This window comes from Hemiscyllium ocellatum, chromosome 39 (assembly GCF_020745735.1).
Source record: "Hemiscyllium ocellatum isolate sHemOce1 chromosome 39, sHemOce1.pat.X.cur, whole genome shotgun sequence".
Lineage (NCBI taxonomy): Eukaryota > Metazoa > Chordata > Chondrichthyes > Orectolobiformes > Hemiscylliidae > Hemiscyllium > Hemiscyllium ocellatum.
The window spans coordinates 17313767-17452602 of record NC_083439.1 but is presented as its reverse complement, the minus strand read 5'-3'; the positions used below and the strand labels follow the sequence as shown (position 1 = coordinate 17452602).

Below are 138836 nucleotides of genomic sequence, written 5' to 3'. Positions count from 1 at the left end.
ATTATGTTATTCCAGGACTGTTCCCCAGCTCTGGTCTGAAAGAGGATGGCGTTTGACGAAATGAAGAAGTGTTTAAGGGACTTAAATATTCAGTACTCCTTGTGCTACCCAGCGATGCTACGCTTTAACCATGAAGGGTCCGTGTACAACTTCAGATCGCCGGAGAAGGCCAAGGAATTTTTGGACACTTTTAGATTAATTGTAAGAGTTAATTGATGTTGTTTTGCTCTCCCTCCACCCTGGTTTACACCCCACCTTTTTTTATATTAATCCCTTTCATTACCATACTGTTTAATATATCTTCAGGGGGTGGGGAGAGGGGTTTATTTATTTGTTCTCTACTTAGCGATTTTCTCTTCCCTTTTCTTTTCTATATGTAGGCCGGGGGGGTTAGTTAATGTTGATGTGAGGAGGTGGTTACCTTATCCTATTTTATTTCTGTCTTTAGGAGCGGGGTTGTTTTCCTCTGTTATTTTGTTTTACTATATTTAATAAATACTTGCTGAGACTGTAATTTTGTAGTTATATATGTTTATACGTGATATTAACATTACCAAATATATACAGGTGTTGGTGTGGGTGGTGGGGAGGGGGGTGGTGTTGGGTGCTCACTGTTAACTCTAGCTCTGTAGTATATTTGAATTTTCTTCATCCTATTGTGGGGCGCCTTGGTCAAGGGTGGGGCACTGGTTGGGAGAGGATACGATGGGCTTTTGGAAAGGAAGTGATGTCCCCTGGGAACAAGGGGGAAAATCTCCATTTAAATACGTTTTATATTTTTTTTATTTATAGTTTTTATTATATTGATGTGAGTGTATTAAAGAGCCTTTATTTTTGTGAATTTTATATGCTCGATGCTTGGGATGTTCTGGATAGGATTTCTCCTCGCGAGGGGTCTCAGACTTGCCCGGACAATTATGGTTAATCAGTCGGTTAAATGGTGCACCTGGAATGTCAAGGGGAGTAACTCACCAGTCAAAAGGAAGAAAATATTATCAAACCTCAAGAAAGAAAGGGTTGATATAGCTCTCCTACAGGAGACACACTTATTGGATAAAGAACACTTGAAATTAGGACAGGGTGGATTTAATCAGGCCTTCTTTTCTTCCTTCTTCTCAAAAAGTAGGGGAGTTGTTATTCTTAATCGGAAGAATTTCCCTTTCAAAATCCTAAATCAGATAAAAGACGAATCTGGACGATATATTCTGATTAAAGTTCTCATAAATGGAGAAGAATATGGGATCTTAAATCTGTATTGCCCCCCCCGGCACATCCTTTTAAATTTGTAATGGAAGCCTTCTCAAAATTGATGGCTCTTGATGCCTGTCATACAATTATAGGGGGAGATTTTAATTGTATTAAGGATCTGGAAATAGAGAGGATTCCTAAGAGTACAGCAGGAGTATCTCTTAGATCTAGACAATTGGTGGATTTGAACCAAGAATTAGGATTAGTAGATGTATGGAGATGTCTTCATCCACAGGGCAGAGATTTTTCTTTTTACTCCAATCTGCATAAATGTCATACCAGAATTGATATGTTTTTTTGCCCCCTCTATTTTTTAAAATTCCATATCATCCTGTAAAATAGACAGTATATCAATTTCTGATCATGCTGCTGTATATATGGAAATCAAGGTGAGGAACAATGAGACATCCCCTCGGCATTGGCGTATGGACCCCTTCCTGATGAAAGAAAGTAAATTTGTAAAGTACTTCTCTCAAGAATTTAAAACTTTTTTTAGAAATTAATTCAGTTATGGCTAGCAACCCATCAATGATGTGGGAGACCATCAAAGCTTACGTGCAAGGTTTGATCATCTCCTACTCAGTGATCCAGAAAAAATTAAAGGGAGAACAACAGCGTCTGCTTGAAGCTCGCTTAAAAGCAGCTGAAACAGCATATGCTGATAGACCTTCTATTATCAAATTGCAAAGGATTACGGCCCTTAGACCAGCTCTAAACACCACGCTTACCCAAATGGCTTAGAGGGAAATATTATTTGCAAAACAAAGGTTATATGAATTTGGTGACAAACCGGGTAGATACTTAGCATTTCTCACAAAGAAAAAGAAGGCCCCTCAAACTATCACGTCTATCAAGGAAAGTACAGGTACTCTGACTCATGATCATAAAAGGATTAACACAATCTTTCGAAAATTTTATTCTGATTTATATAAAATCGCAGGATTACGAAGACAGAACTAGGAAGATACATCATTTTTAAAAAATCTGACCTTTCTGGACCTAACTCCGGAACAGGTGATGAATGAATATTCCCTTAACAAGCCAAGAAATACTTAACACAATCAGGCAACTTCAGAGCGGTAAGGCGCCTGGCCCAGATGGCTTTCAAGCTGAATTCTATAAGGAATTTACAGGAATATTGGCTGGTCCACTTATGGACTTGTATAACTATTCATACAGTCAGGGCTGTCTCCCGCCTTCGCTGTAAGAGACGAATATCCCCCTTATTCTCAAAAAAGAAAGGACCCAGAAGATTGTGCGTCATACAGACCAATATCCTTGCTAAATGTAGATTTTAAAATCCTTTCTAAAACGTTAGCATTGAGGCTAGAAAGGGTATTGCCACACATCATAAAGGAGGATCAGACTGGGTTTATTAAGGGCCGTAGATCATCCAATAATGTTAAAAGGGTTTTGAATGTGATTCAAGCCTGCCATCAGGGAAAGATACCGGGGTAATAGTCTCATTAGACGCGGAAAAAGCATTCGATAGGGTTGAATGGTCATATTTGTTTTACACATTGGAAAGATGTTTACCAAATGGGTTCAACATTGTATAGTGATCCCAAAGCAGTTGTGGTTACCAATGGATTAAGCTCGGATAGCTTCAGTGTGGATAGGGGCTACTGTCAGGGATGTCCTCTTTCGCCATTGTTATTTACGCTAATAATTGAGCCACTAGCAGAAGCTATACGGGCTGACCCTAATATAACGGCCCCGAGGATTGGTACAGGTAAACATGAAATTACCCTTTATGCAGATGATGTTCTCCAATTCTCAGTAATCCCCTGATGTCCGTGCCTTGCTTAATCCAGGTTATTAATATATTTAGTGCATTTTCAGGCTATAAAATTAATTTTTCAAAATCGGAGGCTATGCCAATGGGTGGCCTTGCTATGATACCCCACTTAGTGGACGGATCCCACTTTCCCTTTCGGTGGTCCCTGGAGGGTTTCTTATATTTTGGGCATTTTTATCACCCCAGTATTTGGTCAGTTATACAAGGCTAACTTTGTGCATTTACTGGAAAGGATAAGGCAGGACCTCCAGCAATGGGGAGACTTTCCAATTTCCTGGCTGGGTAGAATAGCACTAATTAAAATGAATGTTCTTCCCCGTCTCCTATACCCTATGAGAATGCTTCCGGTGATGCTGCCGAGGCTGGCACTATGTAAATTATATGGCTGGCTGGGTTCCTTTATCTGGAATCATAGATGACCCCTCATTAAGCCAAAGCAGCTACAACTTGCACAGGCAAGGGGAAGACTGAATTTCCCGGATTTTAGGAAATATCAGTTAAGTTCCCTATTAAGTTACATAACCGATTGGGTCTCGTCTGACCCGCAAATCAATCTGGCTGGACATCGAGGCTTCTCAAGTAAAATGCCCACTTATTAACCTCTTGTTTTCAGACAAGAGGAAAATCATAATACTAAATACAATTAAAGCTTGGAATATAATGTGGCAAAATGAGGGCAACTCATACAAAACATCCCACTATGCTCTGATAGTGGGAGCATGGGGATTTTAACCAGGGCTTACAGATGTCACTTTTAAACTCTGGAGATCCAGAGATATCTCCTGTTTCGGGGATCTGTTTAAAGAAGGGGTCCTGATGTCTTTTGAACAGCTGCACCAGAAATTTGGATTACCTAGTGGAGACCTCTTTCGATATTTCCAAATTCGAGATTACATACAGAAGAAGACTACGTTATTAGACAGTCTTTATAAATCAGATAGAGAACGTAGAGTGTTATGGCCAACGGGGGTATCTTCGGTCAGCACTATTTATCATTTATTACATGATGAAGTATCGGGAGATATGGACAATCTGCTTAAAACATGGGATCAGGATTTGGGACTGGAAATCTCTATAGAAATGTGGAATGACATTTGGGAAAATGCCAGAACAATCACCATCTGGAACAGAACTCAGGCTATCCAGCCGAAGATACTTCATAGGGCCCATATAGCACTGGACCGATTGGCAAAGTTTAAGGCAGGAACATCTCCAATGTGTCCCAAAAGTAAAATAGAGGTGGGCACTTTGTACATTGCCTATAGACCTGTCATAAGATCCATAGATATTGGACTGAAGTAGCAAGTGCTCTGACAGAAATCTTAGGAACGCAAATTAGAGTGGACCCTGTATTTCCACTTTTGGGCTTTTTGAACTTATCGTCCCTGGATATGCACGGGAAGAGATTATTTTCTATTCTCTCTTTCTGTGCAAGGAAAAATATTTTGGTAAACTGGGTGGCTGAGGGCCCCCCTGGACTTTCAAATTGGCACAGATTAATGATGGAATGTATTCCCCTTGACTTCCTTACAAATATGGTGCACCGAAAGACCGAATTATTCCATAAAATATGGCAGCCCTTCTTGAATTATATAAATACAGATATTTTGGCCATCCTAATAAGGGCTTTTATTTAATTGAGATGACGAACCTGGCTGGTCCGGGGCCCCTTGGGAGAGGAATCCCGCACGAATACGGGTTTTGTTATGATTTGATGTTAACACATTCCGAGCATGTATCTCAGCACTCAATTTCTGTGTTATCCATTGGGTTTTTTTTCTTCCCTGAATAATATAATTATACACTCTGGTTAGTTGTAGGTTTGATTAGTAGTTAGTTGAGTTTTTTTTTCTCTTGGTATCTCTTTTTTCTGTTTGATAAATTTTGGTTATTATTTATTTAAGATTTAATTGTATATCAATGTTTATACTTGGGGTTTTTTTAATTTGTAAACTTATAAAAATATGTTAAATTTTCAATAAAACTATCCATAAAAAAAAAATCAATGACCACCTCTCCAGGTCAGAGTTGGGATGTTTGGTAATGACTGCATGTTCAATATCATTTGTGACTCCTCAGATACAAAAACGCTCTCTGTCCAAATGCAGCATACCCTGGACAGCATCTAGCTTTGGATTGGGAAGTGGCAGGTAACTTTGGCTGACACTCGTGTGGTCCAAATGACCATCTTAACCATGGCCCCTCGATATTCGATGGCATTACCATCACTGGATCCCCTCCTATCAACATTTTGGGGTTTACAAGTCTCTAGATGTGTAACCACATAACAAACAGTTGTTTAAAATCCACTCTACATTTAATATACATATTTTATTTAAAAGGTATGGAAAACTTACAGTACATGACTGGTACTTCATACAAAGTCTGTGCATTATTAGAACCAGATATACTAAATGTGATTGAAATATGGTTTCAAAAATCCGTTGCAGATTGACGTTTTGAGACAATTTTATATTCACATTGTAGCTTATCAACACTATACAGTTATGTGCAACAGAAAAATTGAACAGCATCCAAAGGGACATACCTAAAATAAAATTTAGCAAGTATGTATGATAATATTGAACATATCTGAATATCAAAAACATAGAAAGATCTAGCAGTCATGAGGGAAATTCAACTTGAAGTTTTTGAATCAGCTGCCGGTGTTCTGGTTGCTGACAAAATGTACTTCCTGTAGCTGTTGATTCACAGTGAATGATAGTTACTTATAAAAGAAAGGGCTTGTATTCGGATAGTGCCTTTTAGATTAGGAGATTTTAAAGTGCTTTGCAGCCAAAGAACTGTTCTGAAGTGCAGTCACGGTTGTTATGTAGGCAAATGCAGAGCTAGGACACACAAACAACAATGAGCTAATGATCAGTTAGTCTGACTTCAGAGGGTGTTGATTTAGAGAAATATAGATAGGGACAATTTGTTTATCAAAAGTGCAATGGGCTCTCTCATCAAAACAGGCATATGAAGCTTCAGCTTAATATCTGGAGCACACCCTTCTGGAATGGAAATATGCCACACAACTGCTTTGCCATTCTAATAGCTTGTGGGTAATCTATAATATATGGTTATGCCTTTGTTCCAAATCCTTATGCGCCTATTGAATCTGTTTTAAATTTCAATTTTCCCAGCATTCCAGCCTTTTGTAAGAGAGAATTCCAGATTTCTAATTCGCAGAATGAGATTCCTAAATGGTCAAGCTCTCTTTCTACGGGGATTGTATCCCCTTGTTCTGGATGCCCATGTCAGAGGAAATAGCTTCTCTGCATCCACACAATCTACTTTCTTTACTATTTTAAGTACTTCACTTAGTTTACCATCAAACGTTTTTGTTTCTGATTTACAACATCCGCAGTTCTTTCCAGTTTTTATAATGTATGCTAAATATTGGTTTAAAGTCTAAAATTTCACCTTGCACTGTAACTTCGAAATTATTTGCAATTGATGATGAAAAGATTATGGCATTGATGAGTACAATGGTTATAGGTCTTTGTCACAACTTGAGATGTCAATATACCAAAGAAGAGTTAATGTCATGATCATTACCTGGATCCTTCTAGTTTGATTCATTTTTTTTATTTCTACATTCCACACACTATCCAACTGCAGCAGCTCTCCTATATTCTACAGACGACCAAGCTTACCATCACCCAACAACAGATCAGCTTCATCTTTTCTCCTAGACTCACTCACTGTGGAAGTATTGTAGCACTTGAATTTTCACTGATGTTCTTCCCCCAAAAAATTCTCAGATTATAATAGTTAGTAGCTTATTTTGCTGGCAAGATCATACTGCATTTGGCAAGTGTGTCATTCAGTGGAAAGATTAAAGTGTGTGATCAAGTGTATCGTTATAATCCACAGTTGACTACTGGCAAATGAATATACAGTGGAATCTCATTGTGCCATTACCTCTCATCTGCTCGCCTGCCCCCATCCTCATTGGGCAATAGCAAGGCCCCTTGCAGGTCTTCACCTGGAATCAGGGGCCTGGAGTGTGAATCATGCCTAGCGAGCAGTGTGCTTAGCAGTGCAAATGAGGAGATCATCACTTAGGTTCCCATGATTGTAGAGGGCACAGGCTACAGATAATATGTGTCAGAGAGGGGACAGTAGGTGATGTCAGCGGAGTTGGAACAAGAAGGGACTGGTTACCATTGGGTCCCTTGACTAAGTCTTTGAATGAGGACCTTCCTGCTTATCCCCTGGAGAATCCAAGTATTCTGCACAGTCTCACCTGTTATGCATTCTATGTGACGATTGGCTACTTACGACTGGGTTAATTGTCATGGAAGTGGAGTGACACCCTTAAGAGGTCATTAATTGGCCACTTAAGGGCTTCGGTTGGCAGGGAGTGCAGGTAAAGTCTAAACTTTCCTGCTCAGGCCTTCATTCTGATGTAGATGGGTGATGGGGTAAGCCATTCCTGATGAAGGGCTTATGCTCGAAACGTCGAATTCTCTATTCCTGAGATGCTGCCTGGCCTGCTGTGCTTTGACCAGCAACACATTTGCAGATGGGGTAAGATGTCAAGGTTGAGGGTTCTTGTGGAACAGTGGTAATGTCCATGTCTCTGGGCCAGGAAATCTGGATTCAAGTCCTATCTATTTGAGATGTATGTCACAACGTCTCAGTAAAGTTGATACAAAAATGTAAAAAAGATAGAAGGGTTCAGGTATATCATTGCCCTGGCTGTATAAATGCCATTCCTTCCTCCAAGCTCAATACCAACAGAAATAATATTCTGTCACAAAAGAATGGCACTTGATTTTGAAAAGAGTTCAGTTGGACGCAATCAAAGCTTTTCTGATTGAAGATCATTGAACTGTTTCTTTCGGTACAGATGTGGTCAGACATACCCGGTATTTCTGGCACTTTGGTCATTTATGATTTCTAGCATTTTGTGTTTGCCAAGGCATTTCTCTCCAGTGGGAGGCTGGTGACCTGAAATGGTTTGTTTCTCGCTGTATTAACACTACCCAATGACCTGCTGAGTGGTTTCTCTTTTAGTTTCTTTATTTTTTGTAATAACTTACAATCACTTTGGTGAACTCCTAATCCAATTCTTAGTGCAGGAGGTTGGAGGGCAATGGACGATAATGGAGTTGCTATTATAAACGGGTGTTTGAAGAGGTGTAAAAGGCACATTGATACCGTACGAGATCTTTGACGTTCGGTTTGTTAGGCAGTGTTTTTTTTAACCTGAATTGTCAGTAACATTTTATGGTTGAGACTGTAGCAGAAGAATGTTGCACTATATACCATTCACCTCATCTGCACAAGAAAAAATCTAAAATATCAATCGCAAAATAATTTTTAAAAGTTCAATTTTTTTGCCTCGTGTGGAGAAAAAGATCCTTGGCAAATGACTATCAGACGTGATGGGTCTCATTTTGAAGGAATTAACTAAATTACTGCTAACTTGTGCCTGCCAACATACAGTGAGTTGTTAAACGTGCAATCCTTCTAGTCCCAGAGGGCTGCTGCCTCTTTGGAGAGAGATGACTGGTGATGGTTTAACCTGACGAGTCCCCACAGCTCAGGTCAGGAGTGATGTTGAGATGGCAGAACCTTCATGGTAACCTTAGCCAGTGCTGAAATCGTACCGATGCTGTTGATGTCACTCTGTGTTACAGTCTGGCCGTCCAGCAACAGTCCGTCTAATTTTCATCCTGACTGTGCAGACCTCCTAAGCTGGAGAGTGGCAGCGCCTCCCAGAACCGAAGTCAGTGTTGCGATCAGTTTGCTTGCGCTGATCATTGTGAGCGGAACACTCCTGTCCAGCCAACTGAGCTAACCAACCACCTCTGGATGGAATAACTCTTACAGCATTCTCTGGTTGTCAATTTACAGCAGGGCTAATTATCTGTTTGAAAAAGAAGGATTTTTAAAAATATAAAGTAATTTTTTTTTAAAAAGGCCTGCTTTATAAAGAACACAGCTTTTTCTGGATTTAATTTTGGCATGATGCACTGGACTGCCTTTCGTTAATGGGATATACCAATCTGGAAATTTGACGTTTATGAGCTAACTGAACATATTACAGCTGTGTCGGTGATACTTTTATCACAGATTATTAGCAAGTTGAAAAATCGTTGTTCTGAGTGATTTGCTTTCCCATTTCAGTCAACATATTCAGACATTACACAGTTTAAGTAGAGAACACACACATGCAGAGCAGAGTTACCCCATCAGGCCATGAGAATCTGTACTCCCCACTAAATTAATATAACATTTCTCTCATTTTCCAGACCATCCGTCTTGTGGTTTCTGAGTGATTGTCAATCAGGGTCATTCAGTGCTGAGGGTCTGTACCAACTGGGAGCTAGTTTGAAAAGCTCATTCATTCCACACAGGACCCTTACAGCTACCAGACAAAGGTGGCTTTCATTGCGTCAGTCTGCAGTGGATTTCAACTGTGAACCTAAAGGCAGGAAGCCAGTGTTGAAGACACTACACCACCTTGTTTCTTGTGTGCAATTGCTTTTCTCTCTCTTTCCTTTCTTTCAAGTTTATATTTGACTGCCAGTGAACAAAATTCTGTGTGAGGTCAATAATAATTCAATTTGTGAAAATGTTCCATACAACAGTGTTGCAATTGTAACTAAAAAGTAATGAGGATTGATGCTGATATCAAAGCTTTAACTGGGGTGTGCCTATCACTTGGTCGATTTGAGGACAATATGGTCAAATCATTTCCGATAGCTGCAGATGCTGTTTACATCCTTGGTTTTATAGGTTTCGATGTGAGTAGATGCTTTACATTTGCATTCTGCTGCTGAAAATCCCACAGCAGCGTTTGGTCAATGTTGTCAGTTTTGAGTTGTGCATATGGACAAAAACACAGAAACTAATATGCCCACCTCTGGCTGAGCCGAGGTGGATTCCACCCACTCTCCCGGAACGTTCTGTACTTTGCTTAGCCCTACTAAGTACTTAGTGATAGCTATTCTAAGCATCAGTTCTGAAGAAAGGTCATTGGACTCAAAATATTAACTGTGTTTCTCTCCACAGATGCTGCCAGACTTGTTGAGTTTCTCCAGCAATTTCTGTTTTTGTTCCACTATTCCTAACTTTTCCTGTCTTATTGTTCCAGCACATGCCCCAGAATGTGGCAGGGAGGTATGGAGTGGCACATTGGGTGAAGGTCATTAATGATACAAGGTCAGCTGTAAATGACCCCCGCGGGGCCTGTTTGCAAAATATTCATGGCTTCAATAGATTATTAGGTATATTAGTTTAAAATTACTAATGATCCAGATTCAGCTTTTCCTCATAGTTGTGGTTGAAACAGTCCAGTGAAAGGATGGCAGCTTGAGAACCGAGTAAACCTACAGATATTGATGCTAGTCCTTGTCCTTTGCTGTATTTACTTCAGCAGTGACTTCAGTGATGCAAGAAACAGCTCACTGTATACGTTCCAAAGCATTTAAGGATAATCCAAATACGGGGCAAATACAGAACAAAAGACTAAATGTGTGAAGAAGGTAACCTTTCAAATTGAGTTTACATTTTAATCATTTAAAAATTAAAGTTGCAGATAGTTTCAGTTTTACAAGATCAAAGATTGTCACTTAAAGTGGCAGTTTCCTGAAGTTCTTACCATTGGTTTTATTTTGAAATTATTTAATATTTTAGCTGACATTTCACAAGAATCTTGAAAGCTTTCTGTCAAAAATAAGTATTAAAGCAGGAGGACCATGCTGTGTCTGTTGGCTTGATCAAAAAAGCCCATCTTCAGAAACTGCAACTTAATGGAGGTGACCATGACAGCATCTCCAATTGGTTGCTCTAGCTGAGTTCACCAGCTTGTTTGTGACCTGCTGTCACACACTTTTATCTTAAGCTGCTTTTGTGTTCTAATTCATGGATCTAGTTCATGTAGAGAGATAATGTGTGCATTTCACTATCACTCTTACCCTTGGATTTAGGGTGGTGTCCCTGGGTTTGCTATCTTTCAATTTTCCACAGAAACAAACATACAAAACAAATCACCTGTGTCTTTTGTGCTACTGAAACCTGACTCAGTATTCAGAAAGCGGAATTTTTTTTGTTTATATAAGATGCTGCAGGGAATGAGAGACAGACTTGTTTCCATTATGCAGTCTCACAGTTGTGATTGTAGTGATTGTAATGAGGAAGACTAGGTGGACCTCATAGAATATGAGTTCTCTGATTAGGACTGCTAATCTGCTCCAATCGAGGAGCCATGGCCGCCATATAAGAACATTTTAAGCACTACCGCAGTTAGGTGGTAGTGTGGGGGTAAAGAAAAAAAAATTTTAAAAAATTAACAAAGGAGTACTACCACAGTCAGGCAGTAGTGTGGGGGTTAATTAGAAAAAAGAAACAAGGGTTCCCCTCCAAAAAAAAAGAACATTTTAAGCACTACCGCAGTTAGGCGGTAGTGTTGGAGTTAATTTTAAAAAAAGGGAATGTCTCCCTTTCACTGTTTGATCACACAAAAAAATTACAAAAACATTTTGTTAAAAATAAGCACTACCACTGTTAGGCGATAGTGCAAGGAAAAAAAAAGAACATCTTGTTCAGACATCTTGTTTACTCTGAGAGTTGGCTGTGAGGGAGCTGGATCAGTGTGAAGGACTCTCCTCATGTAAATAAAGGATGATTTGGTGATGGGATACCAACCTCTGTGGAATTATTTCAATGGTGCCACGAGAAAAGCACGCTCCTGAAGAAATTCACTCGGAGCAGTTGTCCTTGAATTGGGGTTAGCATTTCTGCCATCATGCCATTTTTTTGGGAAGCTTGACTTGTTCAATTCTGCCGTTGAAACTGGGCCCAGTATGTGAAAAGAATGCGTTTTTTTTTCTGGGCAAATGACATTGGGGCAGATGAAAAGCAATGAGCAATTCTCCTGACAGGGTGTGGACCCGTAGCTTTTTTAGTTATTAGGAGGCACAAGATACTAAAATCTTTCAAGAGTTGATGCGTTTGGCTAAGGAATATTACGACCCCAAACTAACTCTAATTCTGAGATGCTATTGGTTTTACTCAGCAGTTGAGAACTTGGGGAATCCAGATCGGGATTTTTGACTATGGGAAGATGGTTGGTAGAGGCATGTGACTTTAGTTTGCTGTTTTCCCTGGAGCGTCGGATGCTGAGGATTGACCTTACAGAGGTTTACAAAATTATGAGGGGCATGGATAGGATAAATAGACAAAGTCTTTTCCCTGGGGTCGGGGAGTCCTGAACTAGAGGGCATAGGTTTAGGGTGAGAGGGGAAAGATATAAAAGAGACCTAAGGAGCAACTTTTTCATGCAGAGGGTGGTACATGTATGGAATAAGCTGCCAGAGGAAGTGGAGGAGGCTAGTACAATTGCAACATTTAAGAGGCATTTGGATGGGTATATGAATAGGAAGGGTTTGGAGGGATATGGGCTGGGTACTGGCAGGTGGGACTAGATTGGGTTGGGATATCTGGACGGCATGGACAGGTTGGACCGAAGGGTCTGTTTCCATGCTATACATCTCTATAACTCTGTGACTCGATAACCTTAATGCAATGCTGAGAGACTGTTTGGTGTGTGGAATTAATTATGTAACTATGGAAAAGCGTCTACTACCTAATGCCCTTTCAGACTTCAAGCAGACACTACAATTGACTGTATCATTGGAAAATGCTGCAAATAGAGCAGATGAGTTGCAGGGTATTCCAATGGAATCACCAGTCTGACTGGGTTTGGAGAACACCAATTAAATGAAGGCAATTGCATAGCCTCACTCAGGACATATCCTGAACAGAGGGACTCTAGGTCAGCCCACAGCAAAACCCCAAAACAAAGCCAAGTCTCAACTAAAAGATTAACATTTTCTTCAGAATCTGGGCTGGCAAGCCATTGTAGTTGCTGCCAGTGTGTAGACCCAAGACAGCAAGCGTCCCGCTAGACCTAAGTTGAGTAAGAGAACTCCCAGGAAAGTCCACCTACACCTGGTTTGGAGCAGTTAAATTATTTAGCAATATCCAAATCAGAACTAATCAAAATAGACATCTGGTTAAATGGTCACCTGGTTCTAATGCAAGTTGATACCAGCATAGCCGTTTCAGTGAACTAGACTTTAACAAAATTTACTCTGGAACCCAACTCTTAGGTTTGTACAGGACTTCGGCTAGACTGGGAACTTAAGGGGACAACTTTGGTTCCAGTCTCTTATGAGAAGCAGCTGGTTCAGTTCCTGCTGATTGTAGTAAGAGGCTCGGACCCAAACTTGATGGGACAAAATTGGTTGAAAAAGATTCACCTTGATTGGTTCAACATTTTTTGATTGGAGAATGGCTGCCTGAGTGAAGGCCTAATTAAATACCTGGAGGTTTCTCAGGATGGTCTAGGGATGGTCAAAGGAGCCAAAGCCACTTTGCATGTTGACCAGGAAGCAATTCCACTGTTCTGCAAGGCCTGTCCAGTGCCGTTTGCCTTATGGGCAAAAGTAGAGTCAGAAGTCAGGAGGTTGGAAAGCGAAGGAATTATTAAACCAGTTCAGTTTGCAGAATGGGCTGCAGCAATCACACCGACTATGAAGTCTGATGAGTCAGTTCACCTTTGTGGGGATTTTAAACAAACAGTAAACTGCTTTTCATGGCTGGATAAATACCCAGTCCCTTGTATAGAGGATTTATATGCAAAGCTGGCAGAGAGGCTGGCTTCATGAAGTTGAACATGAGCCATGCATACTTACTTTTGGGAATCCTCATCTAACCACAATTGCAAGGACGATCAAAGGTGCCTAGGCTCCCATGTCTATACCAGAGCTTAGCTCTTTCCTGGAACTAGTGACTTATTATGGAAAGGTCATACATCAACCTGGTGTCCATCCTGGCACCTGTGCATCAACTCTTAAAAAAGGTCAGCTTTGGAAATGGTCACTTGGCCAAGCCATAGCTTTCAGGGAAGTGAAGAAACAGTGATCATCATCTAAGGTGTTAACACACTATGGTCCCAAGCTAGATCTGGTACTGACATGTGATGCCTTCCTGTACAGCATTGAGGCAATATGAGCTCAAAGTGAGCCCAATGGAGAGGAACGCCCAATAGTGCATGTATCCAGGACTTTGGCTAATGCAGAGTGTAAATGCACCTAGATAGAGAAGGGAGGTTTGGCGGTCATATTTGGAGTTCAGAAGTTCGACCAATACCTTTACAGACGAAAATTTGTGATAATGGACTGCAGACCCCTGCTAGGTCTACTTTAATAGGACAATATAATGCCACCCATAGATTCAGGCTGACTTCAGCAGTGGGCTCTGATACTAAGAGCAGATAATTACAAGTCAGAAAACCGTCTAGAAGGCCAAGTAGCAAATGCAGATACATTGTGCTGCCTCCTGCTGGCAGGTACATTGTCAGTGGTACTGCCACTGGAGGAGTCTGTAATCGTTTTAGATTTTCTGGACACACTTCAGCTGACAATGTCAGAATTTGGATGCAGAAAGATCCAGTTCTGGCAAAACTGAAACAGCTGGTAATGATGGGGAAAACCAAAGGGCCACCACAACCAGAACTGAACCATTTTGGACCAGGAGAGACCAGATCACTGTAGAGGACGGCATAGAGGAATAGTTATTTCCCAAGCAAAGGTCACGGCCAGATACTGGCTGAACTCCAACAGGGTCATTCAGGGGTTTCCAAAGGGAAGATGTGGGTGAAAAATTATGTCTGGTGGCCTGGATTAGATGCAAATATAGCTGCATTGGTAAGTCAAGGCCCTGAGTGCCAAAAGGGACAAAAATACCACCTGCAGGTCCTCCACATTTGTGGGAATGGCTGGGTAAGTCCTAGACTCAGTTACATGTCAACTGTGCAGGTCATTTCATGGGCTCAATGTTCTTAGTCATTGTAGACGCCCACTCAAAATGGCTGGACACGCATCAAGTTCTTTGTCAAACACAGGGTCAATGATAGAAAAACTGCAAACATCTTTTACAGTACACAGACTCCTAAAAGGTCATAGATAACAGGCCATAGCTTACTAGCAGGGAATTTTAATATTTTCTAGTCTTGAGGTGTTTGACATAGAAGGACAGCTCCATACCATCCATCATCCAATGGTCTGGCAGAAACAGCAGTCCAAATTTTAAAGAAACAGCCTAAAACTTCACTAATTACCAAACTGTCCCAGTTCCTTTTGATTATAGTACCACCCCTCATGCAACTACAAGGATGGCTCCAGCAGAGTTGTTAATGTGGATAAGATTCTGCACCAAGTCTTCCTGGACCTCAGGAATGCCAGTGTTGGACACCAGAGAAACAGCTAAACAAGAGAGACAGTTTACTTCAGGGGACGCAGTTTGGTGTAGGTATCATGGAATGCCCCTACATAGCTAAGAGACATGGTCAACACAAGGTCAGGTCCAGTGACGTATAAAGTTTGGCTAGGTGTGATGGTCCTGAACAAGCACCTGGACCATATGAAAGCTGCAAACTCACAAACGGTGTGGGAGCAAAATGTGCCCCGCTCCTTGACAGCCTTTCCAACTGTTTTGGAATCCATTGGTTTTCCCTCTCTGTCAGGCATTGGAATCTGGGATGGACAGGGCGATTATCACTGCCTTTGCTGCCTGAAGAGGAGAATGAATTTCTTCCAAGATGCTCCAGGCACAAGAGCTGAGCTGCTGTGTGTTACACACCAGCCGTATCAGAGACAGAGTTGGTGGAACCTGACCCGGTGCTGAAACACCCCAGGAGGAGCTAAACAAAAAAAAACCCAGCCTGTGTCTTCAAACTCAGAGGGAGAAGGATGCAGTGACTATATCGAGGTCAACTAGTTGGACCTCATAGAATACGAGTTCCCTGATTGGGGCTGTTAACCTGGTCAATCAGGGAGCCCTGGCTGACAGGAGTGTTACTGGCCACTCGGGTGTTTCCTTTCTTCCTGGTGGTGGAAATTGAATAAAGGTTCGTACACCTTGTGTCTCACACCTGCACACACACGAGTGCTGGGGAAAAAAATAAGCACTACCGCAGTTAGGCGGTAGTTTTGGGGTTAAAAAAAAACAGGAGTGTCAGGGATTATGTTAAAAAAAAACAGGAGTGTCAAATAACCTCTCCCCACTTCCTCCCACCACCCACCCACCCACTCCCACACCATTTCACAGCAGAAAAAAAACAAAAAGAAATAATAAAAAAAAAGGGTGATAGGAAAGGAGAGAGAAGGGAGGAAGAGAGGAAAAACAGAAACAATTATGACTCTGATATATATTTTAAAAAAACCAAGAACAGGAGTGTCAGACATCCTGTTCATTCTGAAAGCTCTGAGGGAGCTGGAACAGTGTCAAGGACCCTCTACATGTAAATGAAGGGTGACTTGGTGACGAGATACTGGCTTCTGTGGAGTTATTTCAGAGATAGACCACCTACCAGCTGCTGTGCTTCAATGGGGCTGGAGGTTATATTGTTACTTAAACAAAAATAAGCAGTTAACAGGTAATGATGTGGCTGCTAATTTCCTGAAAAGGTAACTGACAGTTCTTATGAAATTTGCAATCCATGGCGGGATTATTCTTGTCTTGGCTTTGCAATGTCTGCCTTTGAGTTAGAAAACAGTCTGTATTTCGTTCTTCCTTTCCGCCAAGCTATGAAGATACCTTGGAATCTGAGACAGACTGTGGATTGACTGGTGAGTCCGCATTTTTTTTCAAAAAAGGGTTGTAAGAACATCCTATCAAACTGTGGTGGAAGCACAATCTGTACTAGCTTTTAAAAAGGTATCTGCATCAATAAATGAGAGGGAGGAATGGATAGGAAGAATGACATTATGGGGGCGGCGGGGTAATGATTCTTTCAGAGAAGTGGCACAGGTACCATGGGGTGAATGGCCTTCTAAGCTGTAAGCTATTTGGACTCTGCTGAACCTACGAATATGTTTGACCTAAATTACTGTCGCATTTTAGGCAGTGCCTCAGCAAAATTTTGTGGGTTGTTTAGCTGGAACTGCTGCATTGTTATAATTTTTGTGATCGTAATAGCTCATTGTTACTTCGAGGTGCTGGAAAACACTTTTAACATCTGAAGATAACAGTACTATAAACACCCCAACTTGTGCAAGTGAAAATGTAATTTCAACTTTTACAAAAAGCTCTTTAGCATGCATTGTCACAGCAGATAATTTACTCATCCTCCATAACGACAAAATTGATTCACAATCTGGTTTGTTTTCAAATGCATACACCTACAGTATAACAATCAGACAAAAGGAATCTCTGTAGCACTCAAATACAAACAAAGAGAATCAGCCATCAAACCCTGCAATGATGGTACATGGTGTCCCTTGATAACAAGTGGAGGGGTGGGGGGAGGATGGGGTTCAAATGCTGTCTTTTTGTTCAGGCTGCAAAGTTCAGATGATGCCTTCATCCAGCAGTTTGTTGACCCCCTCACAGATTTTCTGCAGATACTCTTTGTAAACTCCATCAGGATTGTACAACTCAGACAGAAACTCCACGTCTGCGAAGAGTCTGAAAACGTGATCGATGCGTCCGTGGGATTTGGAAGTGAGGTGCCGCTCAATTAGAACGTGCAGCAAATCCTTGCATTCAATCAGCAGTTCCGCCAGAATGTTTTTGTCGAAGGTGAACTCAACCTCATAGAAACTGACTGCCGTCATGGCCGCCTGATTTAATTTCTTCTTGAATTTATCCACTGTCTCCACTTCCTCCTGGTTGAACTGGTTATTCCTGTAGAGGATTCCGATTTTTAGAGCAATCTTGATCAAATCCTTTAAGACTTTGTGGGCCTCTTTCTTGTCATTTGTGTAATCTCTGGTTACTTTGTACAGTTCATCCAGGATGTCACTACTTGTGTCGTCAATGAGCATATTGGCCACTGCCTTGGTGGCCATTTTGCTCAGGATCTTTTTCTGAGCTTGCAGGGCCAAGCTTTTGGAGTTAAAGGATTCCGTTCCTGTTGTGGAAATAAAAGAAAAAAACTCATGATCACAAAGCGTTTTCATACAGTACAGTTAAACAGTAGTCTCCGGCACCAGAACACGTTATTCTGGGTTCCATTAATTTTTACCTGCGTTCATCTTCCACACAAGTTAATTCCAACATGATTAACTCCCGTGACATAATGTAAAGGGTGCTTTGATTGGGAAAGGAGGGGAGGCCCTGGATGTTTATGTGGAGACTGGGAGAGTTGTGGATGACCACAAGTGAGAGGTGTTGGGATGCTGGTGTGGATAACTATAAAAGCTGGGCAGGAAGGGGGTCTTGTGGTATGATGATAATGTTCCTTCCTCTGGACCAGGAAGCGGAGTTCAATTCCCCTCTGCTCCAGAGGTGTGTGACAATAAGGTCTATAATGTGAGGATATCTAAGAGCTGGGGAGTTTTGGGAGGTGAGGGGGCAGTGGAAGACTAACACCCACTGGTGACTTTGCCCACACTACATATCCACAAAGAAACAAACAGACTAAACCCCTCAGAGATTGTCCTTAAAATAAACTATGTGAATAAATAATAAATAAAATCAACAATCAAAATAAGGGACTGTTCCTTGAAATACAGGTCTGTTGTTCAAACAGAAACAGAAATTGCTAGAGAAACTCAGCTATTATGAGGGGGCATAGCTTTAAATTAAGGGATGGTAGGTATAGGACAGATGTTAGGGGTAGATTCTTTACTCAGCAAGTTGAGAGTTCATGGAATGCCCTGCCAGTAGCAGTGGTGGACATTCCCTCTTTATGGGCATTTAAACGGGCATTGGATAGACATATGGAGGATAGTGGGCTAGTGTAGGTTAGGTGGGCTTGGATCGGCGCAACATCGAGGGCCAAAGGGCCTGTACTGCGCTGTTTTTTTTTCTATGTTCTAGGCCTGGAAGTAGTTGTGGAGAGAAATCAGCATTAACATTACATGATCTTTCTTCAGAACTGGAAGCAGCTAGGAAAAGGTAATACTTATTGCTGACTGGGGGGGATGGGGAGGGTGAAAGGGACAAAGTGTCCAGAGCGAGAAAGGAAATACAGGGAAGGCTGATAAAGAGATTGTTGATAGTAAGCCTGGGAAGAAGAGAAGCATAATAGGTGATAATAGGAACTAATAGGTGGGTTCAGCGTAAATACCATCTTTCCCTGGTTGCTTCTGAAGTGGTTCGCTGGAGTTGAAACGTGAACACTGATTGCTCTCTCTCCACAGATGCTGCCAGACCTGCTGACTTTCTCTAGCAATTTCTGTTTTTGTTTGTTTTAAATCACCAGCTCTTTGTTTGCCCTTACGTCTTTTGAGTATCTCTTATTCCTTTCTCCCAACTGTGGTTATCCTATACCCTCTTAAATGTATCTACCATTCACCTCGATATACATTGTGGTGGCAAGTTGCACATTCTAATTATCCTTTCATCGAAACACTGTGGTGTGGAAGCAGGCCATTCAGCTGAACGAGTCCACACCAACCTTCTGAACAGGGTTCCACCCAGACCCACCACCCCTTGTCTGTAACCCTGCATTTCCCCTGGCCAATCCATCTAATCTACATATCTTTGTATTGTGGGAGGAAACCCACATGGACACAGAGAGAATGTGTGATCTCCATGCAGACAGTCACCCAAGGCTGGAATTAAATCTGGGTCCCTAGCCCTGTAAAGCAGCAGTTCTAACCACTGAGCTACTGTGCCACCCATTGAGTGAAGCCATTTCTCCTGAATTCATTATTGGATTATCATCTTATTTATGATTCTTCAATTTTGATGGAAGGTCATCAATCTGAAATATTACTTTTGTTTCATTCCACAGAAACTGTCTGACCTGTGTTTTTCCAGCATTTTTTGTTCTCTATTTCATGATCTTTATCCGTATGATCTGCCACAAAACAGAACTTTTCACTGTAACTAGGTACATGTGGCAATAATAAATCACATCAAATTAAAGTGACCTCATCCTTCCTTTGTGTAAATCTCTGTTCATAAAGGCAGCGTTTTGTACTTGTACATGGTATGCACACGAGGTCCTTAATGGACAGAAGAAAGATATGCTGGTCTTTTAACTAGTTTTCATGCTAGCATGTTCATGCAACATGCTAGACTTCATTAATTCTGAATATTCATAAGTAATGGAGTAAAATAATTTCATAGGGCAGCAGATTCAGAGACGATGCAATAAAAGGTTGACTGATTTATCTGTAAAAATACCGATAAGCCATCGTACACAAAAAGTTTATAAGTGTTTGATAGGAAGATCCTAAAAGAGATGACCATCTGCAAAGTTACTTTCAGATCTCCCCCCCAAGGATGGGACGACTGCGATCAACAATGCAACTGTAAGCTATAGGTGGCCTTTTTAAAACTTCACTCAACATTGATGTCAGATTGAGCTTTTAAACACACTCCAACACGTGACATTTGGTGGTCTAAGAGGAAATTACAGAATGCATTGTGATTCCAGAGACAGCCTGCCCCAATTCTGTGCAGCACCACCAGCCAATAATACCTTTCCAACCAGCTACTCATTCACGTGACCTGCAATCAGTCACTTCTTTCAAATAACTATCCGGTTCATTGTTGGGAAATCAATATGCCCAGGTCATTTACCAATATTATTGTCAGCTTGACATGTTTCAGCTACCATGGATGTCAATCCTTTCCTTATTAAGGTGTTGTTACTTTATTCTGCATCATTAAGAACATCTGAACAAAGTTGCAATGAACTGCATCAATGTTCTCAGCAAATTTAAGAAGCCCAGGCCCATCTCATCCCAGTTGCATTTAAGTCATGCATAAACAACAGCATGCCTCCAAAAATGTTTTCTGTCACTGATGCAGAAATTAATCCAAATGGAAAGAATTTGGTGAATTCCTGTTTTCCAGTGTTATATGAATTGAAGATGGGTAAGGGTTACTTTATTGCACAAGGAATGGAGTATAAAAATATGGAAGTCTTGCGAAAATGATGCCAGCCACTAGTGTCCACAGCTGACTACTGTCTAGGGAAAGATGTGTTGCCGTTGGAAGCAGTCTAGAGGAAATTCTCTAGGTTGAATCTGGGAATGAAGACTCTGTCTTATGAGGAAGATGTACACATTGGAGTTTAGAAGAATGAAACATATGATGAAACGAAAATGAAATAAATTTTGCAGGGACCTGACAGAGTACATGTGGAAAGTCTAGGACCAGAGGACATGGCCTCAGTTTAATCCACGGACTGTATTTAGCTTCAATCTTGGCCAACCTTCCTGCCAGAAATGCAGTATGATGCTGTCAAGTCAAATAGAGCAAACCAACACCCTACTTCCCCATTTGGGTTGTTCCACCACATACCCAGAAACACAGTTCTGACTGCTATCCTGATCTGTTTTCCACATTCGGCCATTTGACATTTTGTTTTTCAAAAGCTCCTCACAGAACATTTTCTCCTCAACTTTGAACCCATGAGCAAGTCCCTACTAATAGGCAGGAACTCTAGTCACTAAATACGCCAGTCACCGAAGTGGTCATCAGGAGCTAGGCTGGGTACAGATAGAATCAGAGATGTTGTCCATGCTGACCAGATATCCTACATTAAGCTAGTCCCATTTGTCATCACTTGGTCCATATCCCTCCAAACCACTCCTATTCATATACCCATCCAGATTCCTTTTAAATGTTGTAATTGTACCAGCCTCCACCACTTCCTCTGGCAACTCATTCCATACATGTTGAAAAGGTTGCCCCTTAGGTCCCTTTTAAATCTTTCCCCTCTCACCCTAATACTATGCCCTCTAGTTCTGGACTCCCCCAATCCATTTACCCTATCCATGCCCCTCATGATTTTATAAACCTCAATAAAGGTCACCCCTCAGCTTCCAATGCTCCATTGAAAACAGCCCCTGCCTGAAATGCCAGCCTCAAGAAAGATCTACAATCTAGCATGACGTGCAAAATAGCCACTTGAGGTGGATATTAAAACACTACCCATCATTCCCCACCTCCCCAGAGTCCGTGCTGTATGAGGTGAAGTGATTTAGAAGAAAGAAAGTAAACTCTGGTTTGCTATTTCAGGTCATTGGAGAAGAAACAGGAGTCTCAGAGTATCTGGAAAAAAACGGAGATTAGTAATGACGTTATAAAGACTGGAGCATTTCAATAACCATAGAGCATCAGGACCATTTGGAAAGCATCCAATGCTGAAAGACTGACACTTGAAGTAAAAGGAGCTATAACTGAATTTATTTGGAGGATGTAATAGAGAGAGGGACAGCCAGAAAATAAGACACCAATTATTCTCAGGTTTTTTTCAACATGGTCCAACATAGGGCAGCACAGTGGCTCGGTGGTTAGCACTGCTGCCTCACAGCACCAGGGCCCTGGGTTCAATTCCACCCTTGGATGACAATCTCCCCATCCCTCCAGGTGCTCCGGTTTCCTCTCACAGTCAAAAAGATGTGTAGGCTGGGTGGATTAACCATGGGAAATGGACGGGTTATGGAGATTAGGGGGGCGTGTCTGGGTAGGATGGTTGTCAGAGAGTCAGTGTGGACTTGATGGGCCGAATGGCTGGCTTCCACACTCTAGATATTCTACAATATAAAAGGAACTAATTAAAGCATACAGAGGGTTCTGATATAATGTGATAGTTGTGATTGCGCATTACAAGAAAATTGTGCAATAGCTGCGCTGTTTAAACGAATGGGGCCAGAATCGTGTTATAGCCAACAGGTAAGGAAAGTTTGCGTTTTGCAAATAATGGTGGAAATTCTTAAATTGTGTTAAAGCCAATTTGTATTGATGAAACATGCGTTATAGCAGAACCGATTGTAGTTACTAAAGGCAATACTCACTAACATTTGTGAAAGGCCATTTGTAGCTTATCAATGGGAATAAGCACAAAAATTATTTGCTTGGGACTTACTGAGACAATTTGACAAAACACCTATTTAAAACTGTTTAATCAGTCTTTGTAATTCAAAAGCGAATGAAAAACAATGCATTATTTAAAGTTCCAACAACAATACAGTATTTACAACCATTCAGCATCTAGCTAGCTCCAATCACTTCAGCCTAGGCTGGATAGTGTGATTTGTAGAATACACAAACGTCCTTAGCAGTCAATATAGCAGCGTGTATGCACATTAATGTGAAATAATAAGATTGACGAAGTCAGGGAATTCCATTATGCTGTTGACATGAAATTGGACGTGCGGTACTGATGAGCAGAAAGGCCAAGGTCCTGCAACATGCATAAGATACTCAGCACCCTGGACAGCAAGTTACTTTCTGGGAGCCTTTGTTCAAACACTGCACTAATGCTCCAAAGAAATGGTTAAATTAAGAAATGTGTTCATGATATTGACTTGGAAAGAATGCTTGAGTGGAGTCTGATAGGAAAGGAAACACATTTTGATAAAGGGCACTTTCTGCTTGATGCTGGAACATCCTTACTACTCCTTTGGTGTTTTGAAATTACATTTAATTGAAATTCTCTTGCAAACACAAATAGATAATAGCAATCATCTGAAAGTGAGGGCTAGATCATTCAGGAGGGATGTTAAGAAGCACCCCTACACACAGAGAAGGTGCTTGATGTTTGGAACTCTTCCACAAGCAGTAGTGGATGCTGGATCAGTTGTTAGTTTTAAGTCTCAGATAGATAAATTTCTTGTTAAGCAATAATATTAAGAGAAATGGGCAAAGAGAAGGAATGTGGAGATGTGCCACAGATTAGCTATGATCTCATTAAATGGTGGAACAGGCTTGAGGGGCTGAATGGCCTACTCCTGTTGGTTCCTATATAAATTAGATTCAGTTTGAGAATGTAAGATACCGACAGTAAGAATGGTTAAGGGAAAAAAGGTCAGACTGAGGGTCAAGGGGTGACCTAAATAAGAAATGAATAAGCTGCAGGTCAATTGAGAAATAAGGGCGGCATGAACTGAGCTACTGTAAAGAGCTGGTAACAGGTAGCAACGCAGATGAGAAGAACAAGACAGTGACAGCTAATCACCTCCCCCTTTCCCAATATTTAAAGATTCTCAAACACATGAAACTGAACAGTAACTAAAGTTAACAAGAAATGCCTTATAATCACTATTATTAGTGTTAGGAGTTAGGCTCTCAGAAGAACTATTTTTCAGTTTGCCAGCTTTATCAATTTTATTGCTGTTAAGAAAGGCCTGTTGCTGAAGTTTTTCACCTTGTTGTCATTGGAATCAATGCAAGAATCCCAAATTTTTACTTGCTGGTTAGTCGGCAAGTCAACTCTGATTGGCTGAGAGGTCACGCGATTCGGCAGGGTTGGAGACAGAGGTGGCAGACTAGCAATGCAAGTGGTTAGTTCCATTTTCTTTGGGTAGATGCCAACCCTACAAAACCTTGGCCCAAGGTAGTAATTCCATTCATTAGAATTTTGATTGAGGGCTGGAACTTTACTTATTACAACACTAGATGGAGCACTACACAATGGGAATGATAGCTGTGTAGATACTGATGCATCAAAGCCACATCCCTACTGCAACTCCACTTCACAAAATTACAGGTTTGGAATCGACTGTATGAATGTCTGAATCTTTGTCTCAGTCAATGAAGCCTCAGGGTCAACACAGAACCAGAAAGCACAAAAGGAGACCAGTTGCCCATTCTTGAAAGTGCTTTCCTAAACGAACCAACCAATCATCCCTGCTTTTTTTTTCCCTTAACCTGACAATATTTTCCATCTCCAAATATTTATTCACTTTTTTTTGTAAGTAACTATTGAAAGTAACTTCCAATGCCCACCTGACACTGAATTCCAGATTGTAATAAACTTACTTCTTAAAAGAAATAGGGGAGTCCAAAACTAGAGGGCATAGGTTTAAGCTGAGAGGGGAAAGATATAAAAGGGACCTAATGGTGCGTGTATGGAATGGCTACCAGAGGAAGTGATGGAGGTTGGTACAATTACAACATTTAAAAGGCATGTGAATGGGTACATTTATAGGAAGGGTTTAGAGGGATATGGGGCAAATGCTGGGAAATGGGACCAGATTAACTCAAGATATCTGGTTGACATGGATGAATTGGACCATAAGGTCTGTTTCCGTTCTGTATGACCGATTCTATCTGGCCCTTTTGGTGGTTAATGATCTGATCTATTACTTCTAATTACCAACCATCTTGTGCATTAAGTCTCTTTATTATAAAGAGACTAAAGGGGGAACAATTTAGGCTTGGCAAGAAGGACTAGGGAGAAGCCAAAGGCATTTTACTCATACGTGAGGAATAAGAAAATGATCAGGGAGAAGGTGGGGCCGATCAGGGATATCATAGGGAACTTGTGCGTGGAGTCTGAGCAGATAGGGGAAGCCCGAAATGAGTTTTTTGCTTTGGTTTTCACTAAAGAAAGGGACCCTGTTGTGAATGAGAACTTTCAGGAGCTGGGATACAGGCTCGACCAGATCAAGATTGATGAAGTTGATGTGCTAGAAATTTTGGAAAACATTAAGATTAATAAGTCCCCAGGGCCAGACCAGATTTATCCAAGGCTGCTCCGGGAGTGAGAAAGGAGGTCGCTAAGCCGCAGGCAAAGATCTTTGCCTCCTCACTCTCCACAGGAGCAGTACCGGAGGATTGGAAGGAGACGAATGTTGTTCCTCTTTTCAAGAAGGGTAATAGCGAAATCCCTGCAATTACAGACCAGTCAGTCTTACGTCTGTGGTCAGCAAAGGTTTGGAAAGAATTCTGAGGGATAGGATTTATGACTATTTGGCAAAGTATAGTGTGATTAAAGGCAGTCAGCATGGCTTTGTGAGGGGCAGGTCATGTCTCACAAATCTTATTGAGCTCTTTGAGGTGACAAGACAGGTCGATGAATATATGGACTTCAGCAAGGCATTTGATAAGGTTCCCCATGGTAGGGTCATTCAAAAAGTCAGGAAGTATAGAATACAGGGAGATTTGGCTATCTGGATTCAGAATTGGTTGGCTGACAGAAGGCAGAGAGTGGTTGTAGATGGAAAGTATCCTGTCTGGAGGTCAGTGTTGAGTAGGGTCCTGCAGGGCTCTGTTCTTGGGCCTCTGCTCCTTGTAGTTGTTATAAATGACTTGGAGGAGGAGGTTGAGGGGTGGGTTAGTAAATTTGCAGATGACATAAATGTTGGAGGTGCTGTCGATAATATTGAGAGCTATTGCAGGCTTCAGTGTGACATAGACAGGTTGCAGAGCTGGGCTGAGAAATGGCAGATGGAGTTCAACCTGGATAGTGCAAAGCGATGTATTTTGGAAGGTTGAACTCAAATGCTGAATATAGGATTAAAGACAAGATTCTTGGCAGTGTGGAGGAACAGTGGAATCTGGGTGTGCAAGTACATAGATCCCTCAAAAGTTGCCACCCAAGTGGATAGGATTGTTAAGAAAGCATATGGTTTTGGCTTTCATTAACAGGGGGATTGAGTTTAAGAGCCATGAGGTTTTGCTGCAGCTGTACAAGACCCTGGTGAGACCACACTTGGAATATTGTGTCCAGTTCTGGTCACACTACTATAGGAAAGATACAGAGGCTTTGGAGAGGGTGCAAAGATGGTTTACCAGGATGTTGCCTGGATGGAAGGTTTACATTATGAAGAGAGGTTGAATAAGCTCAGACTTTTCTCTCTGGAGAGAAGGAGGAAGAGAGGAGACCTGATCAAGGGTATACAAGATAATGAGAGGAATAGATAGAGTCAATAGGCAGCGACTTTACCCCAGGGCAGGATTGACTGGTACGAGGAGTCATAGTTTTAAGATATTAGGAGAAAGGTATAGAGGAGACATCAGAGGTAGGTTCTTTATGCAGAGTGTTGTGAATGCATGGAATGCGTTGCCAGCGGTGGTGGTGGAAGCAGAGTCATTGGGGACGTTTAAGCGACTGCTGGACATGCACATGTATAGCAGTGAATTGAGGGGTGCGTAGGTTGAGTTTTTATTTTACATTAGAATTAACCCTCAGCACAATATAGTGGGCCAAAGGGCCTGTTCTGTGCTGTACTTTTCTATGCTCTATGCTCAGTTCCCTAGTCTGTCACAAGATGTTATCCCCGTAGCAGCCTCCTATGCATACATTTATAGCTTTTGACATCTTCCTGAAGTGTAGTCGCCCAACTTGGATACATTGAAAACCAAACATTTTTAAAAGTTTTACATAACTTCTTTGCTCAGGCATGCAAGTTTAAATTAATGCTCTCTTTCAATTTCACATTTTTCAAAAATCATTGATGGATTTTGGTCTTTTGATCTTAGGTTTGTGACTCTGCAGCATGCACATTAGGAACATCCTGCCACAACATGGTAACAGTGTGTAGCATCTACAAGATGCACTGCAGCAGCTTGGCAAGGCTCCTTTGATTACACCTTCCAAACTCACGCCCTCTACCACCTGGAAGAACAAGGGAAGTGGAAACACCAGCAATGATAGACCACCCTGACTTGGAACTGTATCACCACCCCTTCACTGGTGCTGCACTGTTTTTTTGTAACAGCTATCTGGGTATACATATGACATTGCAATGATTCAAGCAGACAACTCACCACCATCTTCTGAAGGACAGTTAGGGACAGGCAATAGAGTCTAGTATAGCCAGATGCTCACATCTAAAAATGAATGAACAACTGAAGTAATTCAGCCCCAGTGCTCGAGTCTGATGCCCTAACCTGCCTCCTGGTGGCTGCAGAGGGACATGCAGCTTCTGTGGGATGCCCAGGGTTAAACATAAAACAATAACTTGGATTACTGAGGCTCGGCAAAGGTACACTGCTGCTGCAGCAATCTATCTGGGGCCTCCTGCTGCACTTTGTGACATGGATAAAGGCTAGATTCAGGATAGGAAAGACCGCAGCTGTTAATGTTCAAAGATTAGAAACAATCTACCTTTGGCTAAAGCATTGCCTGAGAAATCAGATTTATATTTTTAATGTATCAGGACACTTCTGCAGCTTTCACCAGTGACAGATCATGGGTCTGTCACATTATTCTGGGCCCCGAAAGCCAACAACTTAATCCTTAAATGGCTTCCGGCAGGCTGTCACTTCATTACTCAGTATATAGACTAAAATGAAAGTGTATAATATTTCGTATGCATTAGGAAAAACCCACTAAGATAATTAAAACGATCACGCAATTCAATGACTAGAACAATGCCAATACGGTTATTTTATTTATTATAGTAACACCAGAACAGACATTTTTGTCAAACACATTTGATATAAAATTCAGCTTGCTTAATGTAACTCCTATGCCCTCCATTCAAAAGGCTATGAGTGCAAGCCCTACTTATTGAGCCACGGAATCATACAACACAGAAACAGACCCTTGGGTCCAACTCATCTTTGCCAACCAGATATCCTAAATTAATCTAGTTCCATTCGCCAGCATTTGGCCCATAACTCTCTAAACTCTTCCTATTCATGTATCCATCCAGATGGCAAGTAAATGTTATGATTGTACCATCCTCCACTGGCACTTCATTCCATACACCTTCTGCATAAAAAGATTGCCCCTTTCGGTCCCTTTTAAATCTTTCTCCTCTCACGTTAAACCTATGCTCTCTAGTTTTGGATTCCCCTACCCTGGGGAAAGACCCTGGATATTCACCCTATCCATGCCCCTCATGTTATTATAAACCTCTGTAATGTCACCCCTCAGCCTTTGGTGTTCCAGAGAAAGTAGCCTGAGCCTCTTCAGCTTCTCCCTATAGCTCAAACTCTCCAACCCTGGCAACATCCTTGTAAATCTTTACTGAACCCTTTTAAGTTTCACAATATCCTTCCTTATAGCAGGGAGACCAGAATTGTACACAGTACCCCAAAAGTGGCCTAACCAACATCCTGGGACTGAGCGTAAATTTAATGTGACACTCTGGTGCATACTGAAGACAGGTGCTGTATTTATTGGCAGTCCTTTGTTGGGAAATATTAAATTGGGAAGCCAGATTCTTGGTTGTTTCTGATCAGGCATTCATCATGTTCATCAGGCATTCCTGATGAAGGGCTTATGTCCAAAACGGTGATTCTCCTGCCCTTCGGATGCTGCCTGTCCAGAACCACACTTTTGACTCTTGGTTGTAGTACTTGTTCAGAATCTTGCAGTCCGATGGAACAAAGAAGAAACTTCTCCTGGAATCTGACCTCACTCCTGAGAAAGCAAATTGGCCGATCGTTCATCTTGCCATCGTTGGTGGGATTTGTTGCAACCGAAATGCTGTTTACATAGTTAGCAATGACTTCACTTCAATTAGATCACTGCATACTCGGAGGTCAGTGTTACTGGGACTCAGGATATTGGGTTTGCCCAGTGTTGGTGGATGAACTGGGGGGTGTGCAGAGGGTGTTGGTGGATGTGGAAGGATACCATATGGTGACAAATCTGGATTCAACAGACTGTAATTCTTTTTCTTTTCTCTGCACTTTATCATGGGGCGAACTCTAGTCCCTCCCAATCCATTTTCATCATCCTGGTATTGAAAAGGCATTTCAGCATCATCTAAAAGTCTTCTGGTTTTCTTCTACCAGAACCTAAGGCACATTACATCTCCTTGATATGGGTGCATCAGCTGTCCTGGATAAATCTCATGACAATTTCGTAATGGTTGGATATTCCTCTGGAAACATAGACCAGAACAATGCACCATCCTCCTGGTGCAGTAGACAAGAGATCTTCACTGAATCAAATGACAGAAGTATTTGAGTGAGAGTCTAATGGAGCCTCATCAATATTAATCACCAATATACCACAAACACATAGCACACATAATCGGGAAACACATGTTCCTGTCCAGCAAGACTCCACTCTAGAACAGTGTTGATGAACTTTCCCTTGAGCTGTTTGATGCTTTACTTTTATTTTGGCACAAATGTGTTTATTTTAAATGGATTAAGCCCTATGTATAGACATAGAAATGGTAAGAAATAAGAGCTGGAGTCCTTCGTATCTGTTCGACCAGTCAATAAAATTATGACTGATCTGATGTGGCCTTAACTCCACTTCCCTGCGTTCTCCTTTTGTCAATCAAAGAATCTGTCCAACTCGGAGGCACTGAACATATTCAGTGCAGCCCCCACTGCTCATTTGGAATTCCCTTCCCTCATGACTCTCAGAAGAAATTCTTCCTCATCTCTGTCTTAAATGGAAGGCCCTTTGAAACTGTTTCCTAGTTCTACATTTTCCCAGGAGGGGAAACATCCTTGCAGCATCTAAACATTTCAAACCACGCATGAGGTAATATGGTATTTGTGCGTTGAGTTCAAAGGGTCAACCTTACTAATTATGAAGCTTAACTTACAGTCTCATGTACAATGGAGGGCTATGCTCAGTTTTGTATGTTGACTCAGTCAAAAATTATGAGCCTGGTTTGAGGGCAGACAGAATTCTATAGATTTTCTTTGGACTCTCAAACAGTAACACTTCGGTCAGGTGGTTAATATGAGTAAAGTGCAAAACAGAGTTCACACTCGAAGCTTTCCTCTGACTGGTGTGTGTTTTCAAAGGCTTAAGTTCCCACCAGAATAAGTCTTCTTGGTATATACAAGAATGTCTAAAACACTGAAGGGGATGTCTTCCTCTCATGCTTTATTATTGTTCCTATTTGGTTTTTGGAATATGCGAGTTAGACAAATCAGATCAAAAATTTCCCAGTAGATTAAAATCAAAACACAAACACAAATGAACCACACAAAGCTGATATAGAAAGAAACGACTTCTGGAAACGCACTGGAGAACAGGTGGAGCCAGAAACAAACATTTACCATGCAATGTTAGAATTAATTAGCACAGTCAGCGTGGACTGTCTAAAACTAAAGATGTGGGCTGTGTGAGAGGGGAAATTTAATCATGAAACTTTGTGATGACAACAAAAAACAGCAGGAGGTAACTTTGAAAATAATATATGCAATGCCTTATGAAAATGAATACACTGCTGAATAAATCTTCTCATTATGTGGAAGGAACACCATGTACCCAGTTTCAATAGTAACCAAACAGCTTTATTCTTGCAGACAAATAGAAAAACACCTCAAAATCATCCACACACAAAAAAATTAAATGTGTAGAAAAATAATCTGTCTACCAGACGCATATGACAAGGACTGCCCTTGCATTGCTCGAGTTCCCTTCCCCCATTGACCCTCATTTGTTTCCAATGTTCTGTGCTTCAATGAACTGGTATTTCGATCCCTGGGATAACACTTCATGCGTCAAATTATTCTGCACTGCAGGATTCCACATCTTCCCGAAAGTCATCATTTATTTTCCAGTTGCTGTCAGAAACATCTTCATTTGGTCCCTGAATGAACTGACAGCAATGCGTGCTGCTCCATACAATGAGATCAGCTTCTTCCTTTGGTGCCTGTGGACAAATTAGTGGGCATCAAGGCTATTTTTAAAGTTATTTTTACCTCAAACATTTTTTACTGGAGTTAGAGAATCAGGTTTAAATCACTCCACAATTGGAGGACCTGTCAATGGTGCCAAGTTCTAAGTTTTGAAATTTGCTCTCTACACCTCTCCAGTTCTCTTTCTTCCTTTAAGATGTCCACAAATGCCTGCCTTTTTGACTACAATTATGGTCAGCTCTCCTCTATGTCTTTATATGGCTCAGTGTTAAATTCTGCTTGCGAACACTCCAGAGGATTGCTCTGGAACTTTCCAACTCTATCAAAAGGCACTCAGGATTATGGTATTATCAATTCAGCCATCTCGATGAAGGGTGGAGACACTCGATGGGCTGAATGGCCTATTTCTGCTCCTATGTCTTATGGTCAAATCAGTTCATCTCTCATCCTTCTAAATTCCAGGGAACAAAGGCCCACTCTACTCAATCTCTTCTGATTATCAGGGCCCTCTCATCTCAGTTCTGTTCTAGTTCCTGTGGACACTTGCGTCCTTCCCATCAGATACCAGCAGACATAGATCCTCACCTCCATCTGCTAGAACAGTGCAATAAGAGGCTACAAGTCACCATTAAAATGTGTCAATGTGGGAATGGGGAGACACACTGCATCAGTGTGGGTATGCCTGAAAGCTATCAGTTTGAAAGTATGATTCCAGCTTATCTGGAAGTGGCAAGCTGACCCGCAGGAGGATATTTGACCCTCTTCTCACCACTCCAACAATTAAGTGCTGTGCAGGGAGGTCCATGGAAGACAGTTCTCAGCCCACCACCACCATGTGATGCCCCCTATGGCCTTTCCTTTGCCCCCAGTTCAGAGATGTGATTACACTTTGCTTCTTCTGCCAACACACCACCTGTATTACTAAAACTTGAAAAGAAACCGTCGAGGGATTTTTTAAAAAAATCAACCTTTCAGACACCCCTCTGGAGCAAGTGGGACTTGAACCCAGCCCTCCTGGTTCAGAGGTAGGTACACTACCACTGTGCCACAAGAATCCTGTCCCTCTGTGGTCTTTATTATCAAAGCTCTTAGCTCTCCGAGACGCTCATCGGTCACCTCTTTGGAAATTGATCGGAGAGGCTTCTGACTGGATAGGATGGAGAACCACTTGCCCCTGAAGATGCCAGTCAAAGGCTGAGCTTTGGTGCACCATGCCACTATGTGTAGGCCTCGTTACATTTTATTATGTTCAAGGCACAATGTAAGCTTCTGTTGTTTTTCCTGGTCTGTAAGGTGCTGATCCCTCCAGAAGGTTCCAAATTCAATATGCAGTCGATTCCATTCCATGTTATCAATAACCTCAGTGTTCTCAGCCTGGAGGGGGGTCTTGTGGTACAGTGGTAGTGTCTCTATCCCTGAGCAAGTTGATCTGTGTTCATATGCTACCTGCCCTGGAGGTGTGACACTGCACATCTATACAGTTATTAAAAATAATAAGATGGGAGCTGAATGATTGATGAATGGAGAGAGGTTCATTCCCCTACTGGCCTGGTTAGTTTACACGGATATTTCACCCTTGTATTCTGCAATTGCCTATGATGTCCTACTGCCACCTACCCTCCAGAACCCAGCCTCTTTTTGCACTGTCCTAGCAGATGGAGGTGAGGATCCATGTCTACTGGTATGTACTGGGAAGTACGCAAGTGTCCACAGGATTGTTACTAGAACAGAACTGAGATGAGAGGGCCCTGATAATCAGGAGAGATTGAGTAGAGTGGGCCTTTGTTCCCTGGAATTTAGAAGGATGAGAGATGAACTGATTTGACCATAAGACACAGGAGCAGAAACAGACCATTCGGCCCATCGAGTGTGCTCCACCCTTCAATAAGATGGCTGGATTGATAATCCTCAAATCCTCAATTTCCTGCCTTTTTACCCTGATTGTCTTACTTATCAAAAATTTGTCTTTCTCAGCCTTGAATAGATGTAACAACCCAGCCTCAGCAGCTCTCTGTTGTAAAGAATTCCAGATTCACTCCCCTCAGGAAATCCCTCCTCAACTTTGCCTTAAATTTATAATCCCTTATTCTTAGATTATGTCTTCTAGTTCTCGACTCCCCACAAAAGAAACATATCTTCCATACCTACCTACTCAAGTCCTCTGCACTGAAATATATAGACCTCAGAGCTTGAAAGGGAAACAGCTAAGAAGGTGTTTTCCCAGGCTGGACAGTCTAGAACTGGGTCTCAGTACCTGTGATGGGGAGTGTGGCAATTTGATGTTGAGATAGGGAGAAAATTCAGGGGGTTGTTAATTAATGAGACATCTGGCTGTTCAGTATATATTTAACACAAACTTTTTTGAGAAGTTTTTGAGAAGGCAAGACAGGATATGATGTTGAAATAAAATGTTAACTTTTCCATTATTACCATTTTTTTGTATATGGGTCTCAAAACCGTGGAAGTTATGATTTTTTAAAAAAAGAAATCAGAATTCTCTCTTTTAATAATCAGGCCTTTGCCACCAAGCTTGGGATCATCTATCCCCTACACTGCCTTTTCAATCACTCTCCCCACACACCAAAAACTCAAGGGTAGAATCTTCCCTTCCCTGGCGGTGACAGGCAGAACCAATAATGGGACGAGTTAACCCTGGAGAGATACTCAACCCCTTCTGGCCACCAGCACATTTATACTGAGAGAGAATGTCCCTGGGCTACTTTCTCAATGCGCTAGCAATTGAGGCCCAGAAGTGGTCAATCAGTGGCCAATTAAGAGCCACAACTTGCCACTCCCCTGATGCCACCCTGGTGGGTAAAAAGGTTGACTAGCTTGGCAGTCTGTCTGCTGAGTTTGAACGTCCTCCAATCACCACAATCTGGGGACAATTGGTGTCATAGATGGAGGGGCGGGGGGAATGAAGAAGATGGCTTCTGAAAGCCTCAAAATAACTGACTACACCCTCCCCTTCTCATGAACTCCATGAAGAGAAGAACAAAGGATTTGCACTCCTGACTACTGGACTTTAGGACTCTGAAGATGCCAACCTCAGATTGGCCAAAGGCTTACAGTTGTCAGTGTTGAGCTGACTGGCAGCTGATCCAACAGGGGCCAGTGTGTTAATGATAACCTGATGAAAACCAGAGGGACATCATTTTAAGTGGCAGGGTCTCTCCTCCACAGGCTATCGATAATTCTAACATTACATTGTTACCATTAGCCCACTATTTAGAGTCCAGTGGGGAGGCAATTTTATAGAATCATAAGCTACTTACAGCCAAGGGAATGTATGCAGCCCATCTTAAGCTACCTATACAGAACAATCCAGAAAAAGCTAAATGTTTATCATCACAAATGAGTAAAAAGAGTACAGTGTGATTGGAAGACTAAAGCATGAACATGGAGTGTAGTGTGTATGTATAAGTGCCTCTTGCTAACAGCAATGCTATGGGCCAGTTAATGGGAGCTTCACTTGAAGAAACATATGCACACATCTACCCTTTTTAACTTCCCATAATTAACCTTAGGAGAAGGAAAAAAAAAATTTATGAATAATATGCTACTCATATACTTGGCTTAATGATTGGAATTAACCTATTTTTCTAATCAATTTGTTCAGCGATGTTATTATGCACTGCTGGAGCAGGTGAGTCTCAAATCCAGGTCTCTTGGTTCAGGGATAGGGACATTACCACAATGCCACAAGTAGGCCACTTAAAATTCGAAATGAAGTCCAAGCTGTCTAGCTACTTTCTTAACAGAGCTGTTATGTCACATCTCTGGATCAAGTTAGACATGAAACCGGGACTCCTGGCTCTGAGGTAGGGACAGTACCACCACACCAAAAGAGTCCCTTCAGTTGGCATTGTGTATTCAGAATTTTAAAGTATTAACTAAAAATAGCTCAAAGAGGTTTCCAATCAGAATGTGCAGCGGTTATACAATACATTCTTTTTCCCTAAAGGGTTTGCTCAGAGGATATTCTCGGTTGGGGGAGAAAAGCTGATTCAGAGGGTATTCAGCCAGCTGATATGGTATTTTGTGACTCCTCTTTACCTCGATTTAGCAGTCTACTGGAAGTGTAGTTCAACAGAATCACAGAATGGATTACATAGATTTCTTATTAAAAAAGATCAAAACATTTAAACCATTCGTGTAGAATGTTAGATAACAAGTTGTACACTCATCTCTAAAAATACACAGCAGAGTAAAATCAGGAAGCGCAGGCTACTGAATAAAGGAGTCAATTGATTTACAGTGACTGGTAATTATGTTGGGAACCAATGCTTTCCATGACACATTAAGAGCCACTGTTGGTTATTTGATGGATTGTTTAAGCTTGCACTAGAACACTGGTCATTAAAATTTATTTTCTTTGAACTACTTTGTGTTCAGTGATCTTCCACCTACTTGTAATTTGTGTCTTTCTGCTAAAGTCAATGTCCAGTCTACTTTAGCCTTAAGGGTGCAGTAGACTGGATTGTAAATAGTCCTGTGCTTATATCAGCAACAGCCATTCTACAATTCAGAGTAAATGGGGTGAGAAAATATAGAACATTCCCTTTCAGTGATCCAAAATTATCTGTAAATGAATGCTGGAGAAACTCTGCAGGTGTGGCAGCATCTGTGAAGAGAGAAACAGAGTAAATGTTTAGAGCCCAATATGACTTCTTCAGAACTACTGGTCATAACAGGCAAAACATTAACTCGGTTTTTCTCTCTCCACAGATGCTGCCTCTATTAGGGACCCAGTATTTGGTTGATATTCTGTACCATAGATCTTCAGTAGATCCAATCCACCCTCCCTTTCCTATAGTTGGATAAAAACAATCCCAGCACTCATTCAAGTATCATCCATCTCAAATTAGCTAACTCAGCACAGATTGGGAATAAAATGGAAATGTTTCCCTGTGTAGCTCAGTGACCCTTTCCACATTGGCTAACCCCAACCAACCATTGCTGAACTGAAGAAAGAAACATTTGTGTATCTTCTGTATCCATACATCTCGGCAATGACCTGGTTTCCTTTTGTCTCTAACTTCTGTTTTGACATTAAACAGGGAGGAATTAATTTCATCAGACAGATGTGATTTAGTGGAATGCAGTTTAATTTACCAAACTGAAGAGGCAGCTTGTTTCAGTCCACTTATGCCTACACACTTGGGAGGAAGTAAGCCATACTCTGATTTGAAAGTAATTTGTTTCAAAAATAGATGTTTGGTACACTCGTCCTTGCATATTGAGCTTAAAATCTTTCAGACAATTCACCTACATTTTTAATCAGTGACTGGTTTCTTTGACGTAAAAGGATCAAGACGCTATTCTGCGTGACTGGAACAGCAATTCAAATAACCTTCAATCCTCTGACATTGGTACAAGCATTTACATATGAATATATGAATCAGGAGCAGGAATAAGCCCCTCAAGCTGCTTCCACCATTTAGGGCGATCGTGGCTGATCTGATTACTTCACATTCGCATCTACCCCAACGACCTTTCATCCCCCTTCTTTTATCAAGAATCCATTTATTACTGCCATCAGAATATCAAGGATTCTGCTTCTATCAAATTTTGAAGAATAGAATTCAAAAGACTCACAGCCCTTTATCAGCAAATTGTTCTCCTCTGATTTAAAGGGCCGAACCTTTATTTTTAAACATTGTATTTTCCCCCACAAGAGGAAACATCCTTTCCACATTCACCCTGCCAAAAACCCCACAGGATCTTTTACATTTCAAATCAATTCGCTTTCTAAACTCCAGACGATAATAAGCTCAGTCTGTTCAAACCTTCCTCGTAAAACAATCCACCTTTTCTGATATTCACCTAGTTAACGTTATCTAAACTATTCTAATGCAGTTACATCCTTCCTTATATAAAAGAGCCCAATAGAATGCACCATATTCAGATGTAGTCTCACCAATGCTTTGTATAAATAAAGCAAACTTCCCTATTTGTGTATTCAATTTGACCTGCAATAAGCAATAAAATTCTGATAGCTTTTCTAATTACTTGTTGTACCTGCATGCTAACCTTTTATGGTTCAAGCACTAGGACACCTAGATGCCTCTGAAACTGAGCTCTGCAACATCTCACCATTTAAATAATATGTTCTCTCTTTTACTCTTATTGCCAAAATGCACAATTCCACATTTTCCCACATTACAATCCATTTGGCAAATCTTTGTCCAATCACTTAACCTATTTATGTATTTTTGTAGTTTTCTGATGTCGCATTCATAACTTACTTTCAAACTAGCTTTATGTCATCAGCAAATATCGCGATCATGTCTTCAGTCCCTTCATTCAAGGCATTTACATAAATTGCAAAATGTTGAGTCTCCTTACTGATCCTTTTGGCACATCATTTGTAAATTAAACTGTGTTCCACTAAATCACATCTGTCTGATGAAATTAACTCCTCCCTATTTAACAGGAGTTAGAGACAAAAGGAAACCAGGTAATTCCCTAGATATATGGACACAGAAGACACAATCTGAAAATGACCATGACTACTGTTTCCTGTTAGCTAAATCAATGTTGTGTCTAGGCCAACATGTTATCTCTTACGCCATGAGCTTTTATTAATGTTTGATGTGGCACCTTATCAAATCTCTTCTGAAAATCTAAATACAATACCTTCACCAGTTCCACTTTAGCCACAGCACAAGTTAATTCTGCATGGATCAATATATTTCCCATTCACAAAACCATGTTGACATCGCTTGATTACCTCAACCTTTTTTTAAAGTTCCCTGCTATAATATCTTCAATAATGACTTTAATATTTTCCCTATCAGAGATGTTAAGCTAATTGATCTGTAATTTCCAACTTCCTGTTTCCTTTTTTGAATACGAAGTGTTACATTCACCATTTTCCAATCTAATGGAACTTCTGAATCTGAATATATATGGAAGATTAAAACCAACACATCAACTATCTCACCAGATACTTAAGACCCTAGGATGAAGTCCATCAGGATTTTGGAACTTGTTGGAGATGAGGGCTGACAACTACCACTTTTCTAATGATTATAATTTTCTGAGTGCCCCCTCCTTCCCATTTTCTGATTTACAGCTATTTTGAAAATTGTATTTGTATCCTCTATAATGAAGAATGATACAAAATCCCTGTTCAGTTCAACTCCTTATTTTTCACTATTAATTTCCCAGACACTTATTCAATAGGACAAACGCTCAATTTAGATCAACAAGGATCATCAGTGAGGCTAATACTGCAACCAAACATGTACATTTCCCCAAGCAGAAACACAATATACACGATGCGATAAATGCTAATTTGTTTTGGTTGAGGAATTATTATTGATCAGAGACTGAAAGAACTATGTATGCTTCCACAGATGGTGCCATTACATTACATAGCCACCAGAGCAATAATAATGAGGTCTGAGATTAACATCAAATCCAAAAGATGACAGGTGATTAAAATTAAACTTCAAATATTTTCTCTACTTTATTTTAAAGTGATAAATCGATGCAGTTTGATAATAGAGCTGAAAAATCACAAAGTATAAACATTTTAAGTCATACAGTACGGAAATAGACCCTGCCATCTCATCAGTCCATGCCGACCATTTTCCCCACACTAAACTAGTCGCACATGCCTGCACTTGGCCCTCATCCCTTCAAAAATTTTTTATTCATGTACTTGTTAAAAAGTGTCTTTTAAAAGTTGTGACTGTACCCCCATCCACACTTCCTTTGGAAGTTCATTCCATATGCAAACTACCCTCTGTGTAAAAAGGTCACCTCCTCATGTCTTTTTAAAGTCTTTCTTCACTCACTTTAAAAATATGTCCCCTAGTCTTGAAATTCTCCACCCTAGGGAAATGACACTTGCCCTTCACTATCTATACCCCTCATGATTTTATAAATCTCTGTAAGGTCACTCTCAACCTCCTACACTCCAGGGGAAAAAAGGTCCGAGCCTATTTAGCCTCCCCTTATAACTCAAACCCTCCATTCTCAGCAACATCCCTGAAAATTTCTTCTGAATAATATTGTTCCTATAACAGGGTGACAGTTCTCCAGAAGAGGCCTCACCAACATTCTGTACAACCTCAACATAACATCCCACTCCTAAACTCAAAGCATGCCAAATACCTTTTTAAACATCCTATCTATGATGCAAACTTCAAAGAATTATGTACCTAAACCTTTTGGTCTCTGTTCTACGACACTATTCAAGGCCCTACTTTAATTGTGTCAGTCCTGCTCTTATCTGTTTTTACCAAAATGGATTTTACCAATTGCAGTTATCCAAATTAAACTCCTTCTGCCACTCCTCAGCCCATTGGCCCAATTGATCAAGATCTCTTAGATAAACTTCTTCACTGCCTACTACTTCGCCAATGTGACAATAAATTCAATTCAATTTTGGTGTCATATTTAACTTTCTAACCATACCTTCTATATTGTCATCCAAATCATTTATATAAATGATAAACAAAAGTGGACCTAACACCGGTCCCTGTGGAAGACCACAGGGCAGCACCACTTCATCACCTTTGAGTAACCCAGTATTCATTGACTGAAAATCTACAGGTTATATTGCAGTACAAAGGTAGTTCCTTAAAAAAATCTGAAAAAAAACTTCAATTATGTCTCTGTCTGAAAGAATCACTTTCACGAATAGGAAGGTCTTAGAGGGATATGGGCCAAGTGCTAACAAATGGGACTAGATTAGGTTGGGATATCTGGTCAGCATGAACGAGTTGGACCAAAGGGTCTGTTTCTGTGCTGTACATCTCTGACTCTTATTACTGTTTACTCTGATGTTAGGAGTCATTGGTCTGCTGTTCAAAACAAGAACTGACACATTCAATCTGAATTGTTGTGGGATACTGGAGCATCAAAAGTTGCTAGAATATCGTTGTATGGCCATAGTTGTGGATGTCTTGTTGAAAGCATCATCCCATCCATTAGCTTAAATGCTCACTCATTGCTCCACAGAGCAAAAGATGCAAATCAACCAACACTTCTTTGATAGAGATTGTGGATTTGGAAGGTGCTATCATGTAGAAGCACAAGGGCATCAGTGTTGTGTCACCTCGACGTAGCCTTCCATCGTGGCTTGCATGTATATTACTGTTACATCACTGTCACTCAGTCAAACCCCAGCCTCTCAGTACATGGACTTCAATAGTTCATGAAGGTGACCTACCACCACCCAAGGAGGCAAGTTTGACCAATATAAATAATAATCTATGCTAAGTAATAGTTCATGTTCATTGTACCTTTGGTTAATCTTGGAAGAAAACTGTCCATTTGTAATAAGTCAATAAATAAAAATAATAAAAGCAAAATACTGCAGATGTTGGAAATTTGCAACAAACACAGAATGCTTGAGGAACTCAGCATGTCTGGCAGCATCTGTGGAGAGAGAAACAGCATTAATTTTTTTGAATCTGGTTTGACTCTTGTTTAGAACTGAAAAGGTGTTGGGAAATAGGTTCTTCATACCAGACTCTGAACATGAACTCTGCTTCAACCTCCATAGATGCTGCCAGATGTGGTGAACTAACAGAAAGAGCTTTATGCTGATGGAGATTCAAGTGAGTGCAAAGAAGTTTCTAGAAATTGAGCGGTGTCCATGACTGAGCCTTTGAACAGTGACTAATGCCATGGTTTGCTGATCCATTGAGATATTTATACAGCCCTATAACATTTGTGTTTAGAAATTCCACATCAACCAAGTAACTAAATATAATTAAAGTCTTTTGTAAATATGGCATCCATTAATTTGTATTCATCATTAAAAAGGCAGTGCCCTTTTTAATTAAAAGCCTTTTTTGATGGTTTACTTAAGTTGATCTTTGTCCAGCGATGGCTTTACTCAGCCCAATTAAAAGAGTCACATTGTAGAAAATAAACACGCAGTACACCAGCTTTCACAAGGGTTTGTTAGTGAATACATATTTATCACTGCTGAAGACTGGAAATAAAGATTTTAAGATTGTAATTAGGTCAGAAAAAAAACTAAGATTGGCGGTGATGAAGTCATCAATCAGGAGAAGTAACCACTTCTCCAGTCACCCATCTCTGTGACTAAAAACTTACGCATAAAGCAATCGCTGCCAAATCATACAGGGTTAAATAAGGCAATCTTAGGAATGGTTTTCATTTTGCTTTGTGCATAGTAATATGTTTTTGAAATATTCTGATGCTGCAGAGGGCACAATTTTGATTGGTTAAAGGGACTGTCTCTTTTAGCAGCCCTTTTCAGTCACTAATTGGAGTCAGAGTAATAAGTATTGTTCATAGCTCCGTGTGTCCATACTTCTTATTAACGTGAGCAGATGGTGTTACTGACATAGGGTAATTTTGACGTTGACCAACAGAATTGCAGAGATATTACAATGTCACTGGATCTTTTATGCCCACCTTATCCAAACATTGCATCAAAACGACATCACCTTGACTAACATGGCACATGTCAGTAACATAGTGATCTTAACATAGACTGTGTTGTCAAGTTCTTGGGTGAGTTTCAAAGTGAAAACTTTCATATTCTGAGACAAACATGCTACCACCAAACCAACCTGACACAAGGGAAAGAACAATCAACAAATTATTGTTGGAGAAAAGATCCTGAAAACGTTGCTGCTGCTGTCGGGAGAGCGGCTGTGAGGCATCTACAGTTACAGAAATTAACCAGACAATTTGAACAGATATATATAGAAGGGCATGCTGGTACTATATATGTGTTAGCAGGCTAGGAGTTTGGTGTGGGGTGAGACTTCTTTGAGGCTTTAAATATTAAAACAGAAGATTTCAATGTAGGCTTAATTCAGAACTGCACAGACTTTTGACTTGATTTATCATCATCACATGTACTTGTGACAGTGAAAATATTTGTTTTGCCTGCAGTACAGGCATATCCTATCATACAAAGTGCATTACAGTAATAGAACAGAGTGAAGGATACAATGTTACGGCTGCAGAGAAGGTGCACAAGGAGCGAGATCAAACTTAGAGGAGGCATTATTCATTTAGTTAGACCGAGACATACTACAATAATGGAAGCCAAAGTAGAAACTCGTTAATGTCTCCAGGAGATGTTTGCTGTAAAAGGGAGCCTGTTTGTATTTCCAAGACACATGGGCACAGCATGAGCTTGATTGGCCTTCGAGTGGGAAGCGATTATCCAAACTGGGAACTGGTCCAGCCTTCTAATGAGATATTGATGCTGTAATTGTCATGTTTACAGTCATGTGACAAAACAATAGACCGCAAAGTGTGTAACAAGGTAAAGAAGTCTTAGTGCATTGAACAGTCTCCCTCAGACTGTACTCCCATATGCACGTGGTAGAATATTTGCTTTGTGTGAACCCCTGTCTTTATGACGAGTGTTGGTTGAAATACAACTGAAGTACATCACACTTGTCTGTTCCTGTGTCATCCTCACACACCTACTGCAGCTGGTCTGCAACTGCTTTGTGATAGCCATCATCCAATTACACTTAGCTCAACCCCTTTTTCATATGCCCCCACTTTGTCCTCTGGAGAGATCTCTGTAGTTCTTCAGTATAGATAGAAAGGCCAAAAAAACCTGATATTTTCTTTACTGACATTTCATTTCAGAATTCTGTGTGTTTTTATAATTTCAATGTCACCATCTGAAAATAGATTTTTTTTTAAGCATAGGACTTACCATACACATTTCATAGGCTTCTATTTTCATCCATAAATTTTTACTTATTTTCCAGGTTTCTGAGGAAAACAGCAAAGCGGATAGAAAGTAGCATCTTATGAGTTAATTTCCTTGTTGTTAACGCACCATCTTCACTAACTTTTTTTGACTGCTGTATCACATCTGCCAACTTCTGTTATTGGTTGTCATAAAAAGGCAAACCTAATCCACTCATTCCAGTATAACACCATCCAGCTCAAACCCCACATTAGTTTCTTCTAATTGAATTTATTATAAAAGCTATTTTCCTTTTAGATTTTGGTGTTTGCTCCCAATCCATATTCTAAAACTTCTAGATTTTCATTGACCTGTGATATTTTGGGAAGCTTTTTTTGGATGCTGCAAGAAACATTGTGTCATCAGTATACCACAAATTTCTTACGTTCTTGCCTTCAAATTTGAACTCCTGGAAACAGAACAATTATTCAGTGAATAAGGTGTGTGTGTGTACAGTCTGAATAATTTTGAAAACAGTACTGATGATACTATGGCTTTAAGAGGTGTATTTTGTCCTTTTTATTAATAAAGAGAGGTTGAGACAGAGGTACCGTGTGGTGTGTTTCAAGCTAATAAAGTAAACAGCTTGTGACACCTTGCAGTATTTTTTGTTGGAACAATAGAAGCAGCACAAAGGGGTGGGGTCAAGCTCCCAGAGAACTAGGACTTTTAGTTTAACTTTCTGCAATGACTGGGGTCTTGAAGCTGGAAGTGGAAACTCTTATTCACTCTGTTACAGCTAAAAGCTGGGGGTTCTCTTGCTGCTGCTAGAATTGCATGAGAGACAATCTGTTTTAATGAATTTGCCTTTGCCAAGGGTGTGTTTATGGGATGTTACTATATTGGAACAGTTGCTGTTTAGTAGTTAAATAATCTGTTAAAAAAATTCTGTTAAGTTTCCAATAGAGTTAAGCTTTTTTCCAATCCTTCTTTTTCTTGTTTATATTTTAACTAGTGTGTGAAGATAAAGCGTGTTTTGCTTCAAGCCTGGTAATTTGACCATTTGAATGGTGTTCTGCATACAATGTCTCACACTTGTCTTTTAAAAAAATAAGAAAAGTTGAGGTCTAGGCTATCATCCTAATATATTTTGAGGGGTTTAGTCTGATCCCTGACAATACACAGCCTTGTCATATTCCTCTCTTCACTTGACTCGTGTCTGATTGTCCCTCCTTTAGCCTGATGTTGACTATTTGATCCCAATATAGTCTTTAGATTAATCTCCCATCTTTACTGTCAATGTTGCATTTTAGCAAACTGCCTAATAACTTGTGTTGAAGATGATTGAATGTCTTTTCACAGTCTATGAAGCATGTGTAAGTGTTTGCTTACTTCTAGATTTTTATCAAAGGTTATTCCGAGGCTAGAAAATCTCTCTCATATTTCTACCACAGGTCTAAATCTAGATTTATTCACCAATCTCTGCTTGAACAGTTTAACAATCATAAGAAAGTCACATCATTAAAATTAGAAACTGATAGTGTAACCATTACAGAGAACATAGCTGCAGAATGGTTAGGACTGGAACGCAAACATACCATGCTATAAAGTTTACTGCGGTGGGTGGGTGAATGTGGAAATAGAGAAAATGACAGAGGGGGTGGGGGGGGTGGAGTAGCATTACTGATAACAGACAGAATCACTTCACTGACAAGGGAGAATGTAATGAAGGAAAAGTATCCAATAGAGACCTTATGGGTGGAACTGAGGAATCGTAAAACAACTAAAACCACAAAACAAACCAAATAAGTATCATATTTAGATCACCTGGTAATGGCTCAGATGGGCTAGAATTTATAAATGCTAAAATTAAGCAGCTATTTAGCAAAGGCAAGAGTAGTATTAATGGAGGATTTTAATCTTAATATAACCTGGGAGAGACAGACAAGCTTCTGCCAGAAAGTGGGTCTACGATAGTTTCCTATGGTAATATGTCTTGGATGTAACAAGGGGATAAACAATACTGAATCTACTAATGAGCAATGATTTAATTAGTGACCTAGTTGTTTGTGAGCATTTGCCAAATAGTGAAGAAAACATGATCGAGTTTCATGTAATGTTTCTAAGGGACATTGGAAACTAGATATCTGGATTCAAGTAAAGCACACTTTAAGGAGATGAAGCAGAAACTGTCTGCAGTAAACTGGGAAGCTCCGATAATGTTCAATGCAGTCAATGCTTGCTTTCAACAGAAGGGCAGTGAAATGATGTCACCTATCCCAACAGCCCTTGGGTGCACCTGTACCCATGGTCACCGCCACAGGCGTTAGATCAGTCTTCCTGACAGTGAACCCATGGAAAGTGACTGGTATGGATGGAGTCCCTGACTCAAATCAGCTGGCAAGAGTATTCACAGGCATCTTTAACCTCTCCTTACTATGATCTGAAATTCTCACCTGCTTTAAGGAGACCACTATCATCCTGGTGTCAAAGAAAAATCATGCAGCCCGCCTTAATGACTACCATCTGGTGGCTCTGACCTCCATAATTATGGAGTACTTTGAGATGTTAATCATGACTCACATCAACTCCAGCCTCCGAAACCGCCTTGATCCTTTGTAGTTTGCTGACTGGTGCAACAGATCCACAGCAGACAACATCTCTCTGGCTCTACACTCATCCCTAGAACAGGCTGGATGATACGCATACCTATATCAGACTCCTACAGCTCTGCATTCAACAGACCTTCGACTTCCTGCTCCATAGACCACAATCAGTAAGAACAGCCATCAACACCTCCTCCACCATAATCCACAACACCAATGCCCCACAAGGCTGTGTACTCAGCCCCCTGCTATACTCCTTATATATTCACAACTGTGTGGCCAAATTCCACCCCAACTCCATTTACAAGTCTGCTGATGACACCACCATTGTAGGGCAGACCTCAAACAGCAATGAGACAGAATACAGGAAAGAGGTTGAGTCCTTAGCAGCATGGTGTAAAGACATCAATCTCTCCATCAACATCAGCAAAACGAAGGAGCTGGTCACTGACTTTAGGAAGCGGAGTGGAGGGCACACCCCTGTCTGTATCAATGGTGCTGAGCTGAAGATAATTGAGAGCATCAAATTCCTAGGAGTGATGATCACCAATGATCTGTCTTGGGCCACTGTCAAGAAAGCACCCCAACATCTCTACTTGCTCAGGTGGCTAAGGTAATTGAGCATGTCCAATTTTTAATAGATGCACCATGGAAAGCATCCTATCTGGGTGCATCAAAACGTGGTTTGGCAACTGCTTTTCCCAAGATGGCAGGAAACTACAGGGAGTCGTGAACACAGCCCTGTTCATCTCGCAAAGCAGCCTTACATCCATTGACTCATCTATACTTCCAACATAGTCATAAATCCCTCCCACTCCAGTCTTACTCTTTTCCACCCTCTTCCATCAGACAGGAGTATAAAGGTTTGTACACACATCAGAGATGTACAGCATGGAAACAAACCCTTCGGTCCAACCAGTCCATGCTGACCAATCTAGTCCCACCTGCCAGTATCCGGCCCATTTCCCTCCAAACCCTTCCTATTCATATACCCAATCCAAATGCCTCTTAAATGTTGCAATTGTACCAGCCTCCACTGGCAGCTCATTCCATACACGTACCACCCTCTGTGTGAAAAAGTTGCCCCTTTAGGTACAATAGATTTAAGAACAGCTTTTTTCTCACTGTTACTGGACTTTAAAATGGATCTCTCAAATTTTAAATTTAATGTTGATTTCACTCTCTGTGTACCTTCCCTCCAGCTGTAACATTATATTCCTCCCTCTGTTCTATTCGTCTCATGAAGTTTGTATGGTATGATCTGCCTGCACTGCATGCAAAACAAAAAAACTTTTCACTATACCTAGGTGCATGTGATAAAAGTAAACCAAATAGTAAGTAAAACAACCGAGGAACAGGTGAGGGTATTCAAAGAAATATTTAAAGCTATTCAGAAGCAGTCTGTACCCATGAGAAGAGAAAGCCCCACCTCACAAAAAACAAATACAGGCATGGACATCTAAGGAGATAAAGGAACAATGTAAAAGAAAAGGGCTTATAAAATCACAAAAATCAGTACAGATCCCATAGAATGGGACAAATACAAAAACCAACAATAGGCCCAAAGCAACTTATTAGAGTGGCTTAAAAGAATTTTAAAAGAAACATGGAAGACAATAGAGCTTTTCTAGTTATATAAAAAGGGAAAGCAGCTGAATAAGAATACCAATGGCCCACTGAAGACGAGGGGGAAATGGGTGACTTGCTGAACAAGTACTTTGCTTCAGTATTCACATTGATAAAAAAAGAGAATAGCTTGCTGGAAGTCCCAAAGAAATTGAGAGAATCAGGGAGAGAGTCTAAATAAAATTGGCTCAAGTAAATTATCAATAATAATGGGGAAATTAATGGAACTGAAGAGTGACAAAGCCCCAGGTCCCGATGGTTTCCATCCACAGTGTTAAAGAAAGTAGGAGAGTATGTTGCTGATGTCCTGAACATAATCTTCCAGAGTTCCGTGTTGCGGAGTTTTACCTCTGGATTTGAAATTTGCTCATGTCACTCCACTGTTTAAGAAGGGTGACAGAATGGAAACTAGGGAATTACGGACAAGTTAGCCTGACATCAGTGGTGGGAAAATTGTTGGAGTTTATAACGAGAGCTGGTTAATTAATCACCTTGGAAATTGTCTGTTAAATCGAGGAGTGTTAGCATCGATTCATGAACGATAGTTCATCCCTGATAAACCTCAAAGATTTTTGAAGAAATGGCAATTTGGTGGACAGAGATAAGTCAATGGATGTTGTTATTTCCATGGACTTCCAGAAGACTTTGATAAAGTCCTACACAAGCTATCATTAGCTAAGGTGGAAGCTCACTGAACCGAGGATGAATAACTGACATGCATAAGAAATTGTTCGAGTAGCATGAATCAGAGTAGAACTAATGGGTCAGTATTCAAATTGACAGAATGTGACTAATAGTGCCTTGTAGAAATCTGTGTTGAGGCCTCAATTATTCACAATATTCATTAACGACTTGGATAATGGCATAAAAAGCCAAATATCTACATTTACAGATTACCACAAAATTAGATAGCATTGTGGACAGTGTTACCAAGAGCATAAAATTACAACAGGATATTGATAGATTAGGTGAATGAGCAAAGCTGTGGCAGAAGGAGTTTAATATAAGCAAGTGTGAGGTTATCCATTTTGACTGAAAAAGGATAGCTCAGGGTTTTTTTTAAAAGAAGGCATGAAGTTAAATCTGGTGGCTGTCCAATGGGATTTGGGGTTCAGGCGCACAGCTCTTTAAAATGCCATGAACAGGTGCAGGATATAGTCAAGGCGGCTAATGGAATGCTGACCTTTGTATCTAAAGAGGTGGAGTAGGGATGCAGACATTATGCTGCAGTTATAGAAATCCTGGTTAGACCCCACTGAGAGTACTGTGAGCAGGTCGGGGTGCCACACCTTAGGAAGGGTGTTTTAGCTCTGGAGGGAGTTCAAAAAGATGATAACTTAACCTCTTAAGTCAAGGTATGAGGAGACATTAGATAAATTAGGCCTTTATTCTCTAGAGTAAAAAGTGAGGTCTGCAGATGCTGGAGATCAGAGCTGAAAATGTGTTGCTGGTTAAAGCACAGCAGGTCAGGCAGCATCCAAGGAACAGGAAATTCGACGTTTCGGAAGGGCTCTGGCCCGAAACGTCAAATTTCCTGTTCCTTGGATGCTGCCTGACCTGCTGTGCTTTAACCAGCAACACATTTTCAGCTTTATTCTCTAGAGTTATGATTAAAAGGGTGATTTAATAAAGTCTTCAGGAAACTAAGACAGGATAGATAAAAATAAACTATTTCCACTGGTTCTAGAGTCGGGGGCACAGTCTAAGAATTAGGGCCAGGCCATTCAGGTGAAATGTTAGAAAACACTTCTACACAGAGTTATGGAGGTGTGGAACTCTTCCTCAAATGATGGCCAATGTTAATTCAATTGTTAAGTTTAAATCAGAGAGAGACAATGTTTTATTAGGCAAAGGTATCAAGGGAAAGAGGACCAAGGCAGACATATGGATTTAGGCCTCAGATCAGCCATGATCGTACTGAATGATACGGCAGGCTTGAGGGGCTGAATAGCCTTCTTTTGTTCTTACATTCCTGAAATGATTTTAAAAATCATAATAGAAAGAATTGAAACAGAAATTGGTGGAACAGTCTGAATGAAACCCTGGCATTGGATGAGAAGGATTGTTAATCTGAATATTCACTATTACAAATGTTAATCAATACATTCAGCTAATGAATAGTGAATTTTACTGTAGCTCCGTTAATTAGTACGGTCCTAATGATTGTTGGTCACAAAATTTGCCACCCTCATATTACTTTATGTATATTTCAGACTACCATCGAGACTGAAAATCTTAAGGAAGGTCACCATGGGGATCCAAGATGGCGGCGACCCAGCAAGACTGAGTCCACAGTGCTCTACCCAAAACTTGGGAAAAGTGGGCTATCCACCCCCACCACACTCACTAAACCATTTATAATAGTTGTTAACCTTAAATAGTTACCTATTAGTACATTTAAATAGTCTAATACTAGCTGGAAAATGAGTAAAGGGAAGGGAACAGGCGGCTCTAAGAAAGCAGGGATCCCTCCCCCACCCTCTCCCTCTTCAGCTGCAACAAAGGTGTCTTCAGCTACTTCAGGAGATTTACCAATGAAGATGAGCTTTGAGGAGATGTTTGCCAGGTGGGAGGCGAAGATTGATGCTTTTATCGATGAGTCTCGGCAGAGCAGAGAAGCACTATCAGCCGAGCTGCAGAAGCAGGGCAGAGACATTCAGGAACTGGAGTGCCGAGTCAGAGAGGTGGAGTCGAAGGCCGCAGCCTCAGAGACTGGGATAAAATCAACAGCCGACCACATCCGTTTTCTCGAGAATCGAGTCCAGAACCTAGAAAACCACATTGATGACCTCGAAAATCGATGTCATAGAAAAAATATTCGGTTGTTGGGCCTGCCCGAGCAGGAAGAGGGAGGTCAGCTGACAGCATTCTTAGAGCATTGGCTGCCACAACTTTTAAATCTGCATAATGGATCAGGCCAGGTAAGGGTAGAATGGGCCTACCGGGTCACAGTACGTGGGCCCGGCTCAACCCAGCGCCCACGCCCGGTCCTGTTCCAGCTGCAGAGCTATAGGGAGAGGCAGATGCTCCTGGAAGCCTCAAGAAATCTGGGAAAAGATCCTCAAGCTATGACCCACAAAGGATCCAGGATCATGCTGTTCCAGGACTTCTCCCCAGCTTTGGTCCGAAAGAGGAAGGCATTCGATGAGGCGAAGAAGCGTTTAAGGGACTTAAATATCCAGTACTCCTTACGATATCCAGCGACGCTACGCCTTAGCCACAAAGGATCCATATATAACTTCGGATCACCGGAGAAGGCTAAGGAATTCTTGGACTCTCTTAAATAAACTGTAAGAGATTGTGGACGCTGGTCTGCCTTTCCCATTATTTTGGTTTACATCCCTTCATCTTTTCTTATCTTTCCCCCTATGTGTGTATGTATATATATATGTTGGGGCGTTTGATTAATGTTGATGGGGAGAGGTGGTTACCTTATTCTATTTTACTTCTGTTTTTAGGAGTGGGGTTGTTTTTCTTTCCCCTGTTATTTTGTGGTATTATATTTAAGTATTACATGTTGAGATTGTAATCTTATAGTTATATATGGTATTAATATTCCCAAATATATTTAGATGTGGGTGTGGGTGGGGGTGGGGTGTTCACTGTTAACTCTAGCTTTATATTATATTTGAATTCTCCTCATTTTATTGAGGAACACCTGGGTCAAGGGTGGGGCACTGGTTGGAAGAGGGTAAGATGGACTGTGGGAGAGGAAGTGACGCTCCCTGGGAACAAGGGAGAAAATCTCCAATTTGGAATGTTTTATATTTTTTATACTTAGAAAGAGTTTTTTGTTATATTGTTTTGAGTGTATCAGAGAATCTTTACTTTTGTAAATCTTGTATGCTCCATGCTCGGGATGTTCTAGATAGGGTTTCCCCTCCCGAGGGGTCTCGGATCTGTCCAGATGATTATGGCTGAACAGTTGGTTAAGTGGTGCACCTGGAATGTCAGGGGGAGTAATTCGCCAGTTAAAAGGAAGAAAATATTATCAAATCTTAAGAAGGAGAGAGTTGATATAGCTCTCCTACAGGAGACACACCTGTCGGATAAAGAACACTTAAATTACGACAGGGCAGATTTGATCAGGCCTTTTTTGCCTCTTTTAATTCAAAAAGCAGGGGAGTCGTTATCCTTGTCCGGAAGAACTTCCCTTTGAAAATTCTAAATCAGATAAAAGACGAATCTGGACGATATATTTTGATTAAAGCCCTCATAAATGGAGAGGAATATGGGATCTTAAATGTGTACTGCCCCCCGGCACAACCCTTTAAATTCATAACGGAAGCTTTTTCAAAACTGATGGCCTTTGGTGCCCGTCATACAATTATAGGGGGAGACTTTAATTGTATTATGCATCCGGAAATAGACAGGATTCCCAAGAGTGCCGCTGGAGTATCTCCCAGATCTAGACAACTGGCGGACCTGAATAAAGAATTAGGATTGGTAGATGTATGGAGATGTCTCCATCCACAGGGTAGAGATTTTTCTTTCTACTCTAATCCACATAAATGTCACACAAGAATTGATATGTTTTTTGCCCCATCGATTTTTCTAAACTCTATAGCAACCTGTAAAATAGGTACTATAGCAATCTCTGACCATGCCGCTGTATACATGGAAACTAAGGTAAAGAACAATGGGACATCTGCTCGGCATTGGCGTATGGACCCCTTCCTGATAAAAGATAGCAAATTTTTAAAGTACTTCTCCCAAGAACTTAAAACTTTTTTAGAAATTAATACTGGTACGGCTAGCAATCCGTCAATGATGTGGGAGACCATCAAAGCTTATGCACGAGGTTTGATCATCTCCTATTCAGCGACCCAGAGGAAAATGAAGGGAGAGCAACAGCGTCTGCTCGAAGCTCGCCTAAAAGCAGCCGAAACAGCATACGCTGATAGACCTTCTATCACAAAATTGCAGAGGATTACAGCTCTTAGGACAGCTTTAAACACCGCGCTTACTCAAACGGCTAAAAGGGAAATATTATTTGCGAAACAAAGATTATATGAATATGGCGACAAACCGGGTAGATACTTAGCATTTCTTGCAAAGAAAAGAAAGCCCCTCAAACTATTCCGACCATCAAGGAAAGTACAGGTACCCTGACTCATGATCATAAAAAGATCAATGCGACCTTTAAAGAATTTTATTCTGAACTATATAGATCGCAGGATTGTGAAGATAGGATTAGGAGGATGCAGTCATTTTTAAAAAATTTGACCTTCCCGGGCCTGACTCCGGAACAGGTGTCGGCCCTAAATACCCCTTTAACAGTCCAAGAAATACTTGAGGCAATTAGGCAACTTCAGAGCGGAAAAGCACCGGGCCCGGATGGTTTTCAAGCTGAATTCTATAAAGAATTTACAGGAATATTGGTTGATCCACTTATGGATATGTATAATTTTGCGCATAGTCAGGTCTGTCTCCCGCCCACGCTGAAAGAAGCAAATATTTCTCTTATCCTCAAAAAAGGAAAAGACCCAGAAGATTGTGCATCTTACAGACCAATATCCTTACTAAATGTAGACTTTAAAATTCTCTCAAAAATGTTAGCACTAAGACTAGAAAGGGTACTGCCATATATTATAAAGGAGGACCAGACGGGATTTATTAAGGGCCGCAGATCATCCAATAATATCAGAAAGGTCTTGAATATGATCCAAGCCTGTCATCAGGGAAAGATACCAGGAGTAGTAATTTCATTGGATGCGGAAAAGGCATTTGATAGGGTTGAATGGTCATATTTATTTTACACATTGGAAAGGTTTGGCGTTGGACAGGTGTTTACCAAATGGGTTTCAACATTGTATAATGACCCCAAAGCAGCTGTTATTACTAATGGGTTAAGATCGGATGGCTTCAGTGTGGGTAGGGGCTGCCGTCAAGGATGTCCTCTCTCACCATTGTTGTTTACACTGATAATCGAACCATTAGCAGAAGCCATCCGGACTGATCCTAATATAACGGCCCCGAGGATTGGTACAGGTAAACACAAAATTACCCTCTATGCAGATGACGTTCTCTTATTCCTCAGTAATCCTTTAATGTCAGTGCCTCGTCTAATTCAAGTTATTAATACATTTAGTGCATTCTCAGGCTATAAAATTAATTTTTCAAAATCGGAAGCCATGCCAATGGGTGGTCTGGCTATGATACCCCACTTAATAGACGGATCCCCTTTTCCCTTCCGTTGGTCCCTGGAGGGCTTCTTATATTTAGGTATTTTTATCACGCCAGTATTTGATCAGCTGTATAGGGCTAATTTTGTACAATTAATGGAAAGGATAAGGCAGGACCTCCAGCGATGGAGAGACCTTCCGATTTCCTGGCTAGGGAGAATAGCATTAATTAAAATGAATGTTCTGCCCCGTCTCTTATATCCTATGAGAATGCTCCCGCTGATGCTGCCAAGGCTAGCCCTACGTAAATTATATGGCTGGTTGGGCTCCTTTATTTGGAACCACAGACGGCCCCTTATTAAGCTGAAGAAGCTACAACTTCCACAGGCAAGGGGAGGACTGGACTTCCCAGACTTTAGGAAATATCAGTTAAGCTCCCTACTAAGTTACATAGCTGATTGGGTTTCATCTGATCCATAATCAATTTGGCTGGATATCGAAGCCTCCCAAGTAAAATACCCACTTATTAACCTTTTATTTTCAGATAAGAGGAAAATCATTACAAACCACTGTAAAAATCCCATAATATTAAACACAATTAAGGCCTGGAATATAATGCGGCAAAATGAGGGTAACTCACATAAAACATCCCCCCATGCACCAATAGTAGGCGCATGGGGATTCCAACCGGGGATTACAGATGCCACCTTTAAACTCTGGAGATCCAGGGGCATCTCATGCTTAGGGGACCTATTTAAAGATGGGATCCTGATGTCCTTTGAGCAGCTGCGTCTGAAATTCGGAATACCTAATGGGGATCTCTTTCGATACTTCCAAGTTCGAGATTATATGCAGAGGAAGACTACATTAATAGATAGTCTTTATAAATCAGACAGAGAACGTAATGTCTTACGACCAGCGGGGGCATCCTCCGTTAGTACTATATACCATTTGCTACATGATGGAGTCTCAGGAGACATGGATGACCTGCTTAAAACATGGGAGCAGGACTTGGGGCTAGAAATCTCTGAGGATATGTGGAATGACATTTGGGAAAATGCTAGAAGAATTGCTATCTGTAACAGAACTCAGGCTATCCAACTAAAGATACTTCATAGGGCCCATATAGCTCCGGCTCGACTGGCAAAATTTAAGGCAGGAGCATCTCCAATGTGTCCTAAATGCAAAATAGAGGTGGGTACTCTTGTACATTGTCTGTGGACTTGTCAGAAAATCCGCAGATACTGGACTAAAGTGGCAAATACCCTGACAGAAATTTTAGGAACGGAAATTAGGGTGGACCCTGTATCTCTCCTTTTGGGCTTTTCGAACCTCTCATCTCTGGATATGCATGGGAAGAGACTATTTTCTATTCTCTCTTTCTGTGCAAGGAAAAATATTTTGGTGAACTGGGTGGCTGAGGGCCCCCCTGGACTTTCAAATTGGCACAGATTAATTATGGAATATATCCCCCTTGACTTCCTCACAAATATGGTGCACCGAAAGACTGAATTATTTTATAAAATATGGCAGCCCTTTTTGAATTATATAAATGCAGATATTTCGGCTATCCTAACAAGGGCTTTTATTTAGTGAAGATTTCAGACCGGGCTGCTCCGGGGCCCCTTGGGAGAGGAATCCTGCGCGAATACGGGTTTTATTATATTTGATGTTTATACATTCCGAGCATGTAAGAGACTTAGGTATACACTCTGGTTAGTTATAGGTTAGATTAGTAGAAAGTTGAGTTTTTTTTTCTTTCTTTTTTCGTTTCTTTTTTTTCTTTTTTTGTTTTCTTTCTTTCTCTTTTCTTTGTTAAATTATGACTATTGTATATATGATTTAATTGTACATCAATGTTTGTATTTGAGAGTTTTGTTTATTTTTGTAAATTTGCAAAAATGTTAAATTTCAATAAAAATATCTACAAAAAAAAGGAAGGTCACCATAATCTTATTAGATCGAGGCAGCTGGTGGTGGTTTAACCTGAGGGTCACCATGAGAAGGCAAGATCTTAACGCTGACCTCAGCTGCTGTGAGAAATTAACATGTGCTGTTGGCATCACTCAACATCGCAAAGCAGCCATCCAGCCTACTGAGCTAACCAGCTATAAAATACCAATGTTGTACCATGCTCCTGATACCATTCGGTTAGCTTATGTGATCTCCCAAATAACGTGGCAAAAGTAATTAAGGTAAAGATTTGCGATTCTAGATTTGTAAGGACTAACTTACTGACCCTGTGCTTCTAGCTAGGAACCACCCTTAAAAGTTATAGAAATGAATCATTGCGGTTCACAATTGTAGCCCAACCCCTTCTGACATGCTCTTTGAGTGGAAGGGTGGGGCTGGAGAATTTACTGCTGCTGTTTCTTCTCTTTCACAACAGTAGAAATTAAATTTCAACAATTCCACTGCAGAAACGCTATTCATCATCAGTGGCAAAGCCAGTAGTTACTACCCATCCCTAACTACTCTTGAGAAGGTGATGGTGAACAACTGCAGCTATGTGATGGAGGCAATCCGCGGTGCTGTTCATATGAAACTTCAGATTTTAATGCAGCAAAAGAACAGCAATATAATTCCAAAGCAGGATATCGTGTGATTGGATGGAACCTTGGGGCTGGTGGCATTCCCATGTGACCACTGTCCTCATTTATCTAGATCCAGGCAGTCCCTGGGTTGCAAATGATTTCTATTCTTGAGTTATGTTTGAAAGACGATTTTTATGAAAGTCACACAATGCAGGACAATATAAAATAGCTGTTCATAAATAGGAGGAAACATTTGCATGAAAGGGGAAAGATTTAAAAGGGACGAAAGGGGCAATGTTTACACGCAGAGGATGATGTGTGTATGGAATGAGCTACCAGAAGAAGTGGTGGGAGATGGTACAATTAAGGTATATGCATAGGAAAGGTTTAAAGGGATATGGACCAAGTGCTATGGAACTAGATTATGTTAGGATATCTGATCGGCATGGATGAGTTGGTCTGTTTCCATGCTGTACATCTCTATGATGATGTCAGATCTTTAAAACTAATATTAATATATCCCTGTATGGGATTGTGTTTCCATGTACAGGTAGACAACCCTTTATTCAAAAACCTGAAAAGCTCAAAAATCCGAGGGTTTTTTTGGTTAAGTTTTTTTCTCATTAACAAGGTTGTTTGGTGTGCAAACAGTTCACCCAAATTGACAGCCACTCAATGTGTGGCACTCAGATGCATCGTGGGTGGGCATGGCCCAGTACTGGCAGGCCTCAATTCTGTCTCAAGGCCCATTTTACTCAGTGAGTCTATTCCTCCAGTATGATTTTTAAAAATTTCACCAAACTGTCACTTAATCTGAAAAATTCTGAATTCCAGTAACTAACTGGTCCTGAGAACTTCGGATAAAGAATTGTGCAACTGTACAAGTTTCGTAACTTTGTAAATTGGTGACTCTTCCCCACTGCCCCTGTAACAGAAGTCAGATTTGAATGGTGTTGTTGAAGAAGCCTTGATAACTGATGCAGTGCATCTTGTACATGACACATACTGCTGCCACTGTGGAAGAAATTAATTCTTACAGGTGCTGAATGAGGTCAATGACTTTGAATTTCGCATGTGTTGTTAAAGTTAAACACATTCATTTAATTGGAGAAAATTCCATCGCCTTTCTAACTTGCCTTGTGGATTGTGGAAAGGCTTTGGGGAATCAGGTGGTGAATCACTCACTGCAGAATTTATAGCCTGTTCTGGTAGCCAGGGAATGTATGTGGCTGGTCCAATTAGGTTTCTGGTCATTGGTAACCGATGTGATGTCAATTGTGGGGGATTCTGCCAACATAAGACCATTGAATGTCAAGGTTCAGTGGCTAATTTTTATTTTATTAATGACAGTAAATAACTGAACAGGTTTGACTGGACTCAAATGTTAACTCTGTTACCTCTCTACAGATGCTGCCAGACCTGCTGAGTTTCTCCAACAGTTTCTGGTTTTGTTTCTTTCAGGTCTCCAACATAGACAGTTCTTTGTTTTAATTTAAATTCCCAAGACTTGTGTTGCATTAATGCTACTTGCCACTTATCAGCCCCAGTCAGAAATTCCAGTAGTAATCAGCATCTTGTCCATGATAGATACTGCATATGAATTAACTGAGTCAATATAAAAGGACTCCCCAGGACCAGTTCCTACTCCTACATATCACTGCACTGCTGCTGATCTGTGGATCAGGGCTGTTGTTGGGACAGAACTAATCCAGGGTTGAGAATGGAGGAGACTGGACATAGTCTTATGCACAGAATCATTCTGTTCAGCCAATGTCAGGAATTTGTTTAACTCATCTTTAGGTCTTACCTTTTGTTAACGATTAGGACTTTGCAGGGTTAAATGATTAGATTAGATTAGATTAGATTACTTACAGTGTGGAAACAGGCCCTTCGCCCCAACAAGTCCACACCGACCTGCCGAAGCGCAACCCACGCATACCCCTACATTTACCCCTTACCTAACACTACGGGCAATTTAGCATGGCCAATTGACCTGACCCACACATCTTTGGACTGTGGGAGGAAACCGGAGCACCCGGAGGAAACCCACGCAGACACGGGGAGAACGTGCAAACTCCACACAGTCAGTCGCCTAAGTCGGGAATTGAACCCAGGTCTCAGGCGCTGTGAGGCAGCAGTGCTAACCACTGTGCCACCGTGCCGCCCAAATGGTCGTGCCTTTATCCAGATGGGTTTTTGCTTTAGTCTAATAGTTTCAGGATCATTCTCATTGACATCAGTTTTTTTTAAAAATTGCAGATTGGTTTTATTATTGAACTTAAATTCCTAGGTGGCTTAAAGCAATTTGAACACATGTCTCTGGATGCTGGGCCCAAACCTCCATTTTTATTCCAATACTATAACCACCAGACAACCAGATGGTGATGGACAGCAGACACGTACTTGCCTTTATATTGTCAATGGTCAAATGCTTGCAATTGGAGATGAACAGCAGAGTTTTTTCCCCCATATAAAGAGCATTAATTATAGTGAGTGACTTCAAAATAGCAGTGCATAGGGTTTCACCATATTTTGTCCCTATCTTCTGGCATTAATTTAATCCTACCTTGAAAGTTTATATCACTGTAGAGTTTATGTAAATACAACATTTAGTGAAGCACATTGGATTAATTTTAGATGGTTCTTCAGTGATTAGTTGAAGAAATATGTCAAGACAGTCTAAAAAAAAAATTGCTTTGTGGTTTATGTTTTGTTCTACAAAACAAGCACTGTCACATGGAATTTATAGAGTCTGGACATAAACAGGTTAGCAGAGAGTTTTTTTAAAACTCAGGTACATTTGTTAAATCTGGAAAATTAAGGAAAAATTCTGATTTGTTTCTAAAGAAAGATTTCCTGGAAGGATGCCATCGTGATCAAATGTTTAGCATCCCTAAATCCCTAATGGCAGATGTTGTGCCGTTGGAATGGGAAGGAATCAACTCTTTTCCCTCAGTCCCTCGAGAAAATGAATGCCATTCATCTTTATCCAGAATGTTGAATATCAAGCACGTTTACCAGAGATTAGACCTCCTCCAGGGCCTTCCTCAAGACCAGAGGTCCCAAGGGTGGAAGTCCAGCCAACTGAGAGCTGTTGGCTCATTTAAAAAGAGAATTTTAAATGGTAGCGCCACTGATGAGGTGGTGGCCACTGCTGGTATGACATCCAGGATTGTCACTGGATCCAACACAGCAGTTGCACGGGTTGTCAGGAGAGGTGGTCCATGGGTCAGGGGTTACGGGAAGGATAGGGATTTGTGGGGGCAGGGGTTATCAGCAAGGGCAGAGAGTGGGTCTCTCATCCCTCAAATCATGAGCTGAGAGCTGCTAAGGAACGATGTGTGGGTTTGCTTGATGTCCTCATACTGAGCATGCTTCCAGCTTGCTGTAAACAATAAGACCACCAGGGTAGGATGAGGTCCTTAAATGGGCATTTATTTCCCACTTAATGCCCTCATTTGGCGGGGGGGGGGGGCAAGGTTGTTCAAGGGCTTTCCCCACTATGGACTTCACCAGGATGGAAGCGCCCATTCACTTGCTTGAATACTCCCATCAAACTTACCACAGAGAAGGCCCAAGATTTTGCTACTCAGTCAGCACTCATACCTTTTACAAAAAAAATCACACAAATTTGCTTTTAAACACTCTCCCTTTTATATAATTTTACTCCAGCAGTCAACCATCACTCATAGACAACAATGTTAATCATGATAAACCCTACAAGGCCCACAGAGAGTCACTAGTTAATCTCCTTGTAGAACTCCTTGAGTATGAGTCTCTTTGGTAACATCCACTGGATGCGTCCAGCTGGACCTCATCACCTGAGCCCTTAGTAAAGCAAACCCTTTAGGGCCTTCTTGTGGCACAATGGTAGTGTCCCTACCCCTAGACCTGGAGGCCTGGTTTCAAGTCCAACCTGCTTTGGAGGTGTGTAGCAATATCTTTGAACTGGTTGATTAGGAAAATAGGTTAAAAGATAAAAAAGGGATTGGAAGTCTGAACTTAACCACACAAAACTACTCACACTGAGGGCTCAGTTAGAAAGTCCAAATTTGCGAGAACAGGTCTTTATTGGGGAAGGATAATAGAGCAGACCCTGGTGCCCTCTTGTGGTGCAATGATAGTGTCCCTACACCTAAATCTGGAGACCCAGGTTGACATCTCACTTGCTCCAGATGTGTGGAATTTCGTCTCTGAACAGGTTGATTAGAAAAAAAAAGTCAATAATAAAAAGGCATACCCACCCTAGTCCATGGTTTTGTTCATGTCCGGACATCCTTGGAGGAGGAGCAAGTGATGTTCCATTAATGCTATTGATGCCTATAGCAAAAGGGGGATAACTGCTTTATTCCACCTCCCCCCCCCCCAACTCTCATGTTAGTCCCTTCCCTCTCCCTACACCCCCTCACTTTTGATGGCTTCCATAGGGGGCTTTACTTGCAAATATTTAATTGGCTACAGATGATCATTGGTGGTGGTTAGTAGAAAGAAAGAAAACATCACTGTGATTTTGGTGGTAGGAAAGTCACTGTGTGTGCGCATGAGAGCATTTCTGGGTGTATAGAATTAAAAAAAAGGCAGACCCATTAATAGTTTTTTAAAAAAACTCAAGTGCCTTCATTGCTGAGAACTTTGAGTATGGGAGTTGGGGCATCCTGTTGAGTTGTACAGGATGTTGGTGAGGCCTCTTGAGTACTGTGTCCAGTCCTGGTCACCTTCTTATAGGGAAGATATATTATGCTAGCAAGGATTCAGAAAAAATTTACCAGCAATGTTTCTGGGAACGGAGGGTTTAAGTTATATGGTGGGGATGGATAGCTTGGAACATTTTCACTGGAGCATAGCAGCGGTGGCCTTATAAAATAATGAGGGGCATAGATAAGCTGACTGGTAGATGTATTTTCCTTTGGGGACTTCAGGATGAGGGAGCATGTTTTGAAATGTTAGAGGAAAGAGATTTAAAAAAAAGACACTAGGGGTAACTTTTTTTTACATAGACAGTGGTTTATATGTGGAATGAACTGACACAGGAAATGATGGATGTGGGTGCACTTACATTGCATAAAACACATTTTGGTAAGTACGTGAATAAGAAATGTTTGGAGGGATAAGGGCCAAGTGCAGGCAGGTGGGACTAGTTTAGTTTGGGATTATATTAGCTGGACTGAAAGGTCTACTTCCATGCTGTATGGCTCTATGACAGTGAGTTTGATGGTGGGTGAGTCCCTCTGTGGTGTCTGATAACACTTCTGGTTGTGGAGAGAAAAAAAAAGACGCTGACCCATTAATAGTTAAAACCAAAATTGAAGTCAGTGATTTGGTGGGAAAGTTGTTCGGCTGTGTGTGAGATAACACTTGCAGGTACGAATCAAGAAAGAAAAGAAAAAAATATTAGATAGGGCAGACCTAGTAAGTGTATTTTGGCACAGTAGTAGTATCCCCATCTCTGGCCCAGGAGGCCCGTGTTCAAGTCCCACCTCCTCCAGACGTGTATAATAATATCCCTGAACAGGGCGATTTGAAAATTAGATTAGATTACATACAGTGTGGAAACAGGCCCTTCGGCCCAACGAGTCCACACCAACGCATAACCCACCCCCCTACATTTACCCCTTAACCTAACACTACAGGCAATTTAGTATGGGCGATTCACCTAACCTGCACATTTTTGGATTGTGGGAGGAAACCCACGCAGACACGGGGAGAATGTGCAAACTCCACACAGACAGTTGCCTGAGCTGGAAATTGAACCCTGGTCACTGGCGCTATGTGGCAGCAGTGCTAACCACTGTGCCACCCACTATCTCAAAGACAGGCGCAGCCAGTCTCTGTAGCACAATTAGCCAGCATGGTTGGCCTTTAAATAAAGGTATTAAAACTGGCAGACCCAGCACTTTTGGTTTGCATTGTCCAGTGACTGGTTTCACATATAACCATCTAATTGGCTGCACGGGTGATTTTCTGATGGTGGTTAAGAGTTGGAAAAAAATGTCACGGTGATTTGGCAATGGGAAAGCCATTTGATTATGTGTGAGAGCACTTCAGGAAATAAAAGCAGAATAATGACAAAAATAAAGCAGATTCAGGAAGGTCGGGACATCAGGCCTAATGGTATTATCACGAGACAATTAACCTGGAGACCTAGGCCATGTTCTGGGGACTGAGGTTTGAATCCCATCATGGGAGATGGTGGAATTTGAATTCAATAAAGATCTGGAATCAGATCTCAGATGATGGACTATGAAACACTTGCTGATTTTTGGGGGAAAACCCATCTGGTTCACTAATGTCCTTCAGGGAAGGAAACTGCAGTCCTTACCGGATCTAGCCTTTGTCATTCCAGATGAATATGGTTTGAGATTATACTGGCTGGACTGAAAGGTCTACTTCCACCTTCTTTTTTTCCACCACCAGGAAGGTAGGAAAACACCCGAGTGGCCAGTGACAAGCAGTACCCTTCATATCAAAGGGCAATGCTGTGTGATCAAAATAGTGAAGGGGAGGGCAGGGATTAAATCAAAATAGAGTTGGAGGGGGGAGTCTCCTGGTTGTTTTTTTTAACCCCCACACTACCGCCTAACTGCTGTAGTGCTTATTTTTTCCCCCAGCACTCCTGGTGTGTGTGTGCGCAGGTGTGAGACACAGTGAGAGACACAAAGTGTACGAATCTTTATTCAATTTCCACCACCAGGAAGAAAGGAAACACCCGAGTGGCAATGACAAGCTGTGCCCTCCACATCAAAGGGCAACAGTGTGTGATCAAACAGGGAAGGGGAGGGCAGGGACTAAATCAAAATAGAGTTTGAGGGGGAAAAAGGTCTACTTCCATGCTGTATGACCTAAGGCAGTGATTTGATGGTGGAAAGTTGCTCTGTTAACAATATGATTAATTGTTAACTGCGCTCTGGGTAGTTAGGGATGGACAACAAATACTGGCTTGGCCAGTGATGTCCATGCCCTGTGAACAAATTGATAAAAAGACAAAATAAAGCACATGTTGGAGGAGGTGATGGCCTAGTGGTATTATCACTGAACTGTTAATCCTGAGACGCAGGTAATGATCTAGGATTCTGGGTTCAAAGCAGACAGTTAAATTTGAATTCAATAAAAAATTGGAGTTAAAGGGTCTATTGGTGATCATAAATCCATTGTTATTTAAAAGAAGCAGACCCAGGGTTCTTGTGACACATGGTGATATCCCTGCCCCTGAGGCAGGACACTCAGGTTCATATCCCACTTGTTCCAGAGCAATAACTGTAAAGCATTTTGGTGCTTCTTAAAGCAGACTCCGGGCTCTTGTGATGCAGTAGCAATGTCTCTACCTCAGAGTCTGGAGAATTAGGCTCAAGTCCTACCTACTCCGGAGACATTCTTGGACAGATTGATTAAAAAAAACATTTCCCCTGGGTTTGCAGAATTGACTGTGGCAGGTTGTGACTAGTCTATGTACACAACAATTAGTGGCTGTATGTTGGGGTTTGATGTCCTCATAGCCATGTTACATCAAAAATACTAAAATTGCTTTTTTGATTTATTATTCCACCATTTTCCTAAAGAACTGCCCAACCAAACTTAGTGTGAATACAGCACTTTATTAATTCACCTAAACTGGCTCTGCATAAAACGTGGGATTTTGTTGAATACACAAGCTAAATAGTGCAACAAGGACAGTGAAAGATCAGATTGCTATCATCGTTATTCCAATTTAATACATCACCTACAGTTTTTACACACGGAGTGCAGCATTCAAATAAAATGATGTTAAAGTGCTTAGGTAATGTGGACCAAGGAGCACAATTACAATTTAATACCTACTTCATTTCTTTTTAAGGCATAGTATTTTGCATTTTATTTAGTTATATTAAAAATTGGATGTAAACAGAGGAACTACAGTTGATTGGAGGCTAGAACTTTCTAAAGGATGGGGAGATGGGAGGTACAAAACTGACATACCAGAGCATCAATACAGGTGGATGTGAGAAATTGCAGCATGGCAGGTTTACATAGACACTTCCCAGTATAAACAAGGAGATAGAACACAGAACATTACAGCACAGTGCAGGCCCTTGGACCCTCAATGTTGCACTGACTTGTAGAACCAATCTGAAGCCTATCTATCCTACACTATTACATTTTCATCCATATGTTTATCCAATGACCATTTAAATGCCCTTAAAATTGGTGAGTATACTATTGTTGCAGGTAGTGCATTCCATGTCCTTACTACTGAGTGAAGAAACTACCTCTGACATCTGTTCTATATCTATCACCCCTCAATTTAAAGCTATGTCCCCTTGTGCTAGCCATCACCATCCGAGAAAAAAGGCCCTCACTGTCCACCCTATCTAACCCAATGCCCACCCTAGCTAACATTACGTGTATAATGGAAAAAAAATTGACAACAATGTAGCAACAGAAATTAAGATTCTGTAGAAAGGAAATTTATTTGGACGCTGAAAGGGTTAATGACTTCAGCCTACCTTTTTGTTCCTCAATACAAACAAGATGTACAGTTCCACAGTTAGGATGTTTCTCTAAACTGAAGGTATCTTGCTGTGTGAAATCTAACCTTTTGAAATATCCTGATGTAAATCACGATTTCATTTTGAATTCTAAGAAAACACTTTTTTTGTAATCAACCAGAACTTCATCAGTAACCTGGTCAAGCTTCACATTTACATCAGAAAAAAAATTGCTGCTATTTACTTCCAGCCTCAGTTCGTTGCTTTGTTTCAGAAAACCAGTGACTCATTGATTTTCACACTTTCCTGTATTTTTAAGTAAATTTTCCAATGGCTACTTTCTAACAGTTGCCAATGCCATTGTTTGGGTTAAATGGTTCAGCTGTTTCTTTCCCATGTGAGAAACCCACTAAATTATTTCACACTTTTAATGATTTTACAATTAAACACCACAGGCACCGCACCTCAAACACAAAAAAAGGTGCATGTTCACTTTGCCATGCACTAATGTGAACAATTAATAAGATTCAGGTGTACTGTACCTCTACCATGGTTGCACTGCTGGGAAACTTTCTTTGCAAAATAGAAATGGTGTAAAAAAAACTGTCCTTCTGGCACACATTTTGAAACTAATGGCCTATGTTTTGGAATCTCAGTTCAGAAAAAAGACAAAGAATAGGAGGAAAAACAAGATAGGAGCAGAAGAATCATTGCTAAAACGGAGATTAACAGGTTAGCAGTGAAATGAATGATGACTGCAAGACTTGGGTAGCTCTTTGCTGATGAGCAATTACTTTCACTGTAACAAGCACAATGTTATCAGTGAAGAGTACAACTCTCAGTATGCTTGTACGCAGGAATGATTAAAAGGTAGTCTCATTTGTCTTTTCATCAGTGTTTTGAAAATGATCGGTCCTGGTTGAATGGAGTCTGACAATATTATTTGTGACATTCAGAGGTTGGTTGCAATTTCGGTTGTTAATGGAACTTTTGATAGAAACTTTTGATATGCAAGCTCAGCAGCTCACAATGTCTTTGGTCCAAGCCTCAGTATAGCCTAACAAAAGTTACTTTTGTGTTGACAGTCCATAGTTGCATTTTTGAAAACTCGAGTTGTTCTCTGGATGTGTTTGGCAATGAACAGTTTGTCTTATATTACAGTACTCCTTTTTGTATGCGCTCACAGCTTCTATTATTACACTGGCAAATTTAAAGTTTAGAAGAAGGTGTTTGCCGCAAGGCACTAATTCTTGTTCTGTTTTGATTCTACAAGAGACAGAGGCTGTCTAATATACCTTCAAGGTTTGTGCGAAGATTTGTAGCTCGGGTGTTCGTTGTTGTGGTTCTGTTCGCTGAGCTGGAAGTTTTTGTTGCAACCGTTTCGTCCCCTGGCTAGGCGACATCATCAGTGCTTTGATTCAAGGTTTGTGCGAAGATTTGTAGCTCGGGTGTTCGTTGTTGTGGTTCTGTTCGCCGAGCTGGAAGTTTTTGTTGCAAACGTTTCGTCCCCTGGCTAGGCGACATCTGATGATGTCGCCTAGCCAGGGGACGAAACGTTTGCAACAAAAATGTCTAATATACCGTCATAGGTACCCCTCTTCAATAGCAAACCTAAACTTAGTGACATTTTATCCTGTAGTCAGCAGTTTCTGCTTTTTCACTCATTATGGATGAACAAGTAGAGATCACAGCCTGGTGGGACCAGAGTGGGAAACTCCATCAAGTGCAGATCGATTTGGAGAAATGTCAAAACTATTCCAAAACCATGTCTCATTTCTCTCCCTCTCCTGCCCAGGGCTACTGCCCTCATTTATAGCCACACGGGTCGCTACCCAAACAGAGATCAGTTAATGTAGTTAAGGCAAGTTATCAAGCCTGGGATCTTTATGATAGATAGAAGATATTATCCCGACAGTTTGGGAATAGGCCCTTTGGGCCCAACAAGCCCATACTGATCCTCCGAAGAGTAACCCACCCAGACTCATTCCCCTACCCTATTACTCTACATTTACCCCTGACTAATGCACCTAACCTACACCACCCCCCCCCCCCACCGAACACTATAGGCAATTTAGCATGGCCAATTCACCTAACCTGTACATCTTTAGACTGTGGGAGGAAATTGGAGCACCTGAAGGAACCCCACACAGACATGGGGAGAATATGCAAACGCCGGACTGCTAGCTGCCAGAGGCGGGAATTGAACCTGGGTCCCTAGCACCATGAGGCAGCAGTGCTAACTACCAAGTATCTCACCTCGTAACTCCCAAAAGCCTGACCATGATTTACTAGGCACACCAAGAGTGCGATGGAATTTTCCCAACTTGTCTGGGTGGTGCAGCTCCAACACCACATGACCTCTACTGATGTGAAGGTCAAGGACAGTACTTACACAAGCTAACCACTGAGCCACCCTGCCGCCCAAAGATCTGCATGACTATCCCATTTCTTAAGTGACAACATCCAAAGAACACAAGATTCATAGATCAAACAAATATTATTGGCTTATGTAATGCACTGAAGAGTAAAATTGTAAAAGGGGTTATAGTTGTGTTTTCTTAACAGCAACACATACACAAACAATTGTTCCTATTAGGTAAAAGGTTTAATATGTTTCAGCAAATGCTTCTTTTAAGATCATGACACTGAAAATACATGGTGCTCATTTTCTCCAACATCTGAGAGAGTTAGTAAAAACCCATTTCCTGCAATAAACTGCCTGCCATGCAAACCAACAAACATTGTGGGTTTTGTGTGAAGGAAGTACAGAATAAACGAAAATTAACACTGCTTTTACAGAATGTAAAGTCAAGTAAAGGCAAAATACTGCGAATGTTGGAAATCTGAAATAAGGAGGTATTGCCGGTGAAACTCAAGAGGTCTGGCAGCACCTGTGAAGAGAGATAGAGTTTATGTTGCACCCAGTAGGACTCTGATATCAGAATCAAAAATGTTTATCCTGTTTCTCTCTTCACAGATGCTACTAAACCTACTGAGTTTTTGCAGCTGTCTTTTTCTTTCTAACTGAAACTGAATACTGGTCTTCTATTCAGTCAAGACCTCAGGATAGCGGACTTTTAAAAATGTTTCGTGGAAAGTGGGCAATGTCACTAGGTGGTGCAGGTATACCCACAGGATAAAAAATACGAAAAAACAGTAAAGTTATCATAGTCTTACAGGGCTGCTCTCTCAGACAGAAAGACAACTGGTGTTAGTTTAACCCAAGGGTCACCACACCTCAGCCGAAGGGAGAGGTTGCGATAGGAATAGGCCCTTTGGGCCCAACAAGCCCATACTGACCCTCCAAAGAGTAACCCACCCATAGTGACTTTGCAAAAGGAATGGTGATATAATTCCAATAGTCAGAACAACATGTAGCTTGGACAGGAACTTGAAGGTGCTGGTTTTCTTGTGTAAATACTGTTTTTACCTCCTTGTTAGTAGAGGTCGTGTGTTGTTGGAGCTGCACCACCCAGGAAAGTTGGGAGTATTCCATCACACTCTTGATGTGCCTAGTAAAGATCAGCCTTTCGGGAGTCAGGAGGTGAGATACTCAGAATTCTCAGTCTCTGACCTACTCTTGTAGCCAAGATGTGTACAAGGCTGATCCAGTTCAACAGGTCCAGAGATGGCTGATCAGTTCAATGCACAGACTTTGCCAAATCTGAGGCAGGTGATGCTGGAAGAATAGAGTATATGGGTTATTCAGAGGTTTCTCTGCTCCCTCAGACAACTCACATTCACCTCGGCACATTCCGACATATTGGGGCGATCATCCCAAAATAAGTCGCCTTTGTTTTGGTCAGTCAAAAGTCAAAGCCTCCCATGAGTCGACAGGGATGTTTGATCTCTTGGTGGATGCTTTTCACGGACATTTCTAAGGTGTTTCTGCTGTCTTGAGAGGGTGCTATGACAATGCTGTCTCACAGGGGAACTTAGTTTGGGGAGTCAGTTATCCAGCAAATGAATGAGGTGTAACATTCGGAGAAGTTGGTTTTGATGCCAGAGAAGGGTTGCTGCTTTAGGTAATCTTTCTTCCCAATGGATTTGAAAGGCCACCATTCTTTCAAACATCTTTGCAATAGTCTCACGTCTGAGTTCCTGATCCTCAAATACTTCCTTCCTCAGTTAGCACCTTCCTTGGGCTAGTTCAGCCTTTGGCTGATGGATTTTGTCTTCCACATATGGATCATTTTTCATACCTTGCAGGCTCCCAGTCACACAAACTGACTATAATAGGAAGCAATCTAAAGGGTATTTCCATGTGCCACAGAAAACCTGGCAATATTTAGCCAAACGTGTAAGTTTAATTTGCTTGTGTCATTGAGTTCAATATCAAGAATATTAAATCAAACATCAGGCGAGGTCAGCTGCAGAGAGCATCGTTGCTGAGTACAAAAGTGGATACCCAGAATTGGAAAGCAACACTGAATTTCTAAATTAATACAACTGGCAACTTTGTCAAATGGTGCCAAGAAGGATATTTGGGATTTAGAAAGTAGAAAGCAAAAAAATGTCATTAGATTTATGAACAAGGTTTTCAAATCCAGTTAGATTTCCTTGCCAACTTGAATGTCAGGGAGATATTGATTTGGCATGTCCTGCCTCTCCACATAGCTGATGGAAACAGTATGCAATGCCTGATGTAGATGGCTTCAAGCTTACCAGAGTCTTCGACAGGTTACTCTGTATCAGCCATGAATATAAAATGACATATTAAATGCTGCAGAATAATCAGTTTATACGAGACAGGGATCTGGTACAGAAGAAACGTTATGAAAGGAAAAGAAGAGCGTTTGCTTCCTGATTTGTTTTAATTGAGCATGCTTTGGTTGTGTTGGACCGTATACACCAAATAAATTCATTTCTCTCCTGCTAGCATCTGGTGCATTAATAAATTATTAATTATGGAACCTTGTTGCCAGAAATCTGTGACTATACAGTAAAGCCAGCTGACAATTATCATGATATAAATCTACAAAACTACCTTGAAAATCTTTCATCTCCAATCTCAGTTAATTTTCAGTCTCACTCCTACTTAGATCATTAAAACAATCTTTCATCTTTAATATCAAAGGAATCTGCACCCTAATTAGATAGCTTAACTACAATTTAAAGATAAAAAGCTATTAGATTCATGGTGAGGACATACTCCCCACTGAAAAATTAAATAGATTTCAGTGAAGAAAGAAATTTGAATACCAAATTCTGTGGAGTTTTGCTAGATTTCTAGTCTCATGAGGCAGAAAAATTGGACTTGAAATTCCTGGTATACCTCCTGGATGTTTGTGGCTGTTTATTAGAAGGTTTAATGCTGATTTGGTGACTTATTTCAGTTTACAAAGTTGGTTTAGCAGCAACAACATATAAATACACTTCATGCAAAACCAAGTGATAATATTTCCTCCTCAGGGGTCATCATATATGAAATTATTCCATCAAGTTGGCCAGATAGCTCAGATGAAGTCCTGAACTGGTACTAATAGGTTTGAAATATTTTGCTTTCCCAGATTTAAAATTCCATCATTCTTTTAAAAGTATCAGCAATAGAAATAGCCTACATATCAAATCCTTTGACATATTTAGCACAAATTGAAGTTTGTTAAACACAATTAACACAAACTTGTTTTGATCATTTTAATTTTTTTTTCATGAATACTTAAGTTAGGAGGTAAGGAAAGGAATGCTCTAAGAACTTACTGAACTCTGAAGATTGAAGTACACAAGTACGGTTGAAGCTACACTGATCTTATTTGGTGAAATTAGAGTTAAGTTCCTCTTGGAGCTAAGCTTTAAGCCCTATACCCCTACATTAAGCCCACTTATTTCTACCAATGAAATGTTCTTACCACATCTAATTCATATCCTGGCTCTGTTATCTCCAAATTCAATGATCTTCCAACCAGTCTCCAAATATCATACCTAAACTGCACCAAGCTCTACTCACTTATCTCCTTGTCAATCTACCTTGAATCTGTTTCCTTTTTGCATCAACTCCGTAATCCCCATCCTCATCTATAAAGCCCAATTAAACCGCATTCCTTCCCACCTTGGCAACTTCCTTCAAACCTTCACCTTTGCTTATATTCTGTGCTCTTTAAGGTCTAACTCTCTACGTCGCCCTCTACAAATTTACCACTGGTGGGAAAGGATTCAGCCTGTGTACACTCTAGAAGTACATGCATCTTTGTAAGAGAACTTTGCACCTTTCCCGCTGTAGGTTTGGCCCAAATTATTGTGCTAGACAGTGTGCCAGGTTCCCAACTGCAAGGTATCTGGAGAAGACTTATCTGTTTAAAGATGTTACATAAGTGTAACCTGTAGTGGCTGCCTGTTTTTCTGCACATTCTCTTGTTTAAATAAACAATTTAAATTTACTTATCTCCACTGGTCTTAAATTTGTTTTTCTTAACACGGTCTAGCATAATAATTCATCAATACCAATTCCACACACTAAAGTCAAACAAAATCCTTTAATATAAAACAGAAATGTCAGAAATATCTAACAATTTGTTAGATTGTGTCCTGGCTACAATTTTCTGTTTCCTTTTTAGTCTAAGTTCTGTATCAAATGAACTAAACTCGATTCAGCAGGAATTCAAGATGATGGCACATGGCCAGAGACTTACATTTAACTAATTCTTTTGTCTGTATTTTAGCCAAACTACCCTGATTAATTATTGTCTTGCTCAAAGCCTAAAAGCTTATGTTTTAACTAGCCTTTCCAACTGTTTGGAAAGCTTTGGAATTATGTAAATTCAGAACCCAAAAGAGTCCAACTCCCTTCCTTTTAAAGTGAGTGCATGTGGGACAAACACTTAAATGAATAAACAGCAAATGGGAATAGAACTGAGGGGATAACAGAAATACTTCACTAAATGAATTAAAGTCAAATAGTTCCTAGATAAAAGGGGGAAATAGCTTGGGCAGTGGATATTTGGTATATTTTTTTGTACACCAATATCCTAACATTATGCATTTCATTGTCCTGACATTACAGGAAATGTGAGCACAGAGCTTGCTGTTGGCAATACATTTCAGGTTTTAGAAAGGACGCGTAATATCTTGCCCCGAATAATGTTCTTCATAAATGATATGATCATACAGGTATCAGCCTGCTTTTTTGCTGTGGTCAATGTCATCGTTTCAGTATTGGATATTTACAAAGAGGCCATTCAGCCCATTGTGTCCCTGACACCTCTCTGCAAGAACAATTCAGCAATCTCACTCCTTTATCCTTACCTTCTAGCACAGCAAATTACAATGGTGTTCCCGCTTTGCGAACTTTCCACCAATGGCAACAGTTTCTTCAGGATTTTGAAAACCTTCAAACCCCCAATCAACATTCAGTTCTCAAAAGAAGGAATCACAGAATCATTCGGTACAGAGGAGGCCTTCAGCCCCTCGAGTCCGTAATGACAACAAACCTACTCTAAACCCACACTCACCCCACTTTCCAATACTTGATTCACAGCTGTTGAATTTTAGGATAGGAATGCCCCAGCCTCTCAGCCCTGTCCACATAACTGAGATGAGGCACCTTTTCATGTGCCCTGTTCTGCAACCTCTCTAAATGTCCTCCCTGAAGTGTGGTGCCCAGACATAGACTGCAGTCCAGAAATGTTCAAATCTGCACCTCTTCCTGTCCCCATTGAGATCTGAACAAGAGGCCAGTGTCTGCAAGTACATTTCCGACATGATTTACTGGATAACAATCAGCAAAAAAGGTGTTTTTTTCTGGTTCCAGTGATAAGCAACATGATCTGCATTTCTCAGTATCACACTGAGTCATGCATGATCACATTTTGCTTAGATTTTATTTCTCACGGAGGCCCCTTTCATATCTTTCTCCTCTCACCCTAAATCTATGCACTCTAGTTCTGAACTCCCCCACCACAGGGAAAAGACCTTGTCAATTTAGGAGCAACTTTTTCACAGATGGTGGTGAGTGTATAGAATGAGCTGCTAGAGGAAGGGGTGGAGTCTGGTACAATTACATAATTTAAAAGGCATCTGGATGGGTATATAATAGAAAGGGTTTAGAGGGATATGGGCCAAGTGCCAGCAAATGGGTCTAGATTAGGTTAGAATATCTGGTCAAAGAGAACAAAGAACAAAGGAAATGTACAGCCCAGGAACACGCCTTTCGGCCCTCCAAGCCTGAGCTGATCCAAATCCACGGTCTAAATCTGTTGCCCAATTCCTAAGCATCTGTATCCCTCTGCTCCCTACCTACTCCTGCATCTGGACAGATGCATCTTGAATTAATCTACCGTGCCTGCCACTACTACCTCTGCTGGCAACGCATTCCAGGGACTTACCACCCTCTGTGTAAAGTACTTGCTGTGTGTATCCCCCTTAAACTTTTCACCTCTCACCTTGAAAGCATGACCTCATTATTGAATCCTTCACATGGTCGACATGGACAAGTTGGACCACGGTCTGTTTCTGTGCTGTGCATCGCTAGGTCTTTATTTCTTTCCCAATTCTTTTAAGCAATTATCTTCTTACTTATTTATTCATGAGATAGATATTGGCAAAGCAAATCTTTATTGCCCATTATTAATTGCCTGGAGAAGTTGGTGCTGGGTCACCTCCTTGAACTGTTGCAGTTCACGTGGTGTCGTTACATCCACAGTACTGTTAGGGAGCGCAGTCCAGGATTTTGACCCAGCAGCACTGAAGGAACAGCAATATTATTCCAAAATATTGTACTGGACAGCCTGTCTCTGTCCCTCATGTCTGGAAACACTCAGCCTGAGGCAGGTTAAATCAAATCTTTATTTGATGTTGAAGTTTTATTATGTTGTTTTTAAAAATCGAATATAAATGCAATTATTTCAGTGAATTATAATGAAGTTTGGAATGAACTCAGCATGTATAGGAATGCAGTGGCTAAAGTGGAAAAGTTACTTTTTTCTGCTCTGTCAGTGGCCACCTTACTTCAGATGGTAGGGGCTTCATTAATGTTATTGCTATTGAATGTTGGTGAGTTGGGTGCAATGCAGTTTTTCTTGAGAAGAATCAGTACAAAAACGTGTGAGGTGCAAATATTACTTGCCACTTTCACTCCAAGGTAGACAAGCAGGAGGCTGGAAGAATACAGCAAGTCAGGCAGCATCAGAAGGTGGAGAAGTCAACATTTCGGATGTAACCCTTCTTCAGGGGGTGGGTGTAAGGGGTGTGAGGGATTCCAGCATCTGCAGTGGTTTTGTCTCTAACTATCACTCCAACCCTGAATGTTTTTTGCTTCTTGCTGCTAATGATTCATGGCCACCCTCACTTTGACAGGAATTGCTGAAAAATAATCCTGTGCAAGCATCAGCAATCTTCCCCAGTTTCAGCCTTATGACAGGGGAAAAAAAAAAGTTGATCGATGAAGCAGCTGAGGGTACAGTGTTGAGGAACTCATACAACAATGTCCCAGGCTCAGATGATTGGCCTCCATGTGTTTTATGGCGCCTGGTTCCAGCCAGAGTTGAGTTTTCAGACTTGAATCTTGCTGGGGCTCATTGGCGCCACAGTCAGTCAAACGCTGTTTTGACATCAGGTGTAGTCACTTTCATCTCACCTCTAGAATTGAGCTGTTGTACTTCTGGATCAGAGCTGTAATAAAATCTGAACAGGTGTGGTCCTGGTGGAAAGGAAGATAATAGCAAAAGAGGCTTAGAAATGTCTAAGTGCTTCTTGATAGCATTGTCAAGACCTTACATAGTTTTGCTGATTTATTTGAGTAAACTGATGGAGCAAAAGTGTCAGATAGGAGTTGCCCAAAGTGTGCGAAGAACACACCTGACCATTTCTCGACACTTTGCGGTGTAGATGCCAGTGTTGTGCTTCTCTGCATAATAGCAGCATGTCTTAAAAGGCACATCTATTCCTGGAGCATCATTATTCAGCACTAAAGCTATTGAAGCCTTTACTGCACCCAATGCAGTGAATCATTTCTTTATTCAAATGATTTGAATTGATGAGTGATAAATATGACGGAGCCGAAGTCAAGGGGATGCAGAGATGGTTCAGCTCTTGCACTTCTAGGAATTGCAAATTCTTCAGTCATGTCTTCTATACTGTCCTGCAGGCCATTCAGAGTTTGAGAACATCAAGATACTATTGATTTTTCAGCAAGAACTAATTCTGTGTCTTCAGCCTTGGGATTCTAGACAAAAGGTTTAACTGATTACAAAGAAACAAGCTCACCTGAAATAATTTGACAAATAAATCAAAAAAGTGCTTTCTTTGGAACAAAGTTAATCTCAAATCACAATGTTGGAATCTGAAGCTTGCTCCTTATAAAATTCTGATCTGTAATCCATTAAATGAATAGAACGAAATCTGTTGAAATGCGCCATTTACATAACTTGTACATGTGTAAGATTTTCATTGCTGGAAATGGTCTAAAATTCCATTACACGACTGGGAAATCAATAATAAAACTATGACACTGGGCAGTGAGCAGTTGTCCAGGAAAAACAGAGGAAAGTAGGACAAAAAAATGAGATAAACCATTCTTTAGTCAAAAGGCTAGATCGTTTCCTTAAAACATTCACCACAAGTCCTGAATTGCATGTACTTTTCCCAGAAACCATGCTTCCGCAGAGTGGGAAATGCTCTGCAAAGGGAGGGCAAAAAGTTATAATCGAGGTTCACCATGTGAAACAGCAACTGAGGGAGGGGAGAAATGAAAGTCGGTCAAGGACAGTTTCAGGTAAAAGCTGAATGGGAATTCCTCGAAGGTATTACTCCACATGCCAAATGCTGGAATAGCAGAGCTTAGGAAATGATGGATTATAATGGTTTCACCTTCATTGGACTTTGCAATAACTCTGGAACGGGGAAATCTATTCGCACAGGATAGTTGTTAGCTAACCTGAGGTGGTATCTGTATTCTAGTGAACTGGTTAAGTAGGACATTTTCTTAAATATCTGTAAAGGATCTCAACACAGGGAGACCTATAAAAATAGGCCATTAATAAATGAGATATTTATAGAAATGTCAGAACAGTATATTTTCTCCCATTAAGCAGAACATCAACACCTTCCAATATGTGGCAGGCGAGGAGCATAGCAAGAAATTAGAAATAGAACCATAGAGTCATAGAGATATACAGCATGGAAACAGACACTTCAGTCTAACTCATCCATGTCAACCAGACATCAAATTAATCTAGTCCCATATCCAAGCATTTGGCTCTTATCCCTCTAAATCCTTCCTGTCCATATACCCATCCAGATGCTTCTTAAGTGTTGTAACTGTACCAGCCTCCACTACTTCCCCTGGCAGCTCATTCCAGACATGCAACACTCTGCGTGAAAAAGTTGCCCCTTTAGGTCCCTTTAAATCTTTCCCTTCACACCTTAAATCTATTACCTCTAGTTCTGGACTCCCCCACCCCAGGAAAAAGACTGTCTATTTACCCTATTCATGCCTCTCGATTTTATAAACCTCTATAAGGTCAACCTCCGATGCAGAAGAGAAATTAGCCCCAGCATGTTCAGTCTCCCCCTCATAGCTCAAACCCTGGCAACATTTGTAAATCGTTTCTGAACCCTTTCAAGTTTCACAACATCCTTTCTATAGCATAAAGACCAGAATTGCTCACAGTATTCCAAGAGTGACGTATCCATTGTCCTGTACAGCTTCAACATGACCTCCCAACTCCTATACTCAATGCACTGACCAATAATTGTAACCTAAAATTAAAAGGTAGCATGAGAAAATGGGATATTCGAGTAATTTGTTTTCATTTAAAGGCTGCTATTAACAAAAAGATGTGGGAACATAAAGTTATGATAAACAAATTAACCAAATTAGTCAGAGATTCATTGTGATTAGATTGGTATATATATTGAGGTGACCTTGCCCAAAGTATAATGAGTAAGCTAGATGGCACAATTGCCAACTCCAACCTGCAAAATGTGTCCATGTTACTGTCTTGAGACAAAACGTACTTGCGTTACTGTATGGTACTTAAATAGTAAATCCATGACAATCCTGGAGAGTGGCATGGTGTAATATCCCTAGCCATCCAGAGGCTCTGGGAACAATGGTTCAAATCCCCCATGGCAGTTGATATAGAATCTAACCTCAATTAATATCTTTGGAATGTAAACCTAATATCTGTAGTGATGACTGATAGCTATCAGCATCAGTTGTAAATAAAAGCACGTTGTTCACTTGTCATTGCAAGGAAATCATCCAATCTTACCTGGCCTGGGACACATGTGCTGCCAGACCCACCGCAATGTGATTGACTCTTAACTGCCCTCTGAAATGGTCAATACAGTTGCAAGGGCAATTAGGAATGGGGTAGCAAATGCCTGCATTACCAGTGACACCTACTTTCTATTCAGAAACAGTGAAGCTGCACACAGTCATGTCATGCCTTTTATTTTTCAGCCCTTTCTCTTTCACAGCTGTAAAGTTCTAAATATTAAACAATATTGAGAAATATCTTCAGTTTTGTTTGATCTACAACAGCACATCAAAATTCAGGCTGAAATTGACAATCACAACTTAGTAGATAATAAAAATTTTAGAGAGGGGATTTAGCACCTAACTATGCTGGCACCAAGTTTATGGTCATAGAGAAAGAGGATGCTCACCGCTGATTTTGAAGAAACCTGCATTGCCAAATCATGATTTTGAAGAAAGCTACCTGGAAATTTCTAGTGATCTTGGTCACTAGAATTTCCCCTCTATGGATGGGAACGTGCTCACTGATACTCAGTTTGGGTTCCACTAGGCCCACTTAGCTCCTGACCTCAATATAGCCTTGGTTCGAACACGGACGAAAGAGTTGAATTCCAGAAGGGCAGTCACTCTTGCCACACTGGCATGTCAAGGGAGGTATCAGGAGCTCTAGCTAAAAACTGGAATCAATGGGAATCAGGGGGCAAACTCTGTTGGTTGGTGTCAATCCTGGAACATAGGAAAATGTTTGTTGTTGGTGTAAATCAGTCATCAGTTCTAGGACATAGGGTAGTGTCCTAGGCCCAACTATATTCAGCTGCTTCATCAATGACTTTTCCTCCACTATAAGGTCAGAAGTGGAGATGTTCACTGATGATTGCACACGGTGTTCAGCACCATTCATTACTTCTCAGATACTAAAGCAGCAAGTGTCCAAATGCAGCAAGAACAGGAGACTATTCACATGTGGGCCAAAAAAATGGTAAGTAACATTCATGCCACACAAATGCCAAGCAATAACCATTTGCATGGAGACAATCTAACCATTGCTTCTTAACATCCAATGGCATTGCCATCACTAAATCCCCCACTATCAACAATGAGGTTATCATTGACCAAGAAACCAAACTGGCCTGTCCACATAACCATGTTTATGTGGGCAGGTCAGAGGCTAGATTAGACTTACAGTGTGGAAACAGGCCCTTCGGCCCAACAAGTCCACACCGACCCGCCGAAGCGCAACCCACCCTTACCCCTACATTTACCCCTTACCTAACACTACGGGCAATTTAGCTTGGCCAATTCACCTGACCCGCACATCTTTGGACTGTGGGAGGAAACCGGAGCACCCGGAGGAAACCCACGCAGACACGGGGAGAACGTGCAAACTCCACACAGTCGTCAGTCGCCTGAGTCGGGAATTGAACCCGGGTCTACAGGCGCTGTGAGGCAGCAGTGCTAACCACTGTGCCACCGTGCCGCCCACCAGGCTAGGAATACTGCAGCAAGTAACTCATCTCCTGACTCCTCAAAACCTGTCTACCATCTACAAGACACAAAGTTAGGAGTGTGATGGAATACTCCACCTGCCTGAATGAGTGCAGCTCCAACTACACAAGAAATTTGATGCCATTTAGAACAAAGCACCATTGATACTTAGTAACAGTAGTTTGAACTTTTATTCATTCATGGGATGTGGGCACCACTAGCTAGGACCACCACTTATTGCCCATTCCTAATTGCCCAGAGGGCTGTTAAGAGTCAACCACATTACTGTGGATCTGGAGTCACATGTAGGCTAAAAGGGAATTACTAGATCAGGTAGGTTTTTTATTCTTGACAATCAGCAGTGGTTTCATGGCTTATTATTACTCTTAGTTTCAGAATTCTAATTTCGCCACCTGTCATGGTAGGGTTGGAACCCAAGTCCCCAGAACACTTCCTGGGTCTCGGGATTAATAGGGCACTGCCTATCAGCTACAAGACACACCGCAGAAATTTTACCAAAGATCTTCAACAGCACCTTCCAAACACGAAACCACTATCATCTCGAAGGACAAGAAGAGCAGATACATTGGAATAACTGAATCTGCTCTTTCCCCTTCATGTCCTCCACCGTCCTGACCTGGAAATATATTGCTGGTCTTTCACTGTTGCTCGGTCAAAATCCTTGAATTCCCGCCCTAACGGCTTTGTGGATCAGCCTGCAGCACAGACTGCAGCAGTTCAAGAAGGCAGTTCACTGTGACTTTGAAGGGCAACTAGGAATAGGCAAAAAATGCTGGCCCAGCCAGCGATACCCATGTTTCATGAGTGATTTAAAAAAAACATTAAATTTGGTGCTCTCTCAAGAGGTGTCCAAGCGTAAACAGCCAGAATCATTCCCACAAACCAGAAAGTTAAAAACTTTAACAGAAACCTTAAATCTAAATTTACAGTTAACTAAATAAATAATCGCAATTAGATTTTGATGGAAGCTAAAATAGCATAAACAAATCTTGGATAAAGTCATTAATTTGAAATGTGGCATTTCCATCTGACATTGTTGGACAGATGGCCAAAGCAGAGAGGTTTTAACATTTGAAAGAGATCAGAGAAAGTGCAAAGCTTTGGAATTCTTTCCAAGCCACGTGCTTCTCTATCTCTCTCTCCTATAACACGCTTCTCAAAACCCAATCTATTGTCAAGGTTCTGATAGTTTGCCTTAATGTCTTTCTAGTGGCTTGGTGAGAAACACCTTGAAATTTTTTAATTATGTTAAAGGCAATATCTGTATCCCGAACTGTGTGCACACAGCAACACTGACAATTGAAGTCAACAGTGATAACTAGGGTACCTGCTGCTTTCAGAGGGCAAAATTGCCAATAGGAATCATCTTCCTCTTTCAGACACTTCTTATAGTAGCCTAAGACCAATTGTATATTAGACTTCCTGCCTGTAACTAGACAGGGCACAAGTAGTATATTGAAAATTGCATTGTACATTTTGTCCACTTAAAATGTACTCTATGCACATACACTAGAAGGAGGAGTGTGGAAGAAATTTTCACAACAGCATGTGTGTTTCTGATCATTAAGTTCTTGTGAAGAAACAGTTGCAAAGGCATCAAGGATGGTGTAAAATCAGAAACATTGCTTTCAGGTACAAACGGTTTTGGAAATTACTTGTCTACTTACTAAAGACAGCAAGCTATAGTGGAGATTTCAGCACACAGATTGTGTTAGATAAACACAGGAGGCACTCCAGTTTAGGATTAGCAACAGGAACAGCTGCGCATTGTGCGTGGTAGTGTAGATACTGATTTCACCAAAACAATCACTCAAAAGAAAACGTAATCTCAGATCATTGCACAGATTTGTTTTCTTTGAAGGGAAGGTGTTCCTGGATCACTTATCACACACTATCTGCACTGCAGATTAATATAACATTGTCTTTGCCTCATCTCCCACCTTTTCATACTACCTCAGAGTCAACATCTATATTACCGTGCTGCTTTCATGTTGCAAAATGCACTGGGAGGTGTCTGGCTGTCAAAATTAAAATACAGCATTTTTAGATAGAGCCAGAATCGTACTCCCTGTCACGGCTGATCTAGATGTACTCAGAAGCTCAGTCAACTAAATTGTTGATTGGTAATGGAAATGTTGGAAGAGTTTCTTCAAATTGGGATCTTTAGCTGCTTTGATATTCCACGCAAGGGCACTCTAATACAAGGGGCAGATGAGCCTCAGAGCTGACAGCAACAGCAGTGTAGTGTGCCAGAGAATTTGAAAAAGGAAGCCCACTTTTATTGGCAACTTTACTCATATTCCTTGGGTGAAATATAAAAGCAGCTTTTATATGCCATCTGGCAAGATGGGATTCAGAATCATTCACAGAAGTGTTATGGCACAGAAGGTGGCCATTTGGCCCATCATGTCTGGACAGGCTCTTCAGATGAAAATCATTAACTACTGCCATACTTCTGCTTGCCCCCATAAATGCCCTCTTGAATGTCTCAATTGAACTTGCCCTCACCACATTTCCAGCCAGTGCATTCCATACCCTAAATACTTGTAGTGTTTCCTCACATGACATTTGCTCCTTTTGCAAATTAATCTAAATCAGTGCTGTCTTTTTTTTCTTTTTCGAAGCTGGAACAGTTTCTCTTTCTGCACTATGCAGCCAGATCATAATTTTGAAACCCTCTCCCAGATCTTCTCTTTGCTCCAAAGAGAACAATCAGCATTTCTGGCAACCTCACACTCCCCAGATGTGGCTTTGGATTCTCAACTCCTGTTCTGGTGTGGGCATCAACACCTTCACCCAGAGACAAGGGATCTGTTAACAGACAGGTTGGCACATATTCATTACAATGGGACAAATTACACAGATAACCTAAGAATTCTTGAAGAATAAATTTGATACTGTAAGCACTGGGTTCATGGTGGGCTGTAAGGACATCCTTGTTTCTCTCACTTCTGGTCGTGGTTATTGTTTCACTAGCTTACATTCTTGCACCATTTTTATTTAGGCCAGTATCTATAGGTGGCATAGTGGTGAGCATTGCTGCCTCATAGTGCCAGGGACTCAATTCCACCCTTGGGTGACTGTGTGGCATTTCCACATTTTCCTGTGTCTGCACGAGTTTCCTCCCACAGTCCAAAGATGTGCAGGTTAGGGTGGATTGGCTATGCTAAATTGGCCATAGTATACAGGGATGTACAGGGTAGGTGGATTAGACATGGGAAATGTGAGGTTACAGGGATAGCGTGGGTCTGTGTGGGATGTTCTTCAGATGGTTAGCATGAACTTGATGGGCTGAATGGCCAGCTTCCATATTGTAGGGATTCTATGATACAACTTCTAACCAGCCACTCCCCCAGAAATGTCTTTTGATACATCAAAGCAAGTCCCCTTTAAAATGAGTTCATGATGTACAAAATATTTACACAGTACTATGGTTAGTTAAACACAATTCAGCTACAAACAATGGCTCCAGATGTTTCCGCTGAAACAGGACAGTTTATTTATGAATAAGTAATCCCTCGGAAACTTGAAGAGATAAAACGTGTGGTTTATAGGCAGCATGCTTCAGTGCTGGAATTTATGCTTTGGTTATCATTTCCACAACTGAAAAATACTCTGAAATGGAGCTGGGATCTGGGCAACAAATTATCTGTGATGTGATGCAGCAAAATACATTCGAGCCTGCAGAGTCTGGTCTGACTGCTTGCATAGATTGATATCTTCCGATCATTACATTTCTCTGCTTTATGTTCGCAGTAATTTTATTTTGCCAGTCAGATTAAAAGCTGGAGCAAAATGTATTCACTTGCTATTCATATTATAAAACTTTCGTAGTATTTCTGAATTATTTCCATTTGCACCATGGTGTGGATTTAGAACGTTCATGATACTGGAAGTGAAGCAAAGCTTGTTCACCTATATCAGTTTAGAAACTTTGCCATCACATCATGCGCTTGCATCTGACATGGTTCAGTGGTTTGCATTCTCACTCCAAGGCAGATGGATTGTGGGTTCAATGTCCCACTCCAGAGACTCCAGTATTAAATTGAGGCTGACTGTTGTGGAATTGAAGAAACTATCTCCCCAGTTCAGACACTAAGCTCAGTCTTTCTCTTTCCATTCACACAAAAATGATTCCATGGCACCTTTGCTTGTTAAGAAAAGCAAGCTATTCTCCCCAATAGTCTGGCCAATATTTAATCCTCCACCAATTTCACAAATACAGACTGTCAAGTCATTACCGAATTGCTGTTTGTGGGATCTTGCTGTGCACATTAGCTGCCATGATTCCTACATCGAAACAGCGATTACACATCGACATTAGAATTGTCAAAGGTATTTTGAAGTCAATGTCTTAAAAAGGGCAAGTCTCTCTTTTCTTCATGTTTCCTTCCTGATGGGGCAAACTTTTCTGCCCACTTTCTGTAGCGAGCTTAGAGGTGGCAAGGAGACTTAAGTAGGTAAGGTGGTGAACTCCACCGTGCTCCTACATCCACCAGCTAGGCCCTTGGTTGATGTTCTGTTCCACCACCCCCAACTAAAAACCACTTAACAGCCTCAGCCTGCTCCTGCTCCAGATGGACCTGTTCACCGAACGTCAGCTTCTCAACTCCTAGGGAGGGGTGGGGGGCTCTCGATAAAAAAAAGCATCGAGGGAATGGACGTCAGGAAGTAACTGCCCTTGCTGCTGACTTCTGTACACTGCTCTCCATGGAACTCCCACTTGTATAACTGTATGTAGCCATGGCCTGGCTTGCTCCTTGACCCTGGGACTCCAGTGCCTGTCGTGCCAAGAGTTGCCACTACTTTTGGTGGCACTGCTGAGCACAAGACTGGCAGGCCTGGTTGAAGAAGAGCTAATGCACGAAATTTCTCCTCTGATGCTGCCTGATCTGCTCTACTTTTCCAGTACCATGCTTTTCAACTCTGATCGTCAGCCCGCGGTAGGCATGACCTGGGCCCCCTGTGTCGTGGTGATTGCGGTGGAAGGCCCATTATGGGTATTGCCATAGCCAAAAAGAGGTGACACAAGGTTCTCACTGGCTCTCCACCTGCAGGTGAGATCCCTTTCCCCAAGTCCTCAACAAGATTCCACTCGAGCGGTGCTTCATACAAACGTTCCTCTAAAGCAGGAAAATACGCTTCTAAAAATGGTGCTTATTTCCCAATTCAAGGGGCATGGATATCATCCTTTATTATCATACTGTTCCTCCAAGTACTATAATAACAATAATTGTACAGTCTATTAATACCATCTGGTACAAAAGTAGTTATGCTGAAATGTTTTTTGCAGCATTTGCACTAACTCATGTCAACAAGAACTTGCAATTTATCCAGCATCATATTTAAAGATGTTAAGAATGTCCCAATAAGATAGTGATCAGACAATAATTTGACACAGTGACATAAACAGACGTTAGGACACTCGGCCAACAGTGTGATCACAGAGGTAGATTTTAAAGAGTGACTTAAAGAAAAGGAGGGAATTCCAGGGTTAATAGCCCAGGGGAATTGAAGGCACAGTCCCATATCAGCTACCTTTTAAGGAACTTTATATTTCAAAAGTCAGATGGACACAGGCATGTGATATAAACACTTCCAAATTCAGGTCATGGACAGCATCACTGACTAAGTGAATGTGCAATTCCAAATCTGATATTGAAATAAATGAATTACTTTCTTTAAAGTAAATGAAGGGGCTTGGCCTCCAAAATTTACATTCAATTTCCCACATGGGAATCCACATTTAGCAGCACAAGTTCATATTGATCAGCAGGCAATCAAAAAGTAAAGGGGCAAATGGACCCTTGGAGGCTGAGGGGCATGGATACGGTAAATAGACAAGGTATTTTCCCTGGGGTGAGGGGAGTCCAGAACTGGAGGATATAGGGTGAGAGGGGAAAGATTTAAAAGGGACCTAAGGGGTAATGTTTTCACGCAGAGGATGGTGTGTGTATGGAATGAGCTGCCAGAGGAAGTGGTGGAGGCTGGTACAACAACAACATTTAAAAGGCATCCAGATGGGTACATGATTGGGAAAGGTTTAGAGGGATAAGTGCTGGCAAATGGGACTAGATTAACTTAGGATATCTAGTCAGCATGGACGAGATGGACTGAAGGGTCTGTTTCCGTGCTGCACATCTCGATGACTCCAAGTATGCCAAGGTCTTTCTACTATGCCAGAAGTTTAAGACCATGTGTTCGAGTTGGATTACTATGACAATTTTAAAAATCACACAACATCAGGTTATAGTCCAACAGGTTTAATTGGAAGCACACTGGCTTTCGGAGCGACGCTCCTTCATCAATTTTGTGTGACAGGAAGTGGCATTTGACTTACCTCAGCCTGTTCACACCAATTAGTGCTCTGTCATAGACTTCCAGCTGGTATAAATCTGGTACTCAATGTTAGTTTTGGTTACTGTGGACCAAGATTGTACAAACAGCAATGCTATGACTGTCTGGAGCAGAGGAAAGATCACAATGCAAACAGCTGAGATTGTTAACTGGAGTCGACATCTACTCGGCACAGGAACTGTTAATCATTGAGCAACAATTACTCATTAGCAAGGCAGGAAATCCTGCCAAAAGGAATCAGCACATTTTCAGAGGGACATTAACGCCAAGTGGAGCGGATCCCAACATTTCCTAAAAACACTAATTGATCATTAGTCATGTGCTTCCTAGTTACTTTCCCTGTCCACCATCCTTCCAGAAAGTGGGACCATCACTTCTTACAGCAAAGGAGCAGGTAGACTACTTGACACTACAGATGCTTTGTTCTGAAACTCTGTTTGCAAACTGACAGTCCTTTTCAAGAACTGGGAAACATTATTTAGGCCCAGGTGGGGCTCTGATACAAAGATACGAGAACAGTTTAATGCAGATGTTAAACTGCTTTTTCTTTGATTAAGGGAGTTCGACAGCAGAGAAAGCACAAGGCATTTTTTTTCTCCTGCTGCAGGAATTGGAGTTTTTCCAAACTCAGAAATTCAGTGGAGGAATCGGCATAACTTTTTTTTATGGTTAGAAATCCCCCAACACATACCGACTGATTCCTCTGATGATCAATTTGTGCAGATTCTATGTTTGACTTGGCTGAAAGACACTTGCTGAGAACTGTGTAAGGTACTCATCACAAGTTGAGAAAATGAAAAATAGACAAATAATAGACTACAGAGACGGTGAAGTTTCCCTTCCTCTGTGTGCATTTTTCAGGGTATTTTTTCTGTTACGTTAGAAACGGCAGTAGATATACATTTTACTTAGTGAAGAAATAGACAGCAGTCATGTATTTAACCCAGTCCGCGGTCTGACCTCATTAATAACCATGCAACAGGTAGGGCACAGGTCGCCATAAGGTCACTGCCACCTTTTCAGGTTTAAGGTTTCGTGGAAATTATACAAATTGACTCACCCCCCCACCAAAAAAAAAGTGAAGCAAAAACACCCATCCTACCTGAGAGATCTCCTTCACCCAGTTCCCCGGACTCCAAATCCATGATTTTTCTTTCAGAGATATGAAGCCTTGCCTCAGCGACTGACAGCTGACTGACTGCTTGGAGTGAACTCTTCAGCTCAGAGCCTGCTGCACATGCAGACAGAAGCACCGCTGGAAGTTAGAAGCTAAACTGAGTCAGCTCTGGGCGCTCTGCCTCATCATCTCTGCCCCTTTTTTTTCAGTCCACCACACAGACTGTGCTGCTGGTGATTGGCTGTGACGTCCGACTGAAACCCATTCTGTCTGAAAGGACTGCTTGATGTTGAAGAAACGAATCTGGGGATTTAAATAAAAACTGCTTAAGTCCCCCTTATACCGTTTTATATATATATATATATATAAACCAGGAGCATTCAAATGATTAAACACAAGCTGCAAGCTCTAAGGAATTATGCGTGCAGAACTACATGATTAATAAAGTGATAGACTTGGGGCCCCAGCTGTTTCTTGGATTGCAGTACAGTGTTCACTGTTCACAGCTTTAGTCATAGCGTTTTATAAGCCTCTGAAATTATTATATGTTGCATTCCATCCTTTGCTGCAAAATGTTTTAAACCAGCAGTATTCGGACAGTGTACTCAGATTCTGGGGGATGGGTGAGCCTTATGACTTTGTTTGGATTGCGGGAGACGTTTTAGGCCAGTGGAATATAAACCTATGAATCTCTGCTATAGTTTCCCTTCTATTCAACTCGACTAAACCGCAAAACAGAAAAAAAAATTGGCACGCTGCTTTGTTCCACTGAATTGCTCTGAAGAAGAGAAAAAACGGTACGTGTGAGTCACTTCCCCCGCTTGTGCCATCATTCATAAGAAAGTCTGTTCACTTCTGCACAGGGTTTTCTGGCCGGGAGATGGTAGAGTCTGCATTACTTTCATTTTGTACGGTTTTGCATCAGCTAGTGGCTCTGGGACATTTCTGAAGCAAAAGCTTGAGATTTGCTGCCCCTTTTTAAAAGCTGCTTATTAAAAACAAAACCCAATTGAAGCATTCGTTTCCCCCCATCTCCTTCGAGTTTAACATGTAGCTCCCCTCTTCCACTGATTTTTCTCCTGCTGTTTCCCCTGCTGCTTACTGCAATTTTTCAATTCTTCTATCCTGAAGGCAACAATATTTAGATTATGGGTTGCCCATTATACGGAGGAGTAATCTGTTGATTGTAGGAGGCAGATAATCCTTAACCAGTCTCTAATCAGATCCTTGTTCACAGGCACTGTTAGAATCAGAATTATACAGTAGTGAAGAAAGCAATTTGACTCAGAGTTTGTGCTGGCACCTGAAAGAGCTGCCTAGTTCATCCCATTGTCAAGCTCTATTTCCGTAGCCTATACACTCTCATTTTCAAACATATTACCAGCTGTCTTTGAAACCTCCTATGGAATCCGCCTCCACCAGGCAGTGCATCCCAAATCCTAACATTTCTCCTCATCTCACTCCTAGTTATTTTGCTAACAAACCTGAAATTGTTACACCTAGATACTGACATACAAGCTGGTGGAAGCAGAATATCCTTTTTTACCCTAAAAAAAATTGTTCATAAATTTGAACTAGGAGAAAGTGAGGACTGCAGATGCTGAAGATCAGAGTCGAGACTGTGGTGCAGGAATGATGAAGGGTTTATGCCCGAAACATCGATTCTCCTGCTCCTTGAATGCTGCCTGATCTGTTGTGCTTTTCCAGCATCACACTCTCGACTCATAATTTTGAACACCTTAATCCTCTCTGCTCCAAAGAGAATAATCCCAGTTTTCTAATCTTTCCTTGTATAGAAAATCCCTCATTCCTGGTATCATTCCAGTAAATCTCCCTTGCACTGTCTTCGGTGCTTTAACATCTTTCTTCAAATAAAATGTCCAGAACTGAACGCAATGCTCCAAATGATTTGTAGCAGTGTTGATTCACTTTCTTGCTGTTATACTCTATGTCTCTATTTATAAACTCAAGGATCCTATAAACCTTCTTTACAACTGTTTCAACTTGCCTGACCACTTTTAGAGAATTTTGCATGTGCACCCTAATTGGATGATTATGAAAGTGGAATAGTGTGGGTTAGATGGGCTTCAGATTATTGCACCGACCTGTGAAACCATCGAGGGCTGAAGGCCCTGTACTGTGCTGTAATGTTCTATGTTCAATGTTCTATGTCCCGCTGTTCCTGTACTCCCTTCGAAGTTGTACCATTGAACCTCTATTGTCTGACCTTGTTCATCTAGAAAATGTACTGCTTCACATTTCTCTGCTTTGAAAATTCACCGGCCAGGTCAATTTGGTCATGTCTCTTTGAAGTTGCTCAGTGTCATTCTCACAGTACACTATTCTCATCAGCTAAACTGCACATTTAGGGATTTGCTTTCAACACCCATATCCAGATTGTTTATGTTAGTCCCAAAAGGAGTCCCAACACTGATCCCTAGGAAACATTACTTTCAGCTGTTTCCAGTCTGAAAAATGCTCATCTATATCTGCCCTCTGTTTCCTTTGTTAACCAACTTCTAATCCATGCAGCCAAGGACCCATCAATCCCAAACATTTCTAATTTGTGCACCAACCTGCCACGTGGAACCCTTTCAAATGCTTTCTGAAAGCCTAAATACACAACACTCACAGCACTACCCTCATTCACCGCCCGTGTCACTGCATTAAAGAACTCAATTAGATTTGTCAGACACAAAAATTACACGTGACAAATCCCTGTTGACCCTCATATTAACTTAATTTTCTCTCAGTGTATATTTATTTATCCTGTATTACAGCCTCCCATCAGTTTTCCCACTATTGATGTCAAGCTGACTGGTTGGTCGTTTCCTGGGTTATCCTTTGCCCCTATCTTACACAATGGTTTCATATTTTCAATTGTCCAGTCCCATCGGCGTAATGCTATATTCAAAGAGACCCAGAACATTTCTGTTAACAGCTCCACAATTTGCTCCCATATCTCTCTCAGCAAACTAGGATGCATCACACCTGAGCCGCGCAACTTCTGTAACTGGAATGCTACCAGTCTTTTTAGCACCTCTTCTTTATCACCATACTGCTCTCTGCTCCACACCCACATTTTCAACTAGGCTAATGTTAGCATTTTCTAATTTGATAAAGACAGAAGCAAAATACTCATTTAGTTCCTCTACCAAACCCTTTGCTTCAGTGAACAGTTGACCCTGCTTGTTCCTTATGGGTCACACTTGATACTTCACCACTCATTTAACATTAATATGTTTGAAGAACATTTTACTATTTGCTTAGCACAGCCTACTGTCCTTTCCTCGTGTTTCCTCTTAGCCTTCTTTATTTCAGCCTTAGCCTCTCTCCTGCATCTGAGATACTTTTCCTGATTTGTATTGCTATTATTATTCTGTTTTGCAACTTCTGCCTCATTTTTAGATAAGATTACTTACAGTGTGGAAGCAGGCCCTTCAGCCCAACAAGTCCACACCAACCCTCCGAAGAGCAACCCACCCAGACCCATTCCCTACATTTACCCCTTCACCTAACACTACGGGCAATTTAGCATAGCCAACTCACCCAACCTGCACATTTTTTGGATTGTGGGAGGAAACCGGAGAAAACCCACACAGACATGGGGAAAATGTGCAAACTCCACACAGACAGTTGCCTGAGGCAGGAATTGAATCCGGGTCTCTGGCACTCTGAGGCAGCAGTGCTAACCACTGTGCCACCGTGTTTCTTCTTTATTTTCTTATCTTAGAGTCATAGAGTCATAGAGATGTATAGCACAGAAACAGGCCCTTCGGTCCAACTCGTTTATGCTGACCAGATTATCCTAACCTAATCTAGCCCCTTTTGCCAGCACTTGGCCCATATCCCTCTAAACCCTTCCTATCCAAACACCCATCCAGATGCCTTTTAAATGTTGTAATTGTACCAGTCTCCACCATTTCCTCTGGCAGCTCATTCCATACACGCACCATCCTCTGTGTAAAAGAGAGGTCCCTTTTAAATTTTTCCCCTCTCACCCTAAACCAATGCCCTCTAGTTTTGGACTCCCCACCCCAGGTAAAAGACCTTGTCTACTTATCCTAGTCATGCCTCTCATGATTTTGTAAACCTCTATTAGGTCACCCCTCAGCCTCCGACACTCCAGGGAACGCAGCCCCAGCCTGTTCAGCCTCTCCCTGTTGCTCAATATCTTTAGTCATCCAGGATACTGTAGCTTTGGATATCTCATATTTATCTCATGGGTTTGTATGTAGCTTGCGTCCTAGTCATCTCTCTGATGAAAGTATCCCATTTTTCACTCATGACTGTGAAGACTGTGCCCATGTCTTCCAGTTCACGCCTCCATTATCTCTTTGGTCCTGAACAGACCTCACTCTTTTCTCAGTTATTCTCTTACTCTATCTACTCTTCCTTGATTCTTTGATCAATATTGTGACCTCCCTCTTCATCTAATCCCTGTCCATCTTTTCTGAATACCCTAGTCAAAATATGCCATGGTATCATACTTCCCCATGCCTAGCTCTGCCCTTTGCTCACTTGTCTTACCCCTCAGGCACCTTGCATTAAAATACATTCCCCTGCTAATCCAGTTTAAATCCACATGAGAACATTAGCACACTTCCCTACGAGTACATTGGTTCCATGTCTATTCAGATTCCTTTAGCCCTTAATTCCCTTCGCACTCACAAATCTATCCGTATCTGTCTTGAATATGTTCAAGTGTTAATGGCTCTCTGGGCTCAAGATTCCAAAGATTCACAGCCCTTTACATGAAGAAATTTCTCCTCATCTCAGTCTGTGACTATATTTTAGTCTCCCCAGACACCTACTGATGACCTGCTCCCTGACAAGCTTCTTAAGAACTTTGTGTTCCATTGAGTTGATTTCTCAATCTTTGAAACTCCACTGGTTTATAGGCTCACACCGACCTTATAGGATATTCCCCCCCCCTCATCCCAGGAATTATTCTTGCGCACTCCATCTCGGACAAATCGTTTCTACTTGAGGTAAGGAGACTAAACTGGGAAATCAGAAAAGGGGGTCATCGGATATTTACTAGATGTGGGAACCCTGGTGGTTATTTGCAGTCCATCACTGAGGGGCACAGACTCTGATTTCAGTGTCTATACCTGCATATATCTGGTTCTGTTCTGAGAAGTCAGGACAGACCAAACCTCTGGACGAATATTCTGTGTAACTCAGCACAGCCTTAGGTGATAACATTTACCCATTAGACTACTGAGTGGACTGTGGCAAAAATCATTAGGCAGAGGACATAATTATATGCAGTGCATTAGGGGTGTGTCAGAAGAGGTTAACTTAGGTAACTTACTATTTCCTAATATAGATCCTTAAAGGTTCATCTGGGAGGAAAGGGAGAAATTACACAACTCATGCACTTAATGCTGCCTGAAACTTCAACTAACTTTGTCAAACTGAAGCAGGTATTCAATCTCGTATTCCTTTATTATAAGACACGGGGATGTGTGTAGTACAGGTTCTGTAACAGCATTCATGGGAGCACTTCTAACAGAGACCACCTGGAAGAGTTTGTTTTTCAGACACCGAGTGCTGGTGAGAATATCCAGGGGTGTTGCTCAAAGCTTCTTAGGCCCGAAGCCCAAGATAATTAAATGTCTCCTAAACATATTTAAAGAGAAACATTAAAAAGACTCTATTGTGCATGATACAATACTGTCTTAAAAACATGAAGGGGTTGATGTGAGAAGACAGTTTAATTGGCCCTATTTCAGTAATTCTGTGCTAGCTGAAAGGAACCAGTGTAGTAATAAAGGGACGTCAAGTTTTGGCTACAAAGTTTTATGCAGCTGCTATGAAATTAAATGCTCCTTATACAGACACCCTGTATGAGAAAGCTTGGAACAGGAGTAGGCCATTTAGTGCCTTGAGATTGTTCTGTCATTCAATGAGATCATGGTTGCCTCTGTGGTCTCATTCCATAAGCCCCATATCCCTTAAGAACAATTCTGGTCTCCTTGCTTTACGAAGGATGTTGTGAAACTTGAAAGGGTTCAGAAAAGATTTACAAGGATGTTTCCAAGGTTGGATAGTTTGAGTTATAGGGAGAGGCTGAATTGGCTCGGGCTCTTTTCCCTAGAGTGCCGGAGGCTGAGGGGTGAACTTACAGAGATTTATAAAATCATGAGGGGTATGGATACAGTGAATAGCCAAAGTCTTTCCCTTGGGGTGGGGAGAGGGGTCCAAAACTAGAGGGCATAGGTTGAAGTTGAGAGGGGAAAGATTTAAAAGCGACTTAAGGGGCAACATTTTTGTGCAGAGGGTGTTACTTATATGTATTACTGATCTGCCAGAGGAAGTGGTGGAGGCTAGTACAATTACAACATTTAAAAGGCTTCTGGATGGGCATGTGAATAGGAAAGGTTTAGAGGGATATGGACCAAACCTGGCAAATGGGATGAGATTAGGGTATCTGGTTGGCATTGATGATTTGGACAGAAGGGTCTGTTTCTGTTCTGTACATCTCTATGTATCTTTTGTTAGCAGACTTTTATTACTCTCAGATTGAGAATTAATAATTGACGGAACATTGATTGCTGTTTGCAGAGGAGAGTTCCAAGCTTCTACCAAGTGTTTATTAACTTCACCCATGAAATCTAGAGTGCAGATGATTTCAACATCCAGGTGAGAAGTTTACGTATGAGGAATTGAGGGAATTGGAATCCAACTACTGAAGATTTTAAAAACACATTGCGCTGGACTTTCACTGAAACCCGAGAGAAACAGCAGAGTGTCCATTTTCTAATTGGTCGTGTGCTAAGTGGAGGTGTCATGTCTTCTTTCTGCACTTGTCAACCTCCTCCTGCCTGACTGGTCCACCTTTCTGATCTGTTCCTCTGATACTGGATTTGTGTACATCTTCCTCCCACCGGCCTCACCCATCCCTTAGCAGCCATCCCTCAGTTCCACAGCTACAAATCCCTTCTTTCAACTCCTCTGTCAAATTATGTTTGGTAATATTCCTGTGCTTTTTGCTTGCTGGCATTAAAGGTCCTTTATAAATGCAGGTTTTTGATTAAAGGCATTTGGTACTTCGGTGCACACGTACAGCTGGATTTGAACTGTATCCATTGAATCACTGGTGTTTCCAGAACTTTTCAAAATCAGCACAGAATGAGTTTGCAGCTGTGGGTTTTGGCTCCAAAGCTATATATTTTATTACTGCACTATTTTTCTGCAGTACAGCTGTGTTTATTGTTTATCAGTTTTGGAAGCACGGCAATAGCGGTGATATGGATTTGTTACATAAAAGGAGAACCAGTGTCCAGAATAATTTATCACTCGCCTCAGGTTTAAGTACAAAAAAATTGATAAAGGAATAAACGGGGTGGGAATCAAAGGCTATCAGGTAAGGAGATCAGGTAATGCATCTCAGCATTGTTAGAATCCATGATATAATTTTAACAACATGTACATCCAACTACACTCATTAAAAATACCTGATGTGCATCGATGCTAATAAGATTTGATTTCAAGGTCTCAAATAAGTAATAAAAGAAGAATTACAAGTTGGCTAAAAAATCAGTAATTGTGAGATTTTGACAATCTGGACACAATAAAGCATTGAGCCTCGAGCCTAAGAAATGCAGTTGGCTGAAAATAATCCATTAGACCTCATACAGCCAAAGGATGTTCTGATAGAGTTTATATATTTGAAGAGCTATAAATAGAGTATCCAAAAGTCAACTGCTCTGTCAAAAACATTTCAGTTAAATTGCCCGTTAAAATCCATTTACTGTCTAATGTTGTGTTCTGCTTTATGGCATGATTCGAGTAAACAATTTGTGGTCTTCCAAAATTTTGATGCTGGTATAGCAACTAGCTCGGCAATCATAAAGGATGCACCAAGGTTCTGTCTACTTACCACCATTCCAATGAGATGCCAAGCCAAAGCCGTATCTAGTAGAAAGTGAGGACTACAAATTCTGAAGATCAGAGTCAAAACGTGTGGCACTGGAAAAGCACAACTGGTCAGTCAGTATCCAAGGACCCAATCCTGATGAAGAGATTATGCTCAAAACTTCGACTCTCCTGCTCCTTGGATGCTGCCTGACCAGCTGTGCTTTTTCAGTGTCACACGTTTTGACTCAAAAGCCCTATCTACTCAATAAGGTTCCATGGTACTATTCAAGGAAAGGTTAGAAACAAGGAACCACACCAATGTACAGTGAAGAAGGATGTGACTCAGCCCATCATAGCTGTGTGGGATCATTGCTAGTGTAATCACACTGCTTTACTCACTACCTTTCAGCCTACACCTTGCTCTGTTTCAGTAGATGTGATCTATATGGACTTCAGTAAGGCGTTTGACAAGGTTCCCCATGGGAGACTGATTAGCAAGGTTAGATCTCATGGAATACAAGGAGAACTAGCCATTTGGATACGGAACTGGCTCATAGGTAGAAGACAGAGGGTGATGGTGGAGGGTTGTTTTTCAGACTGGAGGCCTGTGACCAGTGGAGTGCCACAAGGATCGGTGCTGGGCCCTTTACTTTTTGTCATTTACATAAATGATTTGGATGCGAGCTTAAGAGGTAGTTAGTAAGTCTGCAGATGACACTAAAATTGAAGGTGTAATGGACAGCGAAGAGGGTTACCTCAGATTACAAAAAGATCTGGACCAGATGGGCCAATGGGCTGAGAAGTGGCAGATGGAGTTTAATTCAGGTAAATGTGAGGTGCTGCATTTTGGGAAAGCAAATCTTAGCAGGACTTATACACTTAATGGTAAGGTCCTAGGGAGTGTTGCTGAACAAAGAGACCTTGGAGTGCAGGTTCATAGCTCCTTGAAAGTGGAATCACAGGTAGATAGGATAGTGAAGAAGGCATTTGGTATGCTTTCCTTTATTGGTCAGAGTATTGAGTACAGGAGTTGGGAGGACATTGGTTAGGTCACTGTTAGAATATTGCGTGCAATTCTGGTCTCCTTCCTATTGGAAAGATGTTGTGAAACTTGAAAGGGTTCAGAAAAGATTTACAAGGATGTTGCCAGGGTTGGAGGATTTGAGCTATAGGCAGAGGCTGAACAGGCTGGGGCTGTTTTCCCTGGAGTGTCAGAGGCTGAGGGGTGACCTTATAGAGGTTTACAAAATTATGAGGGGCATGGATAGGATAAATAGACCAAGTCTTTTCCCTGGGGTGGTGGAGTCCAGAACTAGAGGGCATAGGTTTAGGGTGATAGGGGAAAGATATAAAAGAGACCTAAGGGGCAACTTTTTCACGCAGAGGGTGGTACGTGTATGGAATGAGCTGCCATAGGAAGTGGTGGAGGCTGGTGCAATTGCAATATTTAAGAGGCATTTGGATGGGTATATGAATAGGAAGGGTTTGGAGGGATATGGGCCAGGTGCTGGCAGGAGGGACTAGATTGGGTTGGGATATCTGGTCGGCATGGACGGGTTGGACTGAAGGGTCAGTTTCCATGCTGTACATCTCTATGACTCTAAATAGTCACCAAAGTTTCTCTTGAAAAGTATAAAAGTATCACCTTCAACAATTCTCTGTGGGAAAAAAGTGATCCAATCACATCCTGTAAAGAACTTTCTGCTGATCTGTCTCCTTACTCTCTAATTGTAAGTTTATGACCTCTGTTACTCCCCACAACCAGAATGCGTCATAATTAAAAAAAAAGTTGAATCACCGGTTGACCTTCGCTGATCCAGAGGCAATATAACAAGCATCTCAAGTCCTTTTCCATAATAAGTTTCTGATCCCTGGTATCACCTTGCTGCACTTAGACTCAGATTGATTTTAATGCCTTTCCATAACTTATTAGAAACAAATTAGTCACATTGTGATCTCACTGTGCATACAGTCCATACCATTGTTCCTACTGATTATTAGGCACTCTAAAATCAACATGTGAGTTGAAAGGACAAGACTGAGAAAATGCTTCAAATTTCTCCCTACTCGAACATAATATGAGACATAATGTGGGAAAAATGACCACACAAAGTCCTCAATAGCTTCTACTGAGGTCTGGGTCTGCAAGTCCTTGTGAGTTTATTAGCAATTGATTTTGTTTTGCAACAGCACTGCTATATTGTGAAATTAAACCCAGCTAGGAGAAAGTGAGGATTGCAGATGCTGGAGATCAGAGCTTAAAAATGTGTTGCTGGAAAAGCGCAGCAGGTCAGGCAGCATCAAAGGAGCAGGAGAATCGATGTTTCGGGCATAAGCCCTTCTTCAGGAATGAGGAGGGTGTGCCAAGCAGGCTAGGATAAAAGGTAGGGAGGAGATACTTGGGGGAGGGGCGTTGGGAATACAATAGGTGGAAGGAGGTTACGGTGAGGGTGATAGGCCGAAGAGGGGGGTGGGGGCGGAGAGGTCAGGAAGAAGATTGCAGGTCAAGAAGGTGGTGCTGATTCTGACGGTTGGGACTGAGAAAAGGTGGGGGGGAGGGGAAATGAGAAAGCTGGAGAAATCTGCATTCATTCCTTGTGGTTGGAGGGTTCCTAGGTGGAAAATGAGGCGCTCTTCCTCCAGGCGTCGTGTTGCTATGGTCTGGCGATGGAGGAGGCCAAGGACCTCCCTCGTCAGGTCCACACCCTCCACCAACCCAACCTCCACTCTCGGCACCTTCCCCTGTCACCGCAAGAAATGCAAAACTTGCGCCCTCTCCTCACCCCTCACTTCCCTCCAAGGCCCCAAGGGATCCTTCCATATCTGTCAGAAATTCACCTGCACCTCCACACACATCATTTACTGCATCCACTGCACCCGATGTGACCTCCTATACATTGGGGAGACAGGCCGCCTACTTGCGGAACGTTTCAGAGAACACCTCTGGGACACCCGCACCAACCAATCCCCCCGCCCCGTGCCTGAACACTTTAATTCCCCCTCCCACTCCACCAAGGACATGCTGGTCGTTGGCCTCCTCCATCGCCAGACCAAAGCAACACGAAGCCTGGAGGAAGAGCGCCTCATCTTCCGCCTAGGAACCCTCCAACCACAAGGGATGAATGCAGATCTCTCCAGCTTCCTCATTTCTCCTCCCACCACCTTTTCTCAGTCCCAACCCTCAGACTCAGCACCGCCTTCTTGACCTGCAATCTACTTCCTGACCTCTCCGCCCCCACCCCCTCTCCGGCCTATCACCCTCACCTTAACCGCCTTCCACCTATCGTATTCTCAACGCCCCTCACCCAAGTCCCTCCTCCTTACCTTTTATCTTAGCCTGCTTGGCATACCCTCCTCATTCCTGAAGAAGGGCTTATGTCCGAAAAGTCGATTCTCCTGCTCTTTTGACGCTGTCTGACCTGCTGCGCTTTTCCAGCAACACATTTTTAAATTAAACCCAACTCCAAGCCCCTTCAGTCAGACAGAACTGCAGGCTGAATCTGTAATTATTGTCTCTTTTAACTGGATGCAGATTTTAGAAAGTGCAATTGGTCATAAAGGGTCTCCAAAATAGAGAAAAAAGAATATACTCAAGGAGGCTTTGCAGCCTACACTGCAATTTAAACCAGTGTGCTTTCTCTAGCACATGTTTAAAAATAACCTAATAATTTATGCTGTAAAAACATTGAAGTGCTGAATCCTGTGATTCTGTCTCCCCAAGGCTTTTTCCGTTGTTCTGGAGTTTGCCTTTGTGCTATTCCCATATTTGTTTATTTGCCAAAATCCTGACAGCGCTACCTATATTAATCTTGTTACCTGGTATTACAATCCCTCCCCCTTTCACTGGTTTATTCTTCAGTGTTTCTTCATGTGTAAAGTATGAATAACTCTCCACCAAGTGCTATCACGTGCATTCTAGTTTTATAAGTCCCGTTAATTTCTGATGAAATAATCTTTGGTAAGATGGCTTTGCAGTACCCAAGAATTTGCAATAGCAATGACAGCAAAACGGTCAACAACATCTGGAGTCTGCGCATATACATTTCAATACATCAAACTAAAATTGTTGTTAGGTACTCTATATTCCTCCATAGGGTATATAGTTGGCCCTTTTGCAGAACACAATGAATTTGAAATCACTGAAAGTTCTATTCTGCTATTAGTCTAACTGTAAAAACCATTGAACAAAATTCCAACATATTGGATGAAGTGTAAGGCTTTTCAATAGCATACTAAATACAGTCACTGTCCCTAAAATTCAAATGTATTTTTGGAATCTCAATTGTTTCTGTCCTGGTCAAAGAAGTTCCACATAGAGTCAGAGACTCATAGAGATGTACAACACAGAAACAGAACCTTTGATCCAACTCGTCCACGCCGATCAAATATCCTAAATTAATCTAGTCCCATTTGTCAGCACTTAGCCAATATCCCTCTAAACTCTTCCTATTCATATACCCATTCAGATGCCTTTTAAATGTTGTAATTGTACCAGCCTCCACCAGTTCCTCTGGCAGCCCATTCCATACACGCACCATCCTTTGCATGAAAAAGCTGCCCCTTAGGTCTCTTTTAAGGATATTCAAGAAGTTTTTCATTTGCACCTTTGCTTCAATTCCAAGTCTAGTCCCAATGATTTATATTACTTTCTGTAAGTTTCTTTAAAAGTGAGGAATACTCATTGCTTTTTACTTTGTGGTTTGCTGTTGGTGAAATGACTTCAGTATGAATGGCTGTTTGCCCTGCTGTTGTTGGATGTCTAGAGATCCCCTTGGCTTAGCACCAGTTACAAATAAATATCAGAAAAGTGAAGGATCATTGTGGACAACTTTCATCAAGGTCAGTAGTTGGCGCATCAAATTGTCACTGAAATTACTCAATATAAGACCATAACACCATAAGAAATAGGAGTGGAAGTAAGGCCATTTGGCCCATCAAGTCCACTCTGCTATTCAATCAAGGTTGATGGGCATTTCAACACCACTTACCTGCATTCTCCCTATATCCCTTAAATTCCTTGCGAGATTAGGAATTTATCAATTTAATATATAAATGCCATCTGCATTATTTAACCTTACTTGATGTGAGAATTGTTCAGAAAGTGCTCTCTCCTCTATATTCCTCTATATTTCCCCTAATTACATGCACTCATTATTTTTTCATTTCTGGTAAAGAACATCAGCATTACTGAAAAGCCTTTTCTGAAAATATGGTCATGTCACAGTAAGTTCACATGGAGTGAATGGTCAAATACATGAAATGTATTACATGTTTGCGTGTAGTATATACTTGTGCTCTATACTTATTCTTTTTAAGCTTTTTAAGTTATACATACATTTTTTTAAGCTCATATATAAAGGGCATATATAGGGGCAGTATAGACTGGATTATATTAGAATAACAGCAATAGCTTAGGTTTGATTTCCAATTGGCTGAAGTAGCCTTGAGAAGTTGCTCCCTCTCACTGTCTCTGAGAGTGGCAGATCATGGCAAACCACCAGTGACTAAAACTGGAGAGAGAGAATGCTTCAGGATGAAGCATCAGCAGACAAGCTTTCAATGATCTGTATTTGGGCAGAGTATGGATGACATGGCATGATATGACATGACTTGACATAAATATATGTATTAACTTATCATCCATGGTGCTGTTCAGCAGTAGTCTAGGGCGTGGAGTAGAAGTGCTGTGTGAGGCTTTTAGAATGAAGGATCTGTCCCCAGAAGGTATTCATTGTGGAGGTATGGTTCAAGTAAATTCTGAAGTTAGCAAGAGGCTCATTCTGAAAAAAAACCTGTTGATTGGAAATGTCCTCAGGAGGGCCTGATTTATCAAGGTCAGAAAAAAAATCATAAGGAAAACATTTTACTTTTGGCATTTTGAAATCTAAAGTGCACATCTGAAGTGTGTTGATGTATCCTATATACACACTTTAAATCTCCTTTTGTGTTGCTCGCATTATTTAACATTAATGCCAAGTTGTGCATAATATATCATTATGGCAACTAGTTTATTATAATTTTATATATACATTTTCACTTTTCATTCAAAATGTTATGGAAGTAATGGCATTTTCAGATTGAATATATGTGATTATACCAATACCATAAACAAACACATAAATCTAGATGCCATCTATCAACCCCTCAGAAAACAAACAGGAAATGACATCACCACAAACCCCAGGAACCACATCCAGGACAAACATATAAATAGAAAGCAGGAGACAACAGCTTCGCTTCACTTGGAGGTTGCCACTGGTGATGTTACCTAGCCAGGTAATGAAACGTCTGGATATCAGTGAGCAAACCTACACCCACCCACCCACCCCCTCCCCCTTATACCAATAATTTTATGTTCCTCATTATTAAAATACTTGTTTACCTGCTTGCTAATTTATTTCTGGAGTGCAGGATACACAAGAAATGGAAGGGAAGATGTTCAAGATCCTAGGTAGCTGGAGAAATGGAGCTCTGGGATTCCTTCTTACAACATAAGAGTGTGAGCCTGAGGTACCGTCTCAGGGATTGTCAGAATCACCATCAACTCAATGCGATATGGAGACTGGCTCTGTAATGCGGAGTAGTCTTGACAGTAGTAGAAAATGTGTTGCTGGTTAAAGCACAGCAGGTTAGGCAGCATCCAAGGAATATACTAGTACGAGAGCAAGGAGGTGAATTTTTTTAGATTACTAAAGCCCTTCGGCCCAACAAGTCCACACCAACCCTCCATAGAGCAACCCACCCAGATCCATTCCCCTACATTTACCCCTTCACCTAATACTATTGGCAATTTAGCATGGCCAATTCACCTAACCTGCACATCTTTGGACTGTAGGAAGAGACTGGAGCACCCAGAAGAAACCCATGCAGACACAGGGAGAATGTGCAAACTCCACACAGACAGTTGCCCGAGGTGGGAATTGAACCCAGGTCTCTGGTGCTGTGAGGCGTCAGTGCTAACACTGTGCCATATGTATGTATAAGACACAGGAGGGTTGTGTACGGAAAATTTACATTGGAGAGAGTGCAGAAGCAATTTAGTAAAATTGTCCCAGTTGTGAGAAACTTCAACTTTTGAAGATAGATTGAAAATCTTGGGACTCTTCTCCCTGGAGAGATGATGGCTGAGAGATCTGATTGAGGTTTTCAAAAACATGAACAGCTAGACAGAGGAGATTAGGTGAAGCTGTTTCAATTTTTAAAAGAAACAATTAGTGAGTGGGTGTAGATTTAAAGTGACGTGCAAATCCAACACGGGTGATGTGAGAAAAACCCTTTTGTTGCACAGCGTGAAATAGGGCATGGAATGCACTGTCTGGAAATGTGGTGGAGGCAGGTTCGATTGAGGCCTTCAGTGGAGCATTGGGTGGTTTTTGGAAAGTAATGGTGTCAGGATATGGCATAAAGGCCAGAGATTGTCACTAGGTTACAGAGCTGGACTAGAGCCTCCTTTGGCACCATGATAATTCAGTGATTCTATAATCACTGCCTCTGCAGAATGAGCCACTAAACAAATTCATCCTTTGTAGAATGATCGGGACAAAATTAAAAAGTTAAAACACAGCAGAAAAAGGAGTTTGACTCTTCGTCTTAATCCAATTCCCTCCACTTCCACTCTTCCACAGACACTACCTCAGCCGCTTAATCTCTTGAAACAATGTTTTGTGATTAATTGCATTAGATGGTGTTCACATTGTCTGAGTATACAGCAGTCTGCAACTTTTATTGTTTTTCTAAGAGTTCAGCTTGTAGTGCAATGTGGACCCTCATTAAAAGTAATGGAGTGAGGACAGATTGAAGGCAAGTCTACTGTTTTGATGCTGATTTTCCAACCAAGGCATCGCTTAAAAAGGCCAATCATATAGTCATGGGTGGTCATTTAGGACTAAGTATCATAACTGTGCATTTCTGTTGCCTGTTACTATACCACACACTTTCAGGGAGTTCCATTAACTCAATTGGGATTACAGAGTCACAGCTGCAGCATTAGCTCAGATGATGTCCTTTGGCATTTACGTTTTTTAGAAACACATAAAAATGTTCGATGTTGACAGAATCAGTTCATTATCAGGGTGACTCTGCTGCTAATAAACTCTGTTATTGTTCTGCAAAACAGTGAGAAAGATGGACAATTTGCAGTTATAACAGTAAACACCATTACTTAGCTGAGGTTTTATTCAGATTAAAATTCTCAATAATGGAGCAACATTGATTAGGAGGGACAAATAAAGAGCCAACTAATTAAGAGATTTTTAATTATTCAATTAAATAGTTCCTTATGGACTTGCAATTACATTCCTGGAGCAAAAGTCTACATAAAACATCTCATTCAATTTGCAAATCTATTTTATTAAGTTCTGTGGGAAATATTACATCATTGTAAATATGCATTTTCTCTCTCCATTTTGTACATATTTTCTAATGAGCCTATTTGGAAATGTTATGACACATGCCTAGAACAGATGTGACTGGAATTCAGGCCTCCTGGCCTAGAGATAGGGACATGACTACTGTACCACAAGAGCCCTCTTCTTTTCCATGATTGTATGTTATTTCATTCTCTCCTTCAATCCTCTGTATAACATGCAAACTCCCACCCGAAGAAGTTAAGAATTAAGAATTTACACTCATAGCTTCAGTTTATCCAAATTTGTTCAATGTTGCTAGGTAGGCAAGCAAAGCAGCCAATTTATGCGCAGCACCTTCCCCCACGCACAAATTGAGATATGAGATCATCTCTTTTTGCTGCTGTCTTGGAGGGGAGGAACATTGGCTGAAACTGCAGGAAATCATACCCTGGTAGTGTTAAGGAGTGTTAAAATATATTCTGAAGTGAAAGGTAATGATTCTGAATGAGCTAATGTTAAAGTTGCATTAAGCTCCACCCAGAGTGATTAGATTCCTTACAGTGTGGAAACAGGCCATTTGGCCCATCCAGTCCCCACCAACCCTCCGAAAGTATCCAACCCAGACTCATTTCCCTCTGACCAATGCATCTAACTGTGCTGATATCACACAGTCTTTGTCATCACTGGCTTGTGATAGTCTTGCAATAATTATGCTGACCTGGTCAATGTAATTGTCCCTGTTGTTATGCAATAAACCGCCTCTTGTTATGTCAGACAAATGCCTCTTCTTGTTATGAATCTCCAGTCTTCTAGCTTCTACCACTCATAATTAGACAGCTCCTCTGACTTAACATTGAAAAGAGGATTGGTAACACCACTATAACTACCACAGGTGCCAGTAGCTGGTAACTCAGCGTCCAATTCAACAATTTCCTTCATCAAATCAGTGCTGTTCAGTGCCAAGAGTTGAATTGGCACTTATGAATATTGATTACCTGTGCACAAAATAATGCCCTACTGTTGAATCTTTTGACTTGCTTTCACCCCATCAAAAGAGTAGAAGAAATGAAAGCCTGCTTGTCAGTTTGATGATACCAGAGCATTAGGACTTTGTGCAACCTAGGCCAGAAATATCTGTTGACAAATATTTGTCTTTCAATAAAACACTCAAACTATTTAGAGGTAGTAAGATTTTCCTCAAAGTAAAAGTAGCATTTTTATTTTCACATACTCAGTGTGTAGTGCTGGAATTGCTGTACCTTTTGTTTTTAAATCTTCATGTGTCAGAAACCTCATCCTAATGATGAAGTAAAGGTGAATGTAACTGTTCATGAAAGCAACGTTATTATGCTTCAGATTAAAAATGATCAAGATCAGATTGGCAATTTCAAATTGCGCTGAATCAGTTTCATTCTGTTGGATCGTGTTTGGTCACTGACTGTGAAGTGAAATTTCTGGAGGATCGTGTGTGGCTCTCTTATTAGAGAGATGCATTTGGTGGTACATGTAAACTGTGAGTCACCACACCTCAAGCGAGGGCGAGGTGAGAGTAAAATCATGGTTATCTCTGCTGGTGTGGGAATTGAACCCACACTATTGGCATCACAAATTAGCCTTCCAGTCAACTGAGCTAAAACCGAACAAATTCAGTTGATGAAATCAATGTAACTTTGTAAGGGTCCATTGGCAGCAAGCGTGAATTGGAGCTTCAAGATTACATTTTTGTTTTCATCCCATCTGATAACTGTGATGGTAATTTGATTAAAATTACAAAAAGGGAATTCTGCTGATTTTCTATGGGATCTCAGTGTACTTTTCATGTTACTCAGCATTGCTGCCATTGCCTACTCAGTCTGTCCACAATTCATAGACAATGCAGGCCAAGGGTGGCCTATTCAGTGCTTTTTGAAGAGATCTGTACTGCAGAACAGAAAGCCAGAAGCAGATCAGGTATTAATTTTTTCCTTAAGTATTTTATGAGTCTTAAGCCTTAAGGCTTTCCTTAACGTTAAACCATTCAACATAGATACTGTGCATTTGAGGACATATTTAAGTTGATATTTGGTGTGCAGTTATTGAGGTTTGTCTTTGTTCACTTTGTGCAGATTATCACAATGGCTTAATGCAATGGAAACTGTTCATGTGAAATCATTGCAACTGTATAGCTGAATGGTGCAGAAAGAATTGTTCGCAGAGAAAAAATGTTCCATTCTAAAATTCATCTGTTATCAAATGGATTGGATTCAGTTTATAAGTTTACACAGGTAAGAGGTACAGTTAGTAAGTTTGCAGGTGATACCAAAATTGCAGGTGTAGTGGACAGCAAAGAGGGTTACCTCAGATTACAACAGGATCTGGACCAGATGGACCAATGGGCTGAGAAGTGTCAGATGGAGTTTAATTCAGATAAATGCGTGGTGCTGCATTTTGGGAAAGCAAATCTTAGCAGGACTTAAACACTTAATGCTAAGGTCCTAGGGAGTGTTGCTGAACAAAGAGACCTTGGAGTGCAGGTTCATAGCTCCTTGAAAGTGGAGTCACAGGTAGATAGGATAGTGAAGAAGACATTTGTAATGCTTTCTTTTATTGGTCAGAGCATTGAGTACAGGAGTTGGGAGGTCATATTGCGGCTGTACAGGACATTGGTTAGGCCACTGTTGGAATATTGCATGCACTTCTGGTCTTTTTCTTATTGGAAAGATATTGTGAAACCTGAAAGGGTTCAGAAAAGATTTACAAGGATGTTGCCAAGGTTGGAGGATTTGAGCTATAGGGAGAGGCTGAACAGGCTGGGGCTGTTTTCCCTGGAGCGTCGGAGGCTGAGGGGTGACCTTATAGAGGTTTACAAAATTATGAGGGGCATGGATAGGATAAATAGACAAAGTCTTTTCCCTGGGGTGGTGGAATCCAGAACTAGAGGGCATAGGTTTAGGGTGATAGGGGAAAGATATAAAAGAGACCTAAGGGGCAACTTTTTCACACAGAGGGTGGTACGTGTATGAAATGTGCTGCCAGAGGAAGTGGTGGAGGATGGTACAATTGCAACATTTACAAGACATCTGAATAGGAAGGGTTTGGAGGGATATGGGCCGGGTGCTGGCAGGTGGGACTAGATTAGGTTGGGATATCTGGTCGGCATGAACGGGTTGGACCAAAGGGTCAGTTTCCATGCTGTACATCTCTATGACTATGACTACTCTAAGATGTTTGAATGTTTTTACAACTAAGGTTAACAATAGGGAATGAACACATCTTAAAATTGTAAAGCTCTTATCCTTGTTTATAAATCTGTCCATGCCTTCACCTTTGCATATTTCTGTAGTCTCTTCTTGTCCCAAGAATCCCTGAGATATCTGAGCTCCTTGTGCATCCCCAATTTTAACTGCTCCACCCCTGGTGGCTGTGCAGCCAATTATCATGGACCCAGGCTATGGAATATCTGACCTACACTTCTCTGTGTCTCTACTTTGAGGCACTTAAGACCTATGTGTTTTGCGTATTACGTTTAATGGCTGCCACAAATTAAGCACTGCAGCAGAATTGCAGGTCATGTGATTTTAGAAAGCCAGCTGATATACTGTGCATAAACGCATTTCTTCAAATATTCCCCCTTTTTCATTTTAAATAAAATTCCATACATAGCATTTTGCAGCTACAGTTCTACATGGTCTCCAAAGACAGTGTATCATTCATGAACAACACTGTGATAATTGTGGTTATCTCCCTCTTTCATTAGACACTACACAAGCATTCGATCTGTTATCTCTAAAGCGAGTGCTTGGTCAGAACAAGACATTTGTCTTTCAGAATCAATGTCTCTCCTGCAGTGATAACTTCCAGAGCATGTCAAGCTATTGTTGCTAGCTTTTGCTTCAAGTGAAAGCTGCTTCTGGTTCTGTGCACATCCTTAACACTGACCTTGTGTAGATGCTCACAATCTGATGGTGAATTAAGCAAGATTTTTATGCAGTTCGCAATCTAACAAATCATTGATTTGTTTTTGCTTTTGTCGGTCACCACACCTGTGATAGAGCTCTCAACTTATCAAGATACAATGGAAGTCCTTTCGGTGTTAGTACAAGGCCTAGATACTTGATTTCAAGCATCTGCCTTTGTATCTTGTTCAACTTCACATTCACCTAGTGAGCTCAGTCTAGCAGTCACACTGGATTCTGTTTATCGTATGAGATGGCCTCTTCCGTTGTCTTTCCACACCCAGAGTCAAGCATCATCAGCAATAGCTTCTCCTCCTGGTGGGTCACTATGTTGTGTTGTCTCTGTTGATACGCTTCTGGCGCAAAGGAAATGCCAAGTGCTACACAACCAGCTATAACTGCTGAGTGCTGCTTTCAGCAGCTTCACTTGCCTGGAATCCTCCTTTGCACTCAGGGATTATAAAGACCTTTTCCATGGCAAGTTATGCCAACTGGCTTACTCATAGATTGCCTCCAGTGTGGGAGCAGGCCCATCGAGTCCATGCCGACCCTTTGAAGAGCATTCCCCCCTCCACACTGTGCCTGTATCCCTGCATTTCCTACAGCCAATCCACCTAACCTACACATGTTTGGATTGTGGGAGGAAACTGGAGCATCCGGAGGAAACCCACGCAGACGATTTAACGATTACTCCCTTCTTTTCCATCTTTTCTATCTTGTCGGTCAGACTGGAGTTGAGGGTCGCTTGAATTCTGCTCAGTGGATACTGCATTGATCTCATAGCCTCACCCACGTTGAGTTGACATTCACCAGGAGGTCATCAAAGACTTTTAAAAACATCTTTATTAGCGTTCAGGCTGTCAATGGCTTTGTGATCTGCAAAACACTGCCAATCAATTCCGACATGTATAGGGTAACCAGGCTAAGCTTTAGACTTCTATCAGCTGAGATGAGTGTATTTAATTAATATCTATAATCCGGAATCCCAGATCTTCATTGTTCCCATTGCACTGGGGTTTGAGCTTCATACTATAGGAACACAAGAACAGAGGGAGGCCATTCAGCCTGTCAAGCCTGCTCCACCATTTCATATGATCATGGCCAATCGAGCATTTTGTTATCTTTTAGCCACACAATCCCCAAAACCGGCATTCCCATTCCTTTTTGTTTTCTGCATAGATCTCTGAGATATGCATGTGGCAAAGGTGTTTGGAACCCCAGAGGTCAATGCTGTGAATGAGGTCACTATAGACAGACCCTTGAAGCTGTTGTGCACATGTACAGCCATGCAGCTTAGACAAAATGTTGGCTGTAACCCTTTAGATCATTGCTAGTCAGAAAGCTATCAACCTTTATTTTAAATATACTCAAAGACTGAGCAACCTCAGCCCTCTAGAGTCGAGAATTCCAAAGGTTCACAATCCAAAAAGATTTCTATTCATCTCTGAATGTCACCCCCTTTTTCTGAAATTGTGTTCAAGACTCCTGAACCAGGAGAAACATTATACATTTCAATCAGAGCAGCTTGCATTCTTTGTAACGCTAGAGGATACAGGCCCACTTTGTCCAATCACGATTCAGAGGACAGTCCTGCCATCCCAGGAACAAATTTGGTGAACAATCATTGCATGTGCTCTATGGCAATAATATCTGTCCTGAAGTACAGAGATCGAAACTGCTGACAGTGCTCAGGTACAATTGAACCAAACACCTATATAATTGAAGCAAGAATTCACCACTCCTGTGCTCAAAACCACTTATGATAAAGGCTACCAATCCATTAGCCTTCTAATAGCTTGCTGGGTTTATCTATTAGCCTTTAGCAACTTGTGGTTAAGGACATGTAGGGCTGTTTACACTCCTACTCTTTTCAACCTTTTACTATTTCAGAAATATTGTGCATATCTGTTTCTCCTACCAAAGTGGGTAACTTAACATTTTTAACATTATATCCCAGCTGCCATGTTCTTGCCCACTCACTGAGCCTGTCCAAATCCTTCTAACATCTTCCTCACCACACACATTCTCACTTAGCTTTTGATCATCAGTAAATTTGGAAATTGTAATTTGTCTCCATGTTCAAATTGTTGACATATGTTACAAATAACAGGGACCCAAGAATTGATCCTTACTGTACCCACTAGTCACAGCCTGACCACTCGGGAATGACCATTTATTCTGACTCTCTGTTTTCGGACTGTTATCTAACCCTTAATCCATGCCAGTGCATTACCTCCTATCCCATTTGCTTTAATTTTGCTAATCAACCTTGTTAAAGTACTTACCAGAAAGATTTTATTGAAAGTTTTATGAAAATCTAAGTATACTATACCCATCAACAAGTTAATCAAGCAAGATGTCCTATTCACAAATCTATACTGACCATGCCCAATTAGATCATAATTATTGAAGGTTCTATCTGTCACATTCTTTATAATTAATTCTAAGATTTTCTCTGCCATCGATTTAAGATTAACAGGCCTGTAGTTCCTAGTTTTCTCTTTTGCTCCTTTCCTATGTAGTAGGGTGACATTTTCTGCCTTCCAATTTGCAGGAATCATTCCAGGATCATTACTAATGCACCAACTGCCTCCATTGCCACCTCCCTCATCATCCTGCGGTATTGATTATTAGTTATTGTTCCATTATATAGCCTCACCTTTACTTTTGAAAGTTTCAGTTTTTCATCATCATCTTGAGGCACTTCATAAAAGCCTGTAAAGTTCATAATGTTGCGCATAGCATTGGTGTCAATCTGATACTTCACTTGATGCTGTCCTGTAGTATTCTTTCTAACAGTTGCAAGCGACCTATCACCTTTTCAATGTGTCATATGATGTAGTGTGATGCATCAGAATCATTGGCTGGCATCTCTTCATTAGCCACTTATCTATGAAAAGTGAAATTGGCATTGGGAGCTCATTGGGAGGAACGGCTGAGGATCCTGGGATTGTATTCATTGGAGTTTAGAAGATTAAGGGGAGACTTAATAAAAACTTAGAAGATAATACATGGCTTGGAAAGGGTGGACGCTAGGAAATTTTTTCCATTAGGCAAGGAAACTAGGACCCGTGGACACAGCCTTAAAACTAGAGGGGGTCAATTCAGAACAGAAATGTGGAGACATTTCTTCAGCCAGAGAGTGGTGGGCCTGTGGAATTCATTGCCGCAGAGTGCAGTGGAGGCTGGGAGGCTAAATGTCTTCAAGGCAGCGATTGATAGATACTTGATGTCTCGAGGAATTAAGGGCTACGGGGAGAATGTGGGTAAGTGGAGTTGAAATGCCCATCAGCCATGATTGAATGGAGGAGTGGACTCGATGGGCCGAATGGCCTTACTTCCACTCCTATGTCTTATGGTCTTATGGTCTTCCAGGCTTGCTTTGCTTCTTTTGAGCTAAACACTTGAAAAGCACTTCACCTTCTTGCAGTTAGAGTACAACTTACTCCATCAGACCATAAGATGCAGGAGCAGAAGGAGGCTGTTCAGACCATTGAGTCTACACCACCATTCAATGAGATCATGGCTGATCTGATCATCCTCAACTCCACTTTCCTGCCTTTTCCTCAAAACCCATGATTCCCTTACAGATGAAAAATCTGACTATTTCAGCCTTGTATACACTTAATAGTGCAATGGCAATATCTCTCTGTGGTAAAGAATTGCACAGATTCACAACTCTCCAAGAGGAGAAATTCCTCCTATTATCTGTCTTAAATGTGTGACCCTTTATTCTGAGACTATGCCATTTGGCCCGTGGCTCTCCCACAAAGGGAAACACCTTTCTGCATCTACCCTGTCAAGTACCATAAGATTCTTTCAATAAGGTTGCTGCTCATTCTTTTAATTTCCAATGAATTCAAGTTCAATCTACTCAACATCATAATACAATCCTTCAGTACCTGATTTCAGTCTAGTGAACATTCCCTAGACTGCTCCCAATGCCAATCTAGCTTTTCTTAGATAAGTGGCCCCAAACTGATCACTGTATTCCCATAATGGTCTGACTATTGCTTTATACAGTTTTGGCAAACCCTTCCTACTTTCATACTCCATTTCCTTTGAAATAAAAGCTAACATTTCATTTGTCTTCCCTATTACCTGCTGAATTAGATGCTAGCATTTTGTGCTTCATGGATGAGGACTCCCAAATCCATCTGTTCTGTATTTCTCTGCATTCTTTTTCCATGTAACTAATATTCAGCTCCCGTATTCTGCCTGCCAAAGTGCACAACTTTATTTTTCCCCACATTATATTCCATCTGTCAGATTTTTGCCCCCTCACTTCGCCTGTGTATATTTCTCTGCAGACCCTTTTTGTCATCATCATCACTTATCTTCTCACCTATTTGTGTGTCCTCTGCAATCTTGACTATGGTATATTTATTTTTGTCATCTAAGTAATTAATACATGTTGTAAATAATTTTGGCTCCAGTACTGATGATCCTTGTGAACTGCATATATTGCCTCCAACACTATGGGCTTTCATTACGTAGTCTAATGTGTGATACTTTATCATATCCCTTCTAAACATCTAAAGGTGTTATATCCTCTGCTTCTCCTTTATCTATTCTGCTTGATACTCCCTCAAAGAATTCTTGTAAATTTGTCAGACATGATTTTGCCTTCATGAAGCTGTACTGACATACTTACTTTCATCTGATGCACTCTGGCTTTGATCTTCCTGTTAACTGTTCTACAAATAAATCTTCCTTTCTTCCAATGTATCGTCTTCTTTGGCCTGTAATGTCTCTCAGTAGAATGCAAAGCCTTGTCAGTTCTCAAGTCAAAAACCTGTAGCTGATGAGCTTTCTTGAGAGTAATGTTCTCCACTATCAGTAAATGTGCTCTCACTGTAGGATCTCATGAGTAAGACAATCTTTTCTATGAAAAGATCATATTTCAGTTGTCCAAACTCACAGGATTCAGCTAAATGTAACAATGCTATGACATACTGATCAATAGTCTTTCTCTCTTCCTGAGCTTAGATGTTAAACAAGTACCATCTATTATTAACATTAATATGAGGTTCAAAATATGGCTTCAGTGCCTTCAAAATCTCTTCTTCCTGTGTTCTCTGCTCCCCAGTGAAATCTAAAACACCTTCTAGGATGATTTATGTAGTACTGATAATAGCATTAAGTCTTATTTGTGCAGTCTTCCTTTTTAATTCTGCTGCTATTTTGCAGTTTTTCTCTAAGCATGGAAAATTTTCCAATTCTGTTTTAAGTCAGCTTTCATTTCCACAGGAGCAGGGAATGCAAAATTGACAGCCATTCTGACTCACCCAATACTTTGAAATTGCACACTGTAGTTTTAATTCCTCCTTGCTTTGATTTTACAGTTGCTGGCTCTGTTAAAACTCTGAAGTTTGATTCACCTTCAGCTTTTCAATTCTGAGTTTCATTTACTGCATTTAATGGCTGTCACAAACCAAAATGAAAGAACCATAGTGGTGATCCAAGTCACATAACTAATACAAGCTTTTACAAGTGACTTTTTCCAAACATCTAGTCACCTTTTGGTCATCTGACCTAATATCTGTGTTATACTTTGTGTTCTAATGCTCCTCTGGAGTTCCTTGTGATATTTAATTATGACAGAGGTGCTATGTAAATGAATGTTGTTGTTGACACATTATTGCAAGTTGGAAATCTGATAACATTTGCAAACATCAATAATTTAGTCAAGGAAGATATAACAGCTGGTTTTGAGGAGGCCCAAGGAGTTCTTGAGAAGATTACATTATAAGAATTAAAATAGATTAGGTTCCCTATAGTGTGGAAACAGGCCCCTTGGCCCAACCAGTCCACACTGACCCTCCGAAGAGTAACCCACCCAAACCCATTTCCCCTCTAACTAATGCACCCACCATTATGGGCAATTTAGCATGGCCAATTCACCTGACTTGCACATCTTTGGACTGTGGGAGGAAACCGGAGCACCCAGACACGGGAAGAATGTGCAAACTCCACACAGACAGTCTGCCCAAGGCTGGATTTGAATCTGGGATCCTGGTGCTGTGAGGCAGCAATGCTAACCACTGAGCCACCATGCCATCCCTGAGAGTATTTTTAAGTAAGCAAGAATGAGAACCTCTGTTTTGAATTATTAACATCCTAAATGTTTATTAAGTTTTCTGGAAGCTGGGAAAGGGGTAAAATTGGTCTTTTTGAAATTCATTTACATTTTAAACCTTTCACAGAATTCAACCTTTGTTTCATGTGCAATAGGGGAAGCAAATAGTTTGTCACTTTGAATGCTAACCATTTAATCTATATATAACAGAAATATTTCATAACCGATATGAACAGAATGATTGGTCTTCATTAATGTTTTATTACATCTTTGCTAATAAAATTGTTTATCCAGAAAATTATGATATCAATGCAACTTAGACATAAATCAGCTTTCTGCTTTTTGTGTTATATATCTATGCTCAGGTGTTTACAAGTTCTATTGTTCTATCCATGTATTCTACATGATATTTTAGTATTTGTATGCAACATCATTGTCCGCCTTCAAAAAGATGAATAGTTAAAAGATAGCATTTGTTACAATGAATTAATGTTCTCACATTTGGCCAAAGTCTTTCCTTCCTTTGTAAATCTATGTTACTTTATTCTTGATATGGTTAATGTTTGTTTTGGAACGGGGGGATGGTGGGAGTTCACTTTCCTGTTTTCCCACTTCCTGTTTGCCCGCAACTTTTACAAAGAGATGCTTGCCAAGTTAATGAGAGTTTTACTTTTTATGTCCTGTGCCTGTAAAAGACAACCACTACCTTGATTTATTTTTTATTGTAATTGAGTCATTTTAATTGCATTTTATCGGGTCTCAGAAAAATAATGAAAATGCTCCAACTTTCGTGTGCTCTCACACTCTCTTTAAACAGAGGATGGTTTAAAGTTCAGTAAAAATTCACATGATACAATTCTCATTGTTTAATGAATTGGATGGTCCAAGCTGAGTTGGGCCGTTCTTCTGGTTTCAGTGTTGAAGTGGCTTAAAGATATGGCTGGGCATTAGATCTGAGCTCCCATCAGCTTTTGGATTAAATACTTCAATAGAACTGTCTGTGGCACAACTATCAAAATAACACCGTTTGAGCTGGCAAGATGGGTAGTGAGAGGGGCAAAAAGAAAGTGACCTAGGGGCTCAGGTAGATAGTTCATTGAAAGTTATATCACAGGTAGACAGAGTGATTAAGAAGGCTTGCCTTCATTGCTCAGATCATTAAGTATAAGAGATGAGACGTCATGTTGTGGTTTATAGAAAGTTGGTTAGGCCACTTTTGGAGAAATGTGCACAATTTTGGTCGCTCTGATACAGGAAGGGTATTATTAAATTGTGTAGGGTGAGAAAAGATTTACAAAGATGGAGAGTTTGAGTTACAGGGACAGGCTGGATAAACTGGGACTTTTTTCACTGGATTGAAGGATGTTGAGGTTTATAAAATTATGAGTGACACAGATGAGGTGAATAGCAAAGGACTTTTCCCTCAGGCAGAGGAGTTCAAAACTAGAGGGCATAGGTTTAAAGTGAAAGGAGAAAGATTTGAAAGGGACCTGAGGGGCAACGTTTTCACACAGAGGCTGGTTCATATGTGAAATGATCTGCCAGAGGAAGTGGTAGACGCAGGTATAGTTACAACATTTAAAATACATTGAACATGTACATGAATAGGAATGGTTAAGCGGGATATGGGCCTAATGCAGGCAAGTGAGACTAGCTTATTTTGGAAAACTTGGTTGGCACGAACGAGTTGGACTGAAGGGTCTGTTTCTGTGCTGTATGACTCTATAACTCAGTGCATGAATCTTGCCACTTTGGTGTCTCTTCTGTGCCTGGTCTGGAGAAAATAGTTTCTCAAACATAAAAGGAGTTAACTGACTTCTCTCATGATCTCTGTTGCTAGCAGCCCAGTAATCCAAATACAGTCATGGCCATTGAAGTGTGTAGTACAGGAAAAGGCCCTTCAGCCTTTTCCTGGAACGATGGCACAGTGGTTAGCACTGCTGCCTCACAGCGCCAGAGACCCGGGTTCAATTCCCACCACAGACGACTGACTGTGTGGAGTTTGCACATTCTCCCCGTGTCTGCGTGGGTTTCCTCCGGGTGCTCCGGTTTCCTCCCACAGTCCAAAAATGTGCAGGTTAGATGAATTGGCCATGCTAAATTGCCCACATTGTTAAGTGCAGGGGAATGGGTCTGGATGGGTTGCGCTTCGGCGGGTCGGTGTGGACTTGTTGGGCCGAAGGGCCTGTTTCCACACTGTAAGTAATCTGCTCTGATGCCATGACCACACATCAGGCCTGCACCCAGAGTGATTCATGCATTAGCCCATTGGGGTTATGTGGGTGAAAACAAATACCTAACCAATGTAATCCCATTTTCCAGCACTTAGCCTATAGCTTGTATGCTTTAGCTGGCGGATTCTAGTTGATCTGTTTACATGTTTTTTTTTAACAAGTCAATTAGGCATTTCCAGCCAATAAGTTCATATAGCAATTTCTATATAAAGCATGGTTTCAGAAAATCTTTGTCTTCAGAAAAGACAAATTAATGATACAAGAGGTCAAATTTAGATAAATCTTGCTTTGAAGACAAGCGTCCTTTTGATATCTGAAGATCTTCTTTTACACAATAATTGGTCGGGGCAGACTTTGCCCATTACTTTTATAGTTTATAGTATACTCCTAGTATTTGCCAAACCATTGATTTCACATCAATATTTAATTATGCTTACAGAAATACGACTCACTTAAATCTGTAAAACCATTCCAGAGCGTGAGACTGTGTTTAATCGAGTAAAATGATTATTATGTGCAGCATAACTATTAGTCCTCAGATCTCATAACTACTTAGAGGCAGACCTAGCCTCCTGATCATATTTAACATAGTTTACTGAACAGGGACACTGCGGTCCTGAAAACAATTCCATAAAACATCCAAAGCTGTAAGTGGCTTTATGGTTAGTATCACCTGTTAACAGACAGTTCAGAATATCTAATCAAAGAGAACACCTTTTATTTTCTTAAAAAATGAATCTTGTGCAGAACAACAAATAAACCAAATTCATTCATAGGAATCGTTGAGTTACTGAAGCACAAAAGGAAGCAACACAGCCCATCAAGTCCATGCCAATTCTTTCCAAAGCAACTTAATCAGATTCATTCTCCTGCTCTATCCTTACAACCTGCAAGTTTGCTTCCCTCATTCAGTTGCACTCTTTTTTAATATCACTGATCGTCTCACCTTCCACCACCTTGCGAGGCAGCAAGATTCAGCTCATTATCACTTACACAATTAAAAAAAAATTTCCTTACATTTTCCCATATTTCACAACCAATAAATTAAATGAGTCGCACTCAACCTTCTGACACTAACTTACGAAGACAGTTTTTACTGACTACCATATGGGAACCTATCCTAATCTTGTTTACCTCTCCCTTCATTCTCCTTTGCTGCAAAACAAACAATCCAAGATACTCTATCCTAACTTCTTAACTTTTAAAAATCTATATCTTGTAAACGGTACTGGTAAATTTCCTCTTCACCCACTGAAAAACTCACACAAGTAGCTTGGTCAACCTGATGCAGCACAGCAAAGGTAATATGATGCTCCCTGTGGCGGTCGGTTTTGGAGTAGAATTCATTAAGTAATGTAAGCAAATACTGGGTTTATCTCTGACATTTACAAAATTCGTTCATAACATACCTTAATGTGAATAGGGAGATTATTCAGTGGTTAATGGTGTCTTTGAAGGGAACCAGATGTTTCTAATACATCAGCTTTTGCTACCTGTAACCTTATATTTCTGATGGAAATATATTTAATGTTGGTGAATATTATCAACCTTAAACATATATAATTCAACGTAAAGCTAACTGCAAGGATTAAGAAGCAGAAAATGTTAGGTTCACTATTTGTTAAGAAGATTATGTAAATAATAACCTACAAAGTTTATATTGAAGCTCAAGTATAATTTGTGGATTAAAAATGTATTTTTTACCTCTCAGGCTCTGCATTTGGTAATTGAACTTTATGATTTATTGTATTAGAGTAGCATATCATATATTGCTAAAATTCGAACTCTTTTTTTAAAACCACTGTCTAAATCCCTATATGTTTGCGCTTAGCGACTAGGGAGCTATCCAATGACTGTCACTAAAATTTGTTTATCAGCTTCCTTTTGCAGCAATTCCCAACCTAGACTTGACAACATAATCTCCAACATATCACTGCTCAGTCGTCAGTGCTGTCATTCTGCATCATGAATCAAGTTCATGTAGATGATTAAGTTCTGATGGCACGATGCAGTAAATTGCTTTTATTAGTGTCCTTGGTGATATTCCAACCTTACCCAATTGCAGAAAATAATGATCCACTGGCAGTTCCTCCTACTGATGCTTGTGAACTCTTGCAAATGAAGCTGGTTGATACTAGCCACAAAGAAACAGACTTGTACCCTAAAATCGACAGCCATGTTTGCAGTGTACCTAACACTCTTTACACTGAAGTTCACAGAAGAATTGTTCAAACTCTTTTTGAAGACTTATTTTGTAATTACCCTATTGTTTTTACAATACCTTTAAATTAAAAATCTTATTAATACTGTTTCCAGGTCAATAGAAGATAAAAGCTGATGAAGTGAGAAATCAACTGCTGATTCACTGTGTCGCTCACACTGTTGCAAGAATCCATTTGTACACCTGAGTCTCTGCAGCAACAGTACGTTTTTGAATGTGAAGTGCTCTGAAATGAGTTTCTGGACAGTGTGATGAACTGCTTTACATGTGTAATTCACTGTTAATAAGGTGAGGTAGTTTGAAGATTTATCCAAAGTGCTTTCTGCAGCAAACTCAAGGATCAACAGAAATCAAATTTTTACACTTACATTTATTTCAGTTTCTGCTATTGCAATGAGAAATAATTGAAATAACTAAAGCCTTCCTTCACTGAATTCACAATTTACAAATTTATGCTTTTTTTAACATCAAATTTAACATCCTATTAATTTATCTTCATGCAAATGCATGGTCTCCTCTATTTACTAATGCATTTTCACTCTCTTTAGTCTTATGTTAGCAGCTGACAGCAAATAAAAATGGGTGGCAGCACCACAGGAAAATGTCAGTCTATAATGAGACAACCCGATGGTACTGAAAACAAAAAATGCTGGAAATCACATTGAGTCAGGAAGCATCCATGGAGAGAGAGAGAGAGAGAGAGAGCAAGCTAACATTTCAAGTCGGGATGACACTTCATCAGAGAAGAAAATGTGTTGCTGGTCAAAGCACAGCAGGCCAGGCAGCATCTCAGGAATAGGGAACACAGCAGGCCAGGATTCCTGATGAAGGGCTTATGCTCGAAATGTGCTTTGACCAGCAACACATTTTCAGCTGTGATCTCCAGCATCTGCAGACCTCATTTTTTACTTCATCAGAGAAGAAGGGTTCCACCCGAAATATTGACTTCTACACCTCCTGATGTTGCCTGGCTTGTTGTGTTCTTCCAGCCTCATGCCTGACTCTTCATCAGAGCTGACACGAAGTGTGGAGGGAGCAGTATATATGCAGTAGTGTTGGGGTGGAGTGCTGGGAGAGAAAGGGCACTGATAGTGCAGATTAATTGATCAGAATGTGAGAAGGGCAGAACAATGGTGTGTCCAATTGTCAAACTGGAAAGAACAGGGGTCCCAAAGAAGTGGGGAGAAGGGAGAGAGGACATGGTGACAGAGAATGCAACAAATAAAGCTAAAAGAAAGGGAATAAATGGATTCGCCACCTGAAGGTGTTGAACTCAATATTAAGTTCAGAAGGTTATAAAGTGTCCAGTCTGAAGATGAGATATCTACTGTTGGCAGGTTATTAACATGATCGTGCTACAGTCTATTTGGCATCTTTTGCAAGCAATGTTTACAGAACAAAGACAGCATCGGGACTGAAACAAATGGGGAGTGAAGGGAACACTCCCTGTTCATTGCTGTTATAATAATGTATTGATTAATGTAACCACCCAAAGCATGATTAAATGGTTTGTAGTATACAATTTGAACATTTAAAAAAAAGAGATAAGAAGTTACATCTACAAAACTACCAGCCAGTCTGGATTGTTACTCAGTAGAGTTGGATCTGCCACTCCTGAAAATAGTGCAAATGCAGCTAAAGGGTTTGCAAAGCAATATTCTCCATTGCTTTTTATTGTGTCTGCGCAGGTTGTCTGAGTGCTCTCAGTTGTATAGTTAAACCAGAGTGGAGTCATGAGGTGAAAGATGATGGAATGTACTTGGGGTTGTTTTATTTAACTGTTATGCAGTCAGGCACGCATCTGGCTTTCAGGGAACATGCTGCAGAGTGATCGGGTGGGCTCTTTCAGTCGCCTAGGTGAAAGTGAGGCCTGCAGATGCTGGAGATCAGAGGCAAGGTTAGAGTGGTGCTGGAAAATCACAGCTGGTCAGGCAGCAGTCGAGGAGCAGGAAAATTGATGTTTCGGGCAAAAGCCCTTCATCGGGAATGACGGGCTCCTGCCCGAAACGTTGATTTTCCTGCTCTTTCAGAGCCTGCCTCAGTGCTCTGAGACTTCATTCTAGTTAAAATAAAAAATAAATGGCCCTCTAGACTCCATTCCTCATACTCAACACAATTCCCATTCCTTATCTATGCCAATGCATGACACTTCATAACACAGACCCCTTGCTCCTCGTACCCTCTGCCAGACTATGTCCACTCACCACTCTTTGCCCTTATACCCTCTATACCAACTGATCCAGTATCCACGTGGGCAGACCTCAGGGTCCATGTGGAGATGCAACAAAACAAACTTTTGAGTATCTATTAAAAGGTCCATGATTATGCATATAAAAAATAAGCCTTGGGTGACTGACTGTGTGGAGTTTGTGCATTCTCTCTGTGTTTGTGTGGGTTTCCTCCCACTGTCCAGGGATAAATGATAAAAGACCATTTGATACGTTTAAATTCCTTCAAGTGTTTCATCAAACATTCATTGAACCAGATTAAAGATAGCTCAACCCATTGTAACTGTTCAGTGCTGTCAGAAAGCTGTGTGAATGTGAGGGTATAATGATAACCCTCAAACTTGTGTCAACAAGCATCTACAGGGATTGCAGACACAGATTTTATTTTCAAGTGGATCAGAACAGGGTATTTAAGTAACTGAAGGACGACTCAGTGGTTAGCCCTGCTCCCTGGGTTCGATTCCAGCCTTGGGTGACTGACTGTGTGGAGTTTGTGCATTCTCTCTGTGTTTGTGTGGGTTTCCTCCCACTGTCCAGGGATAGGTGGAATGGCCATGGGAGATGTGTGATTCTAAAGATGCTTGCCGGAGGCAAGTGCAGAATTGACAGGCTGACTGGCCTCTTTGTACAGAGCTAATCCACCTTTTATACCTAACCATACTGAAGGTACCTGAACCTCTTTAAAACCTCAAATTTGAAAGAAATCTGGCAGATTTAGGTCTTACCTTCAAATTGTAAAGCTTAGGAATCATGTTTCAGAACCCCATGTAAAGGAAGTTATTTCTGGTTGAAGGAAGCTGCATTTTTAAGTGTGCCTTTCCCTATGTGAACAATGGATGTGTTGAAAATGCCCTGCCCCTGTCAAGACCAGGGTGGAACTCCCAGAGTCAGAAGTTCTGTAGTTTTTGGCTATGGAACTGAGCCCTTCTGTCTCCTTGAAAATTAAGGCCAAAGGTGGCTGCTACCAAAATCCTTGAGACTGTTTTGTTCTGTAACACAATGAGGTGGTCCGGTTCCCCACATTGCCTGCAGCTGCACTGCTGGCCATTTTTCCAGAGAGTCCTGCTCTTCCCAGACTTGGGTAAAATCTCCTCATCTGCAATGGTGACATTTTGTTTACTCCAGTTAACTTCACCTGAGTCAGCAATAAGGAAAATTATTAGTGATCTCCTGACATCATGCGGAGCATCTGTTTCCTTTTGTTATCAATCTACTGTTTGGTGTATGGTGAGGAGCAGTTAATTAAGTTAGTATTTTTGTCTGGAAACACTTGTGATAGCTTTTTGATTTGACAGAAGGAGGTTTGGGATTTTCAACCACAAACTGCCAGCTCTCCTGAAAAGGGATTGAAGTAAAATAGTGTCCCATAGTGTTCAGGGATGTGTAGGTGAGGTCCATTAGTCAGAGGCAAATGCAGGATAATAGGTTTTAGGGAATGGATCTGGGTGCATTACTATTTGGAGGGTAGGTGTGGACATGTTGGACCGAAGGGCCTGTTTCCACATTGTAAGGATTCTATGAACTTCTATGATTCTATGATAGCTTTTTCATTTGACAGAGAGAGCATTGGGATTTTCAACCACAAACTGTAAGCTCTCCTGAAAAGGGATTGAAGTAAAAATATAATGGGCAGGGACATTGCGTTGTTGTAAACCTCTTATCAGAGGTCAGGATTTGTTTATGATCAGGTGACCAGTGAAAGAGGGACTATGCCTTCTGATTTAGTGCCTATTTTCTGAGTTCACCACTCATGAGATTTAGTCCCAGTTCCACCATCTACACCATACAGCTAGTCCCATTTATTTATTTTCTCTTCTTTGGTTTCTGTCTTCCTCCCACCCTCTTTGATTAGTAAACTAAATACTCTGACCAACTGGCATCTTGCGGGCAGTTCTGCTTATTTGCTTATGTGTTTGAAAGCCAGCTTGTGTTGATGTTATTATTTATCTGCACGAGGTATGTGCAATGGTTTGTGCTGGTTCCTTGCCTATGTTTGGTGATGGATTCTATCATTTTTCAACTGCTGTTTTGCTCCTTATTTTCATTTTATTTTCACAATCCATAAATGTACGTATGCAGCTACAACTACATTTGAAAATCGCTTCCATTCAGCGTGGGAAATTACGTGAGGTTATGCACTTTGGATGAAGAATAGAGGTATAGGCTATTTTCTAAATGGAGAAAAGCTTTGGAAATCTGAAGCACAAAGTCCTAGTTCAGGATTCTCTTAAAGTTAATATGCAGTTGACAATCAGGAAGGCAAATGCAATGTTGACATTCATTTCAAGAGGGCTAGAATACAAGAGCAGTTTTGTACTGCTGAGGCTATGTTGGTCTCTGGTCAGACTGCATTTGGAATATTCTGAGGAATTTGGACCTTGTATCTAAGAAAGGATATGCAGGTGTTGGAGGGAGACCAAAGGAGATTTTCAAGAATGATCCCTGGGATGAAGGGTTTGTTATTTAAGGAATGGTTGGGGACTGTGGGTTTGTAATTGTTGGAGTTCAGAAGGATAACTGGGGATCTGAGTGAAACTTATAGAATACTGAGAGGCTTGGATAAAGTGAGCATGGAGAAGATGCTTCCACTAGTAGGAGAGACTAGGACTTAAGGGCACAACCTCAGGGTAAAGAGACAATCGTTTAGAACTGGGATGAGAAGAACTTATGGGCGGCACCATGGCACAGTGGTTAGCACTGCTGCCTCACAACACCAGAGACCCGGGTTCAGTTCCCACCTCAGGTGACTGACTGACTGTGTGGAGTTTGCACATTCTCCCCGTGTCTGCATGGGTTTCCTCCGGATGCTCCAGTTTCCTCCCACAGTCCAACAATGGTTAGGTGAATTGGCCAAGCTAAATTGCTCGTAGTGTTAGGTGAAGGGGTTAATGTAGGTGAGTGGGTCGTGCTTCGACGGGTCGGTGTGGACTTGTTGGGCCGAAGGGCCTCTTTCCACACTGTAACTAATCTAATCTAAAAAAAACTTTCTTCAGCCAAAGGGTGGTTAATTTGTGGAACTCATTACCACAGAGGGCTGTGGAGGCCAAATCATTGAGTGTATTTAAGGCAGAGATAGATAGGTTCTTGATTAATAAAGGAATCAAGGGTTATGGGGAAGAGGCAGGAAAATGGGGTTGAGAAACATATCATAAGACCATAAGACATAGGAGCAGAAATTAGGCCATTCACCATTGAGTCTGCTCTGCCATTCAATCATACCTGATAAGTTTCTCAACCTCATTCTCCTTCCTTCTTGCCATAACCCTTGATCCACTTGACAATCAAGAAACTATCTATCTGAGTCTTAAATATATTCAATGACCTGGCCCTCCACAGCCTTTTGTGACGATGAATTCCATAGGTTCACCATTCTCTGGCTGAAGAAGTTTCGCCATACCTCCATTCTAAAGGGTGTTTCCTTTACTCTAAGGCTGTGCCCTTGGGCCCTAGGATCTCCTATCTTCCCAACAAAAATTCTGTCCAGGCCATTTAGTATTATATAAGTTTCAATTAGATCCCCCTCATTCTTCTCAACTCCACCAATTATAGACCCAGACTACTCAAATGTTCCTCATATGGGCCCTCTACTTTTTGTCATTGACATAAATGATTTGGATGCGAGCATAAGAGGTATAGTTAGTAAGTTTGCAGATGACACCAAAATGGGAGGTGTAGTGGACAGCGAAGAGGTTACCTCAGATTACATCAGATCTTGACCAGATGGGCCAATGGGCTGAGAAGTGGCAGATGGAGTTTAATTTAGATAAATGCGAGGTGCTGCATTTTGGGAAAGCAAATCTTAGCAGGACTTATACACTTAATGGTAAGGTCCTAGGGAGTGTTGCTGAACAAAGAGACCTTGGAGTGCAGGTTCATAGCTCCTTGAAAGTGGAGTCGCAGGTATATAGGATAGTGAAGAAGGTGTTTGGTATGCTTTCCTTTATTGGTCAGAGTGCCGAGTGCAGGAGTTGAGAGGTCGTGTTGTGGCTGTACAGGACATTGGTTAGGCCACTGTTGGAATATTGCATGCAATTCTGGTCTCTTTCCTATCAGAAAGATGTTGTGAAACTTGAAAGGGTTCAGAAAAGATTTACAGGGATGTTGGAGGATCTGAGCTACAGGGAGAGACTGAACAGGCTGGGGCTGTTTTCCCTGGAGCATTGGAGACTGAGGGGTGACCTTATAGAGGTTTACAAAATTATGAGGGGCATGGATAGGATAAATAGGCAAAGTCTTTTCCCTGGGTCGGGGAGTCACGAACTAGAGGGCATAGGTTTAGGGTGATAGGGGAAAGATATAAAAGAGACCTAAGGGGCAACATTTTTACGCAGAGGGTGGTACATGCATGGAATGAGCTGTCAGAGGATGTGGTGGAGGCTGGTACAATTGCAACATTTAAGAGTCATTTGGATGGGTATATGAATAGGAAGGGTTTGGAAGGATATGGGCCGGGTGCTGGCAGGTGGGACTAGATTGGGTTGGGATATCTGGTCAGCATGGATGGGTTGGACCGAAGGGTCTGTTTCCACGCTGTACATCTCTATGAGTCTATGACTCTAAAATTGAATAGCGGAGAATGGTCTAATTCTGCTCCTTTATCTTATGATCTTATAGTCTTCTGTCCATCACCAGCATACCATGTCTGCAACATATACCATTTGCGCCAACTTGTCCAACAACTCCTCCCAAGACCATGACCTCTACAATCTAAAAGGACAAATGCAGTGAATGCAGTGGTACACTATCCCTTCTAAGTTGATAGGCCATCCCAACTTGGATATATATTGAATGTACATAGCCACTCCTGCATGGCTGCTGAATCAAAGTCCTGAAGAGTCCTAAAGAAGTGTTACACCCAAAACATTGAATTCTCCACCACCTGATGTTTCCTGGCTTGCTGTGGTCTTCCAGCCACCAACCTATTTACTTTGAATCAAAGTCCCAGAGCTCCATATCTAACTACATTGGAGGATTAACCATATGGATTACAGCGATTACGAAGAAGGCCCAAGGTCAGGGGAACTCAGAGCAGGAGGGACCCTCGGGCCTGCTCCATCATTCATAATGATCATGGCTGATCTCTTGCCTCAGCTCTATGTTCCTGCTTGTTCTTCAAATCGCTGCTATCTTCATCAGTGATTCCAAACTCTGTGAGTAAAAACTCAATCAGTAGCAGTAGGTAGTGGTGGAGGAGTAATGACCATAGGGTAAAAAATGAGGTCTGCAGATGCTGGAGATCACAGTTGAAAATGTGTTGCTGGTTAAAGCACAGCAGGTCAGGCAGCATCCAAGGAATAGGAAATTCGACATTGGGCATAAGCCCTTCATCAGGAATGAGGAGAGGGTGCCAGGCAGGCTAAGATAAAAGGTAGGGAGGAGGGACTTGGGGGAGGGGCGATGGAGATGTGATAGGTGGAAGGAGGTCAAGGTGAGGGTGATAGGCCGGAGTGGGGTGGGGGCGGAGAGGTTAGGAAGAAGATTGCAGGTTAGGAGGGCGGTGCTGAGTTGAGGGAACTGACTGAGACAAGGTGGGGGGGGAGGAAAAATGAGGAAACTGGAGAAATCTGAGTTCATCCCTTGTGGTTGGAGGGTTCCCAGGCGGAAGATGAGGCGCTCTTCCTCCAACCGTCGTGTTGTTATGTTATGCCGGTGGAGGAGTCCAAGGACCTGCATGTCCTCGGTGGTAATGACCATAGGCCTAGTAATCCAGGACCTCACGACTATGTTCAGGGGTCCTGGGTTCAAATGCCACCATGGCAGATGGTGACATTTGAATTCAATAACAAAATCTGGAATAAAAAAAAAGTTGATGGTAACCATTGCTGAGTGTTTATAAGAATGATGGAAAGGAAATCTGTCATCCTTACCTGGTGTGGACTGTATGTGACTGCAGATCCACCAATAACTCTGGGCAATGAATGCTGGTTTAGCCTGTGACACCCATATCCACTGAAGAATCGTGGTGCTTGACAAAAGAACAAATTTAAATGATACAATTAAAAGCCAGTACAATTGTAGATGGACATTTTCTTAATAGATCCCTGTTGCCTGACTGCGTAAACCCTCGAAATGATGTTCTTCAGTAAATACAATTATGTGCTGAGCAAACTGACCTTGAGAGCAATTGTTGAGAGAGTCTAATTGGACAAAAATGTGTTTGAATGAATCAGGGAAAACAATATGTGCAGTCAGTCAGTAAGCAGCCATTTGTACAGGTTAGCACGTACAGGTGGGAGTTTGCATTAAGGCAGGACTAGCTCTGGTAAGTTCCCTCTCAGTTGTGAACAGCGATTTGCTAGTCAGGCATGTTACCAGGGCAACTGCACCCAGCAGGGGGCATGAACCATAAAAAGTGAGAAACAGATGCCAAAAAAGACCTAGATCTGTGACATATCCCGATTCTTCGACCTTAAACTGTCGGAGAATTTTTAATGTCCATACCTTAAAAAAAATCACAGGAATGACAAGGTCACTTGACAACTCTGGAAGAACAAAATAAAACTCAAGGAAAAGATTATTAATCGAAGCATACAAGATCCCATAGGAACTTGACAGGGTGGGTTCTAGCAGATAATTCTTCTTGTGGATGACGTTACACCTCTAGTCATTCACCTACAAAACAGAAACCAATCTTTTCCTCAACTCTTTATTAGCGTTTCATAGTTTAATACAAATCTCAGAAGGTTGTCAGTCTGTCAAATTCTCTCCTCCAGAATGTAATAGAGACTGTCTGTTTGAATTTATTCAAGGCAGAGGCAAAACTAGATTTTTGATTGACAAGGGAGAGAAGGGCAGTGGGGACTAGACAAGAAAGTGGGGTTGGGAGCACAACTGGATCAGCCAAGGATCTTAATGAAAAGTGGAGCAGTTTCAAAGGGTCAGTTGGCCTAATCATGATCCTAACATATGTTCCAAAGTTTCTATGACCAATGTCAGAGTCATCATTTCCATTTTACGTTATGTTCCCCCTCCTAAATTCTCAAAGAATTCATCAATGTTTAACATCATTGAGAGGGAGTGTGGAGGAAGCCTTTATTCATTATCTGCTTCACTTGTAAAAATGGGGTCAGTCCTGTCAAGATGATTTATGGTCACACTTAAGAGATAAAATAGCTGTCCAGTAGTTACCCTCTGTTGAAGGGCCCTGTCAAATTACTGTCAGTGCAATGCAGTCAGTAGTATCGCTGACATAGATATTGCAGAAAATGTATATTTGAGGTGTGTTCATGCTAAAGACTTGAAAAATCATATTACCCTTGTCACAGTGTACCTTGTAACTGTTAGTTCAGATTTCTTATGGAAAGTTCCATGTTTCTTGGCTACATTTACCCTGCAGTGTTAACTCTGTGCTTTCATTGCTGATTTGCAGCTTGTTATGTTGTGCCATTAGCTCTTTGCTCTGACTTTACTCAGGTCATTTTAATTATTAGAACATGCTCCCAGCAAATGTTGTCTCTGATTTAGTGGGCACATTGACAGGTCATTACCACGACTCAGCAGTTCATTGTAACAACTCGGAGAATTTAAGAGATACATCAAATCAAATGCTGCAATGATTTGAAATGGGTCTAGAGAATTGGGGGAATACCTGTGAAGGGATCAAGTCACTGGTTAACACTCTGGGGATGTGAGTTTAAATTTAAATAAACTTAATGTCAGGGTGCTCATGAAATGCTCACCAATTATCTGAAAATCCGTCTTGTTCACTAAGTTCCCTTAGGGAAGGAAATCTGCTATCGTTACCAGGTCAGGCTTACATCTTAATAAAATCCCAGCCAGTTGGTGGGATTTTAATCAAGGCACGCATTTGGGCAGGAAGGAGAGGAGTTGAATATTATTTAAGTGGAGGAAGACTGCAGAAAGCTACAGAACAGAGGGATTTGGGGGTCCTCGTCCATTACTTACCAAAAGCTTTCATCCAAGTCCAATGGGCAATAGGGAGGGCAAATGGTATGTTAGCCATTATTTCAAAGGAAATGGGGTACAAAAGTAGGGAGACTTGGCTAAAACTGTACTCAACTTTAGTCAAATGCAACTGGAATACTGTGAATAGTTTTGGGCCATCTATCTAAGGAAACAAATGCTGGCATTAAAAGCGTTCCAGAGAAGGTTCATTACTCTGCATCCTATCCAGTATCAGCACATAATTTCTCAAGTAAGGAGACCAAAACAGTACACAATACTCCAGGTGTGCCCTCATCAACACCCTATACAGCTGCAGCGCAACCTCCCTGTTTTTAAACTCCATCAGGACAATATTCCATTTGCCTTCTTAATTACCTGCTGCACCTGCAAACCAACGTTTTTGAGCAATATAGACTAAATGTGGGCAAAGAGGACTGGATTTATTCAGATCAGCATGGACACGTTGGACCGAAGGGTCTGTTTCTGTGTGAAGCCCTGTGACTCTATGACAGATATTAGCTATGGAGGGATTGTGCTATGAGGGGAGGTTGAATAGATTGGGCCTGTACTCATTGGATTTTCGAAGAATGATAGTTGATCTTATTGAAACATTTGAGATTCTTAGGCAACTTGACAGGGCTGATGCAGAAAGGTGGTTAGCCTTGTGGACCAGAAGTGTAACCTCAGAATAAGGGATGCACATTTAAGACTGAGACCAATAGCGATTACTTCTCTCAGAGGATAGTGTATTGTGAAATTCTTTACTGCAGAGGGTTGTCAAGGCTGGGTCAATAAGTATGTTCAAGGCTGAGATAGACAGATACTTAATCAGTAAGAGAATCAAATGTTATGTGGAAAAAGAAGAAAGTAGATTTGAAGGTTATCAGATCAGCCGTAATCTCTCTGAATTGTGGAGCAGTGAACTGAATGGCTTACTTCTGCTCCTCCATCTTAGGGCCTTACGGATGTGTATATTTTATTTGTGTGGAGAGAGCTTATTGACTGTTGCAGCCTTATCTCTCTCTCTCATCTTATTATCCAGTCAGCTAAGTGCTCCCGAATAGTAAGTGCTCACACAATTAATAGTCACCATCTTTTGCTATTCATCGTAACTAAAGAAATTACCAAATTAGTGCAGTGAATGGTACCAAGTCCATCTTGTTGACTATGAGATCTTTGATTGGGGTTTTAACCTGGGCCAATCAGGGAGCCCTGGCTGACAGATATAACCAGGAGATTCAGAATCTCCTCTGTTTAGGGGACTGACTCTGTGCTGGCTGGTATTATAGTCAGTATGTTACTCTTAGTTTCTGCTTCCCTTTTTTCTGGAAGGGGAAACCTGATTCCTGAACTGGCTGAATTATTTTGCCAGTTTGTTAACTGGTATTCCTCTTAGTGAGGACTGATTGTTAAACTCCTGATGCACATAATGTGTTTCAGGTGTAACTCAGTTCTCATTAGGAGATTGTTGTTTCGCTGGCTGGTTATAGTCTGTGTGTTACTCTTTTCTATCTTTTCTCTTTCTGAGAAAAAAGACAATGTTAATTTTGTGGTAGGGCTTAGCCCTTGGACTCTAGTTTTCTTTGCTTTTTGTATGTGTCTTCACTTTTTATTGGTATTTTAACTGAGCCCAGTGGAAGACGTACATTTTACCGGAGGAGCTGTTCCCCACAGGAAGTTCCTGTGGGGAGGCCTAGCCCAGGGACTGGGCCTCTGAAGATTGAACACCTGTGTGTGTGCTGGGAGGTGAGCAGTTGCTGTATCCTGGAGTTTGGCAGCAGACCTTTCCTTCAGGAGTGAACCAAACCCCTGTGAGTTAACTGCACCTGTACTGTGTTCCTGTGAGTGGGCCTGGTTTTCCAAGGCTGGACCAGGACTCCATTGAGGACTGAACACCTGTGTGCTGTGGGGTGTGCATTTGCTACTCTTCTCCCTTGTAAAATTGCTGTCTCTTGTGTACAGCTGTAAATATTTTTTGTAAACTGTTTTGTAATTTGTTGAATAAAATAAAAAAAACAGTAGATTCTGAATTTCCTCTGTTTAGGGGATTGAGTCTGTGCTGGCTGGCGTTACAATCAGTGTTCCTGCTGCTGTTGGTTTCTGCTATTTTGGGGGTGGGAGGTGGGGCAGAAACCTGATTCCTGAACTGGCAGAATTATTTAGCCAGTTTGTTAACTGGTATTCCTTCTTTATTGAGGACTGATTTCTACACTGCCTGATCCACACAGTCAATGTGTTTCAGGTGTAACTCAGTTCACATTAGAGGATTGTTGTTTCACTAGCTGGTTACAGCCTGTGTGTTACTCTTTTCTCTTCTACTTTGAGAAAAGGACAATGTTGATTTTGTGGCAATGATTAGCACTTGCAATCTAGTTTTCATTTATTTTGTATGTGTCCTCACTGTTTTTTGGGGGGTTTGGATGGAGCTTTTGTGAGAAAATACAACTTTCCAGATGAGCTGTTCCTGTGGGTAGACCTGATCCTGACTGGGCCTCTGTCAGGACTGAATACCTATGTGTGTGTGTGTGTGCACTGTGAGTTGAGCACTTGTTGCATCCTGGAGTGTGGGAGTTGACCCTGTCTTTGGGAGTGGACCAAACCGCTGTGAGTTAACTGCACCTTTACAATGTACTGTGTTCCTGTGAGTGGGCCTGGTTCTCTATAGATAGGCCAGGAGTCTATGGAGACTGAACACCTGTGTGCTGTGGGGTGTGCATTTGCTGTCTTCAGGAGTGGATTCTGCCCTTGGTTGTGGACTCTGTTTTTAGCAATGGACTCTGCAGATTGGAGTGAACTCTATTTCTGACAATGCATTTTGTATAATGGAATGGACTCTGTTCCTGGGAATGGACTCTACATTTTGAAGAGAACTGTTTATCGTAATGAACTCTGTACCAGAAAGGATTCTGTTTGTTGGTAATTGACTGTCTTGTTGCTTGGTGTGTTTATCACCTGCACTGTCTGGTGTATCCCTGGGTCTAGCAGGCCTTACTGTGAGCCTCATAGGTCGTCCTGAAAGCTGTCACCTTGAGAGCCAGAGGCTGGGTAGGCCGTCCTGTGAACCTGAAAGTGGGTAGGCTGTCCCAAAAGCCAGAAGGTGGGTAGTCCACCCTGATGCCAGTTGCCCTGAGAGCCAGAAGGTGGGTAGGCTGTTCTAAGCGCTGTCTTCCAGAGAAGCGATAATTGGGACGAGCTGTCCTAGAGATGGTCGGAAGGTGTGTCAAAGCGGCTGAGAGCCAGAAAATGCGTAGGGCCTGACAGAAATTCGGAAGGCTTGTGGACTGTCCCAGGGAAGGGGATGGGCTGTTCTAGAGGTAACTGGAAGGTGTATCAGGGCAGTCCACAGGCCGGATGGTGCGTCTGGGTGGGTGAGAGCTGGATTGTATGTAGGGGCAGACCAAGAGCCGGAAGGCGGGTAGGCCATCCTCAATGCTGTCACCCCGGGCAGGTACTGGGTCGGACTGTCCTAGAGGTGGCCGGAAGGTGTGTTAGGGTGGACTGAGAGCTGGAAGCGGGGTAGGGATGGGCTGCTTTTGTGCCTGGAAGGTGGGAGGGACGGGTGTCTTGCTGGGTCGCCGGGGTGTCTATGCTATATGCGCTGTTTTATTGTTCAGTTTATCGAACTGTCTGTGATTGTGTTTGTGATGTGCATTTACTATTCCCTTTTCTATATAAGGTGGGATTTGAGGTTTATCCTCATTTCCCTGTGAACTGATTGTACTGTGAGGTGTGGAGTCTGGCGTGGCTGCCCAATTCTCCTGTAAATTGCTGTTTCTTGTGTACATCTATTGATGTTAACTGTTTATAATTTATACTGGTTAATGAATATTTTTAAAAATAAATAAACAGGGGATTCTGACTTCAGGGACCGACTCTGAGCTGGCTGGCTACAGCCAGAGTATGGTGCACATGTTAACAAAGGGTGGTGCTGGTAAGGCACCATCTGAGAAGCAGGAGATTCGACGTTTAAGACACAAACCCTTCATTCTCATTCCTGATGAAGGGTTTATGCTGAAACATCGATTTGCCTGTTCCTCGGATGCTGCCTGACCTGCTGTGCATTTCCAGCACCACACTCTCGATTCTAATCTCTAGCATCTGCAGTCCTCACTTTCTCCCTCACGTAAATGAAGAGTGACTTGGTGATGGGATACCAGCCTCTGTGCAGTTATTTCACCTAAAAATGCAGGCCATTAACATATGTGACTGCTGACCCATAGTTAAAATATTGGTTCTTAGCTGATTCTAAGCAACTCAGTTCAAGGGGACTTGGGGATAGGCAACAAATGCTAGTGACACCAAGATCCCATGAATGAATTTATCATTTGGCAACTTCCATAGTCACTCCCAGGAACTCACTTGCAAATGGCCAGATTAATTGAATGAATTGCACAGCTTCCTGTCGAATCCTCGAGGGGTTGTCATTCCAGAACTCAAACCACGAGGCTGTCCTACCTTTTACGTTTCACTTGTTAGGACATCACAACCTTTCTACAACTACCACCGCTCGTTAAGATTTGGAGATGCCGGTGCTGGACTGGGGTGTACAAAGTTAAAAATCACACAACACCAGGTTATAGTTCAACAGGTTTATTTGGTAGCATTAGCACTAGATGAGAGACTTAAACAATCCAGGTCTTTTTCAATATATAATTTCAGTTACATCGTACTGTAAACTTTTGCTATAAATTCTGTGTCTTACAATTGTCTACTCCACAACCACCTGATAAAGGAGCAAGGCTCTGAAAGCTAGTGCTCCCAAATAAACCTGTTGGACTATAACCTGATGTGGTGTGATTTTTAACTTTGTACACCACTTGTTAATTTATATTTCATCTTATTGCAGTTTGGGGAGTGTTGAAAAAGAATGGTTGCCACATTCCTCTACATAGTGGCAATAACTGTACTCCCAAATGAGTAAAGAGAAACATTTCGGAATGACCTGGAAGAGGTGATAGAGCAGTAAATTCAGTCATAAATTTGAAGTAAATAGATCAATTTTATTGTGACCATCCAGATAAGGGCCACTGCATAATGGAGGGTGGCATGGGAGATGAGGACCATATGTTTATATGACGTTTTTAAATATCTGCTAACACCAGGGTACATCAGAGGATGAGTTCTGGCAGAATGCAACACCACAATTGCCAAGCAGATAGGACAGACGTCATTGCAGTCAGGATGAGGCATAAGACGCAGTACTGCAGCTCAAGAGTGGAGACATTAATCAAGTGCTGTCAGAATTCTTGTTCTTCCAACTGTCCTTGCTTAGTTGTGTCAACAGTGTCATTTTTTTCTTCCTGTTACAGTAATGCCCACTGTTCCTCTTTATTATTGTGGGATATGGGTGTCACAAGCATGGCCAGCATTTGTTAGCCATCCCTATTTCCCTGTGATCTGAGCCTATTTCACAAGGTAGTTAAACATCAACCACATCTGGAGTTGATTGGAAGCAGACTGGGTAAAGAGAGACTTCCTTTATGAATAACATTAATGACCCAGATGTATATTTACAGCAATCATAGGATCCCTACAGTTGGGAAGTAGGTCATTATGCCATTGAATCTCAAGACCCTCTGAAGGGTATCGCACTCAGACCCACCCCACTCCTCTCCCTGTAACCTTGTATTTCCCATGGCCAATCCACCTAACCTGCACAACTTTGGATTGTGAGAGAAAGCCAGAACACCTGAAGGAAATCCACACAGACGCAGGGAGAATATGCAAACTCCACACACACACACAGTGGCCCAAGGGTGGAATCGAACCCAGGTTCCTGGCACTGTGAGGCAGCATTGCTAACCACTGAGTGACCATGCTGCAATCTCGATGTTCCTGATAGATTAAGAACCTGCCAGAAGTGTGACTGGAGTATCCAGTGGGCTTTTGTAACTGGTGAGGTGGGGGTTAGTCTTCCCTGAAGATGCAATCCTTTGTTTCAGGTGAACATCTGTGAACTCATGGCACTTGTTGAAAAAGAGCAGTTAATTTTCCTCATCAAAACTCCTCCATTATTAAAATTGGTAATAGTTTCGTAACCACCATGATTGAGACTCGTTTCCATTTCCCGATTTTATCGATCAAATTCGAATTTCAGCAGCTGCGATGGTGGGATTTGAACCTGCATCCCCATGGGATTATTCTGGGCTCCTGGGATTATGAGTCCAGTGACATTGTTATTGCCTCCCCTTCACTGGTGACAGCCCAGGAGTTCCGTCAGGGAAGACAAAGCAAGTAAACTGGACGGTTCTGGCCAGTTTCCAGCAGTGAGTGAGGGGGAACTGGTAAAGGAGGGCAAGGATTGTTTGAGCATATGAAAGATCTGCAAGGATCCGGTCATTGGACTGGTCATGAACTTCACATCTCAGTTCTCCGCCACACAAATCCGTAACTTAAAAATGTCATTATTTTGATTCTTGACAAGGTTGCTTTGCTGACTGAAGAATATTCTTGTGATTTATTATTGCAGATGTCCCAGGTCTCTTGATAGGTTGAAGATAGATCTAATTACTTACAATGTGTCAATTGTGTTACTGTTAAATGGATTTGCATTTGATTGGCTGGACAGCTGCTTTGCTATGCAGAGTGAGGCTAACAGCACAGGTTCAACTCCTGCACCAGCTGAGCTGACCACAAAGGGCTCCCCTTCTCTCATGGACCTGGGCCGCAGTGATTCATACGTTAAACCATCACCAGTTATCTCTCTCTAATGAGACATTATGATCCTCTGGAACTATGGTGACTCTACTCTTATCAAATTCCTCACCTTGATGTGGGAAATTTTCAAATACAGGCTGGTCCCTGCAATTCATCCATACGGCATCACCGTACACAGCTATAGATGTGCCACTCCTCACCGTGACACTGAGACTGCTTTGCTTGGCTTCCCCGTTAGTTCATCTTAGGCTGGCCCTAGCTCAGTGTTGTTGTAGGAAGTGAGACAGGAAGGAAATGGAAACATGATTCAAGCTGTGTGGAATCTGAAACGTTGGGTTGGAGAAAGACAGTCCAACCCCAATCTCACAATCTCAAATTCAAAACGATTAATCTGGTTTTGAGCAGTCAACTCACCTTCCTGTTCATATTTTCCCCAGTGCTGGTAAACTAGGGCACAGGATGCTAAAACACACAATCTGATGGCTGGTTTTATAGCTAACATCTAACCTTGAAACAGATTTAAGTTAGTGGCACATTTTGTCACAGCTGGGAATGCTACGTTATGGTAACTCAACAGCCATTGCAAGTGTAGAATTCCCCTGAAAATAATAGAATAAAATCGAAATGTTCTATTTTTAAGAAACGCATACGGAATCTACCAAACAAGATTCTAATCAGAGCAAGTGGCAGAAACGTGATTGAGAGGACAACTGGTAGTTGTGATAACATTTTGCATTCAATGAGTAAATACTTAACTGTCACCGCTCAATGATTGGAATAAAACTGCCTTTAAAAGGTGTTCTTTTTCCCTCCAGCCTGTTTAATGCCCAGGCTTAGAAGATATCATCAGGTTTTTCTTTGACATAGTTCTACAAAAGAAACTCTGCCAGTTGTCCCTGGAGCTGACATGAGTGAACTCATTCAATGGCATTCAGAAAGTTATTACACATCCTGCTGACAAAAAACAAAGCAACAGTTAAATTTGTGTGGTGTGTTTCACAATCGCAACACAATCCCATGCAGAGCCAATGTATTTTTGAGGTGTAGTCACTGTTGTAAGAGATACAGAGGCCAGTATGCACACACCAGGCTCCCACAATAGCAATGTGATTATGATCGGATCATTTTTTTTGTTGTGTGTTGTTAATTCCAGTTTAAATATTGGCCAGGCCATCAGAGATAACACCTCTTCGCTTCCCCAAAATACTTCGACATGTTATATATTGTTCATCTGAGACGATACCCAACAGCTTCTTAGGTATTTAGGATCGTAGGACAGAGCAGCAGGATGAGCCCCTTCGAGTCTGCTTGGTCATTCAATAAGATCATGATTGATCTGGCTGTGATCTCAAACCCACTTTCCTGTCTGCCTCCTGATAGCCCTCGGTTCCCTTGTCTATCAAAAACCTAACTCAGCCTTGAGTGAATTCAATGACACAGCCTCCACTGCTCTCTGGGGAAGAGAATTTAACTGGCTGGCAACCCTCCAAGAGAAAATCTCTTCATTTCCATCGATTTATTTTCTCTAACTGACCTTTACCCAATCCTTTGTCTGCCCAACTGCTGTTTTTCTCTCTATGGGCTCCTTTTCCACCTATTGTTTACTCTTTCCCTCTCCCCCTTCTCTAGCATATACACCAACGGTGTTACTAGCTACAATCAGTTTTGATGAAGGGCCACTGGATCTGAAATATTTTCTTTGCTTGCTCTCCACAGATGCTGTCAGATCTGCTGAGTTTCTCCAGCAATTTGTTTGTTTCTGATTTCCAGCAATCACAGTTCTTTGTTTTTTTTTGGACTTTGTTCATGTTGTCCTCACCTCTTGAACTTCATACCCCATAACTTAGACCCCTCACCCAAAATTGTGCTGCACTACTGAGGGAACGCCACTATGTCAAAGGCTTCAGATTGACATTATAGTGTGCCTGTCACTACTGCAGTAATCAACCATTGCCTGTACATTATACAAGGATTGTTAGGAGAAGAACTATGCTGTATGGGCCAGCCAAGAACAGCTTTCTACTTCCTCATGATCCTCTGTGAGTGAATTGGTTCTCTTGTCTACCTGCACTTTCTGCACTTTAGATACAACACATTAGGAGGTTAAAGAGTTTTCAAAGAATCAAAGAACCCCTACAGTGTGGAAAAAGGCCCTTTGGCCCAACAAGTCCACACCGACCCTCCAAAACGTATCCCACCCAAACCCATTACTCTACTTTTTAACCCTAGCTAATGCACCCTATGGGCAGTTTAGCATGGCCAGTTCACCTGACCTGCACACCTTTCGACTGTGGGAAGAAACCAGAGGACTCGGAGGAAAGCCACACAGACATTGGGAGAATGTGCAAACTCCGCATAGACAGTCACCCGATGCTGGATTTGAACCCGGGTCCTTGGCGCTGTAAGGCAGCAGTGCTAAGTTTTATTGTTTAAGTGAGAACGTTCAAGGACTCTTTTGATGAATGGTATTGCTGATCATCTAATTAGAACCAGTGTCTTGCAGTATCATCATATTAAGTATTGCTGTACATAAATTGCATGTTTGATCCATTCCACACTGATTGATTGATTTCAGGGAGTATATCTGTACTTACAAACAATGCCAGGATGCAATAGTCAGCACAGAAGAAGTAATTACATTGTTTGGCAAATCACTTTTCTACTCTCCTACCTAGGGTGAGGCATATAGGGAACATAAAAGAGGGTGAGGATTAATAACTAAAATGCTGGAGAGAATGATATATGAGGGGCATTAAATTTTTGGAGTTTGATTCATGTCCAGCCAATGGCAAACTAGATATATTTAGAGTTAAAGTGGAATTACTTTGATGTGTCTTTTTGTTTATGACTCTTTCAAATCAGATACAGTGATCAGAATGGTTTAAGATGCATGTTTTTCACTTTATGACTTAATTCAGTCTGATGTCCAAGCTGTGAGTCATGTAGAGGGGCCCAAAGGAAAGTTCTGTAGAAGAAAGGTCGTTCTGGAAATGAATGTAGTGCTCATACTGGTTCCCTATTCTGAAGTATTACAGGAGGAGTTGGGCCTGTAAGTGTGTGCCCCTCCCTCACACACACTAAAAACATATGCAAGCAGGCACACACATCTACATGCTCACACAATACAGCCAACACACTCTAAACAAGACACAGCACACACGTGCATGCACCCACACACCACATACTAGACATGCAGTGCACACAACACAACCAGAATACACATGCACACACATCATACACATCAACCCTATCACAAGCAACACACACAACACACAGTTTTCTCCTACCTTGAGACATGGTTGCAGGTTTTGTGGTACTGTGTCTGAGCCAGCAGTTCTGGGTTCAAGGCTTACCTTGGATCTTGATGGTCACAGCAAGTGTGTTCATAACGTGGCCAAAACAGGTTTGAGTTCAACTTCCCATCCCTTCCAATATCTATATGGCAGGCACTAATGCTGGGACAGTCTCCCAGTGAGCCATGATTGATATAGACTGGTACCCTCAAGCTATATCCTCTGGTGACATGCTGGTAACTATTCTTAAATTCTTTCTTGGGATGTGAGCATTGCATCACTTGCAAGGCCAGGATTTGTTGCCCATCCCTAAAGTGCCCCTGGCCTAAGTGGATTATTAAGCCATAACAGAGGGCAATTATTGTGGATCTGGAGCAACATGTAGATTAGGCAGAAGTGAGTACTGCAGATGCTGGAGATTAGAGTCAAGGTTAGAATAGTGCTGGAAAAGCACAGCAGGTCAGGCAGCATTCGAGAAACAGGAAAATTGATGTTTCGGGCAAAAGCCCTTCATCAGGAATGAGGCTGGGAGCCTTGGGGCTGGAGAGATAAATAGGAAGGGGTGGAGTTGCAGAGAAGGTAACTGAGAGTGCAATAGGTAGATGGAAATAGGGGTGAAGGTGATAGGTCAGAGAGAAGGGTGGAGCAGATAGGTGGGAAGGAAGATTGACAGGTGGCATGAGTCTTGAGGATGGTGCTGAGCTGGAAGGTTGGAACTGGGGCAAGGTGGGGGAAGGGGAAATGAGAAAACTGGTGAAGTTCAGTTGAAGGGTCCTGAGGCGGAAGATGAGGCGTTCTTCCTCCAGGCGTCGGGTGGTGAGGGAGTGGCGATGGAGGAGGCCCAGGACCTGCATGTCCTCAGCAGTGTGGGAGGGGGAGTTGAAGTATTTGGCCACGGGGCGGTGGGGTTGATTGGTACGGGTGTCCCAGAGATGTTCCCTGAAGCGCTCTGCGAGATGGCATCCAGTCTCCCCAGTGTAGAGGAGACCGCATCGGGAGCAACCAATACAGTAAATGACATTGGTGGATGTGCAGGTGAAACTTTGATGGATGTAGAAGGCTCCTTTGGGTCCTTGGATGGTGGTGAGGGAGGAGGTGTGGGCGCAGGTATTGCAATTCCTGAGGTGACAGGGTAGGTGCCAGGAGGGGAAGGTGAGTTTTTGGGAAATATGGACCTGACCAGGTATTCACGGAGAGAATGGTCTTTGCAGAAAGACGGGTGGGGGTGGAAATATATCCCCAGTGGTGGGATCTGTTTGGAGGTGGCGGAAATGTTGACGGATGATACGGTTAATGCGGAGGTTTGTGGGGTGAAAGGTGAGGATCAGGGGGTTTCTGTCCTTGTTGCGGGATGGAAGGGTGGGGTTCGAGGGCGGAGGTGCAGGATGTGGATGAGATGCGCTGGAGGGCATCTTCAACCATGTGGGAAGGGAAATTGCAGTCTTTAAAGAAGGAGACCATCTGGTGTGTTCGGTGGTGGAACTGGTCCTCCTGGGAGCAGATACGGTGGAGGATTGGCATTTTTGCAGGAAGTAGGGTGGGAGGATGTGTAATCCAGGTATCTGTGGGAATTGATGGGTTTGTAAAAATGCCAGTATTGAGTCGGTCATTGCTGATGGAGATAGAGAGGTCCAGGAAGAGGAGGGAGGTGTTGGAGATGGTCCAGGTGAATTTAAGGTTGGGGTGGAATGTACTGTTGAAGTTTATGAACTGTTCAACCTCCTCGTGGGAGCTAGACTATGTAAGGACATCAGATTTCCTTCCCTAAAAGGTATTAGTGTGCCAGCCAGGATCTTACAACCATCAATAATGATAAATGTGGTCACTATTACTGAGACAAGCTTTTAAATCCAGATTTTATTAATTCAATTCAAATTCCACCAGCTGCTGATGTAGGCTTTGAAACCATATCCACAGAGTATTACTAGTCCAGTAGCACCAGTATGTACACCACCATCTATGCCTCTATGCCATGTCCCAGAAGAAAACAACTATAGAAACAACACATACCTCATTTGTCTGATTTATCACTGGACTTTTTTTAGATTACTTACTGTGTGGAAACAGGCCCTTTGGCACAACAAGTCAACACTGACCCGCCGAAGCGCAACCCACCCATACCCCTACATTTACCCCTTACCTAACACTACGGGCAATTTAGCTTGGCCAATTCACCTGACCTGCACATCTTTGGACTGTGGGAGGAAACCGGAGCACCCAGAGGAAACCCACGCTGACACGGGGAGAATGTGCAAACTCCACACAGTCAGTCGCCTGAAGCGGGAATTGTCTCTAAAACTAAGCCTAGTTAAGGGTGGATTAAGCCAATAATCATAGTCCTTTGCTGTTCCTGTTGACCTTGATTAACTCATCAAAGGGAGGAGTAAAAGTGGGAGTCTCTGCACCAATGAGTACCAATGGGTACTTGATCCAACAAACCATCAGGGCACTTAAAAAATCTACCATTTATCATGGACCTTCAAGCAGTGTCAGTTGTGAAAATTCTTCAAAGAAATGATTTCATGGACAAAATTGTTCACATTGAATGAACATATTAAATGTAC

At 41.4% G+C, this 138836-nt stretch overlaps 1 protein-coding gene across 1 annotated transcript; it reads right to left on the bottom strand.

The window, feature by feature from the left end:
• Window positions 1–17159: 17159 nt before the first annotated feature.
• On the bottom strand, window positions 17160–85677 carry tnfaip8l3 (tumor necrosis factor, alpha-induced protein 8-like 3). Its single transcript, XM_060852765.1, has 2 exons — window positions 85492–85677; window positions 17160–17981 (listed from the first exon to the last, which is right to left on the bottom strand). Exons 1-2 carry the CDS (start codon window positions 85532–85534, stop codon window positions 17419–17421), a joined length of 606 nt encoding a protein of 201 aa, XP_060708748.1. The 5' UTR covers window positions 85535–85677; the 3' UTR covers window positions 17160–17418.
• Between the last annotated feature and the right edge of the window lie 53159 nt (window positions 85678–138836).

Coding starts and splice junctions, on each gene's coding strand:
- tnfaip8l3 (XM_060852765.1), bottom strand. CDS start 85,534: ATGGATTTGGAGTCCGGGGAACTGGGTGAAGGAGATCTCTCAG. Junction 17,982..85,491: donor GGGTGAAGGAGATCTCTCAG/GTAGGATGGGTG, acceptor TTTCCACAACAG/GAACGGAATCCTTTAACTCC.